Raw genomic sequence first — 144179 nt, forward strand, 5'->3', positions numbered from 1 at the left:
TAAATTATACATTTCTTTGTTTTACTGTTTTGGGGCAGAGGATCTTAGGAAATGGCTCTTTCACTCAGAGAATTGAACATTTACCTTATTTGGTTAATTGGCATCTGCTTCTCAATATTCATTTAGATTATTTTCTGAATAATCATTATTAATGCATTTTCCATAATTCAACCCTTTTCTTCCCATACTGATTTCTGTATTATCTCCCACTTGGGTTCCCTGTTCTTTATCTTAAAATTTGTGGTATTTTAGTCAGTACCCTATCTCTGGTTTTGATATGCAAGCCAATTTGAATTTCTTTTAAAACATTACTAGGGTGCTTCAGATTGAACCAAAAGGAGAAATTTATTATTTCTCTGAAATAATCTCTGCAACCATTGTACCTCACCTATGAGATGGTTGCTTCTTTAGCAGAATCTTTTTGTACATAAACATCAACTTCACTGCAAGGTTACCAGTGTTCCCAATTAAAAACCGGGTTTGTAAGTTTGATGTTTTTCTTGCAAGCACAAATTTTCTACCTTGCATTCTGAATATCTGCCATTCCCAATATGTTTAATTATTCGATGTATGACAACTATATAATTTAATTATCCTTCCCCTTCCAAATTAAAAAAAAGGGATTTAAGCAAAATGGAATTGATTTAACAGTGATTGGTTGACCCTTTTTGACTAGTCAAAAGTGGGAGGCTCTGACTTCCGGAGAAGATGGCGGCTTAGTAAGACGCACGGGTCTTAGTTCCTCCTCCAGAAAAGCAACTAAAGAAACAGAAACAATACAAAACAGCTCCCGGAGTCACGACAGAGACCAAAAAAGACAGCGTACCCCATTCTGGAACGGCTGAACGGGTAGGGAGAATCCACTGCTGTGAGATACCCGAGGGGTGCACATTTTCCCGGCTGGGGTGGCTGGCGTCTGGGGTCCCCTCCACGCACGTGGCTCCCCGGTCTGACTGGCAACATTGGATAGCGGGGCCCTCCCGTCACGCTTGGCGTCTCGGGCCAGCTGGGCAATTTGGACCGGCACTCCCCCAAGCCACGGCCAGCGACCCCCGCCTCCACGCGCGGTTTCCCGGGCCGACTGCCCCGCAGACAAACGACCGCCACGAGCGCCACCTACTGGGCAGGAAAAGAAAAACAGAGCCCAGAGATTCCACAGAAAAACCTTTCAACCAGCTGGGTCCCACACCCAGGGAGATCTGATCAAATGCCCAGACACCAGCAGAAAATAATGGATGACACTCGGAAAATTGAAGATATGGCCCAATCAAAGGAACAAACCAATAGTTCAAATGAGATACAGGAGCTGAGACAACTAATGCTGAATATACGAACAGAAATGGAAAAACTCTTCAAAAACCAAATCAATAAATTGAGGGAGGACATGAAGAAGATATGGGCTGAACAAAAAGAAGAAATAGAAAATCTGAAAAAACAAATCACAGAACTTGTGGGAGTGAAGGACAAAGAAGAAAAAATGGAAAAAACAGTGGATACCTACAATGGTAGATCTAAAGAGACAGAAGCTACAATTAGTGAACTGGAGGATGGAACAACTGAATTCCAAAAAGAAACAGAAACTATAGGGAAAAGAATGGAAAAACTTGAGCAGGGAATCAGGGAACTGAATGACAATATGAAGCGCACAAATATACGTGTTGTGGGTGTCCCAGAAGGAGAAGAGAAGGGAAAAGGAGGAGAAAAACTAATGGAAGAAATTATCACTGAAAATTTCCCAACTCTTATGAAAGACCTAAATATACAGATCCAAGAAGTGCAGCGCACCCCAAAGAGAATAGACCCAAATAGGCGTTCTCCAAGACATTTACTAGTTAGAATGTCAGAGGTCAAAGAGAAAGAGAGGATCTTGAAAGCAGCAAGAGAAAAACAATCTGTCACATACAAGGGAAACCCAATAAGACTATGTGTAGATTTCTCAGCAGAAACCATGGAAGCTAGAAGACAGTGGGATGATATATTTAAATCACTAAAAGAGAAAAACTGCCAACCAAGACTCCTATATCCAGCAAAATTGTCCTTCAAAAATGAAGGAGAAATTAAAACATTTATAGACAAAAAGTCACTGAGAGAATTTGTGACCAAGAGACCAGCTCTGCAAGAAATACTAAAGGGAGCACTAGAGTCAGATACGAAAAGACAGAAGAGAGAGGTATGGAGTAAAGTGTAGAAAGAAGGAAAATCAGATATGATATATATAATACAAAAGCCAAAATGGTAGAGGAAAATATTATCCAAACAGTAATAACACTAAAAGTTAATGGACTGAATTTCCCAATCAAAAGACATAGAATGGCAGAATGGATTCAGCTTTAAGACAAGATAAACTTATGAACCATGTAATAACATGGATGGACCTAGAGAATATTATGCTGAGTGAATCCAGCCAAAAACTAAAGGACAAATACTGTATGGTCCCACTGATGTGAACGGACATTCGAGAATAAACTTGAAATATGTCATTGGTAACAGAGTTCAGCAGGAGTTAGAAACAGGGTAAGACAATGGGTAATTGAAGCTGAAGGGATACAGACTGTGCAACAGGACTAGATACAAAAACTCAAAAATGGACAGCACAATAATACCTAATTGTAAAGTAATCATGTTAAAACACTGAATGAAGCTGCATCTGAGCTATAGGTTTTTGTTTTGTTTTGTTTTGTTTTGATTTTACTATTATTACTTTTATTTTTTTCTCTATATTAACATTCTATATCTTTTTTGGTTATGTTGCTAGTTCTTCTAAACCAATGCAAATGTACTAAGAAATGATGATCATGCATCTATGTGATGATGTTAAGAATTAATGATTGCATGTGTAGAATGGTATGATCTCTAAATGTTGGGTTAATTTCTTTTTTTCCGTTAATTAAAAAAAAAAAAAAAAGAGAAGGGATAATTGGAGATGAAGGGATACAGACTGTACAACGGGACTGGATATAAAAACTCAGAAATGGACAGCACAATACTACCCAATTGTAATGCAATTATATTAAAACACTGAATGAAGCTGCATGTGAGGTATAGGTTTTTTGTTTTTGTTTTTTTTGTTTTTTTTCTTTCTATTATTGTTTTAATTCTTATTCTGTTGTCTTTTTATTTCTTTTTCTAAATTGATGCAAATGTACTAAGAAATGATGAATATGCAACTATGTGATGTTATTAAGAATTACTGATTGTACATGTAGATTGGAATGATTTCTAATTGTTTTGTTAATTCTTTTTTTAATTAATAAAAAAAAAAATAAAAAATAAAAAATTGTTAAAAAAAAAAAAAAAAGTGGGAGGCTCTGAAAATACACCTCTTCTATCTTTTGCTTGTTTCCAAAAAGGTACAGCTGAAGTCATTTGTATTATTGGGTCAACATAGGTGATTTATGTGTAAGCCAAACAAAAGGCTGTCAGAAATAGCTGTCATAGAATGTGCTTGTTGTAAATAGTTGAAATTGACAGGGTCATAATATCTATAAATGGACACTTTGTTATGAAATCAAAAGAAGGAATTTAAATAATGAAGCCTATTTTGGGGAACCATGCAATAGAAATGGAAAAAAAATAAAGAGAAAAAATTCCCTTCTGCTTCTCTCTTTTTTTTTTAGCCAACATTTGACTTGTAGTGAGAATTCCTGCTTGTTAGTACATTGTGCATAGAAAGTTAATTTTTGTTTTGCAGGCAACTGGGAAGTAAATTAGTGTGTCACTTCACTTACAGGAAGAAAACCATTAAAACAACCCTGTAAATACCACACAATAATTTTCAATTCCATCAGTGTTTGATGTCCCTTTGGATGATAAATTACTGTAGAAGGGTCTCAAAATAAAGTGGTGTATATACCTCATTTCTTTGAAAATGGTGGCTAAGTGAATTAGGCTAACTCTGATCTCAAAGACACCACAGTATTAAATTTTGTATGTGATAGTGAAATTTTATCCTATTCAGAACTATAGGTTTAATGCTTTATTCACCCGAAAAAAAAAATGACTTGTCTCCAGTGCTAAAATTAGAATTCAAAAAAGTAATTTTGCCTTTTGGGTTTTAATTGTATTAACTATTAACATTTCCTAGCAAAGATGCTAATATGTGGATGCTTTTAGAAACCTGCCTTCAGGTGGATGATCTCTATTAGGCTCCCTCTCTGTCCCATTCACCCTTGATGAGGCATTGCTTGAGTTCTAAATGCTTCACATGTGTTTTGTTTTGTAAGTAGGCTTCAATTTTAGTGCCACACATCCTATGCCTTTTAAGAAATGATTGTCTTTTTCAGCTACGTTCAAATAAACATTTTTGGTACACAGTACAACCTGATTCTGATTATGTAGCATGCAAAATTCAAGGGATCAAATCACCAGCAATTTGCTTCCCCAAGTTGCCTTCCTAAATCAGCTTTTAAATAGATTTATGTTGCCTGTGGATATAAAGCAGTAGAGTAAAACTAAACCTTCCTTATTTCCAAATCAGCATTTAAAGAGCTATAATTCATATTTAATGAAGAAAAACAGCTAAATAAGCATCTACAAGCATTTAACTAGAGACTTTATGCTCATAAAGTTTTTATCCCCTGCTAAAAGCCCCTTTACTGTATCTTTTTATTATGCTTTGATGCAAAATACTAGAAGATAGTTGGATATTGTTAGACTGCTATTAAATTATAAGAGAACAAATATTAGGAATAAATTTCAGCTGAATTAACTAGGACAAGGTTGGCAATTTTCCTAACTTGTGCTCAACATTTCAGTTTTCAAAGGAAGAAAATGCTTTATTGCCAACAGGACATGAAACAATATTGAGGCCAGATGTCTCTGACCTTTCGTGTAAGAGGAAAGTACTCTCTATTTCAGGGTTGGGCATCCTGTTTATAATTGACTATATTGCGTCAAAAACTTGACTCTGTTTTACCTGTGAAATTGGGTTTGGCTATTTCCCCTGAAATAAATATGGGCTGTTAAGATCTGCTTGCCTCAAGGCAAGGTTGTATAAAACTGATAGCATAATGCATGTGGATCTGAGGCTTCAGCACAGATCAAATGACGATAAGCTTTACCCCTTAAATCTCCACTATTGAAAAATATTCCATCTCAGTGTAGAAGCCAAGAGCAGTCCAGCTGAAATGAAGGTGTACACTGTGTACTGGTTGATTCCTTAAGATATTTTTCATTGGTTGCAAGTTTAAATTTTGCCTCACGTTAGGTCTTCTTTTCTAAATCTAATCAAAATTGAGAAGGAAAAATGAGACATGTTGAGAGAATGTGAACTATTAAGAATGTTACTTTAAATAGACACTGAGATTTCAGCATGTATATTTGGCCACCATTCTCAGCTCTTCTTAGGATAGTAACACTGTTTTCTCTTTTTTCCAGAAACATATCACCTTTCTCACATTCCATTATTCTAAGAAAGAAATTCATAAAATTTACCTCAAAGGAATCCACTCAGTAGCCTATTCAGCTTCAACTTCATAAACATTCCAACTATATAAAAGGCATTTATTGAGTTTTTATTTGTACCTCCAATTGATTTCTTTTTAGGTCATTGCATGTGGACATTTGTAAGTGTAATCACTTCAAATATAGGAGAAAAATACTAAAAATAACAAGTATTTATTTATATTTCAATCTTCTAAAATACTCTTGCCTTTCCAGAAAGAGCATCAGTATTCAGAGCAATACATTATTTTTCTCTCACAGTTTGATCAGTGTCCAAAGACTAGCTTATCCTGAACAAATCTAAACAAACTTGAGAGTAAAATTTAAACTGACCACTGACCCAAAGTCTCTTGCAAGAGGAGGATGATAGTGAACTTCTCGTTTGAATAGAGTATTCTATTGATCTCTGGAATGAAATATCAATGGTACCCTAGATTGCCTATTTTAATGCAGCAGAGCAATTTTAATGAATTGGCCAATTCTGTAGTGTACTATAGAGACCTACCCAGAGCATGATTTTAATGGAGAATTTGCACAAGACAATTGAGTGCAGGATCTCCTGGTACACATCCATTAAAGCCAGGACATCTGCATCGTTGCTTCTGGATTATGCAGGGCTTCTACCCTGATAGAAGAGTTTGAGACTGAAGTGGGATGTGGTCTCCAGGCCCTAAGTTGTTTGTGTAGAATGGCTCACCCTGTGTAGGAAGGGCATCTGCATTTACCCTCTTGTTTATTGGTTTAGAAAGATGAAAGAATTCTGTGAGCATCAGATCCTTTAACAGAAATGTTTATCATCACTGTTGAAATGTGCACACTGCGCATTAGATGACAACTTTGGGAAGTCGCCTTTGATGTATCAGGTTGACATTGGCATGCTTACATTCCATCCATGTGGGACTCATCATAGACTGAGAAGGGGTCTTCATATGGATGGAAAGGATACAATTCTGATAATTCAAGATTTAAATGCATTTATTTGACTTAGGATTTCCATGAAGGGATCTTTTACAAATAGCAAAGGTAGTATAAAATTAATCTCATAATGTGTGTATTGGGGGCATTGACACTGCTTGAGTGATGATATGCTATATGTGTCTTGAATCTGATTATTAACACCATACATGTTTATTATAGAAAGTTGGAATTTGAAAAAAGAGTAAACAGTGGAAACTGCCTTCCAGCTTATATTGTTTCTTATAAATATTAAAATACATATGCACACATTATTACATTTATATCACAGTAAGTACATATGTAAAATACTGATTTTCCTTCACTTAACATATAGTTTTACATGTTAATAAATATGCTACTATATTGTTTTTAAATGCTTCATAGAATTCTATATTGATGTGAAATGATTTATTCAACCAGTTCATTAATTATAGACATTCAGATTCTTTCCAAATTTATAGTATAATAAATAGCGTTGTAATGAAGAACCCTTTGCAGATATCTTTGTGCAATTTCTGCCACCTTCTTGGGATGATTTTTGAGAGTGGATGTGCTATAACGAGATGCTCATTATAGTGATTCTCACCTACACTGCCTTCCAGAGCGGACCTACCAACTTTTCATTCCTAACCAACTGATTCTGAGGATTTCTGTTTCCTCATACTATAGTCAACATGTAGAATTATTATTAAATATGTATTTGATAATTTTATAGATTGAAAATGCTATCTCATTTTTTTCCTTTGTGGTTTTTATTCTTTCCAATTTATTTAGGTTTTATAGTTGAATGAAAATGGGCCCCTAAGCAGAGGTAAATAACTCATCATATGTGAAGGCCCCATCAGTCCAAGCATAACTCAAAGTTGTGGATAGGGGCTGTCTGCTTGTTTGAAATTAGGTTCCTACGATGAGGAGCAGGTGATGCTAAGCCTGCCAATTGTCCTAGTCTCTTGGCTATGTCATAATCAAAGTAATGCCTTGAGTAAAGGCCCTCTGCAGATATTCTCTGAGGGTCACCCTGCCAGAAGTCCAGAGCAGAATGGGCAGGGGTTAAGAATAGAGAGGGCTACTCTGGGTGTCTCACTGGAGGGCCAGGTCTCACAAAGAGCAACAACAATGCAGGTTCCAGCCCTATGTGCAAATGGGGTAAAGAGGTCTCAATTTGCCACTCATAATATTCACAGAAACTGAGTTCTACAGCATTGCTGGCTTCTGGTTGACTTTCATCCAAGGAGTTCTTTGGTCTTCATTGCCAGATGTCTGTCCAGCTCTGCATCATCAGCCATTTGGCTGATCTGTTTCTTATGAGCTTGATGGTGTCCTCTGAGGTCTTATCGTTTGATTTCTTTCTTTCTTTCTTTCTTTTTTTTTTTTTTAACATGGGCAGGCTCTGGGAATTGAACCTGAGTCTCTGGCATGGCAGGCTAGAATTCTGCCACTGAGCCACCATTGCACTGCCCCTTTGATTTCTTTAGCTTATTCATTACATTAGTACGAGCCTTCCTTAAAGAGTCTTCGGCTTTGTTGGTGTTCTGTTTGGCCAACTTCACAAGCATTTCTCTGTGTTCCCTGGTTACTTTGGTTATTGGGACCCGAATTAATATCCCTTCTACTTCGTGGTTCAGATTTATTCTACTTTCTCTTATAGCCTTGGTGATCTCATTTTTGAATTTGCATTTTGATTATTTAAAATGTTGAATGTTTTTCGCGTGCTTGTCAACAGTGTCCATATCTTATTAGGTGTACTCTCTGGTTTTGTCATCTGCTCATGTTTTTCTTGCAGGATGTTTGCTTTATTCTTATTGATTTTAAGATCTCTTTATATATTTGCAATATCATCACTTTTTTTGTCATATTGGTTAAAGCATTCTTTTCTCAGTTTGTGGATTGGGAAAAGGTATTTTCCAGAAGTTTTTTATTTCTACATTTTACTTATGATAATCTTAAAATGGGAAGGTACACCAACTCAGGACGTGGAAAAAGGAAGATGCCAAGGAATGTACCAGACCTTGTAGAAGAGTGGAGTGGAGAGAGTAATTGTAGGAGATGGGAGTTCATGTTTGTATACTGTTAACTGAAATATGGAGGGGAGGAATTATTTACTGTATATTCTTTTGTGACCACTTGAGAACCACTAAGATTCTTTTCCCATCAACAGCGATTTGTGCTGGGACAAATTAACAGGCAAGGGATAGGTCAGGTTAAGGTGAATAAGTCATCCGCATGATTAAGTTGGCAGAGAAATGCATTAACTCTTAAGGTCAAGCTTCCACATGGCACACTGTGGTTGTAATTGATTAGTGACCTTTGGAATTGGCGGACTTTTGAAGGTAGAATTTAGAGAGATTAGCTCAAAGGAACCCACTATTGGACTTGGGGTGAGTGCATGGTCATACACAAGCCTATTGGATCCCATATGTGGGCTGACAGTATTAATCATGATCAGAGTACTGAGGATGGCGCCTTCAGCTACCAACATTATCTGTCTCTCTGGTATATATTCAGGAGTTGTTTTTCTATAGAGCTGTCCTGACAGCAGCCAAAAAGCCTTATACTTTCCTGAGAGCCTTGTTTATTTACTTTCACGGCCTTATCCATTATTACAAGGACTTCAGTATCATTAGGTAGATGGATATTACATGTTCTTCCATGGTGAATAATTAATTCTAATCAAGAGGATGTCACTTTTTATTCTGTGCATTGAGGTCTAGAATGTTGAACCGATTTCACTGACAGCTTTCATAAGTCCATCATTTAAGTTAATGGTTAAAATGGAACATTTTACTGAAGCAGGGTTCGTTTCTTAGAATAGCATGAATACACTTACATCAATCATGTTAAATAATACAAATATATGGTCAAAGGGGATAGATGGACACATATTGTGATATATTTATGGTGACTCTTTAGTAAGTTTTTATCCCTCTCTCATTCTCCTTATTAGTACAAATATTGCAGATTCCTTTTTCCATCACAGCATACCTTGATGAAGAAACACTCTGTAAGGCTTAAGCACACAGGGGTGTTTTGAGAATTAAAAATGATAAAGGTTGGAAAAGTGCTTTGGAACAGTTGTAAAGCACTTCATAAAGTCTAGGTACAGAGATGATTATTTCTAGGCATAGCATGACATCTTAGCCTCGGCCTCACATTTTGAAGAGGTCGCTACCACTGTCAGAGGTTGAATGAATGTTAAAACTGATGAGCACCAGAGGAATGATAAAAATCTGAAGACAGAAGAGCCTATCTGTTAAAATCATTAAGCATGAAGGAGTATGAATTTATTTTGGAGGGAAGGGGCAGTGAGGCTGCTTTGTTTTTGTTTAGACACTTGTACAGACCCTTAATCAACACTTGGTGCCAAGAAGTGCAGTAAGGTTTCAAAGTTGCCCCATTTATCATTTCTGTCCTTTACATTGTTGAGTCAGCATGATGCAAAGAAAGAGCCTGCACTGCAGGTCAAGAGAAATAGGTGTGAGTCCCAGTCATGCATGGACTAGTTCAATGGCACTAGGAAATCTATTTCCTCAGTTTCTCCATCAAAAAAGGGATGTGTGAGCTTAGAACTTTCCAAGTTGGGGCTACATATACATTGATGGCATTTAAGATGATTTTAGGTGGTATGTACAGCATGTTATTGATTAATGTCATATTTCTTTCAATGCATATTAGAATAAATATAATGAGCACTTAAAATACATAATTTCCTGGCTGTTAATATTAAGGAAAAAAAGCGAGAGCTTATTAAAAAAATATTTAGTAAGTAATAGTACTAATGGGATGCTGATATGGCAAAAAATCATGAAGGAAGGATATTTGGGAACTGCTGGGCTGGGTTATAGGTAACTTCACATTGAAATATAACATTTCAAAGATATAATTCCTAAGCAAGGAGAGAAGGTCAGTGACAACACTTACAATGGTATCTGTCTCATTTCTATTAGTGTCGGGACCAAACTAGGCCAAAGAGACTTCTCAGTACCAATATCTACCACTCCAGAAATTGCAATATGTCTTTAGCCCACAATAATGCATGATTCTCAATGTAAATCAGATATGGGACAAGCAAAATGGTCCAACTGGACCTTGTGCAGACCAGAGCGGCTGCAGCTGTTAAGCAGAAACAATCTTCAAATGCACAGGTGATTTCAGGTACTGATGATGCCCTCTGGGTTGCCTTTGTCACATCCTCTCAGTTGTCTTATCTCTGCAGACAAGTCTGCCTTGCACACTATGTGATTTAACGTATCCAATAGGGGGGTTATATTTAGGTTCTCAAAAGTCAAGCCCTTCCATTCTGGAAAAGTGAATATATAAAGCCAACCAAGGATATTTCCTTTGTCTTCTTGTGGCATTTTCTTAAGCCAAATATTTTAGAGAATCTCTCTCCAAATAAGAGGATTCTTGAACATTTGTGTGTACCACTTGTAGAAAAATTTCAGTCAATCATTTGGACTGCCTCAGAATCACTTGAGAATCTGATTGTATGGCTTTATTACTACGTGATGAGAAAATAATGGCACTGCATTTTGTCCTGCTGCATCTGCAAAAGAAATAAGAGGTAACACCCACTGGGTTGAAGCTATTCATCAATACTAATCAGGTATTTTATAGAACTCTTACCACAAGCAACAAAGTTACTTGCATTCAATGCATTCTGGGAAATATTAATGCAGCAGTTTCTAGAATTCAGTATGTTTTTTTAAAATATTCCTCAATTGAAATATAGGCAGAACTAAGCATGAGAGAAAAATATGAGTCTTCTCAGAATTGGAGCATCTTTTGCAAAAGCTCTGCCAGTGACTTCTGGTTGAGGTAGTGATAAGAAGAAGATTGAAGTATACAGCAGTTCAGAGTAGCCTAATAAACCTGCTAAGAATAAGATGGAATTATCATTTCTTCTGCTTCTGGGAAAGGATAATAAGTGTTTATGCTGCCAAGGAAGGCTCTTTCAGGACTGACATGCTATTAAACTCATTACCTTTAACTATTTGGAGCCTGATCTTGCTGGAAAGACAAGTGTGGTGCTTAAGAGAAGAAGTCATGGAGTCAGGCATATCTGCCTTCAAATTATAGCTCTGTTAATTAACAGTCTTGTAGCCTGATTTAAGTGTTTCTTCTTGAATCTGCCTCTTTATTTTTAAGATGGGGATAAGAGTTTCTAACTCATAGGTTTTATGTGAGGATCAAATGAAATATCAGTTGCCTCTCATATACCACTTCAGAATTTCTTAGCCAAATTTCTTACTCCAACATCTGTGCACCCAGTTTCCACACTGATAACTTTCACTGTTTGCTTGAGGGTTTCTCTGATACCTCAAGCATGGGGAAATCATGGGAACATATTTGGCACTTATGTCTGCACAAGCTGGAAGTGCAGGGGCATTGATGCTCATTGGATATTGTTGACCAGTACAGGACAAAGAATTCTTCAGGGTGGTTTATTCTTCTCTTATATGGAGGGTGAGCATCCTGCCTTTGCCTAGACAAGCTGGAGAAACCACCCAGGGAGCAGTGTCTTGAATATTTTTGCTGTCTTCCTCAAGACCAATTCCATGACACCCCTCTTTGCTTCCAGGCCAATACAAGAGTCACATCCTGAGAAGGAAACTATACAGTCCATGCCAAGGAGACCCAGTAATGATATTAAATTACATGGGCGTTTGCGTGAAACTTCCATGCGCATACCTCTCCACAACTCATACCTCATGGGTGATTTCCTAGCTTCAATTGACAAAGGAGAAACATCTTGGGCCATTGTCACAGATGAGTTGGTTCAATTGGTGGCTGCTGGCCTAAAATGGACTGCTGCTGCACTGCTCCCTACTCAGGGTGGCACTAAAGGTGTTGTGAAAAGAAATCTTCTCAATAGGCAAATATAACATTTGCTCATTCCATTTGTATAGATGAAGAAAAGTCCTAAAATAGAGATTTTTTTCCTCCAAAAGCTGAGTTTATGAACTAATTGGATCCTAAAATAGAGATTTACATGGACTCCTGAGAAGTGGTGAATGACTTGGTTTGTTAGTCAAGGGACTAGAGGGAATAAGGTTAGATTATGTGAGAAAAAGGAATCTGTGAAAAAGCATAATGATGGACCATGCAAGAGGGTACAAAATGTTCAGCCCTTTATGTCTTATACAAGAGATCATTTGCCATAGAAGAAATATTAAAGAATTAAACAAACAAGACGACTCATCTTGTTGATGTCAACCAGACACTATCCTTAACCACTCCATTGCCGGCACAGCAGAGCCAGGAATAGAGTGGCCATAGTGGCAGGGATGGGGGCTATATATGGCTGAAATATTATGGGCTCCCATTTTTCAGAGCTTATCTAGCTCCAGCCACTGTTTAATGCCTGGTCTAACAACCTCAGCAATCACTGCTGAGACCTCAATGTAACACATGTAACGCTCAGAAAGAGGTCTGACAATTGACAAGGCATCATGAGGCTCACAAGTTTTACCATGTTTCTCATCTTTCTGAAGCTTCCAGTGTAACCGAATGGTGAAATGGCCTGTTAAAGGATTAGCTAAGGAACATAATGAGGGAAAATGCCACATAAACATGCTACATTATTCTCCATGCTGGTATAAGAGTGCTGAGCCAATAATCAATGGTGTGTTGGAAATTGGAAGTGAATTTTTAGTTAGGTGAGAGATTTGAGTCTTGGATGTCTCATCAATATGCTCAGGAAAGTCAATTTACTTCACTTTCTGCAGCTGCAGAGTGAGAGTCAATAAAAACGATCTCTAAACCATTTCCTTTGTAAAATTTAATGATTTATTAATGAAAATATTCTAAAAATATTTAGTGTTTTTGAATGTAAAACTTGTAAATAGAAAATAAGAAACAATATCTTGTTGGTGAAACAATTCCTAACACATTTAAAAGAGGAAAGCTTTTTCGTGGTAAAATTCAAATTGTATAGAAAAGTATGAAATGAAAAATTAGAAAGAAACCTCCCCTCTTTAACTTGATCATTTTCCCATAAAATAATCCCTTTACAATGCCTAACACCTTGTACATAATCTATTATAAAGAATAGGCATTTGTGTGTGTGTCTTTTAAGAAAAAGTTTTATAAGGAAATAATTATACCATTCACTGTTAAGCATTTCATCTTTAATGTATATATTGAATCTAAGAGATATTATTATGTCTTTTCACAGAGTTGCATAATATTTTATTATATATATATATATATTTTTTTGAATGCTGTATGGCAGGGGTCACATTTCATCCTTTTTCCATGTAACTATCCCATGTATCATAATTTATTCAGTCAGTTCCTATGGATGGACATTATATTAATTTATGACTTTTACTTTTTTAAAATTCCACCATGCTGCAAGGAATATCCTTGTGGAAATGTATTAATTTGCAATTGTTGGATCAAATGATATGTGAATTTAAAATTTTTGTAGGTATTGACTAACTGCCCATACACGAGTTGTATCAGTTTATCTTTTCATCAAACGTATAGGAAAAAAATATATTTCTTTACCTATAACATTGCTAGTATAGAGATATGGGAAAAAACTACCTTATTTTGGCTTGCATGTGCTTGCTGACCATTTGACTTACTTTCTCTTTCTTTCTTTCTTCCTTCCTTCCTTCCTTCCTTCCTTCCTTCCTTCCTTCCAATTGGAAAGTCTATTAATATATAATTTTTGCATATTTATTTTTGGGAGCTGTGTTAGTTTCTTAAATTCTACCAGAATGCAATACACCAGAATAACTTTTATAAAGGGAATTTAATAAGTTACAAGTTTACAGTTATAAGCCTATGAAAATGTCCAAACTAAGGTGTGGTAGTTTGCAAGCTGCTGGAATGGAATATATCAGAACTGTAGTGGCTTTTAAAATGGTGAATGTAATAAGTTACAAGTTTACAGTTATAAGCCTGTGGACATGTCCAAACTAAGGCATCCAGGGAAGCCTGATGCATCTGGAACACCTCTGTCATTTGGGAAGTTACACTGGTGCATTGCTCCTGGGCTCCATTGCTTTTAGCCTCTGTTCCTGTGGGGGTTCCTCACTTTGCTTCTCTGGGGCTGGCTTTTCTCTCTTGGCTTCCCTGGGCTCTCTCCAGGTTCTGGCTTGTTTACCATCTCATGGTGATGTCTGCTGGGCTCGAAGCATCTCCAGTATCTGTGTCTCTGTTCTCCGTGTGTCCACATCTGTGTCAGCTCTGCTGTGAAGTTTCTGTAGGCTCTGAGTTTTTTTTTGCTTCTCTAGGCTCTGTTGTTTCTGTTAGTTTTGAAGTTCCTCTCCAAAATGTTTCCTCTATTCAAGGAGTCCAGTAGACCAGCAAGACTCACCTGGAATGGGTAGAGTCACATTTCCATCTAATCAAACGATCACACCCACAATTGGGTGTGTCACATCTTCATGAAGATAATCTAGTTACAAGATTCCAACCTTGGTATTGAATCAGGATTAAAAGAAACAGCTATTCTTACAAGATTGGATCAGGATTAAAACATGACTTTTCTGGGGTACATAACATTTTTCAAACCAGCACATAAGGTATCCAGGGAAATATCCTTTAATTCAAGAAAGGTTGATGTGTCCAGAATGCCTCTGTCATCTGGGTAGTCATGCGGCTGCCATCTGTTGGTCCCTTGCTCCGGGGCTCCATTGCTTTCAGCCTCTGTTTCTGTGGAGGTTCCTCACTTTGCTTCTCCAGGGCTGGCTTTCATCTCTTGGCCTCCCTTGGATCAGGTTCTGGCTTGCTTAACATTCTAAGGTGATGTCTTCTGGACTCCAAGCATCTCCAGACATCTGTGTCTCTGTTCTCCAAGTGTTGGCATCTGTGTCAGCTCTGCTCTGAAGTTTCTCTTGACTCTATCATTTCTGTCAGCTCTGAAGTTTCTCTCCAGTGTTTCCTCTTTTAAAGGACTCCAGTAAACTAATTCAAATCCACCTAGAATGGACGGAGTCATATCTCCATCTAATCAAAACGTCACACCCACAGTGTGTGTGTGAGGCAGGGCGCCACAACCCTGTGGAGATAATCTAGTCAAGTTTCAACCTACAGTATTGAATTGGATGAAAAGAAATAGCTGCCTCCACAAGATTGGATAAGATTAAAACATGGCTTTTCTGGGGTACATAATACTTTCAAACTGGCACAGGAGGTATACTCATTTTTAATTAATTTAAACAAGTTCTTGATAAATTTAAATTTGTCACTTTTATGTGCTGCAACTATTTTGGCTCAGTCATTCCATTTTCTTTGAATTTATTTGTGGAATATTTTTTCCACATTAAAAAAATTAGCAAGGGAAAATGATAATTTGCATATGTATACTTAGAGTACACAACTTGCTAAGTTGTGACATGTATATACCTATGCAGCCGTCACTACAGTAAAAGTAGCAAACATTTCCGTTGCCTCCAAATTTCTTCATGACCCTTTTAAATCTGTCCCTTTCTCCATCCTTGTCCCCAGGTGTCATGGTTAGGGACACGTGTCAACTTGGCCAAGTTGTGGTACCTGTTTATCTGATTGGGCAAGCTCTGGCCTGTCTGTTGCGATGAGGACATTTCATAGGATTAGGTCATGATCACTCAGCTGCATCCACAGCTGATTCCATTTGTAATCAGCCAAAGGGGAGTGTCTTCTGCAATTAGTGGTGCTAAATCTAATCATGGGAAACCTTTTAAGGAGGACTCAGAGGAGACAGGTCCCATTCCTGCTTTGGCTGGTGAGCCTCTCCTGCGGAGTTCATCCAGGCCATCCATCAGAGTCGTCGGCTTCGCAGCCTGCCCTGTAGATTTTGGACTCTGCATTCCTGCGGTCATGTGAGACACTTTTATAAATTTTATATTTGCAAGTGTTCCCTGTTGATTCTGTTTCTCTAGAGAACCCTAATTAATATACCAGGTAACCACTGATCCACTTTATGTCACTCTAGATAGTTGGCATGTTTTAATGGAATCATAGTGTATACATTATTTTCTGTCTGACTTTTTCTTTTTCCATTCAGCACAGTGTTTTTGAAGTTCATCCACATTGTTTCATTTATCAGTAAATTTATTGGTAAGTAGCATTAGGTGCTATAAACATTCATATGACTGTGTTTGTTTAGACATGCATTTTCATTTAATTGAGTCACACTTAGGAATACCTGGGTCACATATCTGAAACTTCTAAGAAAGTGTCTATTTTCTGAAGTGACTGCATTATTTTACAGTCTCACAAGCAGCGTGTATTTCAGTTGCTCCACATCTTCATCAACGCTTAGTATGGTTAGTTGCTTTTTGTTTTTCCTTTAGGCAGTCTAATGAATATAGACAGGTATATAATTACAGTTTTAGTTTACATTTTTCTGATGAGGAATGATGAGTATCTTTTCATGTGCTTACTGATCAACCATATATTGTCTTTGGGGAAGTATTTAAAACATTTTTATCGGTTTTTTTTGTTATATTTAATTTTAAGTTACTTGTCTCATTTGTTTGTCTTGAGTATTTTCTTCCATCTGTGGCTTGTCTTTCATAATGGTGTGTATTAAAGATAAAATCATTACAACTTTGATGAAGTTTGTTTTATCCATTTTTGTGTGTGCATGTCTTGCTTTTTGTGTACTAACTAATATTTTTCACCTATGTCACAAAGATTTTCTCCTATACTTTCTTCTAGAAATTTTATATATAGTTTGAAGTTTTAGGTCTATGGTCCATTTCAGGTTAATATATATATATATATATATATATATATATATATATATATATATATATATATATATATTTTGCATATGATATGGGGCAAAGATAAATGTTTATTTATTTATTTATTTATTTATTTATTTATTTGCATGCACAGACACCAGGAATTGAACCCACGTCTCTGGTATGGCAGGCGAGAACTCTGCCTGCTGAGCTACTGTGACCTGCTCAGATGTTTACTCTTTATTCTTTCAGATATTCAGTTGAGCCAGCATCATTTGTTAAAAAGACTTAACTTTTTCCATTTAGATGCCTTGGCATCTTTGTCAAAAATCCACTGATTCTGTTTGTGTCGGTCTATTTCTGGGCTGTCTATTATTTTCCAATGATATAAATGTTTATCTTTGGGCCAACATTAAGCTGCATTGATAATTGTAGTTTTAAACTAAGTCTCGAAATTGGGTAGGACACGTACTCAACTTTTTATTTTTTTTAAAAAAATTACTGTGATTATCCCAGGCTGTTTGCCATTCCATATACATTTTAGAATCAGTTTGACAATTTCTGTAAATTGTGTGTTGGGATTTTGAGTGGGTTTGCTATATTTTTTTTTTTTTTTTTTTTTTTAAAGGAAAGACAGAGAGAAGGAAGGAAGGATAGAAGGAAGGAAGGAAGGAAGAAAGGGAAACATTTTTAAACATTTTCTTGTTTTATTGTATTCTGTTTCTCCGTTTTTGTTACATGGGTTGGGGCCGGGAATCGAACCGAGGTCCTCCGGCATAGCAGGCAAGCACTTTGCCCGCTGAGCCACCGCGGCCCACCGGGTTTGCTATATTTTTAAGAAAGGTTTTCATGTAGTTAATTTTATTAGTTTCTTTTTTTACCACCTTTTTTTTGTTGTTGTATTCCCTACTTCAAGAAATCTCCCCTATTTGAAAATGATAAATACAGTCGCTGTTTTCTTCTAGAAATTTAAACTTCATTTTTTTACAGCAATATTTTGCTCTAAGCATATATATATATATATATATATATATATATAGTTGTACCATATCAATGCATACATTTCAAGGCTTATTCATAAGAAAGGAAGGAAGGATGGAAGGAAGGAAAGAAGAAAAGAAGGAAGGAAGAAGGGAAGAAAGGAATGAAGGAAGATGTAACTACAGACAGATTTATTTATCTGTATGGTTTGCTAGTTTTCCCAATATCATTATGGAAAAATCCACTCTTCCCCTTTTGAGTTGAAATATACCATTGAGTGAGTTCTCATATGAATGTTGCTTCCACTGCTTCTTAATTTTTTAATGCTTGGAAATAATATATAATTTACAATGTCCATTTTAAATAAAATGGTAAACAAAATTGATTATTAATTTATCTTATTGCTATTCTGCTTGAGAGACGGTTGCACTGCCGGTTTGTGTATTAAGACCTCATTGGTATTCGGCAAATAATTTCCTTTCTTTCTTCGATGTGAATATGCCTTGAAATGTATGCATTGATATGATACAAGCGTTATTACATCAAAAGCCTGGGCAATAGATGGTGACTATACACAACGGCCTGACCATAAATGAATCATATATAGTGGTTGCAGTTAATTAGTGTTTGCCGAAAAGGTAAGGAATGCTTTACGTAGGCAGTTTCACTCAGACTATTGGGATGTTAGTGCAGAAAGGAACATAGAAACTATAATTCCTAGGCCTTTATAGTGGTAGGCACCATGCCAGTTACTTTGGTGAGTCATTTCACTTAATCCTTACGTTGGATCTATAAAATGGCAATATTAGCACCATTTTACATCTTTATAAGCTAAGGGATGCACATTAAGAAACATACCTAAGGTTTAAACAAGTATCTCAGCTTGGGCTAGAATCTAATTCTTACCGTAAAACCCTTACTCTTTGCAGTATACTAACTGCCTTAGAGAACATCTAGAACACTTTCCTTGTTATAAAGGGAAGGATTTGAAGAAGTTGAATTGCTCAGTCAGTACTGTGATATGATTCCATGTCAGATTCAGGATAGGAACCCATTTTTCCTGTTTTTAGTGCCTCATAATTTTTATACTGTCCTTTTTACTGGGGAAGTATTGCGTAATGGTCAAGCACCAGACTCCTTGCCAAACTTTGAACACCAGCTTCATCATTTATTGTTTATGTGATGTTGGAAGTCTAGAAAATAGGAATATAAACAGAATATATGTCTTAAGGATATTGGAAAGATTAAATGACTAAATACATATGAAGAGTTTATGCTTATGTTCATTAAGAGTAAATTCCACTGCTGATGGGCAACTTCAGGATCACATCCTACCTTCTTTCTTATCTCTTATCTTATTTGTCAGATCAGGAGAACAAATGAGCTGCCACTGGTTAACACAATGACATGAATTTAATTTCATTTAATAATGTTTTAGGGAATATTTTTCATATTTTGTGACCTATTTCTCAATCTATTAAGTTTTGCAAGTTGAAGTGAGTAGATGGAAGAAATATTTCTGGGTTGATATAAAGAGAGAGAGAGGGTAGATGGACATTTTAGAGAATTCCTAAAGTCATGTTTCTTGACACAAAGCTACCTATCTAAGCTATGCCTGAGGCCTACAATGGAATAAAGAAAGTCACTCTTCCAAGACCATGCCCCATATAGACAAAAATAGACAAAGTTAGAACCACATATTTTAATGACAGTATAGAGAATGACAGAATAGTAAGCTACCCTGGGATGTTAGTGCAGAATTCTAGGAGAGTTCATGTACAAATCAAAGCAAAACAGATATGACTACTCATGTGTGTTAGCACAAGAGCCAATTTGATCCACATTTTTGGAGCTTGGAATATACTCTAAACTGAGATTGAGGGGAATTGGTTTTGAATTTTGACCTTGGCACTAGCTACTTACATTCTTCTTCTGCAAAATAGGTAGATTACGCAAGATCAATGACAAGGCAAAGCATTTTAGGTTGATTTCTATAATTTTAGGAACTAACTTAGATTTGTTATTCCTTTATCTTCTAGCAATTGATAGTATAAATTTGATATAAATCACATCACAATTCCTTTCTCCATTCTGCCAGGAACCAGCAATCTGAGGGAAGGAGAACTAGGTTTCATAGGAATGTCATTATCCTAAATACTGAACGAAGTCAGAACTTCTGTAGGAGAATGTGACCCGTAAATTCTATTCCTACTGAAAAATAATTATTCTTTGTACTATGTTTTAGAAGGTTGGTAGTAAATAGACTAAGAACTTGACTTTAGTTGGATAGATTTGGAATTAAGTTTTGCTTTGCTAATTACTAACCCTACGATTTCATCTCATTGCTTGTTTTTCTTTGCCTGTTTCTTCATTCATGAAGTTGGAATGATAAAAAATAGTGTTTACTTCGTAGAGGTGCTGGGAAGGTTAAAATTAGATAATTCATATAAAGTGCCTAATACATATTTAAATTGCTACTGTCTTACCTTGACTTCCTTTCCCACCCACACATGATACTGCTAGAACATAATGTTATTCCACAGCTTTCACTGCAATTTTGTTCAGTGTGACAGAAAAGAAACTTCTAGGTTTATTATGTTCGTATTTATTTCTAATCAGATATTAAGTAAATGTCACATTATGCTTTTGCAATTAGAAACCAGATAGAAATGGCCTTGAAGAGATTCTTGTCTTAAGTTTGTTTTACATTAACATTTCAGTTTTAAAATTATATCTATACTAGCCAGAGGGGATTCTCATTGTGCTACAATTCTGGAAAGAACTTGAAATAATTGCCTAGAGCTTTAAATAACGTTGATGTGAGTCCAATTGGCATAGGTAAGGCCAACAAAATTGTCCCTTGGACTTTGGGTCTCCAAGTCAGAAAATTTGAAACATGCTGTAAATTAACAAAGTGAATATTTCTTAAAAGTTATCAGGTTTGTATTTTTCTTGTGATGATTTTTTTATGATTCCAAGGCTAATTGGAATATCTTCAACGTCAAAGTACTTTAGCCTTCATTATGGGCAGTTTTGTCTATGTTATCATTATAGAGACCAACACTGATGATTACGTAATTGAGTACCCAGAAAACAATAAGTCATATCTCTGATCCTAGAAAAGTTTACTTTCAATAGAAAAGATTCATTGAATGTGTTAGACTATAATTCAGTAAAACCTTTTCAAAGTCTGTTACATACACCATACGATTCTGAAGCTACTTACTTTAAAGATGGCTCTTCTTTTTTTTTTTATGATGAACACTCTACTCATTTGTTAAACATTTGGCTTTTATTACCGTCATATTGCCTGTGGAGAAAATCTACTTTGTTTCTCAAAGGCAAAACCGAGATTTTTTTTTCTCCTTCAAGTAGATCCTGTCATAAAAGCAAGGTATTAAATTCAAAAGGAACATGTACATTTTAAAATATAGTAGAATTTTAGTTCTACTTTGTTAGAGCTGATACACCAAAGACTAAATCTGTATGGGTACTTTGTGGCAGGGCTGTGTGCATGTGTGTGTGTGTGTGTATTTTAACTCACTGCTATTTTTCTTGATTTAAAAAATTATACATTCTCATTGTAAATCTGTAGATGTATCACATTAGCCTATGATGCAGATGTAATAGTGTTGATTTTTTAAAAATATTTATTTGCTATCTTTTCCTGTGCTCATAGCAGTGTACAATCACAAATAATTCCAGATTACCTATAACACAACTTTAAATGAAGCATTTTTATGTAGCTATATTTTATTTTACCTTTTCAAATATCTAGACTCCTAGTTGCAAAAGACATTTACTGGTGGAAGCTGCAATTCTTGCTTAAATATTCAGAGACAAAAATATAGCTGATACATTTTCTTTATCTCTTCCCTACTTTTTCTCTCTTAATCTGCCTCATTTTGGTCTATTTGAGGGTAGGCAGAGAAAAATGAAAACACAAAAATTCATACCAGTCAGTTTTGCTTCCATTATTTGTCTAGAAACTGGGGGAGTGGAGAACAGATATAAGACACCAGTTGAATAATTTAAAATAGAAGTAGATAAAGAACATAACAGAAGCAAGAAAAGTAAATAATATCTGTAATGCATCTGCATCTTTTCTAAATTAAACAATCATTTTGAATTTATAATGTACCAAAAAAGTATCAACTATATTTTAATTGAAATAAAAATAGTTAATCTTGTTAAAAACATCATCTTGAATCCAAATTTATTCAAATCCATATTTTACCTTTCATGAGACAAATGATATTTATAGAAGTTTGGTTTTCTTTCTCTGGAGTGATTATTGAGAATTCTAAGTTTTCTAGATTCTGTGCTTATATCTCTTTTATATCAGTATGTGTTAAAATAACTACATCAGTTAATATCACCTTATGTGGACATCTTCTACCATTTTCTAAAAGGCAGCTTGCCTTTTTTCTGGTATCAAACAGGTGGCTTCATATTCAAAGCCTCATAGAAGGGAAACTGTAAGTTTTATCTGTGGCTTAGAACTTCATAAATGTCTAACAGACAACACCTAAAGAAAGTGAAGCTCAGAGATGCTGGCATGACACAGGGCAAGAACTCACTGAACTCGCTGAAGGAACAAGAAAGCATGCTCCTGTGTTCCTGGTGGGTACTGCACAACTGATGCTTTTCTGTGTAAGCCTTTTCAGCTTGCTGTCTATAGTAACTCAACTCTTGTCCTGGCATAATGTTAGCAACTTAGGAAACGTCGTGCAATTTCCTAACCAATATCAAGACTTTATTCCATTAGAGCTATGGACAAGACCAAATCTTCAAATGTCTGTGGTGAGTAGGAAACTCATAGATGAAGACTACAGTTAAATTTGTAATATTCAAATCTGTTTTATAGTCTTGTCATGTAGAAACATCGCTTTGCAGCCTGCTGGGCAATCTTCCCAATTCCTCTGTTTGGTTTCCAAATGGCTGAAACTGGGCATGATTTTGCTTTGACAATCAGCTAATGAGCCCTTGCATCATCTTTCCAGCTGCCTTGTGCCACAGTAGAAGTGATCAAACACCTAAAGAAGATTCAAATATCAGGAGTCTTAAGATTTCAATTTTATGTAGGTCATTTTGCAAATAGACTTGGCTCTCTTCTCCCCTCCATTGCCTTATAATGACTCTCTAAACAGCTAGTGAACCTCCTTTGGGTCTCCCTATCTCCTACTTTATGCAGACCTCAGAGTGCACCAAATGGCGAGCCATGAGTTCCTGTAAAATGAGCACAGGAATGAGTGAGTTAAGGAGTTCTTGTTCAAGAGGATGGCTAAAACTTAGGATGCATGATGCCCTTCTGGAAACACAGGAAACAGTTCAAGAGGTAATCGGATGTTGAATGGCTCACAATTATGTTGGCAATTCTATTCTTTTAATTTGGAAATAATGTCCACTTTTCTCGCCATCAAAGTGTTTTCAGACCTATACTGAGTGTTGTAATGGAAAAGGAGGGCTTGCCCAGGAAAATGTTACCTCTGCTCTGAAATTCTAAAGGAATTCTCATCCTTGGGCATGGAAAGCATGCATCCAGGAAACTTCTGCAGAAAGTAAGACATAATTTTGCATCCAACCTAGGTTTATGTAGGGAAAAGAAATAGGGTAGTAATAGAGGTAAGATTAACTGTGGAACTATGGAGATTTATGTTCACTGGTCCTGAGCAGGATCCTTTTAATATTGCTGAAATAAAACCAGGCAAAAATAAAGTGTAAACCTAATTGCATCTCTTGTCATAGCCACCAGAAGTAATCAGAAGTATGTTTGCAGTCTGTGATGGATAAAGAATCCACAATGGTTGGGATACTCCTTTCACTAAGTCCTAAAATCATAATATGTTTACTTTTAAAAAGTTGTGAAATACTTTGTTTAGGAGTCATTATGCTATTTGCAACAAATTCGCAGAATGATTTAGAATGAAGTTAAAGCTGGAAATTTTTGTTTTTACATCCTGGTATATTTTATTTCTGAAAATTTTGAAAGAAACTGATTTTTAGCAATGTTTCACCTGGAGGCTTCAAAAGCAAAAGTTAAAATGAAAACAAAAAATGCCTGGGCTCCTGCCCAGATCAGTTCAGTACCAGTAGGTATCTGTAACCTTTAAACTGCCCAGGTGATTCCCATGTGTGCAGCCAGGTTGAAAACCACTGCACTAGAGCCTCATCTACAGTGATAACCTTGGAGATCCTACTAGAGGACTTTGGTAAAGGTCAAATGTTAGGACAGGATCTTTTGGTGTTTCTAGAAACAACATTTTGGAAATGATTCAAGGGATCATTTTCAAAGCAAGCAATATAAGGACTGCAATTCAGGGGTTGTGCTAGTGAGGGCTCTATAAAGAAACAGAACCAACAGCAGAGATCTGTAAATATGACATGTATAAAGGTGTCTCATGCAACCATAGAAATGGAAAAGTCCAAAATCCTCACGGCAGGCTGTGATGAAGGGTCTGGATAAACTCTACAGGAGAGGCTCACTGGCTGAAGAAGCAGTGAAAGAGTCTCTCCTCTTCTTTAAAAGCCTTCAGCTGATTGTATTCTCTCACTGTGGGAAGCACACCTTAGTTGAGCACAGATATAATCAGCCACAGATGAAATCAACTAACTGATAATTTAATATACCAGCCTTCCAGTTTATCAGCCAGCCATGAAATATCCTTGCAGCAATGGGCAGGCTAGTGCTTGCCTAACCAGACAACTGGGCATCATCACTTAGGCCAAGTTGACACTGAAACCTAAGGATCACAGGGATCATAAATAGACACTGAGGGCTATGCTGAAGGCTGTGAGTGAAGACGTTAAGGAGTGCTAGAAACATCATTTTTATTTGAAAATATCAATAGTTTAATTGCTACTGTAAGAGTTTTATTTTGGGAAATTTTGATGGCCAAATTCCTTGTTCATTTATTGTGTACCTGCTATATGTTACAAATGCCGCGTTAGAGACTAACTAGACGACTACCCCAAAGAGACTATCTGATAGTAAGTTTTACCCATGGACACACTTATCAAGTTCATCCATCATTGTCTTACATTACTTTCTAAAACCTTTCATAGTTTCAAATTGTTTCCTCACTGTTTTCACATGGTCTATCACAGGAATGGCCAACAGATGTCCTGCCTTGATGTCACTTCCCTCTGTCTGCTGCCAAGAGTGAATGCTCTACATTGCAAAAAGCACAGCAGTATTAACATTCATCCTCCATTGAAGACCAGGAGGCTTTTACCACAGAATACAAGCCTTTCTCAATATAGTTCCCACCTACTTTTTCAAACTTGCTCTCTGCCTCTTTTCCTTTGTACTTCCACAATATTAAATTTTCAATAATGCCTCCTTCCACCACACCATTTCATATCTGGCTCCCTGTTGCCCCTATGCTTCTTCTCATTTACTCGATCTATACATACAGCATACAGCCCAACTTGTTTCTTTTTTTTAATACTTTTATTCAAACACCATACAATCCATTCTAAGTATACAAGGAATGGCTCCTGGTATAATCACATAGTTGCGCATTCAGCCACCACAATCAATATGAGAACATTCCCATTTCTTCAGAAAAAAAATACCCCTTACATTCCCCTATTATTGACACCTTGTTATAGTGTATTTGTTACAATGAATGAAAGAATATTACATTGTTGCTATTAACTATAGACCTTCATTTGCATAATTGTATTTTTCCCACATACCACTGCGCCCACTTGAAAGGATTATGTACCCTAGAAAAGCCACGATTTAGTCCTGATCCATCATTGGAGGCAGCCATTTGTTTTAATCCCCATTCAGCATGGTAGGTTGGAAACTTGATTAGATTAGATCCATTCCAGGTGGGTCTAGATTTGTTTACTGAAATCCTTTAAAAGAGGAGATATTTTGGATAAAGATTAAAAGCCACAAGAACTATGAGCACCCATTCAGCCAGAGACCTTTGGAGATGAAGAAGGATTATGCCCCTGGGGGAGCTTCATGAAACAAGAAGCCTGGAGAGAAAGCTAACAGATGTCACCATGTTCTCCATGTGCCCTTCCAGTTCACAGAAAATCCCTGAACATCATCAACCTTCTTGAACCAAGGTATCTTTTCCCAGTGCCTTAATTTGGACATTTTTAAAGACTTGCTTATTTGGGACATTTTCATGGTCTTAGAGCTGTAAACTTTCTACTTAATAAATTCCCCCTTTTAAAAGCCATTTGGTTTCTGGTATATCACATTCTGGAAGCTAGCAAACTGGAACACATTTCGGTGCTAGAGAAGTGGGGTGCTGCTGCAGTTTGCAAATACCAAACATGTTGGAATAACTTTATAAATGGATAAGAGGAAGATTCTTATAGAACTGTGAGGCGCTTGATAGAGAAGGCCTAGAATGCTTTGAAGAGACTTTTGATAGAAATGTGGACTCGAAAGATATCTCTGACAAGGCTTTGACAGAAATGAGGCATGTGTTATTGCAAACTAGAAGGAAGGTGATCCTTGTTTTAAAATGGCAGATAATCTGGCAAAATTAACTAGTGACTTTGGCTGGAAGGCAGATTTTAAAAGCCATGAACTTATCTAGCGGAAGAGATTTCCAAATTAAATGTGGAAAGTGCAGCCTAATTTCTTCTTGCAGCTTATAGTGAACTGCGATAGAACAGAGAGAAGTTGAGAACTGAACTCTTGGGTACGAAGGAAGCAGAAATTGATGTTCTGGAAAATTCTGGGCTTCCAGGAAGGGAGATCCCAGAGACTGTTGCCCAACTTGAGGTTTTAGCCAAATGTGAACCATTAGCCATTTCAGAAAAAGCCAGGATTGGAGATGGAGTTATCCTGGAAGGATTTGTGGAAATTCCTTCTATTTGAGAAGCATGATCCTTGCTCACCACATAGTAAGCCAACAAGAGTGTTGTGGGACCTGTATAAATGGAACCACCACCAGTCTCAACTGTGGGGCTCAGAAGAGGGAAAAGGTGAAGGTAAAATATCTTCAGAGGCAAAACCATGGAGGCCGAGGTCTGGAGTCATGAAGCCTTGGGCCAGGAGAGCAGATTCACCCAAGCATGTGGAGAGGGTGAGTTGCCCCGAAGGCAAAGGATGTTCCTTCCACCTCCTTGCAATGGAAGAGTCCTGCCTCCTCAGGCCTTGGAGAGGGTGGAGCACATTCCCTGGGGGTTGGGGAGAGCCTGGCTGCCACCACATAGAGGAGTTGAGTGTGTGCCCCATAGATGTCAGAGAGCCTGGTACAGCTCTGATGTTTGGAGAGGGTAGAACTGAGAAAAAGGTGGTCATCCCAGTGTCCCCCAGGGTTGCATTCAGAGAGCGGCAGGCCACTGCATGAGCAGTGGAAAGAGTGGGATTGCCGCGTTCTAAAGCCCCAAAGATAAATGACTCTCAGACTTTGAAATCTAATGGAGTTTGCCCTCAAGGTTTTTCAAACTGCTTGGGTCTGGTGACCCCTGTGTTCCTTCCAATTTCTCCCTATGAAAATGGGAATTTGCACCCTATAACTGTCCCTCCTTTGTATGTTGGCAGCAAAAAACTTGTTCTGAGTTTTACAGGTTCAGAGCCAGAGGAGAATTTTGCCTTAGGACAGTCCATGCCTGTAGCTGATTTTGGTAAGATTTTGTACTGTTTCTGACTTTGCATTGCTACTGAAATGCTTTAAGACTCACTGATGTTGTTATGGGATGAATGTATTTTGTATATGGGAAAAAACATGCCTTTTTAGGGTCCAGAGGGTGGAATGTGCCAGTTTGAAAAGATTATGTACCCTAGAAAAGCAATGTTTTAATTCTGATCCATCTGTGGAGGCAGCAGTTTCTTCTAATCCCTATTCAGTACTATAGGTTAGAAACCTGATTTATCTCTACACAGATGTGGCATGCCCAATTGTGGGTATTAATCTTTGATTAGAGGGAGATATGGCTCCACCCATTCCAGGTGGGTCTTGATTCATTTACTGCAATCCTTTAAATGAGGAAACATTTTGGAAAAAGCTTGAGAGCCAGGGGAGCCACGAGAGCCCATGCAGCCAGAGACCTTTGGAAATGAATAAGGAAAACACCCCCGGTGGAGCTTCATGAAACAAGAAGTCTCGAGAGAAAGCTAGCAGATGTTACCATGTTCGCCATGTGCCTTTCCAGCTGAGAAAGAAACCCTGAACATCATTGGCCTTCTTGAACCAAGATATCTTTCCCTGGATGCCTTAATTTGGATATTTTTATAGACTTTCTTAATTGGGACATTTTCATGACCTTAGAACTATAAACTTGCAACTTAATAAATTCCCCCTTTCAGTGTATGTAAAAAGTTTCTTATATTTGTACAATTGGCCACCATCATGGTCCACCCCAAGTTTCACTAAGTTATACGGTGCTAGTTTTTAATCCTCTAGCTTTCTTTCTGGTGACATACACAACCCTAGCTTTCATCTTTCAACCATACTCACACTCAGCTTTGTTAATTGCTCTTTCTTTGCTGCTTTCTTAGATGGCTACAGGGCTTACTTGCTGTCTTCTTCCTGGCCTTTGGTCAAATGGCATCTTTCAGTGAGGCCATCCATTCTTGACCACCTTGTCTGAAATGTAAAACCTAAAGCCCCTCCCCAATTAGCTATTTCCCTTTCTCACTTTTTCTCCAGAGCACTGATTGGCATCTTGCAGCATGTACATTTAAATTTTTTATTGGTAGCTGCTTTGCCTTTTCCCACTAGAATGCTAGCCCTAGGAGACTAAGTGTTTCTATTTGTTTTGCTCTGCTGAATCAGTCAACATCCTATTACCCATGTTTTCAACCTTCTGTAAATTGATGCTTTAGCATTTATAGATGCTCTTAAGTGACCGAGTCCCACCTACTCTTCTGTCATTCTTGGGAATTCTGACCCCAACCTGTTTGCAAGTAAATAAGTTCAAATTGGCAGGGCCACACTTTCAAATATAGGCAGGCAATCTCACATTAGCATGTCCTGCCTCCCCTTCCATGCTTGCCTAGGAAATCACAATAAATCATGTAGTTAGTTCCACTCTAGCTCTCTTTGCCTTGTGAAGAATTTAGAACATCTCCCTACAGCCTATTGTAGCAGGTTGTACTCTCCCCAGGATTTGTGATTATAATACTTAAAACTCATCCAGTTTCTCCCTCATGATCTGTGTTTGGCTTTACCTGGTAATGTAAGCAAAGCAACCCAGCATATAATACCATTCTATAAAACTTATCAAGAAATTGAAAAAAATTAATGAATTAATGAACAGCTATGGTTTTCTACATTCTGTTCACTACCCAAATATCCCTCCCAATGTTATACATCTGTTGCATTCCTAACCATTTTTCAGTGCCCTGTTCTGCACTCTTTTCTGTCAAAACTTATGACATCCAAACAGGATAGGTCATAGGATTACCAGGAATCTTGCTTAATATCAAGAATGAGCCTTCTTTATGTAATACTTTAATCATAATCTGGAGTTTTTACCCTAAAGTCATGCACATTTTCTGTTTGGTACACATTGTTTCAAATACAGTTATTGTATTCTTGGGATTAATGCTTCACATCAGATTTCCCATAGCTGTATGGTTTCTTGCAATATTTTAACAGATACTACATATTTGCATCTATTTTAAATATGTTCATTTATCTAACCTCCTGGCTTCTGCAGAGAAAAGGAGGCAGTTACTCAGGGGCATTGCTGGGTTTTCTCAAAGAGCAATCCATTTTGAAGAATGTTCTATTATATTGCTGTTTTTCAATGACATTTTAAGCTATTATTGTCTGTATTACTCAGCTTAAAGCAAGGAAAACAATTCAGTGATCATAAGTAGACACTGAAGGGTTATGATAAAGGTTTGTGAATCTTCTGTTTATGGAGTTTGGCAGTTTATTTTTGCTTTCATAAAGATCTGATGAATTGCTGCTTACAATTTAGGAATTGCCACATTTTTGATGATCTCAAATATGCTGAAGTTGAATTCATGAATAAATATATATGCACAGGTATATGCTTGACATTTTAAGGATTATTTTACTTTTGTTCAACAAATATTGAGCTAATACTGTATGTGAGGCATTTAATGATAAGAGAATCAAAATGTACATGTGAACTACTCAGGGAGATTATGAACTAGTAAAACAACTAACACTAATGTGTACAAGGATTGATTTGTATGAAATAAGCTATAATGTATGCATTAAGTTAGTTAGTGATATCTAAGGACCATGAGAGATGGAGTGATCACGGCTTGTTTACAGTAAACACTTTCAGAGCAGGCTGGGGAATTATACACTGGAGGATAACGGATTTAGACAGGCAGCACTGGGATTGAAAATCACCAGATGAAGGTAAAGCAAAGCAACGATGTGAAACCAGGAAAATCTGGAGCATCTTCTTGAGCAAAGTGCAGTCCATTTGACTGAGGGTAATGCATGAGAGGAGAAAAGACTGGAGAGTTTGTTTCACTGTATAACTGTATAATTTGTATTTTAATTCTGTGCACTATGTAAACTGGTCACATATTGGCTTTTACATTTTACCATCACCACCAGAAATGAAAAGATTTATGACCATCGTTCCACAGATGAAACCCACATAAACTAGAACCAGCATGGTCCAGTCTTAGCCTAAAGGCCAAAAAACATCAGTCCAGCAAGATTACCTATATCTATCTGTCTATATCTATATCTATCTATCTATCTATCTACCTATCTACCTATCTATCTGTCTAATCTCTGTCTATATATATATAGATATATATAATCTGTCCAAAACTATGGTAGCAGCAACAAAATATCAGGTTAGTATATTAATGCCTACCACCATTTCTTGAAATTTCTCAACATACCTCTTTTAATTCTAAACTTTGTTATGGTCGTGGCTGGCTTCTGTAGAGTTCCAGACTACCTTCACATTTCCTTCCACGCTGAGCTGGTAGAGCGTCTCTGCTTCCCTTCCCCTTCCTATCTGTCTCAGACTCTGTGAATCTCAAGGTTTCCTTTCCCTTTCTCCATTTCATGGACTGTAAAGAAGGGTCATGGAGCTAGTCCAGCAAAAGAACCCTTATCCTTAGCAAGGGAAAGGTGGAAAAAAACCAAGCACTTATTTTATCTTAACCACACAAACAATTGCTAATTAATAATAATGTGCTACAATGGAAAACACATGGCATTTGACATCATTTGACCTTAGGCAAATGAACTAAGCACCATTAACTGAGTTCTTCCTCTGTTACATGGGGATATAATTATACTTACTTCACAGTTATGAGTGTCTGTTTTCAATTGTAAAGTGCTCCATATCTTAATGGTTTTCTTTGAAATTATTTAGAGAGTCAGCCCATCAGGTTCATTCAGGAAGAAAATTATGTTCTCATTTTCTTGCAAGATCCTGTCCTCACACTTCGATATTCTCCTGGAGCACTCCTTCTCAGCCCTGGCAGTCTGGACATGCACTATTGTGGATCCTCACTAGTATTTGCTCTTGGCTCCCTCTTCTTGTTTAAACCACATCACCTAATATAATGTCTTATTTTTCCTCCTTGTAATACTGCCATTATCACCTCTGGAAATGTCATCATGTTGTCCTGATAAGTTAAAGGCTATTTTATCCATTTGTAAACTTGCATTACCACTGAAAACTTAACTTTACACTGTCTCTTTTCTTACCACTCAATCTAAGATAGTTTAAGTCAATGATTTTGATTAAAACCAAACCTATGTAAAAGGAAATTCTATGCGCTTCCTTTGTAAAAAGTACAAGCAGAAGTTGTCAGAATATAAAATTAATTGCTTTTCATCTGTTGACCTGTGAAAGGACATTTAGGCATGAAGAGCTCTGTTTTAAGTAGGCTTGGTGCACCCTTATGCCCTCTGACAGCTATCTTAACAAGGTCAGAATCAAACTAGTAGCCAGGAAATGCTCATAATGGAACTAAAAGTAATATGTTCCCTGACCTTACGCACTAACCATCATTAGCTCTGTCTTAGACATAGTTTTATATACTGATATTTCCCAAGGAAATTAACCTGTTTTGAGTCAATGGAATGGCCAAATCCATAATTCTGATGTCATTACTGCTTAGTGATTGAAATTCTAACTTAATTCACGTGCAATGTTAGTGCAGGAAATTAACTGATGAGTCCATTTGTTTTAGACAAATAATTGTAAAGCACAGATGTGTAGCAAGTCTTCTGAATTAAAAAAAAAAACATTACTTCACTTCTTCCCCCTCTGATACTTGGCATTTTATTAATATCATGGATGTAAAATCTGATTACATGGGATTACCAAGACAGAAGTCACATTTAATGAATGGTTGCTGCCAACAAGGTCTTGGGGACCTATTCATTAGGCCCATGGTGAGGGGCAAAGCAGAGCCACTCATGTAGCCTCATGTCTTCTAGTAATTTAGGGAATGGCATTTCCTACATTAGCTGCAGATGAGATGTGGTTGCTAGGGCATGAGAATAGGCTGCTGCTTGAAGCTCTTTTCTGACTGCTGAAGGCAATTCTCTGTTGGATGCAGGAACTTTTATTCTGAAAATATGTTTCCCTCTATCCCATCCAAGGAGATGCTGTGGCTTGCTTTCAGCACTGCTCACTTAGGGGGGCAGGGGGCCAAGATCTCAGACACACATGAAACTTCATTTCATTAAGTTGTTGCGAAGAGGACATTGCATTGTAGGTATATTGAGGTCAATGATTTTAATTGGGATAGTCTCAGGAAAGACCTGGGAACAAACATTTGGAAATAGTTTTGATGGGCTCTTAAGATGTAATTCTTTTAGATTTTCCCCCAAAATCAAGGGCTTTGGAGTTAGTATGACTTGGATTTATTTTCTAGATAAACCTCTTAATAACTGCGTGACCTTGGGATATTGCTTAAAACCTCTGAGCTCATTTTTAAAATGGAGCTCTTGCCACTTGGCTTTCATGTCTGTGCGTGTGTGTGTGTGTGTGTGTGTATTAAATAAGACATGAATATCTAAAGTAGGATCTAGCACACAGGAGGTACTGAATATATGCAGCTCCTTTCCACTCTCAATCTCATCTTAGTTGGTGGCTCAGTTTGACCCTGCAAAACTGTTTATAGCATATTTGCTGTAGGCAAACAGTGTGTTTTCTAGGATATGCCATTGAATAACAGGAGCCCTGAATCAACATATCATTTATAGCAAATTAGAAAGGGACAGGCTCATAGTTGAGAGAAAATAGATTAATTTCACCTTCAATTTCTATAACTTTATTGGTGTGACATAGTACAAATGGGCTGCCAAAGCTAATATATTAAATGCCTGTGTCTAAGTTCAGATTTTAAATCGCATCTCTTGATGTCTCATTAGGTATCATACCGGATTCTGTTTGGTTATAGATATTTAGTTGATCTTGTTTTCTCAGGGCAGCATTTCTGATTGTACAGGATTGTATTCTTCCAAATGGAAAGAAACTGAAGTGAGATAAGGAGAATTGAAATTTCTCAAAGAAAGATGATGAAAATGAAGAAGGATTGAATAATTAGATCTATAGAGACAGATTAAAGGAGCTCAGATTATTGAATCTCAGGAGAAGAATTTGAGGATGATAGGGAGAAATAACAAATATTTAAAATATAATAAAAATATACATGTGCCAGAGAATGGCTGTTTTTTTGTTTCCTTTCAACGGAAGAGAAAAGGGGCTTCCTTTCAATAAGTGTAATTTGGAAGCAACTTTAAGATGCAGTTCTCGCCTAGAATGGTTAGCAGATACTTTAATAGTGTTAACAAATGAAACTGTGATATTCCTTTCTCAAGATAATTTTGTTGATAAGAAGACTAACTTGAGGTGCGTAAGGAGCATCTTGTCCAGTGGCACAGGATTAGGCTTTTTGTTCCCCACATGACCTATTGAAGAACCATCTAAGACAAGTTTCAAACTGTGTTCTGCTTTCAACTACTTTATTTTGTTTGTAAAACTTATTATGCAAAATGATTATGCAATAAAAAGTGATTAAAATGTAGTGATCTGAGGGGCTAAGGAAGAAATTTACCTGTGTCATTGTCTAAAGGAAACTCAGATTGTGTGAAATACTCTGAATGTTTTCTTGGTGCATCTCATTGACTGTACCTCACAGCCCAATGAGGTAGGCAGCATTGTTCCAATTTTCCGGATGAGAAAACTGAGGCTCAGAGAAATTAGATATCGTGTCCAATCTGGTGCCTGCTGACTTGTAAGTCTGTGCTTGCTTCAACATGCCAGGTACCCTGTGCTTGTCCTGAACATCTGTTACATGACGCAAGAAAGAGCTTATGTCTGGTGGCTGGATTTTGAAGAATTTACCTTCTCTTACATTTCCCTTTTTATTTAGAAATAATGTTTGTGGCTTGAAGCTATTACATATCCCAGAAAAGCCATGTTTTAATCCTGATCCAATCTGGTGGGAGGAGCTGTTTCTTTTATTGATTCAATATTGTAGGGTAGAAACTTTTGATTAGATTATATCCACTGGGATGTGACCCACCCGCAGTTGTGGGTGTGGTCTTCTGATTAGATAGAGATGGTGGATCAACCCATTCGAGATGGGTCTTGATTAGTTTACTAGAGTCGTTTAAAAAGGGAAACATTTTGGAGGAACCTTAGATGCAGACACTTGGAGAACAGTTACTTCAGAGCTGACATGGGTGTTTGATGATGGTTGGAGTGCTGACAGAGAGAGCAGATGCCTAGACATGGCAGAGTCCAGCAGGCATCACCATGCACCCTCCCATGAGATGGTTTTTGGCTAAGGAAGCCAAAACCTAGAATAGTGTCTTGGAGGAGCTAAGTGAAAGCTCACAGATGTTTAGAGAGGAAACTGGAAGCAACAGAACTGGGAACAAGGACCAAGAGATGCCAGCCATGTGCTTTCCCAGCTGATATAAGTGTTTTAGACAGCAACAGCCTTTCTTGAGTGAAGGTAACCCATTGTTGATGCCTTAACTTGGATATTTTTTCAGCTTTAGAACTGCAAACTTGTAACTTATTAAATTCCCTTTATAAAAGCCACTCCATTTCTGCTATATTGCATTCCAGCAGCTTAACAAGCCAATACACTCCCTAATCAGAAAACTGATCTTTCAGAAATTGGCATTTTTTTTAAATGGGGGAGTTTAATAAAGTAACAAATAATTTGATTCTTACTTCAGTTTTACCATTTGGTTAAATATTTATTCAGTGGTCTGTTCTTCATTTTCATAAAATTATAAATAAGTTAAGAAATATTATTGTTAAAGTGTGATCACCGGTATTTCACAATCTATCTGTTCTAGTTTGCTAGCTGCCGGAATGCAATACACCAGGAACGGAATGGCTTTTTAAAAGGGGAATTTAATAAATTGCTATTTTAAAGTTCTAAGGCTGAGAAAATGTCCCAATTAAAACAAGTCTATAGAAATGTCCAATCTAAGGCATCCAGGGAAAGATACCTTGGTTCAAGAAGGCCAATGAAGTTCAGGGTTTCTCTCTCAAGTGAGAAGACACATGGCAAACATAGTCAGAGCTTCTCTCTCAGCTGGAAGGGCACATGGCAAACACAGTGTCATCTGCTAGCTTTCTCTCCTGGCTTCCAGTTTCATGAGGCTCACTGCAGGTATTTTCCTTCTTCATCTCCAAAGGTCACTGGCTGGTGGACTCTCTGCTTCATGGTGCTGCAGCATTCTCTGCTCCTTCTGAATCTCTCACATTCTCCAAATTGTTTCCTCTTTTACAGGATTCCAGTAAACTAATCAAGACCCACCCAAATGGGTTGAGACACATCTCCACCTAATCCAGGTTAACAACCACTCTTGATTGAGTCACATCTCCAGGGAGATGTTCTAATTACAGTTTCAAATATGCAGTACTGAATATGCATTAGAAGAAATGGCTGCCTTTACAAAATGGGATTAGAATTAAACATGGCTTTTCTAGGGTACATACATTCTTCAAACAAGCACACTATCAAACCACATTTTTTAGGCATAGCATTTTAAACTTTAGGAACATTTCACCACCACATTAAACAGAGTTTGAGAGTACTTTCCAGGTGACAGTATTATTTAAAAAAAATGAAATTGATAAACAAAATAAATAATTTTTTATTATTTAAAAAAATGAAAAAGTCAATGGAAAAAATTAAAAGAATAAGAGAAACTCAACAAAGAAAAGAACCCACACAATCCAAGGTTGCAACCTTTGGTTTCTAAGGTGAAAAACCTCTCTGTTTCCATGTAATATTTTAGAAAAGAAGCTACTTCAATTCATGGCTTTAACTCAGACTGATTGCTTTGCTTGTAATCTCTTCCTGAATTTGGAAAACGTATATATTTTAAAATTCATCATTAGTATATACCAGAATAAAATTTCAGAACAGAATAAGTATTAAATTATGTTGAAATATTTTATATGTTTTATTTCCTAAATATAGCATTTAGGAACATTTATTTATTTTTTAGTACCATCATCTAAAAGGTGAGCTAGTACTTACTGTAAAAATGAAATAAGTAAAACTAGAAATTACCCAAATGTCCAGTGATAGTGGAATGGATAAATGTAATACTTTATGTTTATGTAATGGGAATTCTATAGCAATTACAATGAAGCACTATAGCTACATATAACAAAATGAGTGAACTTCGCAAATGTAATATTAAGCAAATGAAGCTAGAACCCAGAGAGTACACACTGTATAAATGTACATGCTATACCTATACAATTCCATTTGTATAAGGTTCAAACTGTGGCAAAACTGATCTGTGCTGTTAGAAATAGGAATTTCCCTTGAAAGGGGTGTATCAAATGGGAGGAGGCACAGCAGGGGCTTTTCAGGTGTTTGTCATATACTGATCCTTAATTTGAGTGCTTGTTATATGGATGTGCTCAATTCCTGACATTCCATTCAGCTGTACAATTAGAATTTGCACGTTTCTGTCTATATTATTCTTCAAATAAAGGTCACTAAAATCAGATCTAAACACAAGTCAAATCACTAAAAATGTGGCTAATTTACTTGTGGACAGTTTAGGCACCAGCAATAGCCCCTTTAAATCAGAACACTATGAAGACAAGTTGTGATTCAGTGAATTATGTACCCCTGAAAAAGAAATGCTCATACCCTTAATCCTATTCCTAGGGGTATGACTCCATTGTAAACAGGATTTTCTGAAAATGCTATTTTTTTGTTAAGGTGTGGCCCACTGAATTAGGATGGGTTTTAATCTTATAACTGGAAGCCTTGTCAAAGAGAAAGCCATAGGGAGGAGCTGAAAACTGGAGGTCAGTGGAATCAGAAGAGAAAGGAGAGGGCCTTACCATGTGAGAAGACAGCCAAGGAACTCAAGGATGGCCCACCAGCTAGAATGCTATAAACCTCAGCCTTTCAGTCTCAGAAACCATAAGGCAATACATTCTCATTGTTTAACCAACCCATTGAGTGGTATTTTTCCAAACAGCCCGGGATACACAACATGAGGTTTACTGTATTTAATTGATTTTTAAGATGTTCTATTTCACATATTAAAATCTTTGATATCTAGATAAATAATAAATCAGAGGGTCTTATAATTTGCAATGTTTTCTCTTTCTTAGCTGCCTACCCAATAAGGGCATCCTAGTTTGATGGTGTACTAGATTGGATACAGTATTAAGACTGTATCATATAATACAAATAAATGCCTAAATAAAGGAAAGATTGAAAATTTCCATTATTTTTCCTGTTTAAAATGCTAAGGGGAGTTTTTATGACACTTTACACATTACTTACAACATTTGTTTATAGGAATCAACATGTAAGCAAAGACTAAACATTTTTTAATAAGAAAAATGCACAAAGATCTAATTCATCAGATTCCAAAATATATCCTAAAAATACAGAATTAAATTGGAGTAGATAAATGAAATAGAATAATAATGAAATAAAATAACATCCCCAGATACCCAAACAAATAAGAATATAGTATATATTAAATGTTGTGTTTCAAATCAGGATGGAAAGTTCAGGGGAAAAAAAGCAATGAATAAAATATGGCTAGCCCTCAAATCTGTCACTTTCAGACTATGTTCCAAGGATTATGCATGACAGACAGAAGATTATCTGGGTTTTGGTTTATGACAGACAAGACTGTCAGCCACCCTGCATCAAGGATAACTGCCTTTCTCCTTAGGAAATGCTTGCATTTGCCTGAGAACCATATTTGAATCTTTCTACCCTGAGGTTTCCAGTTAACTACTGGATAGGAAACAGGCCAGCTCTATATGAAATCTATGAGAAGTTCTCATCCCTGAAGCGTGTTTAAAAAAAAGAAAAAGAAAAATATTACCTAAAAGTTGGCTTACTATATGTACTTCATGTTACAAGAAGAAAATTTAAAAAAGGATCCTTCCATTCTAAGTGCTGAGATTAATAAAAATAAAAACTAAAATACATGTGGTGGAGGAGGGAATGCATATGGACCTTTTAAAGCTATAATTTGTTAAAGTAAAATTATAGGAGAGTATTTCCAGAAAAAACACTATTTCTTATTAATAGGGTGTCTGCAACTCATAGGACATTGCACCGATAATGATTGCTTGTAATGATTACAAACAAAACAAAACAAAACAAAAAAACAAAAATAAAAACAGAAGTTAGCTCAGGAGAAAAAAAACAAAAAAAATTTTCAATTACATTTACAGCAGCAGCTGAAGGGGAACAAAATCAATGAAAGGAGCATACTTATTAGAGACCTGCAGTTGCCATAAAACTGAAACTAAATCACAGTGACAGTGCCTGAACTTCAGATAAATTGCTTTGCATTCAGAATGGGAGCCTAGAAAAATAATGGAAATGATATTGCAGTTGGTGGAAAAAGAGTTAGAACTTTTTATATCCATTACTTCTATGGCTCTTGTAGATACTGTCAAGATCAAATACTGATTTGTTATATTTTTATTTTTATTTTCTTTTTGTAGAGGGGCTTCTATTGTTCCTCCAAAAGATAATTCCACTCTATGTTGCCTTGGCATCCAAGGAATGGAGAATTATGATGTTCAGATGTTCAGTGTGGAAGCAGATCTCAAGGAAGGTGACCCTTGGGGAAAAAACTGATCTCTTTCTGAAGAGAGGCAGAGAGGCAGGGTGAGAAAGGAGGAGTAAAGAGCCTACCACCTCTGCCCTACAGTCTCAACAGAGACACAAATCATCCTGGTCAGAAGGCATCTCCTAAGCTCCATCCTTATGTCAAGAGGTATGAGTCTTTTCTCCCCAACCGCAGTGCTTCATTGTTTTTCCTGATCTATGCATTTTGTCAGGCTGGCTGCATATGCTGTATGGTGGGCTTCCAAGCTTTGGCAAGTGGTAATGAAATGCAGCCTCTGCCTTTATTAGAAACTGGCAACTTATCTGCACTAACAAGATGGCATCAGGGATTTTCATATAACAATACTGCACACAAATCACTGAGATTCTCATGCTATCATCTATAAATATTATACCAATGTAGAGTGAATCTTCACAAAGAGATTTTCTGCCCTTCGCAATCCTTCAAAAGATCTTGTATGATATTAGACACTTTCAAGTTTCCTTTCATTGAAGGTTCACTCAGTTTACTGCTTCTAAGGTGAGCAGAGAGATAGAATGGTAACTTCTATGGGAGTGGGAGAAGCCAGAGCAGAGAAATTTTATTTTTATTTATATAGGTAGATTTAAGCAGATGATATACAAAGGATAAAGATTCAGCATAAATTTTAAGATACAAAAAGGTGTAATGGTTAACTAATAGAATGAGTTCTCCAAGGAGAGTGGAGAGGGCAAGATGTGAAACACAATGGAGGAATTAGCCTTGCAGAAGGAATAACCAAATACCTCGATAGAAGGGAAAGAAGCAGCCGCTGAGGAACTTCTCACAAGATGGGCCAGCTTTACTTAGTAAAGAAGGAGGCAAGGTCATTGGTCAATGGTGAAAGATTGTGATTGGGAGGTGCAAATGATTTGAAGAGAAAGGGAAACATTTAAGGATAGAGGGGGATTAATAAAGGAATCATAGTTCAAGTTTAAGGTTCAGGTGAGGGCGGAAACCATGTATTTCTAATGGTACCAATACATTCTACTGTATGAGATTTTTTTTTGGCAGAGTTAGGTTGGAGTGCAAGAGAGACTCTGAGGGGTGGTTTCATTCAGAACCAAGAGATAGGAGTTTGATTTGGTTCATTGCTCTATGCCCAGTGCCTGAGAAAAGTAGGTTTTTTTAATATGCATTTGTTTATTGATTACATGAATGTGTGAATGAATGAATAGAACAAAAAGGAAAGAAAAAGAATTGAAGGTAATATAGAGTGATATGGTAGTGATGTGACACCCCAGAAGAAAAAAGTTCTTAATTTCAATTTGAATTCCTGTGTGTGTGAACCCATTGTAAATACAACCTTTTGAAGATGTTATTTTTGGTTCAATTGTGGCCAAACTGAATGAGATTAGAACTTAATCTGGATTACTGGAGTCCCTTATGAGCAGAAGAAAGTCAAATATATATAGAAAAAGCCACGGTGAGGAGCTGGGAGCTAAAAGTCAACAGAACCTAGAAGAGAAAGGAGAGGACATCACCTTGTGACAGGAAAGTCAAGGAACCTAAGGACTGCTGATGAGTAAGTCTTCTAGCCAATGCCTTGAATTGGACTTCTGGCCTCTGAAAGTGTGAACCGACAAACTCCTTTTGTTTAAACTAACCCATCATGTAGTATTTTCATACCAGCCTGACACAATGAGACAAGTGACTAAAGTGTTTTTGCATAGGGTAGAGTCAAATAGAAGATGAGGAGAAGTGGCTGATAGATTGCAAGAAAATGTAGTGGAACAAAGGCAAAAGTTTTTAATACTTAAAACATGACTAAATATATTAAAGTAAGAAAGTAGAGGGTCTATAAGGATAGGAGTTTGTGGTCTATAAGTAGGGTAATGGAATTTAAGATTTCAGAAACTGAGTACTTCAAGGCAATAAGATATATTGTTTCATCTTTTAATTTATTTATACATTTTGCCTCTATCACTTAGGAGTTCTTCAAAGATGGGGACTTTTTATTTTACAGTATCTTTTACAGAAGCATAGCCAAGTCAATAAAGAATGAAGAAATGAATAAAAATACAAATGCCTGTCTAAAATTGAGCCCCAGCTTCATAAGCGACTTTCCATGAAACTCCAAGTCATTTCTTCAGCTCTCTGTACTTCAGTTTATTGCCATTAGAATGGGAAGATACTTGTCTCATTCATGCATTTTTGAGGAATAATTCAATAACACTGGGAAATAACTTTAAGTTTCCTGAATTTTCATTTTAATTCCTCAATACAAAAACCCTAAATTCATTTCTTGAGTATTCTTTTTCATCTAGATCAATATATTCTATATTTTTGCATTATTCCCCAAATATGTAGCCTCCTGGATCCTATTTTAGAAAAAAAAACTACAGAAATGTTTCCATGATCATTCAAGAAATGATTAAGTATTTATACAGCACCTATTGTGTGTTTAGGAAAGTGCCAAGTGCAGGGGGAGATTTAGAAGTATTAGTCATGATTTCTGAGCCAAAACTAATAGATATAAAATAATTTTGAATTGTATGTGGTGACGAATCATCACATTCTAAATGAACTGGTGCATGATACTGATGCTGTGGGAATTTTAAGGAGCTAAGATCAATGAGGATTGGAAAATGCAGCTAGGACTTTATGGTGGAGGTAGGATGGGTTGAGTATTAAAGTAGAATCTCAAATGTTAGGAAGAGCATTTTAGGAGTAAGCAATAAACTTCTTACTTAACAACCTTCTTGTTTCTCTTGACAGTGAGGATATATTGGACTTTCCAAATCCATCTTTTGTGAGCATTGTTTGGAGTGTTTGCTATGCCCACCCCATCACCCAACCGTCAATGCGAGGTCTTTTGGCTACATGTGTACCCATGGCCCTCACTTCGCTGGCGTTAGTAGATTGAATCTGCATGGACACCTGAATCCAGCTGAGCAGAAGTCTCTCAACTGTGAATTTGTAGTTAGGATTAAGAGACACAAGTTTGGCTCTGGAACCAGAGATTTATAAACACAGGCCTTATGGATTTCTCCTTCAGAGAGAAAAAATTGAGGTAGTTTTTCAGAAAGAAGGAAAATGAGAGGTCTTGGGACTTTGAGAAAAAGAGAGTAGCTGCCTTGGGTTTACAAAGTTTCTTGCTTGATGAGCTGGAATCTGACTGAATGTGCTATACTTGAAGTCCATGAAACACTACTATGGCCATATAAAACAATCCCACTTTTCCTCATGCTAAGTAGAGTGGGTTTCTCTTAATGGTTAACAAGGAGGCTTAATAAAGGTAGAATATTAGACACTTTATATTTTGCTGGGATATAATGAGTGAAACTTAAAGTTGAGATGACATTGCTCTAGGGTGTGGTTTATCTTCTTGCCAGAAATGTATCAAATGCTTTTTCTGCATCAATAGATATGATCATGTGATTTTTTTTCTTTTTAGCCTGTTAATATGGTGGACTATGCTGATTGATTTTCAAATATTGACCCAGTTTTGCATGCCCGGAATAAACCTCATTTTGTCATTGCTAGGGAAATAACAGATACCTGTTAAGTGGCCATCACCCAGGACTCACTTACCCCCATCTCCTTCTCTGGGGAAATCATAAACACATGCTATATGGCCATCTTCTGGCTTGCCGCTACCCCTATGTGCTGTTCCACAAACGGGGGAGGTGTCAAGTCTAATGAAAAGGCAGGACCAGACCTTAAACCTATCAGTGGGGAACAAGCAGCCCCAGATGTTTGTTTATCAGAAGAGGCATTCTCAGTGGTGGGACCCACTCCCCCTGCGGTGAGTAAAAACCACATTCAAACAGTGTTGACTGGTCTCTGTTCTTTGGCAAAATGAGGTGTAAGGAGCTGCCTTCTACCAACCCCTAACTGAGCCGTTTTGACCACCCAGGAGACCAGACATGATAGGACTTCTTTTCCTCATCATTTTTTTTTGGGGGTGGGTGGGTGGGTGCATGATCCAGGAATCAAACCCAGGTCTCCTGTATGGTAGGCAAGAATTCTACCTCTGAGCTACCCTGGCACACTTTCCCTGCGCTTTTGGACTCTTTGTGCTATGTAAGAGACAAGGAGATAATTTCTGGACTGGGTTTTTTTTTTTTTTTTTTTTTAATATACAATAAAAGGATCAATTGCTGCAAGTTTCTTTTGTATCCTGAGCCTGTGTTTAAGTGATGCACAGTTGTATTAGCAACTTGCCACACAGTAATGAAGAGTAATTCTTTTTATATTTTGCTGAATTCTTTATGTTAATATTTTTGTCCAATTTTTGTATGTCTATTCATGAAGGACATTGGTCTTTAGTTTCATTTTTTGTCATTTTCTTTCTTTTTCTCATTTTTGTATCAGTGTAATATTAGCTTCCTAAAATGAAGCGGGAAGAGTTCTTTCCTCTTCTATTTTCTGGAAAAGATTCTACAAAATCTAATTCTCTTTAAGCATTTGGTAGGATTCTCCAATGAAAACATCTTGGCCTGGAGTGGTGTACATAGAGTGGTATTTAGAGTATGTTTTTAGTTTCCAAGTATTTGGAGATCCTCTAGTTTAATGCAGTTCTGGTCTGAGAAAATATTCTGCATGATTTCAGTTATTTTAACTTTTAGGGGTGGTTGTTTTGTGACCAGAGATATAGTCTACTTGGTATATGTTTCGAGGACACTGGAAAAGAATGTTTATATTGCTGTTGTTGGAACCTATTGGTTCGTGGTTTTGTAGAGTGCTATATTCTTGGAAATTTTATGTGTTTTCTACAGATTGTTTAGAAAAGGAGTATTAAAGTATACAGTTATAATTGTGGCTTTGTCTATTTCTCCCTTCAATTGTATAAGTTTTTCCTTCACATATTATAAAATCTCTGTTTGATTCATACATATTTAAGGTTGCTATGTCTTCTTTGTGAATTGACTTGTTGATTATATAATGTCCCTCTCTGTCTTTGATAATTTTTTTGCTCTGAGGTCTACTTCATCTGATATTAATACAGTCACCCCTTCTTTCCTCTGATTAATGTTTAAATGCTATCCTTTTTCTGTCCTTTTACTTTCAACCTGCTTATACATGTTTGAAATGAGGTTTTTGTAGACAGCATAAAGTTGAGTATATTGTAAGACCTAAAATTCCACGTGTGCTTTGACATCTTTGTGCTTCACTGGGCTCAAAGGCCTAACTATGAGTTTCCCTGCTCTCATCAGTTAGACTTCTGCCACCCAGTGTGAAAGACTCCCCTCCTAGCTAATTCCTCTGCCAGCCAGACCAGCTGCACTCTCCTGGTTTTCAACTCATTGGTTTTCAATGAGTTTCTCCTCCTGCTAGCCCTCAGGATTATTAAACAAGCAATTCACACCACCCACAGGAAAAAGAGGCACCCAATCCTCTTATTACAACAAATCCAGCCTGCCACAGTCCCTGCTGGTTCACTCTGCTTCTGAATGCAAAACCTATGCAGCCCTACGCGGTGTGCCATGTCACCCTTCCAGGGATGAGATGACACATGACTAATAAACTGGTGTCAACCTCATCTGTCCAATGTGGGGCGTCTTGTATGGATATTTCATAGTGTTTAGGATAAGGGATCTCGTCTCCACCACTGGGATGAATGGGAGTCGGTTAGTCAGAATACTGAGTCATGTTTTTTAATCCATTGGGTTCTGTCTTTCAACTAGTGTATTTAGGCCATTTAAAATTGATGTAGTTATATGTTAAGGCTTAAATTCCCCCTAACTTTTTGTTTTCTGCTTTTTTTTGCTTGTTTGTTTCTCTGTTTCAATTTCTTGCTTTCCTGTGGGTTACTTGCACTTTTTTTAGAATTCCATTGTTTTTTATATCTATAGTAGTATGTGTAACTTTTTTGATGGTTGCTCTAGGTATTACACCATGTATACATAACTTTTCGCTAGTGTACTGGTGTTGCCACTTTATCAGTTCAAGTGAAGTATAGAAAGATTGCTTCTCTTTATGTCCCTTTACTCTCCCCTGTTTATGATATATAGTGGTTATAGTTAGATAGTTATAGAACCACATCAGACAGTGTTTTAATTATTGCTTCAGCAATTAAACATAATTTAGAAAATTCAAGAGAAGGAAGGCTACTGTGTTTACCCATGTTTTTGCTTCCTATGTCCTTTCTTTCTTCCAGATGTCCTAAGCATCTTTCTTTTATTATTTTCTTTTTGTTAATAAACCTTTATTTAACCGTTCTTTTAGGATAGGTGTGTTGGAAAAAATTCTCTCGGTTTTTCTTTTTTCATCTGAAAATATCTTGATTTCCTGCTTTATTACAAAAGGATATTTTTGATGGGTTCTGGGTTGACAGATCTTTCTTTCAGACCTTAAAAAATAATGGGCTACTTCCTTATGATGTGTGTAGTTTCTGATGTGAAATACTTTATCATATGATTTTTTTTTTCCTCCAAAAGGTAAGATGTTGTTTTTCTCTGGCTGCTTTTAAGATTTTTTTCTTTGTCTAATTTTCAAAAGTTTAATTATGATGCTTGTAGGCATGGATTTCTTTGGGTTTTTTCTGTTTGAAGTTTGCCCAACTTCTCAAATATGCAGGTTTGTTCTTTTTCTAACTTGGAGAAGTTTTCAGCCATATTTATTTGGGTACTTTTTCAGCTACACTCTTTCTCCTCTCATTCCTGATGGTGTTTTATTTCCAAGTCTCCCAGATCTCTGAGGCTCTTTTCATTTTTTACAGTCTACTTTCTCTGTGCTGTTCATTAGATAATTTCTATTCTATTTTCTAGTTCATCGATTCTTTCTTCAGTCTCTTCCAATTTATGGTTGAGCCCATGCATTTTTAGTCAGTGTCTTAGTTTTGCTAAACTCCTATCACAAATAATGCAAACTGGGTTTGGCTTAAACAACAGGAATTTATTGGCATATAATTTCAGAAGCTAGAAGACTTGCTTTCTTCTGGGGTCAGTAGCATTCAGGCTGGCTGGCAACCCTTGGGTTCCTTGGCTTTCCCATCATAAGGTGATGTCCTTCCCTTTCTCTTCTGGGGTCTGTTGAGTTCAGCATCCAGCTCCTTACCGTGGTTTCCTCTCTCTCTGTCTGAATTTCTTCTGCTTATAAAGGACTCCAGCATTCCATATTGTTTCATTTTCATTCAGTTGAGCCACTTCTTAACTTAAACAATATCTTCAAGAGATCCTATTTGCAATGAGTTCACACCCACAGAAATGAGGCTCAAGACCAAGGATGTGTCTAAATTGGGACATATATTCAGCTCATGAGAGTTATTATGTTTCAGGTCTAAATTTCAACTGGTTCTTCCTTCCTGAGAATTTTTATTTCTTTGCTATGGCTTTCTACTTGTTCCTTTGTTGCAAGTGTATTTGTAATCACTTGTGGAGGCACTTTTAACATGATTCCTTTAAAATATTTGTCAGATAATTCTAACATCTCTATCATTTCAGTTTTGGCATCTCCTGAAGTTTGAAATTTTCTTTTTCTTGGCATAATGAGTGATTTTTTTAAATTGAAATCTGAACAATTTTGTATTGTATTGTGAGACCCTGGATCTTTCTTCAGTCTTCAGTGTTAACTGACATTCCCTGACACACTCCATATTCCTGTCACATGGAGGTAGAAATCTATGCTCCCTACTTTGTGTCCATTAATACTGGGTGGATGTGGGTGGATAAGGGTAGTTCATTAATGGCGGGTGGGAGGGGGAATTCTGACTTTCTACAGATTGTCCACTGACACTGAGGTGGAGGCAGACCCATTAATACTGGGTGTTGATAAAAGTCCTGTCTGTGCACTAGCCCTCCTCTGATACCTTCCCAGTGAGCAGGTGGAAGGGTGCCTCATTACTGCCAGGTAGGCACTGCCATCCCAGCTCCTTCCTCAGCCTTCTCTGACACCACCTCAGCATAATGGTTGCAGTGCCTCATTGCAGCCTGGTCAGAGTAGAAGTCTGAGTTCTTTCATCAGTCTTTGCTGGCATGTATCGGGTAGAGCCCCTATTTCTTTTCTGTGATGTTTGACTGGAGTAGTGTCATTGTCTAAAAATTTCCTATTTTGCCAGTCTGCCCCTTCCTTCATCCTGTGGCTGGAGAGACCAGGCTTCTTTTCTCTGCACTTATTGGCATTTCAGGGTCACCAGCTCCAGGTCTGGTATATATGAGGCAAAATGAAACACCAGGGAACTCACCACCATGCCATTCCTTGAGTCCTAGGGTCCTTAACCAGTCTGCCTTCTTAACTTTAATTTCAAGAGTCTTCTTATATTTGTTTTATTTAAATGTCCAGGGGCTTTTAGTTGTACTTAGTGGTAAAAAAAGGGAACGATGTGTTTACTACCCATCTTCTCATTTTAATACACTTTCATTGCAATTTTTTTAGTCATTTTTAATCTCTGTTTACACCTTGTTAGTTATACCCTGAATTTCTGCTGCAATGAATATGAAAAATGTCATTTATGCCTATGCCATTGGTAAGTTATTTCTGAGAATAGATCTATTAACATGACAAATGGAAACATAGATATTGGTTCATGGACTCCTAAGGTGAGTCTGTGTGAGTCAGATAGCACATGAGAGGATACATGAAGAAGTAACATTTGTTTTCACTTTATTGTGAAACTGGGTACAACTGCAAGTTTCTGGCAATTCAGAAAAGACTGACGTTGTCTGGACCTAATAATCATTAATGTTGACAAAAGTGGCAGTCTTGTGAGTATCTTGTAGGTGGGTTACTGTTCATTTTTGCCATGATTGTGTTCCTTTCCATCCATGTATCTTGATTCTTCTAGGACAGGGAAGATCTTGGACTTATCTATCCTTTTCTATGTTCCTGGGGCTGTCTTGTTTGATATGGCAACTTCCATGTGTTTATAAACGTCAAAGATAATCTCCAGTTCCTTCTGCACTTTATTTTGCATTTCTTTTATATTCCCAGTTACATTTCATCTGAAGTTAAGCAAGAATAAATATGCATATTTTATTCTTTTAAGAGTCAGATTGCAGTGAATTTATTCTTTTAAGAGTCAGATTGCAGTGAACCCTTAAAACTTATAGGCAGATTTACTTCTCTGGGTTATGTTCCCAAGAAGAGTTTACTTGAATTTACACGAGATGATAATGTTTATCTTGTAAGGTCTCCAGTCTTCCTAGAATTGCTAAGAACACATTCTCTGAATTTCCCCAAGAGGAATTAACTCTAGGCAAAGCTCCTAAACCAAGATACTCAAATTTTTCCTGTTAGCTCATTTTCTCTAGAGGAAGGCTTCTAATTTATTTCCCATCTGGAAGACTTTGCTGAGATAGAGTCATAGCTGTACATCCTCATGGCATATATATCAGTATCCTGGCACATAATCTGCCTGTGGATAGATTTCATCAGAACTAATGGGAGGATGAATGTGTTTACCTCCTAATCCAGAGTGGCTTCTGACCAAAATTGCTCTGTCATTTAGATGTAAGTCTAACGGTAAAATTGTACCATGGACAGATTGAGGGTAATCAGGATGCAAAATTATTAATTATGTCTCCTATAATTAAAATGAGAACTCAGAAACAAAACCCCAGGCTCGCCACTAGCCAGGCTTATACCAGCACGAGCAACCTCTCCGTATTGCAATTAGTTTTCTGTGATGTTGGCTGTAGGTCAGGCATAAATGGATTGATGGTTTTGCTAGTTATGTCAACAGCTCTGTGTAGAAAATGTGGTTGATGTTTCTTGGGCTTTGTGGAAGGTGCCTGGTGCCCCACGCTACTAATGGCATGCTGTGTTATCCATGATAAGATTTATTGATGACAACTTAGGAGCAGAGTATTGGCCGAAGGGATGAGAGGCCTGCAGCCCAGGTAGTTGTTCAGCCAAGTGTTGCCCTGCTAGCAGGTTGGTGCTGCAAGAAGTTCTCAAATAAGGGGAAACTCCAATTCTGCACCAATTTTTGTATGTTCAGGCTAGTCCAAGTGGGTAAGGAGGACACAGTTTTTTTTTTAAGTAAAAACAACTGTAATGGGGCTTCTCCAGGCCCAGAAGACAATCTTAGGGAATGCTGAGAATTATTTGGAGAGTTTGCATATCAAAGACAATGACATTATCCAGAATCTTTGCTGCCTTTCAGCCAGCTTCCATCCAGCTGGTCTCCTGGTGCCAGGCTGCAAAGAAGGAGGAGGGCAAGAATGCCCCAGGCCTTCTCTCCTGAGGCCAAAGGTTTGTGCCTCTTAATAGATGGAAATCATAATCCACAATGCAGATCCAGAAATGCTCAGGTTTCTGGTGGGCTGGATTTTTGCTGTTTCTTTGCCAACATGTGAAAGCAGTTCTCAGAAAATCTCAGAGTAACAGGCAGATTTCTCATCAATAGCCACCCCTAATGAGCTCACTTCTTAGATACAGATCAGTTCTATACAACATATTTTATTTTGCTTTGCTTTAAAAGAAGAAATCATTGTGTGATGACCAATTATCTCTTAGGCACTGAACTAGGCACTGACATGGAATTTTTGCTCTCACAAATGCTAAAATGAAGATATTAATTTATCCAGTTAAAACATGAGGAAACTGACTTAAAGAGATTAAATACATGGCTATTGATATCTGGCTAGTAACCACAACATACCCTGCTGTTAAGTAGTTGCATTGTAGTTGGGAAAGGCAGATGATAATGAAATAGGCAGAAAATAAGAAAGAAAGAAAGAATTTAGAGATTGAAAGGTTCTATGAAGGAAATAAAACAGGGTGACGAGAGAATCACTGGGGAGTGGTGCTAATTTACTTTAGATGACCAGGAAAAGCCTCAATAAGAAGTGGCACATGGCACATTATCAGCGACTTGAGTCATAAAAAGGAATGAATCCAGGGGCAGGACAAGGATAGCTCAGTGGTAGAATTCCTACCTCCCATGGTCCCGGAACCTGCACATTCCAAAAAAAAAACAAACCAAACAAAAAAAGGAATGAGTCCAGAGAAGGTTGGGGGTCAAATATTATTGGAAAGAGGGGAGGAAGGCAAAGGCTTTAAGTAGAAATTAAGCATATTAAACTTGGAAAGACAAAGGAGATAAGATGGCTAGAGAAAGGGGGAAAGATTGCTGGGAAAGGGTCAGACTTGAGGTCAGGAAAGAGTCAGATTTGGTAAGGGAGTTAAATTTTAGTTTTTAAAGCAACAACCAATCTGTTCCAAGTAACATTTTTCATGCATTAAGCATGGTTTTGACAACCTTATATATATATTTAGTCATTTCAGCTTCACAGTCCCTATAAGGAAGTATTGCTATTAGCCCATTTTACAGATAAAAAAATGGAAGCACACATTGGAAAGTGACTAGTACTGGAATGCAGTGGGAAATCATTGAAGGAATTAAAGTATCATGGTAATGTAATCTTATTTGCATTTAAAATACCACCGTGAGGCTTTTGTGTAGAAATGAATTAGGGAGTATGGGAGAAATCAACTGGAAAACCCAGGTGACAGATGATGGTAACATATAATAAGGTATTATTGATAAAAGAGAAAAATCTAACTAGAGGATTTGGAGAAATCAAGAAAGATACCAGGTTTGTTGTTTGAACAACTGGGTGTAGATTGGTATCATTTTTCACAATAAATGATAGGGAACACAGGGAAGAACAGATTAGGGTAGAGCATAAAAAATGTTTATTTGCCATATTAAGATATTGACATTTCTTAGATATCCAAAGGGAGTTGTCAAGTAGAAAGTGAATATATGAAGTTTGGAACTCAGTGAGAGGTTACATAATGGTTTTTTTTTTTTTTTGTGCGCATAAGCCAAAAGCTTTGGTGAAGCTGTTTCCATAAATGAATCTGGGACTGAAGTTTGTTTTAGTGGTAGAAGCCTGAGTAGGCAGTTTCTGCTTGTTGTTTCAAGACTCCTTAGGTGCTCAAATATTTCTTCTCAGAAAAAACAATATTTAGGTTTCAATCTCAGGATAGTGAGAAGTCCTTTGTTAGGCTTTTGGATTCTTTTTGGATTCATTTTGACCTCTATCTCACATTCTAGGATTTGATTGCCTCTGATATCTGTCAGCTGTACAGAAGTTCAAGGGAAATATTGTTTTAAAAGCATCGTCAGGGGGTGTGAAGGTAGCTGAAGGAGATCCAGGTTCAATTCCCAGCCCATGCACTTCCCCAAACAAACAAACAAGCAAACAACAATAATAAACAAACAAACAAAAAACAAATTCAATAAATGGTGCTGCAATAACAGGATACTCACATGGAAAAAGAATGAAATGTGATCCCCCATCATACGCATACAAAGAAAAAAAAGAAAGCATGTTCAGCTCAGGAAGAGTACAAAGTAAATGAGGAACTTCTGAAAGATGATGGTTACCCAAACACAAATGATATTTCAAAGAGAGTTCAAACTGAGAATATTTAAAATGGACAATCCTAAACTGCGGATTTTCTGTATTCCATGACATGAATAGTACAAATATTACTTTCATTAAGTCCTAGTTTATACCTTATTTATTTATGCCTGGATGGTTCTCTCTCAGTCCGAATTTGTTTTTCAAACCTCCCAACAGGTTAGATAGAATGGGTTGGCCTTATCTCAGATTACTTATTCTGTGTAAAGTAGAAATCAGGCAAACATCTCAACCATCTCTTCCTGAACTCCAAGGTCGGAATGCACTTTGATATCAGAGACAGCAAGAAAATGTCAACTACTGAACCCCATCACATCCCCTTAGTTGCCTGCTTTCCTTAATATTTTTCTGGGATCATTCAGAGATAGTATTTGTCATCCATTCTGAGATGTACATTTTTAATATTGTACTATCTCTGAAATCAGAATGTATCTTGCATTTATACTTGGCAGTGTGTTTTCTTCTTTAGTGGTATATAAAATAATGGTATGTCTTACAGTTGATGACATTTTATATTGATGAAAATCACTAGTGAATAAGGTTAACATTTAACAGCTGCTAGAAGGCCAACATTTGGAAGAAGGAAATGGATGTTCTAATACCAGTATGGGAATTAGGGCTATAAAACGAAAATTGTTGGATATCCCTTGAATCTGATGTTTGAAATTGCTTTTTTTGATATATAATCCATGGCCTTGTATTAGGACCCCCTAAAGCAATGTTTGCACAGTGGCACATAAATTATATTCTTAAAACATTTCTATTAAATATTTTTAAATGCGAATTTCCAGGACATGCATTTCAAGCTTTTGATTATGTTGCAGAGTTTACAAATTATTCTGTTTTTACTAACCCATCTTGTCTCCAATGACTTGACAAATGAAAACTGAAGATAAAAATAAAGACTCCCAACTTTCAAAATCTGTAGATCTAAGATGACCTCTGCTTATTAGACAGCCAATAATTATTGGCAATCTTAAAGAGGTCAAGGCATACAATTAGGAGAGATATATCTTATGATAATTTATAATAATTGTTCATTAACATTTTCCTCTGAAAACTATGGGCTCAGCAATTCATTTCTCATATGTTGCCAATAATTTTCTGTGCCCTCTACTTTGGAGTTATGCCTTGATAAAGGCCATTTGACAAACAGCAATATGTGGATTGGGTAAGACATTTGTCAATATTGGATTTACAGGCGGTAGTGCTTGCTCTAATCATGCTGCTGTTCTAAAAACCTTGGTACTTAGCCCATCAATCTACCTATAAAAGAACAACATTATTTTTAAAGTGACAAAGGCTATTTGGAGGAGGGCAGTCAGTTAGCAAAGCTGCCTATGAAATACACCAGGGAGGAAGAGGTGAGATGAAGGCATATAAATTTGATAAGATCCTCAGGAAAGCTCAGTTTGCTGAATGGGGCTAGATATTTAATCTAACTCTTAAGACAATTAAAGCATTTCTAGGAGACAATCCCTTTTATTTCCCCCTCTCATAAACTAACCTTAACCTGGCCACTTATTTGCTGGGATGCTCCTGTGACCAATAGAGAAAAACATTTTGGGGAGCAATGGGCATATATGGTATCTTTTCCCACATTGTACAGTGTGGTATGGTTGCTTTAAGATCTTTTTCCATCTCTCTCCTGTGGTCATGGTCCATATCAAGATAGGATAATACAAGTGTTTTTGTTGGTTTGTTTGTTTTGCAAGAGAGAAATAGATTCTTTAGCACAATGTGCTGGTTTGAAACTGTTATGTGTCCCAGAAAAGCCACATTCTTTTTAATCATAATCGAGTCTTGTGGGGGCAGACCTATTTCAGGGTGGAATCTTTTGATTAGAACGTTTCCATGGAGATGCGACCCTGCCCATTCAAGATGGGTCTTCATTAGTTTATGGGTTCTTAAGGTAGCTCACGTAGAGAGAAAGAGCTCAGAGCCAATACAGAGAGCAGATGCCTAGACACAAATATTATGAGATGTAGAAGGAAAGTTCCCAGCAGAAGCCAGAAGGACCCACAGGAGCTGAGCCATTTTGAAACCAACCCAGGAGGGCCAGCAGGTGTCTTCATGTGCCTTCCCATGTGCAGAGGAACCCAGATGCATCCTTTCTTCTAGGAAGGTGTTCTCTTCTTGGTATCTTTTCCCGGCCTTAGAATTGTAACTTGTAAGTTAATAAATCTCCTTTATAAAACCTAACATTTCTAATATATTGCATTTTGGCAACTTTAGCAAACTGAAACACATGATATACCAGAATTTTGCCAAAAGTCATAGACAATATTAATAAGGGAAAGAGTAGTTTCTCTAGTTGTTATTTCACTTTAACGTTAGAACTGGAAGTACCACTTTCATTCATTTCCTCCTCCTATAGGTTCTTCCACCTCTGACAGTAGCACCAAAAGGGGATGGTTTTAGTGACCCTCCTCATTATACTTTCCCTCAATGCTACAGTAAACCAAAATAAACTAAAGATCTGTTTAATAGAGTGCTTGCTTAATAAATGAAGTTTTAATATAAATCTCCTAGCCTCTACCTCTCATTCCATCCCCATTTAATAGATTGCTGCTCCTAAATATCTTACATAGAAATGATGGAACAACTCCAACTCATGCCATTCCTTTGGGTAAAACCAGCCATGAAGAAAAAGAAGTAGGACCCTCTGGGATGGCAGAGAAGTGAAAAGCCTGAGAGCACTATGTAGCGTGCAGAAGTAGGGGGCTGAGATCAGAGGGAAACTTCTGTCTAAGGTGCACTATATATGGGTTTTGTAGGGACTGTTTTGTATATCCCTTGAAATTCTATGTGTATGCTTATTCATTAGTTTCTCCAGTAGTTCTCTTCTTAAATAAGCAAGAATTTTTCAGTAATGACCTGGTGCATCCCACTCTTCTAATTGGTAAGGGAATGGTTAAGGGGTCACATCATTTTAGATAATGAAATGATAAACACTGGTTGCTAAAGTCAGGAAAGGTGACTTGTATATTTGTTACTAACTTGAAGAGAAGGAAAAACGACCTACTTTTGAGACCAATGATTCAATGTGGAGACCCTCCTTCTATTTCTTGAGATGTGAAATAGGGGTATTGGATCAGATGACTCCTAAAGTCCATCTGTCTCCTTAAAAGGTTCTAATTGAATTCTGGTTCTACCATTTGTTAGCTTTTTAAATGAGTGATTACTTAGATCTGAGCCTCTGTTTTCCTAATGTGTATTGTGAAGATACTAATTGCTTCTTTTCACAGTTAAATGAAATGACATGTGACAGTGCTGAGAGCATAGAGGCACTCACATGATAGCTACCATTAGTATTGGTTTCTGGTTATCAAATATTTTCTTTGTTCTGAGTGCCTTATACCCTTTTAGACTTTATTCTTCATTAGTGACTTGAATTTGATGCTGGAATTTGAACTATACTAAAAGATTTGGCTAACTGCAAGATAGCTGAAGCATAAGTCATGGAAAGAAAATAAGTGATATAATCATCTGTATGGTAACTATAACACAGACGTTTTCGTTGTACCCCAGGTGTCAGAGTAGTTATCATTTATGTATCCATTAATACATTTCTGTGGGCTGCAGTCAAGCAGATCTTTTGGGGGTTGGTTCTTGGTGCTAATTTGAGCCATTTTTGCACACCCTTGAGCTTGCGTAAGAAGTAACTTTATATTTTTTTTATAATAAATAATACCTAGTCACAAATGGGTGTGGAGAAATTAAATTTAGGAAGGATGATAAGACAAGGCAACATTGATAACAGCCAAATAGAAACTTAGGATTTGTTGGAAGTAACCTTACAAGTTCATCAGTAGGGCAGGCAACAGTGGCTCAGTGCCAGAATTCTCGCCTGCTGTGCTGGAGACCCAGGTTTAATTCCTGGTGTCTGCCCATGCAAAAAAAAAAAAAGAAAAACAAGTTCATCAATAGCCTCCTCTACAGGAACCATTCAAAACCCAGAGTATTTTTTAATGTGAAAATTATTTTCCTAATTATATAATTAATGCAAGATGGAGGGGTCAAAATTTACTTCTCACATCTCTCAGAAACCCATATCTAAAATGTGAAAAGTTTCAAATAAAGCAAAGGTGGAAGTCACATGGAACAAGAATGTTTTCTTTGGCTGTCATGATGGTCTAAATTTTATTTTTCTGAATTGCATTTTATGATTAAAAAATCAAGACGTTTCAAATGAAATATAGGTTTTTGTTTCTGTTTAAAGGCATCCTATAATAGCTCTCTGTTGGTGCCCAGCTGTGGCTGCCATTGTCAGCAGTGATTATGGTTTATGGATTGCTAAAGCTCCCTTCACTCCTTAGGGATTTTTTTGTTGTTGTTGCTGATGTTTTTTTGAGAAGGTGTGGGGTGTGCATGGGCCGGGAATCGAACCTGGGTCTCCTGCATGACAGGCGAGCATTCCACCACTGAACCCTCCTTGCACCACAGTATTTTTCTCACAAAGACACAGTTAGCTTTTTCAGTTGTCTATGCTCAGTTGTTTTTCTTTTATTCATCTATATTAACTTTCTGTGCCCTGTGGGGCTTTGTGTTTGCATCTTGACCAAAAATGGTTAATTATTTTTATGCTAACTTTTAGAAATTTTTTTCTTGCTTAACTTCTCTCTCTATTTTCATTAAATATTATTGGTGGTGAAGGTTGCTATTCAGTACTACATGCATTTAAAGAATATCCACATCCATCTTCCCAGCTGAGGAGCGTGAAGTAACCAGGGAACACATTATAGACAGCAAGGCACCAAAAAACCTCCTAGGGACTTGGTTTCCAATGTGAATGGAAGTTTTATTGTATCAGCTAATCATTCCAGAAGGTATTTAATCAAATAACTATTCTGTATGCACTCAGTACCATAGTAGTACAAAAATGCTAGTATTTTATTCTTTGATCATGAAAGAAAGGAGAATAAGTGAAATCAGAGTGTTAAATTTTTTTAACAATAAATTTTGAATGACTCAATGACAAAGGGAGTGATTCTTATGGGACAATTTTATTTATTCAAGTACATTTAGTTTCTGTTAATAATTTTAGACCTCCCACTGTGTTTTACCTTCTGCCAGAGTACACATTTTGCTTTTCAGAAAATAAGATCTATTAATTTTCTAGTGTAGAAAAGTTGTATTCTCAGTTTTTTCAACTTTAGAAATGAAGAAATCAAAGTGAACTCCTACAGATATCAATTTATTGTTTTAGTTCATTGTGATACAAATAGGTATGACGGGAGAGTTTGTGCTTTAGAGAGAAATGCAAAACCACAATAAAACCTAACCTAAGTGTCAACTCTCAGAAAGTGCTTCCTTGTCTCCATTATTCCTTTTAATCCCTCTATTTATTTATTTTTCTTCTGAATTTATAGTTATCAGATTTAGAGAAGTTGATCCATCAGTCAGGTCATTATAAGTGAACCCACTGGATTTATTACTGATTGCAGCATCAGTTTTTTTTTTTCCTATAAAAATTTTCCTTCCAACTCTAATCCCAAGTTAATTCAGCTAAAACCATTAAATATTTTAAAAATTTGCCCACAGGCAAAATTAAAGGTAGGATAACTGGTTCTTTTATAGATGAACTAAGCACTTTTACATAAATAAATAGTTTCTATTAATGATTCTCTTTCCTGTTCTCAAAGAAAATCAAGCATAAATAGAGGCCCATGGAGAGAATTAATATGGGACTCTGTTACACTGCCAAAATTCAAATATTAGGTTACTTTAAAATGGTGATATATTTATCCCTTCATTTTACTCTTATTTGAATATTTTTCTATGTCTCCTAATTGCAATGATGCCATTAGCATTTAAGGTTTTTTAATGCAATGTTCATCTTAAGAAGTGGAAAATACTTGGAAGAGGACATAAAAGGGAAAAAAATCTTAGGTGGCAGATAGTTTGTTCTTTAAGGTCAGTATAAATGATACCTTGTAGACATGTACAGAATAGTTAAGGAACCAAAAAATCATCAAAGTTTTATCTGGTATAAATACTAATCAACAATCATAAATATGTAGCCAATCACCAGCTTGTATATTCCATTTGGCTCCAACATATTTTCTTCGTTCAGTTCCTTTCCTCCAAAGTCTTACAATCATTCACTCTGGTGACCAGATTTAGGCAAAATCCAGAGGGTTCAATTTATGCCATAAATGAGTATAATTTTGTGAGCTTTTGGTTTTGGCTGTACTATAACTTCAATGGTTTACACATTCTAAATTATTCCTAAAATTTGATGAAACTGTGATGCATTTTACATTTTGTAAAGAAGTTTCTGGGGTTCAGTGGTCTGTGTTGCACAACTCCAGTGGGGCTCCATTCACGTGGTAGTCCACTAGAGCAGAGAGTCTCAAAATTTATAAAATTTCAGCTCTACTGAAATTTTATAAAAAGGATTTAATCTCAGGGAAGATGAAGAACCACTCATAATGAATCCTCAAAGAATTTTTTCGCTATTAGAGACACTTTGGGGCTAGTTTTTATTAAAGACAGAAAAATCATTGCTATCCTAAAATATCTGAAAATTAAATATTGAATGGTCTCAGAATCAAACATTCAGTGATACATTAAGACATTGTTAATATAAAAAATAGATATTGCTCTGTGTGCTGGTTTGGAAATATTATGTTTCCCAGAAAAGCCATGTTTTAATTGATTCAATCTTGTGAGGTTATTTTTTTAGCCCTGAATCAACACTGTAATTTGGAAACTTCTGATTAGATTATCACATGGAGATGTGACACGCCCAATTGTGGGTGTGACTTTTGGTTAGATGTGATTCCACCCATTCCAGGAGGCGCTTGATTAGGTTACTGGAATCCTTTAAAAGAGGACATATTTTGGAGAGAGTCAGAAACGACAGAAATCTCAGAGCCTACAGTAGAGAGAAAGCCTATAGATACTTTGGAGCAGAGCTGACACAGATACAAACACTTGGAGAACAGAGACACAGTACTTTGGTGATCCTTGGAGCCCAGAAGACATTGCAATGAGATATTAAGCAAGCCAGAACCTGGAGAGAGCCAAGGGAATCCAAGAGATGAAAGCCAGCCCTGGAGAAGCAAAGTAAGGAACCCCCACAGGAACAGAGGCTGAAAGCAGTGGAGCTCAGGAGTAAGGGACAAGCAGATGCCAACCATGTGACTAGCCAGGTGACAGAGCTGTTCCAGACCCATTGGCCTTTCTTGAGTGAAGGTAACTTCTTGTTGGTGCCTTAAATTTGGACACTTTCACGTCCTTAGAACGGTACACTTGTAACTTATTAAATTCCCCCTTTTAACGGCTGTTCCAGTTGTGATATATTGCATTCCAGCAGCTTCCAAACTAACACACTATGTATGAGTGATTAGTTGACATTAATTGAAACATCAATTTATCCATCATAAAGGCATCTCAGTAAATTCTAAATATAATGTTATCTATATATATATGCATAAACATTAGGCTACCTACAATATTTATTTCATGCATAGCTTTATGGTTTTTCATAACTCTGTTGTCTATCAGAAGTCCAGAATCCACAATATGGGACCTGCTGAGATAGAATATCAAATAAAACCAGAAGTCCATTCACAGGCATAACATTATCTAATTTATTTTATTGGAAAGAAAATATATAAAATGTATATATACTATTTCTTAAAAGATTTAAATGGTAATAGTAGCACACCATTTTGAATGTAATTAACAGAATTTAAATATGCATCTGAAGTGCTATGTTGAATATATGGTAAAAGAATAAATATTTTTAAAAACCATGGAATTGCATTATACAAACAATGAACTCTAAGTTAAACCATGGACTATAGTTAACAGTATAATTATAAAAATGTGCTATCATTAACTGTAACAAATACTCCACACTAATGCAAGGTGTTAATAATAAAGTAATGTATTAGAATTCTATATTTTATGCATGCTTATTCTGTAAACCCACAATTTTTCTAATAAAGACGAGAAAGAAAGCATTCAAAGTAGATTATATTGAAAATATATTCCATTAGAATGGGTCTGATCAAACAATAAATGCCATTTTAAGGCAGTAAACATTTATACAATATAAATCTCATGCTGAAGGAAACATTGTCATGCAATACTTGCACAGGGACACAACAACTAGTAGTTTAAAAAGATAGAAATTGCTGGAATCACTAGATTTAAAATATATGTATGGTAATTTTAAAAGAAAAACAGAAAAAATAGTATAATAAACTGTAATGTACCCACCACCCGGTTTCAATAATGAGCAATATTTTGCCACTTTCATCTATTTCACACTTTTTCTTCTGAAGTATTTTAAACATAAATCGAAATTCTCAAACATTCTTCAAAATATATATTTCACTAGATAACTTTTTACATAACCACCATGAAATTATCATATCTAATAATATTCAAAGTTTTCTCTCTAATACAGAGTCCATGTTCTAATTTCCCTGAACATCAAAATTTCTATGTTGATTCGTTCAAATCAAAAGCTAATCAGGGTGGGCACTGGTGGTTCATTGGCAAAGTTCTCTCCTGCCATGCACAGAGACCCGGATTCAATTCCCGGAACCTGCCCATGCCAAAAAAAAAAAAAAAAAAAAACTAATAAAAGTCCATGCATTACATTTAGTTAATGTGTTTTATATGTTTCTTTTTCTCTATAACAGTTCCTCTTCCCTTTTTCCCCTATTACATTTATTTTGTTTTATTTTATATATTTTTTTGCATGGGCAGGCACGAGGAATCAAACTCAGGTCTCCGGCATGGTAAGCAAGAGTTCTGCAGGCTGAGCCATTGTGGCCCACCCCCTTTACATTTATTTTTGAAAAAGAAACTAAGTCTGGAATTATTTTATCAGAGGACATGATCCTATGCATAGAAGATCCTCCAAAAACTACAAGAAAGCTACTAAAGCTAATAAATTAATTCAGCAAAGTGGCAGGATACAAGATCAATGTGCAAAAATCAGTACTGTTTTTGTATACTAGCAATGAGCAATCTGGGGAAGAAATCAAGAAAATAATACCATTTACAATAGCAACCAAAAGAATCAAACATTTAGGAATAAATTTAACCAAGTATGTAGAGGAGCTGTGCACAGAAAACTACAAAACATTGCTAAAAGAACTTGAAGACCTAAATAAAGGGAAGGAAATTCAATATTCATGGACTGGAAGACTAAATATCATTCAGATATCAATTCTAACAGATTTAATTACAGATTAAATGCAATCCCAATCCAAATTCCCAAACCCTAATTTGCAGAAATGGAAAAGCTAAATTTATTTGGAAAAATAAGAGGCCCAAATAGCAAAAAATATATTGAGAAAGGAAAACAAAGTTGGAGGACTCACATTCCCTGACTTTAAAATATATTACAAAACTCCAGTGATCAAAACAGCCTGGAAGAGTGGGCCATGGTGGCTCAGCAGGCAGAGTTCTCACCTGCCATGCTGGAGACCCAGGTTTAATTCCCAGTGCCTGACCATGCAAAACAAAAACAAACCCCCAAAAAACCAGCATGGAATTGGCATAAAGGTAGATATACTGACCAGTGGAATCAAATTGAGAATTTAGAAATAGACCTTCATATCTATGGCCAGTTGACATTTGACCAAGCTGCCAAGTCCACACAAAAGGGAAGGAATAGTCTCTTCAACAGATGCACCTTGTAGAACTGGATATCTATATGGAAAAATATGAAAAAGACCTCCTCTCTCACACTTTGTACAAAAATTTAACTCAAAATGTATCCCTGACCTATATATCATTCAGGACAGTAGCAGGTTTGCCAGATCACATGGCAATTCTAGACCATCAATTTCTAGAAGAAAATGTAAGGAAGCTCATCTTTAAGAACTTGTGGTAGGCAATGGCTTCTTAAACTTTACACCCACAGCACAAACAATGAAAGAAAAATTGATAAATGGCACCATGTCAGAATTAAGAACTTTTATGCATCATAGGATGTTATCAAAAAGCAAAAAAAGACAACTTACTTGATGGGAGAAAACAATTGGAAAGTATATATCCAATTAGGGTTTAATATCCAGAATATACAAAGAAATCCCACAATTATTATAAAAAGACAAATGATCCAATTTAAAAATGAGCAAAATTCTTGAATTTTCCTCCAAAGAGGAGAAACAAATGGCTAAGAATGATGCTCAACAGGTAATGAGATATCATTTCACACCCACTATAGAATCACTATTAAAAAAACAGCAAACTGCAAGAGTTGGAGAGGATGTGGAGAAATAGGAACACTCAATTCACTGCTGGTGGAAATGTAAAATGGTGTAGCTACTGTGTATTGCAGTTTAGCAGTTCCTCAGGAAGCGAAGTAAAGAATTGCCATGTGATCTGGCAAACCTGCTACTAGATATATACCCAGAAGAATTGAAAGCAGGAATGTAGACAGAATTTTGCACACCAAAGTTCATAGCACCATTATTCCCAGTTGCCAAAATGGAAGCAACCCAAGTGTCCATCAGATGATGCATGGATACACAAAATGTGGTATATACATATGATGGAATATTATTCAGCTGTAAATTGATGGAATGAAGTCCTGATGCATATGACAGCATGGATGAACCTTGAGGACATTATGTTAAATGCAATAGTCCAGGCACAAAAAGTAAAATATTTTGTGATCTTATGATTTTATGATATGAGCTGATTATAATAAACAAACTCATACAGTTAGAATCATGAATATAGGTTGCCAGGGGATGGTATGGGGTAGAGAATAGGAACCTAATGCTTAATTTCTGCAGAATTTTTATTTAGATTGATTGTAAACATTTGGAAATGGACAGTGGTGTTGTTAGCACATTATTGTGATGTAACTAACGGCACTGAATTATATTTGTGAATATGGTTGAAAGGGAGGGTTTTGGGTCATGTATTACTAGAATGAGTCATGTGTGTTACTAGAAGGAAAGTGTGGTAGTTAGGTTCAGGTGTCAACTTAGCCAGGCAATGATGTCCTGTGCTGTTTCTGTGGACTTACATTTGTGGTTGGCTAAGGGAGGCACCTTCCACAATCAGTGAGGTTTAATTTGATTAGCTGGAGGCTTAAAAGAGAGAGGTCAGAAGAGAGCTCAGTAGCTCAGCATACCTCATCTCAGTACTTGCAGCTCAGCCCAGATGTTTGGAGATGCAGAAAGGAATCACCCCAGGGAAGACCATTGGAACCCAGAAACCAGGAGAGAAGGCTGGCCAGATGTTACTGTGTGCCTACCCATGTAACAGAGAATCTCAGATGAAAGCTAGCTGCCTTTCCTCTGAAGTACTATAAAATTTTAACAAAATAAACCTTATTAAAAATGGATCCGTCTCTGGTGTGTTGCATTCTGGCAACTTTAGCAAACTAAGTCAGAGGGTTAGAAGACAAAACATGGGACTATATAATCTAGTGAATCCTGTTGTGGATTATTAAGCATAATTAATAGTACAAAAAAAGTTCTTTCTTGAATTATAATGAATTATAACACTATTATAATATGTTAATAACAGGATGGTATCTTTGAAAAATACAACTGTTATAAAATATGGACTATATTTAACATTAATATTTTAGTATTCTTTCATCATTTAAAAGAAAGACACCACACTAATGCAGTATAAACAATAGGGAGGTATGTGGGAATGTTGCTTTTTTACATGACTTTTCTGTAAACTTAAAATTTTTCTAATTTAGAGAAATTACAATAATTAAAAAAAAACATTCTGCTAAGTGAAAGAAACCAGAAACAAAGCTTTCAATATTGTATGATTCCATTTATATAGATTGTAAATATGAATAAATTTGTAAGACATGGAGAACTAGATTAGTGGTTATGTAGAACTGAGGAAGGATAGAGGAATTGAGAGATGACTGCTAAGGGGTATGGTATTCCAATTCAGCCTTTGGAGGGCTCGGGTCAGGTCGAATGCAAGTCTAAAGAACACACCAGGCATAGAGTCAGACATGAGTAGTATTAGGATGTACAAACAGGAGAGTCTCTGGTGATGGTTGTCTGGAAAATGGAGGTAGTGCCCAGCAAAGGTGTAAGTGCAAGTGGCAGCTTATAAGGATTCAGGACAAATACATTCTATAGGGTATGAGAACAGAGTTTCAGTGGGATTTCATGACACAAGGATCTTGAGATTTGTTATCAACATATACATCAGGGGAGGAGAGGTGTAAAGCTTTACAAGATAAGTGGTTTAAGATACCATCTGTACATTCTTCTGTTGACCTTTAACTTCTGTCCCAGTCACATGGGCAACTATGTGCAGCAACTTACTCTCCACATGGAGGGAGAGGCTGCACCCTGGGTCTCCACAACCCATTCCTATGCAGAAGGCTACACTGACCACAGGACAGACATTGCATCCATATCCCACAACAGTATAAGAGAGAACCACACGCTAGGAGTTCCCCACACAGAGATAACCCTACAAAGAGATGCTTTCATGGCCAGCAAGGGGAATTCAATCATTTAGGCAAAGAGTCTACTAATAATTGATTAATATTATGTATTTCCTTTTGCATATGATTTAAAACATGTGATACCTTGTGTGAATGATTAGGAACATATACACAGCACTGCATGTTAATTAAGGCACAGGTGCCACCTTGTGCTGCAATGAGGATATCTAAGGCTATTTTATTTTGTAAAACTTTTTTAAGCTGTGTGGTTTCTTCATTCAGTAAGGATATAACTATTTTGGAATTATTAAGTGTTTGGGCAGCATGATTGGTTAAAGCTGCCATACGTTTTTCTGTGACTATTGCAGCTCCATGTGGTGCAAGAATAGTGAAAAGATAATGCCACCAGAGAATGCATTTTAGCCTATATTTAGCTTTAACCATTTCCTAATTACTGGGAGTATACGATAAAGAATCATATTAGATATTGGGGACCTTGGGCTGTCCTCATGTATAACACACTGTCCAGTTATAGGGTAAATAGGTCGGCCATATTGTCCATAGGTCCATAGCCATCCTTTAGGGGAAGGATATGCTACATGTTGGTTGGAGATATTTTGCCAGTAGGAAAGACTATTGCTGTGTGGTTTATGAGTAAAATCACACAGTTCACAGGGGTTAGCCACCCCACATCATGAAGTCCATCAAGTTGTTCCATACAGACAGGGGCAACATGATTTACTCTTACAGCTTCTGCAGTCAGCCACTTTAAACCATCATATGCACCAACACAGGTCAGGACTTGTTTCCATATTCCAATACAAGGGAGGTGTAAGCCCTGGTCTCATTATAGGGCAGTAGTTGGAGTTCAGTCTTAAACGAGGAGTATTTTTCAGAGTTTCTGATGTGCTGAATTCTACCAGGCCAACAGGGTATTCTAGCAGTCCAATTTGCAGGGATCACAGTCCAAGGAAGGCCAGTAGCACCTGAAGATGCTACTGATAGAGTATACCTGCCACTAGGTCACCGGGATTTGTGACCAGCTAATGTGTTCCATATGGTTTAGTAGCCTACATGGACAATGCAGAGAGAATGAAGGGTACTCTCTAGTGATGTCTGCTAACTTCTGGTACATGATTGGCAGCTGGAACTTCTGGGCTCTACACCACAGAGTTTGATACTCTCAGTGTCTGCTTTTCCAAAGAAGCCATTCCACTTCATCCCTAGTTTTAGCTGTGCTGCTTTGAACCCATATGAATGCACCTGTCCTACATTCCTGGGTTATATGCTGGGAGTGTGGGCAAGGACATGGTAAACAACAACATGGTTGACAGTCACTTCGGATGTCTTTTCACAATTCTTGCCCCCAGAGAGGGGAACATAACTGCCCATTGTTCCTGCTCCCAAGTTGCCATCCAGGTTGTAAGGCCTTTGTAAAAAACAGCCCAGCTGTTGGTACAGACCACATGTCGTCTGGTTCATGCGCTATTACCATCTATACTGGTCTTAACTCAGTCCATTGACTGCTTTTCATAGTGCCAGTTTCCCACCATATAGTCTTAGTACTGGGTTGTACTGCCACGCCTGTCCATGCGGGAGCCTGCTCACTAGTAGATCCATTAGTGTACCTAGCAGACTCAAGGATGGTACCCATGCTTTCTATAGAGGGCATCTCAATGGCTCTTTCAGGTGTGGTGACTTCAACTGTTGAATCTTCTATATAGGACACTGGTATGAGAATCTTGTGCATTTCTGCACTCAGAGGATTGTTATTTAAAAAGTGCTAGCAGGCAGACTTTCCAATTGGTCAGTCTGTTTAGTTGGACACTGCCAGACTGTAGCTAAGAGCCGTGATGGATGTCCACCTCTGAATTGGGATGGCCATTTTCAAGGTGACTGTGCACCTTTGCACCAGTCCCTCTACTTGCTGTAAGGCATTATATGCAGCATGCAATTGTTTTTCCTTAAGGCTGTATCTCAGCTATGTTCCTTTCCGTAATTGTGACCAAAAGGCAAGGGGCATTTGTTTAGAATGTCACCTCTGCCACAAACCCCACCCAAAGCCAGTGTCAGTGCTGGCAACATCCAATTCTCAGGGCAAGTCTGGATCCATGCCCCCCAGTTCTTGTGCCTGTGCTAGTGCTTTATTTTGGCTTTTCAAAAGCAGCCTGTTGGGAGGTACCCCATTTCCAGGAATGGCTTTTACTAATCAAAGCATACAAATATTTTAACATTTGGGCTAAGTGAGGAACAGAATGTCTCTAATACCTCAACAACCTCAGGAGAGCCATTGGTTGTTTTGGCATTTGCAGTGTGAGGAAACATTGCATCTTATTAATTACAGTAGAAGGTATAGTTTTTGTTTTACCCGACCATACAATACCCAAGAATTTGACAGAGCAGCCAGGACCTTGTAGCTTGTGATTGCCTGCCCATCCTGACTCTCAAGGTGAGATAACAATGAGCCTGAGTTTTCATTTAATTCTGAAAGAGAGTTACTGGTTAACATAACATCATCAGTATAATGGAATAGAGTTACACTTGCAGGACTTTTCCACTTAGGCAAATCCTTTGCCTTGAGACCATGGTAGAAGGTCAAACTAAGTACATAGCCTTGGGCAAGCACAGTAAAAGTCCATTGTTAGCCTCTACAAGAGAAGGTGAATGCAAGTTGTCTTGATTTTTCTAGGTAGATACTGAAGAGAGTATTAGCAAGATCCAAAACAAAATGATATTGAAACAATTGGGTACAAATTGTACAAATCCCTTGTAATAAATCAGTGATATTTGGGACTGTGGCATACAATGTTCATGTTACCTTGTTTAATACTCATTAATCTACTGTCATATGCCATCTTACAACAGGCTTTTGTACTGGCCATACAGGACTACTGAAAGGGCTATGGGTGGGTATTATTATCCCCACCTGCTCCAGTTCTTTGATAATGGCTGAGATTTCTTGGTGCCTTCCTGGAAGTTTATATTGTTTTGTAGCCACGATTCTCTGAGGTAGGGATACTTTTATTGGAGACTGTTTAGCTTGTCTTTTCTGTAACCTTTCATTACTTTACACTGGAGGTGGAATCTCCTATAGTGGTCTTTTTGGCATTTTGTGGAAGATTAGTTCTTAAAATATGTTCTGTTATAAGAGAAAAATATATCATATACATTTGGGTGGGGCAATCTCCCAATTTATAAGGTTAGACTATGCCACTTTGCCTGGATCATTTTCCACCTATAGTCATTTATAGCCTGTGGAATCAGACTATATTCCTATTGATTAAGGTACATTTGTCTTCCATATCTACTAGTGTTGACACTAGTTGGTTAATAGGGCACTTGTAGATGGCTAATTTTACATGTGGCTCCCAGCTATTGTTTGCACCATAGGATCTTGATTTCCCCTCTGTGGAAGAGGAAAAGGAGCTTGCCAAGTCTCTTCAGGGGGAGGAGAGGGCTCCCAGGTTCTGAACTATGGTTTCTTTCCTGATTTCCTTTCTCCCTCAGAAGCTTGGGAGCTCACTTTAGTATATCTTTGGTTGTACGGCAGTTTTCTCCATTGTTTCAGCACGGCTACATTAGGTTGCCTATCTATAGCCTCTATCTCTGAGTCTGCAGCAATGAGATCCCCCAACCTCTGCCTGTAGCAATGAGATATGTCCACATCTGATTAGGGTCATCATGCTCACAGGGAACTTTTTCCCGTTGCTCTTCCTCCTGCCTCCTTTTTCCACAGCTTCTCCAAATCTCCAAGGTTGGTTATAGCCTAGGCAGCAAGGGAAACAGACTGTCTCACTAGCAGACTCAGGATGGATATAAGAAGCCCATAGTTATGGTTGGGGCAATATATAATACTGTATCTTTCACTTCTGTTGTGAAAGCTTCAGTGTCAGAATCTATGAAGCCATGGCATAAATGGCTTGTTTTATTCTCAGTCCCCTTAAAATGTCTGATAACTCTTCCATAGCTTGCTAATGGGGGGTATTATGCTGTATATCCCCTTCATTAGTATTCTAGTTTGCTAGCTGCTAGAATGCATTATACCAGAAATGGAATGGCTTTTTAAAAAGGGATTTTAATAAGTTGCAAGTTTAAAGTTCTAAGGCCATGAAACTGTTCCAATTAAAGCAAGTCTATAGAAATGTTCAAGAAGGTTCAAGAAGGCTGATGAAGTTCAGGGTTTACCTCTCAGCTGGGAAGGTACATGGTGAACCCGGTATCATCTGCTTGCTTCCTCTCCAGGCTTCCTGCTTCATGAAGGTGTTTTCCTTCTTCACCTCCCAAAGCTGCTGGCTGGTGGACTCTGCTTCGTGATTCTGCAGTGGCATTCTGTCATCCTTCTTTGCTCTCTCAGAATCTCCGAAGGTCCTGTCTGATGGACTCTGGTTCTCTCAGCCTCATGGCTCCTCTTGGCTCTGCCTTCTTATATTCTCAAAAGTCATTCTCTCCCAAAACTGTCTCTTCTTTTATAGGATCCCAGTAAACTAATCAAAACCCAATTGAAATGGGTGGAGACATGGCTCCATCTAATCAAGTTTAATACCCACAGTTGATTGAGTCACATCTCTGTGGAGATAAACTAATCAAGGTTTCCAACATACAATACTGAATAGGGATTAGAAGAAACTGTTGCTCCCATAATGTTGAATAGGATTAAACCATGGCATTTCTAGGATACAGAAACCTTTTCAAACTGGCACATTCTACCCTCTGGGCCCTAAAAAAGACATGTTTTCCCCACATACAAAATACATTCATTCCATCACAATATCAGAACCTTAAACCATTTCAGTAACATTACCCATACAATAGAAGGCTAAAACCAGTACAAAATCTCAAAGTTAGTGACAGGCATTGTCTGCCCTAAAACAAAGTTCTCCTTTAGCTTTGGACCTGTAAAAACACAAAACAAGTTATTTGCTGCCAACATACAAAAGAGGAACATTCATAGGATACATATACTCATTTCCATAGGGAGGAAGGAACACAGGGGTCACTGGATTCAAGCATTTTGAAAACCTACAGGACAAACTCCATTAAATTTCCAAGTCTGTGAGTCATTTATCTTTGGGGCTTTAGAAGGTATCCGTCCCACCCTTTCCAAGGGTCTACACAGCAGATTGCCTCTCTGTGAATGCAACCTTCAAGGATGTTGGGGAGACCACCTTTTTCTTAGCTCTACCCTCTCCAACCATTGGAGCTGCACCCAGTTTCTCTGCCATCTTTGGGGCACATGCTCAACCCCTCCATGTGGTGGCAGCCAGGTGCTCCCCAAATCCCAAGGAATGTACTTTACCCTCTCCAAGGCCTGAAGCGGCATGACTCTTCCACTGCAATGAGGTGGAAGGACCATCCTCTGCTTTCAGGACAAACTCACCCTCTTCACATGCTTGGGTGGGTCTGCTCTCCTGGATCAAGGCTTCATGACTTCAGAGCCCAGCTACAATGGCTTTGCCTCTGAAGTTATTTTTCCTCCAATGTGTCCTTCTCCGGCCCTCTCAATCCCAACTGGCAGTGGTTCTCTTTATGCAAATTCGTGCAATACTCTCATTGACTTTCTATGCAGTAGCCTCAGATCATGCCCAACAGACATAAAGAGTTTTCACAAACCCTTCCTGGATAACTCCATGTCCAATCATGGCTGACTGGTTCTGCATGTGGTTAAATCCTCATGTGGGGTACCACGCTTTGGGGTCCCCCTTCCTGGATGCCCAGAATTTTCTAGGACATCAATTTCTAGTTTCTTTGTAGCCAAGAGCTCAGGTCTCAGCTTTTCTCTTTCCTGTCACATTTCACTATAAGCTGCAAGGAGAAACCAGCTGCACTTTCCACATTTAATTTGGAAATCTCTTCGGCTAAATATCAAAGTTCATGGCTTTTAAAATCTGTCTTCCAGCCAAAGCCACTAGTAAACATTGCTAGATTATCTGCCATTTAAATCAGAGATCACCTTCCTTACAGTCTAAATAACACATGCCTCATTTCTGTCTAAAGCTTTATCAGAAATGTCTTTAGTGTCCACATTTCTAGCAACAGTTTCTTCAAAGCATGCTTGGTCTTCTCTATCAAGCCTCTCACACCCCCTCCAAAAATCCTCCCCTTGTCCATTTAAATAGCCATTCTAACATGTTTTATTTGCAAACCACAGCAGGACCCTACTCCTGGTACCAAAATCTGTTTTAGTTTTTTAGCTGCCAGAATGCAATATACCAGAAACATAATGGCTTTTAAAAGGGGAATTTATTAAGTTGCAAGTTTACAGTTCTAAGGCCATGAAACTCTCCCAATTAAAGCAAGTGTATAGAAGTGCCCAATCTAAGGCATCCAAGGAAAGATACCTTGATTCAAGAAGACCAATGAAGCTCAGGGTTTCTCTTTTATCTGGAAAGGCACATGGTGAACACATCATCTGCTAGCTTCCTCTCCAGGCTTCCTGCTTCATGAAGCTTCCTGGGAGGCATTTTCCTTCTTCATCTCCAAAAGTCATTGGCTCGTGGACTCTCTGATTCATGGTTCTGTGGCATTCTGTCATCCTTCTCTGCTCTGTCAGAATCTCCAAAAGTCGCTGACTGGTGGACTCTATGTTTCTCTCAGCCTCATGACTCTCCTTGGCTCTGCTGTGGCCTTCTCATCGTTCTCAAAAGGCATTCTCTCTAAAAGCTATCTCCTCTTTTATAGGATCCCAGTAAATTAATCAAGACCCACCTGGAATGGGTGGAGACACATCTCCCTCTAATCAAGTTTAATACCCACTGTTGATTGAGTCACAACTCCATGGAGATAACCTAATCGAGGTTTCCAAAATACAATATGGAATAGGGATTAGAAGAAACTGTTGCTGCCACAAGTTTGATTAGGATTAAATTATGGCTTTTCTAGGGTACAAAAATCTTTTCAAACCAGCACAATTAGGCTATGCAGCCTTACACCTGTCGACCAGCTAAACCAGAAAGGAGGCTGTTTTTGCATCAGCTGAAGTAGCATACAGGCATTGTCGTAGCAAAAGGTGGGTTGTGGTAGATGCCAATTTACTCATTTCCATTTCAGAAAGCACTACTCCCTCTGCTCTTGTGTCCCATAGCCTCTGAAGCCAATTGGGTAGGAACTCCCTCATTTTTTTGTCTATACCACTGCCCCCAATAGCCAATTTGGCAGTGGTATAATCTCCTATAGTAATGAGTAATCTTTGTTTAGAGGTTGGAATTTCTGAACCCCGGGGGGTTGCTTTTGTGATGCTTTCTGTTTTTGTGGTATTATGTGCACACCTGTTGGGGCTTTTCATCCTCTTCCAGTCCCATTCCTCCCCCCTCCTCTTCTGAGGAGGAATCTATGGGGTTCCACACTTTGGGGTCCCATCCCAGAGGAACTAAAATCTTCCAGATTCAAACTGAAGCATCTTCCATCTTTTGACTTGGGCCTATCTTAATACCAGAGTCCCTAACTGATCATCCACTCATCTCAGGCGATCAATCAGAGAGCCCTTCATTTTTGCCTAGGCAAAGTGTGTATCTCTTTCTAGTTTTAATTTCTCCTTTAAATAGCATGCAGTAGCTTTTGCCACTTGTTCTGCCTCAATTGCCATCCACAAAGCTCCTAACAGAAGCCATGTTATGAATGCTGCTATTTCTGGGTCTCCTTTCTTCTCAAATTTAGTTGTCCTGCTATTTGCCATAGTTCTGTAGTTATACTTTGCTGGAGTTTTTAAGGTGCCCTCATACTCTTGAAACACTCCCAGTTCATGCAGGAGATCAGCCATGCCTTCTGACATGATCATTACAGCCAACCCAAGGTTTCCCCGATGAGTCTCCCTTACCAGGACTCATGCCCACTGTGGCATGTGGCTCTTCAGTCTCCTGGATGGCTTGCCAATTGTCCCAGCCCAGCTCTTGGAAGGCTAGGTTTGGGGCAGTTGCAAGACTAAAGGACATACCAGGCACAGAATCAGACGTATTTTATTAGGGCTTATGAACAGGAGAGAGTCTCTGGTATTAGCAGTCCAGAAAATGGAAGTAGTTCCTGCAGAGGCAGGAATACAAGGGGCAGCTTATAAGGGCTGAGGACAAGACATTCTATAGGGTATGAAAACAGAGGTTCAGCAGGATTTCATGACACAGGGTTCTCGAGATTTATTATCAACATACATGTCAGGGAGAGTAGTTTTAATTCTTTACATGACAAGTGGTTATGATACCATCTGTACAATCTTTCTTCCCTGAGGGGTTCTGTAGCAGCAATTTATTCTCCATATGCAGTGGGAGCCTGGATCCTGTATCTCCACATATGGATTTTTTTCTCTTTGGAGTAATGAAATTATTCTAAAATCATTGTGGTGATGAATGCACAACTCTATGATTATACTAAAAGCCACTGATGGTACACTTTGGATGGATTGTATGATATGTGAACATACCTCAATAAAATTGCTTTCAACAAAAAAGAATTAAAAAAAGAAACACACCAATGGTTTTATTGCTTTTCAGCCACACGTGTCTAATAGAGGGATCTTCTCCAGCTTTTCACCTAACTGTTACCCATCAATAATCATTACCAAAATCTTCTATTTCTTTAGAGTTTACCATATGGAGAATTTTTAATCCTATCATTCCTTTTGCATTATAGATAAAACTCTCCTGTAAAAAATAACTGTGTCTCATGCAATTTTGTTATCTCAAAATACAGTTTGTACAAGACCAGCAGAATGAATGTTTGATCACTTTACTTTGTCTATTAATTTGTAGAATAAAGGAGTTGATATCTTAGCAACATCAAAAGTGACCACTGATTTCTTAAAAAAAAAATTAGATGTGTTCCAATCAGTTACAAACATTAGTCTTTCTGATGGTTAAATTATTCCAGTTTTGGACAATAGAAGCTTATTTGCTCTTGTATGTTTTAAATATGATTCTAGTTGTCTTTAAGATCTTTCTTGGTTTGATGTACAAGATATCCCAGCCTCATTTAAAATATTCTCATACCCTAAATTACCCATTTTTTTTTCAAAAAGCCTTTATTGTTGTATTTCGAAGTGATGTTTTGATTCCACAATGAGGATTTGAATGTTGCTCATTACCACTGAGTAATCCTTTTTTCTAGATCTATTCAGTGGACCAAACTTGGAAATCCATACGTTTTTATATAGAGAAAATATTTCATGAGTTCATAGCAATATTGACAACTCTAATTCCAGATTATAGGGTTTTTACCTAAATTCCTTGATTTTATATTCATATCTCTTTTCCCTTATTCTGTTCCCTTAGTTCTTAGTTGTATTAACATAATTTCTTAGTCGTGTTAATCTATGTTATACTTATAATAGATTCAAAATAATAATACCAGTATTTTTACTAATAATAAAACCACTGAATACAATTTACGATTTTTTTCTGGATCTTTTTGTATTAGGGTATGTCTCATAAGCACTGTATAATTAAAATATTGGTTTTTTTAACCCTTTAGCATTATTTTCTTTATATAGCCATATCATCAACTAATATACAGTTCATTGTGTCAGTTTCTTTTCAAAATATAGGGATACTTTTTTGTTAAACACCTTTAGGTTTGTTTATTAATTATGTAAAATATTTATAAGGCTCCCAAATTAAAACTCAAAACGGATGTCCAATTTTCATTTCTATCCCTACCTCTTCTTATAGGAAAAATTTTCATTAGTTTTAATTTTTTCTTCCCTTGCTTTTTTCTTTTAACAATGCATATGCATGCACACCTATGTATATATATGTGTGTGTGTGTGTGTATACATATATGCATGCTTATGTGTCTGTATTCATACCCTCATATGTAAGTATGCGTGTGTTTAGGTATTCAAAACCATAAATACACACACACATTTCTGTCCCTTTCCTTATATAAACAGTAGTATACTACAAACACTGTTCTGCATTTTGTTTTTTTACCTAAGAGTATTCTAGTGATCATTGTGTAATTGTGTATTGAGATTGTCCTCATTCATGTTTATAGTTGCAAGTACTCCATTAACGTTTATTCAAAAAGTTCCGTAATTATAACATTTATTTTTCTCAGTATTTTCTTATTACAAATACAGCTAAAATGAATAAACTTTGCATATGACATTTTGTACTGTTACCATATGTTTTGGGGAATGTTCCTAATAGTAGCGTTGCTGGGATAAAGAGGAATTGCATATGTAATTTTGCTAGGTATCAAATTCATTTGGGTTGTATCCTTTTGCATTCCCAACCACAGTCCACTACTGAGTGACTTTTAAACTTTCAAATATTTGCCAAGCCAATGGATGAGAAATGGCATCTGAAAATTTCCATATCCCTTATTATGGGTGAAGGTGAGCATCTTTAAATATTGTTCATTTGCTTCAAATTCTCTATAAGGCTTGTTTTTGTCTGCCAAAGCTGATGGAATGTAACACACCAGAGATGGATTGGCCTTTTAGAAAAGAGAATTTATTTAGTTAAAAATGTATAGTTCTTCAGAGGGAAAGGTAGCTAACTTTCATCTGAGGTTTTCTGATACATGGGAAGGCACTCAGCAACGTCTGCTGACCTGATCTCCTGGCTTCTGAGTTCCAACAGCTTTCCCCAGGGTGATTCTGCATCTCCAAATGTCTGTACTGAGCTATGAGTGCAGAGAATAGGTATGCTGAGCTGCTGAACTCTCTTCTGACCTCTCTCTTTTAAACCTCCAGCTAATTAAATTAAACATCACTCATTGCAGAAGACACTCCCTTTAGCTGACTGCTGATATAATCAGCAATAGAGGAGTTTCACATGCTAATAATTCAAGTCCAGGGCAACAGAACTAGGTACCATCACCTGGCCAAGCTGACACCTGAACCCAACTACCACAGGGCTATTGCTCTTTTTCTTCCCAAATTTTAAATGCTTTTTATATTTCTTAGAATAGTAATCTTTCATCTCTGATATAAGTTGTTGTTGTTTTACTTTCTAGTTTGCCATTTGTATTTTTACTCTTTCTTTGGGGTGTATGTGTTTGCCATGCAGACATTTTATTTAATGTACATAATTTTACCTATCTTTTTCTTTATTGCTTCTAGATTTTGAGTGATAATTAGAATATTCTTTAGTCCAGTTATGAAAGAATTTATCCATTTTATTCTAGCACTTTCATGGTTACATTTTTTATGTTTCAACCTCTGATGCATTTGTAATTTATCTTTTTTTTTGTCTTTTTTTATTAATTAAAAAAATTAACTAACACAACATTTAGAAATCATTCCATTCTACATATGTAATCAGTCATTCTTAATATCATCACATAGATGTATGATCATCATTTCTTAGTACATTTGCATCGATTTAGATAAAGAAATAGCAAGACAACAGAAAAAGAAATAAAATGATAATATAGAGAAAAAATAAAAATAAAAAATAAAAAATACATATATATATAAAACCAGAACAAACAAACAAACAACAAAAAAAAAACTATAGCTCAGATGAAGCTTCACTCAGTGTTTTAACATAATTACATTGCAATTAGGTAGTATTGTGCTGTCCATTTTTGAGTTTTTGTATCCAGTCCTGTTGCACAGTCTGTATCCCTTCAGCTCCAATTACCAATTATCTTACCCTATTTCTAACTCCTGATGGTCTCTGTTACCAATGACATATTCCAAGTTTATTCTCAAATGTCGGTTCACATCAGTGGGACCATAGAGTACTTGTCCTTTAGTTTTTGGCTAGTCTCACTCAGCATAATGTTCTCTAGGTCCATCCATGTTATTAAATGCTTCATAAGTTTATTCTGGCTTAAAGCTGCATAATATTCCATCATATGTATATACCACAGTTTGTTTAGCGACTCATCTGTTGATGGACATTTTGGCTGTTTCCATCTCTTTGCAATTGTAAATAATGCTGCTATAAACATTGGTGTGCAAATGTCCGTTTGTGTCTTTGCCCTTAAGTCCTTTGAGTAGATACCTAGCAATGGTATTACTGGGTCATATGGCAATTCTATATTCAGATTTTTGAGGAACCGCCAAACTGCCTTCCACAGTGGTTGCACCATTTGACATTCCCACCAACAGTGGATAAGTGTGCCCCTTTCTCTGCATCCTCTCCAGCACTTGTCATTTTCTGTTTTGTTTATAATGGCCATTCTGGTGGGTGTGAGATGATATCTCATTGTGGTTTTGATTTGCATTTCTCTAATGGCCAGGGACATTGAGCATCTCTTCATGTGCCTTTTGGCCATTTGTATTTCCTCTTCTGAGAGGTGTCTGTTCAAGTCTTTTTCCCATTTTGTAATTGGATTGGCTGTCTTTTTGTTGTTGAGTTGGACAATCTCTTTATAAATTCTGGATACTAGACCTTTATCTGATATGTCATTTCCAAATATTGTCTCCCATTGTGTAGGCTGTCTTTCTACTGTCTTGATGAAGTTCTTTGATGTACGAAAGTGTTTAATTTTGAGGAGCTCCCATTTCTTTCTTTCTTTCTTCATTGCTCTTGCTTTAGGTTTAAAGTCCATAAAACCGCCTCCTATTGTAAGATTCATAAGATATCTCCCTACATTTTCCTCTAACTGTTTTATGGTCTTAGACCTAATGTTTAGATCTTTGATCCATTTTGAGTTAACTTTTGTATAGGGTGTGAGATATGGGTCTTCTTTCATTCTTTTGCATATGGATATCCAGTTCTCTAGGCACCATTTATTGAAGAGACTGTTCTGTCCCAGGTGAATTGGCTTGACTGCCTTATCAAAGATCAAATGTCCATAGATGAGAGGGTCTATATCTGAGCACTCTATTCAATTCCATTGGTCGATTTATCTATATTTATGTCAATACCATGCTGTTTTGTCCACTGTGGCTTCATAATATGCCTTAAAGTCTGGCAGTGTGAGACCTCCAGCTTCGTATTTTTTTCCTCAAGATACTTTTAGCATTTCGGGGCACACTGCCCTTCCAGATAAATTTACTTATTGGTTTTTCTATTTCTGAAAAATTAGTTGTTGGGATTTTGATTGGTATTGCATTGAATCTGTAAATCAATTTAGGTAGGATTGACATCTTAACTATATTTAGTCTTCCAATCCATGAACACGGTATGCCCTTCCATCTATTTAGGTCTTCTGTGATTTCTTTTAACAGTTTTTTGTAGTTTTCTTTGTATAGGTCTTTTGTCTCTTTAGTTAAATTTATTCCTAGGTATCTTATTCTTTTAGTTACAATTGTAAATGGGATTCGTTTCTTGATTTCCCCCTCAGCTTGTTCATTGCTAGTGTATAGAAACGCTGCAGATTTTTGAATGTTGATCTTGTAACCTGCTACTTTGCTGTACTCATTTATTAGCTCTAGTAGTTTTGTTGTGGATTTTTCTGGGTTTTCGACATATAGTATCATATCGTCTGCAAACAGTGATAGTTTTACTTCTTCCTTTCCAATTTTGATGCCTTGTATTTCTTTTTCTTGTCTAATTGCTCTGTCTAGAACCTCCAACATGATGTTGAATAATAGTGGTGATAATGGACACCCTTGTCTTGTTCCTGATCTTAGGGGGAAAGTTTTCAATTTTTCCCCATTGAGGATGATATTAGCTGTGGGTTTTTCATATATTCCCTCTATCATTTTAAGGAATTTCCCTTGTATTCCCATCCTTTGAAGTGTTTTCAACAGGAAAGGATGTTGAATCTTGTCAAATGCCTTCTCTGCATCCATTGAGATGATCATGTGATTTTTCTGCTTTGATTTGTTGATATGGTGTATTATATTAATTGATTTTCTTATGTTGAACCATCCTTGCATACCTGGGATGAATCCTACTTGGGCATGATGTATAATTCTTTTAATGTGTTGCTGGATTTGATTTGCTAGAATTGTGTTGAGGATTTTTGCATCTATATTCATTAGAGAGATTGGTCTGTAGTTTTCTTTTTTTGTAATATCTTTGCCTGGTTTTGGTATGAGGGTGATGTTGGCTTCATAGAATGAATTAGGTAGCTTTCCCTCCATTTCAATTTTTTTGAAGAGTTTGAGCAGAGTTGGTACTAATTCTTTCTGGAATGTTTGGTAGAATTCACATGTGAAGCCATCTGGTCCTGGACTTTTCTTTTTGGGAAGCTTTTGAATGACTGATTCAATTTCTTTACTTGTGATTGGTTTGTTGAGGTCATCTATTTCTTCTTGAGTCAAAGTTGGGTTGTTCATGCCTTTCTAAGAACTTGTCCATTTCATCTACCTTGTTGTATTTATTAGCGTAAAGTTGTTCATACTATGCTGTTATTACCTCCTTTATTTCTGTGAGGTCAGTGGTTATGTCTCCTCTTCTATTTCTGAACTTATTTATTTGTGTCCTCTCTCTTCTTCTTTTTGTCAATCTTGCTAAGGGCCCATCTATCTTATTGATTTTCTCATAGAACCAACTTCTGGTCTTACTGATTTTCTCTATTGTTTTCATGTTCTCAATTTCATTTATTTCTGATCTAGTCTTTGCTATTGCTTTCCTTTTGCTTGCTTTGGGGTTAGTTTGCTGTTCTTTCTCCAGTCTTCCAAGTGGACAGATAATTCCTGAATTTTTGCCTTTTCTTCTTTTCTGATATAGGCATTTAGGGCAATAAATTTCCCTCTTAGCACTGCCTTTGCTGCGTCCCATAGGTTTTGATATGTTGTGTTTTCATTTTCATTCGCCTCGAGATATTTACTAATTTCTTTTGTAATTTCTTCTTTGACCCACTCGTTGTTTAAGAGTGTGTTGTTGAGCCTCCATGTATTTGTGAATTTTCTGGCACTCTGCCTATTATTGATTTCCAACTTCATTCCTTTATCCCCGAGAAAGTGTTGTGTATGATTTCAATCTTTTTAAATTTGTTGAGACTTGCTTTGTAACCCAGCATATCGTCTGTCTTTGAGAATGATCCATGAGTACTTGAGAAAATGGTGTATCCTGCTGTTGTGGGGTGTAATGTCCTATAAATGTCTGTTAAGTCTACCTCATTTATTGTAATATTCAAATTCTCTGTTTCTTTATTGATCCTCTGTCTAGATGTTCTGTCCATTGATGAGAGTGGGGAATTGAAGTCTCCAACTGTTATGGTAGATGTGTCTATTTCCCTTTTCAGTGATTGCAGTGTATTCCTCACGTATTTTGGGGCATTCTGATTCGGTGCATAAATATTTATGATTGTTATGTCTTCTTGTTTAATTGTTCCTTTTATTAGTAGATAGTATCCTTCTTTGTCTCTTTTAACTGTTTTACATTTGAAGTCTAATTTGTTGGATATTAGTATAGCTACTCCTGCTCTTTTCTGGTTGTTATTTGCATGAAATATCTTTTCCCAAACTTTCACTTTCAACCTATGTTTATCTTTGGGTCTAAGATGTGTTTCCTGTAGACACCATATAGAAGGATCCTGTTTTTTAATCCATTCTGTCAGTCTATGTCTTTTGTTTGGGGAATTCAGTTCATTAACATTTAGTGTTATTACTGTTTGGATAATACTTTCCTCTACCATTTTGCCTTTTGTATTATATATATCATATCTGATTTTCCTTCTTTCTACACTCTTCTCCATACCTCTCTCTTCTGTCTTTTCATATCTGACTCTAGTTCTCCCTTTAGTATTTCTTGCAGAGCTGGTCTCTTGGTCACAAATTCTCTCAGTGACTTTTTTTCTGAAAATGTTTTAATTTCTCCCTCATTTTTGAAGGAAAATTTTGCTGGATATAGAAGTCTTGGTTGACAGTTTTTCTCTTTTAGTAATTTAAATATATCATCCCACTGTCTTCTTGCTTCCATGGTTTCTGTTGAGAAATCTACACATAGTCTTATTGGGTTTCCCTTGTATGTGATGGATTGTTTTTCTCTTGCTGCTTTCAAGATCCTCTCTTTCTCTTTGACCTCTGACATTCTAACTAGTAAGTGTCTTGGAGAACGCCTATTTGGATCTATTCTCTTTGCGGTGCGCTGCACTTCTTGGATCTGTAATTTTAGGTCTTTCATAAGAGTTTGGAAATTTTCAGTGATAACTTCTTCCATTAGTTTTTCTCCTCCTTTTCCCTTCTCTTCTCCTTCTGGGACACCCACAACATGTATATTTGTGTGCTTCATATTATCATTCAATTCCCTGAGCCCCTGCCCAAATTTTTCCATTCTTTTCCCTATAGTTTCTCTTTCTTTTTGGATTTCACATGTTCCATCCTCCAGTTCACTGATTCTAGCCTCTCTCTCTTTAAATCTACCATTGTAGGTTTCCATTGTTTTTTTCATCTCTTCTACTGTGTCTTTCATTCCCATAAGTCTGTGATTTGTTTTTTCAGACTTTCCATTTATTCTTTTTGTTCATCCCATGCCTTCTTCATGTCCTCCCTCAATTTATTGATTTGGTTTTTGAAGAGGTTTTCCATTTCTGTTCGTATATTCAGAATTAGTTTTCTCAGCTCCTGTATCTCATTTGAGCTATTGGTTTGTTCCTTTGACTGGGCCATATCTTCAATTTTCCTGGTGTGATTTGTTATTTTTGCTGGCGTCTGGGCATTTAATCAGATTTCCCTGAGTGTGGGACCCAGCAGGTTGAAATCCTTTCTTGTGAAGTCTCTGGGCTCTATTTTTCTTATCCTGCCCATTATGTGGTGCTTGTCTTTCTGCGGGTCCTACCAGCAAAAGATGTTGTGGCTCCTTTAAGTTTGGAAGACTCTCGCTGCTGGGTGTGTGGTGGAGACAGAGGAAAGGTTGTAGGTTGGTTTTAATGGCTTCAAATTGTGAAGTCCTGGGATCTGAATTCCTTGAGAGAGGGATTTCACCTGAGTTGTGTTTCACCCCTCCCACGGGGAAGGTTCAGGTGGTAGAGAGCCCTGAAAGCAGCCTGTTTCTGTGTTCAGGGCAATTGCAACCTGTGTAATCCCAGCGCTGAGCCCAGAGGCAATGAAGCCTCCATAGAAACAGCCACAGAAGGCTCTGTTTCTCCCCCTTTCCTCTTTTTCAGTTAGCTCAATCGGCGACTTCCACCTTGATCAGTTTCACCTGAGCTGAGGGCCTATTTTTAGTAGTCAGAAGTTGTTCATTAATGCCACTATTGGTGTTAGGTTGGGCTCAGTCTCTACTACTGTTGGAGACTCTTTCCTTTCCCTCCAGGAAGTCGTCTGTGGGGGAGGGGCACCGGCCGCTGCGGCTTGGGGAACGACTGTTTGGAGGCTCCCAGCCGGCCCTGGAAGCTACGTGTGTGGGAGGGGCTGCGGTCGCCGGCCGCCGCGGCTTGGGGAACCGCTGTTCCGAGGCTCCCAGCCAGCCCGGGAAGCCGCGTGTGGCAGGGCCACTGCAGCTTGGGGAACCACCGATCCGAGCCTCCCAGCTGGCCCGGGAAGCCGCGTGTGTGGAGGCGGCTCCAATTGCCGGCCACCGCGGCTTGGGGAACCGCTGTTCCGAGGCTTCCAGGTGGCCCGGGAAGCCACGCGTGGGGGAGGGGTACTGGCCGCCGCGGCTTGGGGAACCGCCGATTTTAAGCTCCCAGCCGGCCCGGGAAGGAGGGAGGGAGGGGTTCCGGCCACCAGCCGCCGTGGCCCGGGGAAGCGCGCGCCTCTCGGGGACCTCACCGCAGTGGAGTCTCTTAGCCGGTCCAGCCGTTCCAGAATGGGGCACACTGTGTATCTGATGTCTGTCGTGGCTCCGGGAGCTGTTCTGTACTGTTTCTAGTTCTTTATTAGTTGTTCTGGAGGAGGAACTAAGACCCGCGTGCCTTACTAAGCCGCCAACTTCTCTGGAACTCCGTAATTTATCTTGATATATGATGTGAAAAATGCTCTAAATTTTTGCTTTTCCATATGGCTATATATTTTTTTCAGTACTAATTTGAAATTCTGTGATTATTTAATTTAAATTGTGCTATGTACTAGGATCCATTTCTGGATTTTCTATTCTGTTTCATCACCATGTGTATTAGTTAGGTTTCTCTATAGAAACAGAATCAACAGGGAACACTCGCAAATATGAAATTTATAAAAGTGCCTCAAGTGACCATGGTAATGCAGAGTCCAAAATCTGCAGGACAGACTGTGAAGCTGATGATTCTGATGGTGGGTCTGGATGAACTCCACAGGAGAGGCTTGCCAGCCTAAGCAGGAAGAGAGTCTATCTCTTCTGAATCCTCCTTAAAAGGCTTCCAGTGATTAGATTAAGCATCACTCATTGCAGAAGACACTCTCCTTGGCTGATTACCAATGGAATCAGCTGTGGATGTAGCTGACATGATCATGATTTAATTTTATGAAATGTTTTTATTGCAGTGGACAGGCCAGCACTTGCCCAACGAAACAGGTACCACCACTTGGCCAAGTTGACACATGAAGCTGACCATGACACCATGCTTGTGCATTAATGGGCCAATACCACACAGTTTAAATTATAGAGACTTTATAACATATTTTAAAATCTGGTAGAAGTAGTCCCCTTCCTTTTCTCAAGATTTCTCAGGCTGTTATTTGTTTGACTATTTTCCATATGAACTTTACATTACTTGTGAACTTGTTTAATACATTTACAATATACTTGTCTAACGCCAGAAATATTTGTTTTGGGATTTTTGTTGGGTTGTATTGATTTACCTTTTTTTTGCATGAGCAGGCATCAGGAATTGAACCCAATCTCTGGCATGGCAGGTGAGAACTCTGCCTGCTGAGCCACCATGGCCCACCTGGGGTTGTATTGATTTAGAAAATAGCTTAGAGAAGTTTGACATTTTAATGGTATTGTGTCTTCTTATTTAAGAATATAGAATGTATTTTCACTTCTCAAAGTCTAGATTTGTGTCTTTTGGGAATGCTTTGTAAAAAATATTATTTTAATTCACTTAATTAATCATGTCATTATAGGAAAATTTCCTTAGTTATAATGACAGTTGGGCTAGTCTTCCTTACTTGGAATATGAATATTGATTAATATGGAGGTAGATGAATGTTTTTGTCTGTTGAGAATATACATCATTCAAGAAATCTATCCTTATTACTTTATAAGCTATCATTTTTTCTTTCCAATTTAACAGATAACTTTGTATGAGGCTTACAGTATTTCCTTGTGAGTATCCTAAATAGATATTTACATATAATTGTCACACATTCTAATTTAAGAATAGGATAGTATTAGGGTCAATTTCCTTATTTCAATTCCATATAAAATTAAATAAAAGTAGATGCAAATTATCTACTCATTAAAATTAGTTAGAATTTGAAGAAAATGATATTTGGTTTTAATTTTCTTACTTTGTACTTCTGTGTGTATGATCTTCCTTATTTTAAAAAATTGAATATTTAAGAATGAAAAAGTCTATTGATATGAAAGTGAATTATTCTATCTGAGGCATATGCAGACCCTGTGTTTGGATTCATTTATTTAATGTGTAACAGATCCACCTTTATCACTCTGGGGTTCTTAATTTGAGTAAACTGCAAGCCAGCACTGTGTGTGCGGTGATTCTCAAATGCTGCTGTTTCCTTGTCATATACAAGGCATCTAGGAATGGATAAGAGTGTGTTTTTGGACTGTCATATTGACAAGAGAGGGTGCTATTATCATTTTGTGCAGAGGGCCAGGAAGTAAATGTTCTGATATAAAGCAAGAGTCTTCCATGATGAAGAAACTGTCTTGTCCAAGTTCGAGTAAGGTAATAGAAATCTCCTTGGACATCTGAAATCCTTTTTTGCAACATATGATAAGGATTTCAATGATTTTGCATTTGGAATTCACACTGAATGCAAATTCCTACTGAGTGAGGAGATAACGTTTAGAACTATAGAGGAAATTTGAATTATACTAATCACTTATTTGCATTTATTGTTCATGTTATTTTTGTGTGACTGTGAGAAAACATGTGCCTTTCTGTAGTAAAACCCATAAATCAATAAACACTATATAATGTGCCAGAGAATAAAACTCAGTATAAAGATATAATGTGTTAATTTATATTAATGAAGATATACTTGTGAAGGTCTGTTTTTCTTATGCTAGGCCCTTATATGTTCCTGTGCTGAATTATTTTCTTCAGTGAATATTCCTTTGGGAGAAAAAGATAAAATCAAAGGAAACTGAAGCACTGGGAAGAATTTATTGTTTCTAATATTCACATTATAACATTTGCATGATGAAAATATGTCATTTCTTTAACAAGGCCAAATAATATTTCATTATTTCCACGAAGTTGCTCTTTTAAGCCCCTTGGTTTACTAGGGATTCCTAAATTTGTGATCTATGGCATGGCAGAACTTTTTCTTTTTTCTGAAAAGGAATATTTAACCTAAGTTTAAGATCTGTGATCCAAACTAACTGAAATGAATGCTTCTTTTTTTGAGGCACCATTTCTGGAAATAAGGCCACTGAATTTCAGTTAAGAGAGTGAGTCTTATTATTTTAATGGTAATGTTTTGCAAGAGGTCTAAGGAAAAAAAAATACATTTAATTTTTATCATGTATACTAGTCCAGGGGAAAACAAACAAACAAAAAATGAAAACCGAAGGATAATATTAGGTAAACATTTAACTCTTTTAAAAGCAAAAAATATGAACTTCAGAGATAAACAGAATCATTAAAAACACATCAGGATTAAAAACAAATATAAAAAGATTAATGCTAAGGATCAATAGAACCTTTTACATTCCAGCCACCAGAACCTTTTAAATTCCAACCACCAATGCCTATCCAAACTAAAAAACCTTCAGCCTTGCCAGTCACTACTGAAATCTTGCTTAAATATGTCTGAAATGGGCATAGGAAATAAGCACTGGCACTTTTCCTGCCTATTATAAAAAGACTGAAGCCAATCATGAATGAAAGCACACAACACTACGTATGCCAGATGCACAGCTTCCAAACCTCTTGTCTTTTATAGCAATAGCCTGCCAAACCCCAACAAGCCAAAACCAGAACAAAACCCTCAGACTGAAAGAGAGAATATTGCAAATAATAAAATCAACCCGACAGCAGAGAAGTAAAATTGCGGAAAATCAGACTAAAATAACAAAACTGTCAGGCAGTATTAAGAGAACTAGGAAATTCCTACAAAAAAAGGTTTGGAGGAAACAGAAGGCTGTGGATAATGCAAACCATTGTTCATTTGAAAGGTTTTTCCAAAGCAGGTATGCTTGCTGTGATAAAATGTTAAGCCTTCCCAGAAAGTGTTACTTCCTGCTTTATAATATTCTAGCTATGTTTATTTGAGATAAGGCAAACCTTGTTTTTGAGCTGTTGGATCTCATTTTATTTGATAGAATAGACTTCTGATAGGGACTCAAACTAAGCCAGGATTTAATAGCTTTTGATTTGTCATTTGGGATATACTAAAAATTAGAATCCGAATAAACACAGCTTTGCCATATTTAAAGCTTCAAGACGTTTTTAGGCAGATGCCAAGGGAATTGGTGATTCTGATGTATAGATAGGTCCGTAGCTCAACTCTAGCAATCACAAGTAGTAGACTTTTCCAATATATATTAATACATTAATCAGGGAGAAATAGATGTGAATACATTTTTAAATTACCTAAACTTCATCTGAGGAGTAAAAAGGGAAATTTAACCAAATTCTCTTTATAGGCTGTAGGCGACCCTTAATACCCCTCCACATATTTTCAAACTTGTATCCTAAGGCAATACTAAATGCTTATATCATTTCTCTAATAAGACAGAACTTAAAGATTAAACAGGAAGATATTCATCAGAATAAGAGATCTAACAATTTGTGTGTATGTCTATATTTTGTTAAATACTCAATTTACTTTGTCTTTTCCTCGTCTCTGGATAAGGTATTTTTTTCCTCTAAAATCCGGCCAAAGTTAAAAATATAAGATGGAACAATTATGTTTTCTATCCAGATGATGATTCTGCACTGCAGGAGAGTGTTCTGCAGACATAAACTCTGGTAATGGTCAAAATTGGAGGCACCTCTGTGTTTTATCATTAGCCTCTGTGGCCTGGAAACCTCTTCTGCTCAGACTTCATTGCTTATGGACAAGTTTTTGCTTCAAGCCCTGGGAAATGACTCAAGACACAGGTAGCCTAGGCATCAACTAATCTGAATGTGCATTTAGGAGATGGGCAGGCTTTGCAGTACAAGGAAACAAAGCAGCTTTTCTACTTTTGCGTGCCTGAAAATAAAGCCAGTGCTTCATTATGTTAGTACATCAAGAAGAACGAAAATAAGGGATGGGGAGTATATTCGTTTCCTAGGCTGCTCAAAGCAAATGGGTCAAGTTAAACAATGGGGATTTAGTCACTCTTGGTTTCGAGGCTGGGAAAATGTCCAAATCAAGGCATCCTCAAGACGATCATTGGCTCCTCTGCCACTCGCAAAGCACGTAGAGGCATCTGGTGTCTCCCTTCTCTTCCTGGTTTCATTGATTTTAGCTTCATGCTTCTGTGACTCTTTCCTCTCTGTCTGAATTTTATTCTTTTATAAAAAGACTCCAGCAGTAGGTTTAAGACTCATCCTGATTGAGGTGGACACACCATCAAGAGGTCCTACTTACAATGGGCTCACACATGCAGGAATGGACTAACTTTGAGAACATGTTTTTCTATGGTACATACAGCTTTATAGTACCACAGGTTGGAATACATTGTTAGGAAGGAAAGAATGCTATGGGGAGGCATCTCTTAACTGTCTCCAAGAGCTTTACCAGCCAAGGGTCAGAAGGGGGTTTGTGACATTCCTGGCTGCCATCAGCCCCCTGTGGAAGAGTGAAGGGGTGCAGGTTGGCCTCTACTCCTGAACATAGATACAAGGTGTCCAGGGTCCATGAAGGATACTTTCAAGAGCAAGATACTTGAGTCTGGGCTTCCTCTTTGGAAGTGATAGTGCTTCCTTAGGATTTAAGGCAGAAGCTTCTCCTTGCTGTATTTCCAGATGCCCTGCACTGGGTCTTATCTGCATCAGAATAATTCTTGTCTCAAATCCAATTCAGTGAAGAATTGGGACCAGCAACACAACAAGGACGAACTCATAAGGTAATTTGTGGAATACTGAAGAGCCCAGGAAGTGTGAGGCTGGCAAGATTATTTCTTATCAATTTGGAAACTGAATTTATGGAACTCAGTCTAACAACTCAGTAGGCTTTTTATAGACTGATTATATCTTAGACCTCTTTCTATCACCAATTTTAACTACAGTGCTTGATATCTACTGTGTGCTCAATAAATGTTTTTGAAATAAATGAATATCCCAGTATAATGTGGATTTGGAGTCATTCAGATTTAGGTTTGAATGCTGTCTCTTCTACTTATTAGATGTGTAACCTTGGGCAAGTTAATTAACATCTCTGAACCTCAGTTTCCACATCCACAAAATTATGATAATAGTACTCAGATTATTGTGAACATTAAATGAGTGTCTTGGAAAGTATCTAGAATGATGTCTGCACTTTTGTCTTTCTTCTCTCCCTTTTTCCTATGCTGACACTTTCCTTGGAATATCTTATCATCTTAGCTTTTAGATTCTTTATTCACTTGCTGAGGCTTAGCTTAAGGACAAATTTCCCTGCGCAGGTTTTTCTTTGCCCCTGCTTTCTCTCTTTTCTGCCAACTAATAGGGTATAAAAGCTATCGCCTTTGAGCCCATTCCATTTCATTTACTTTGTAAGCATAATGCAAAGTCAGTGTAGCTCTGCTTTATTCAATCACTTATATTTGGGGAATTGTTTGTATTTATTTTACAAATTAAGTATCTTTTGCATGTAAAAGAATATATAAGGAAAAATAACAAACAAAACCAAAGCAATCAGTTGTACAGATGAAAAGTTTAATCAAGAAAAATATCCTGCCCTGTTGGGAATCTGTGCATCCTAAGTAAGTCATTTTGCTGTCTGAGATAAACCAGCACAGAGATCAATTTTAAAAGATTGGCATTTAAAATGTATTGATTTTTTTTCTTTTGCCTACCTGGAGCTTATCTCAATAAGTTTTTGTACTGTGCAGCATGTAACAAGTCACAGGAAACAAGTTTTTCTATGAAAACTGTTATTCAGATTTGCCAATTTGGCCACTTGCTGACTTGTCCAATGGATGAGTTAAAAAGATTTCTCTGTTTTTTTTTTCGGGTACTACCAAGGATGTTTCAAGGTAATATTCCAAAAGCTGTGCTCGTAAAATAATTTCTGCTGATATTTAGGAAGGACATAACTGAAGAAAAAGGGATAATGGAAAGAGACAAAAGCTAAATAAAACTGTTAGGGTCCTTATGGATAATCTAATCCAGTGCGCTCAATTGTTTATAGGAAAGGAATTAGACACAGAGAAACGACTATTTGAATCACAAAACTGGTAACTCACAAAACTAGCAAAGAGCAGAATAGATTTCAATTCTGGTGTTCTTTCCCAGCACCACCTGATATTACTTTTATTTCTAGTGGTTATATTAATTCTCTCACTTGAAAAGCCATTATTCCTACCTGTATTTTAAGCTGTCTCCACCAGTTGCTAAGATAAAAGGCTGAAGAATAAAATATCCAGATAACCTCTTTTGTTATTACAGAGGCAAATGCTTAATTATAGTTAATTGAATGGGTTTATTTTTCTTTAAATACTATTTTGGGCAGGGGATTGAAAGATTCAGCATATTGACCTTTAAAGGGTACAATGAAAATCCCATGCGGAGAATGGATTTAAGGTGTTAATACATTTGTGTTAATTCTTTATTGTGAAAGGCTATTCTAAATCTACTGCGTGTGATGTGCTTATTGTAAGGGTGGTTGCTACTCCATCATGAAATAGAAATTCTAGGACTGTGCAGTATTTAAATTGCAAATAAGATATTTTCATCCATTTTGAGAAATATTGCATAATTCAGAGTCATTACTGCACTCCTATGGGGGAAAAAATCTTAGCACTACTTTATTACCTCTACTTTCCAGTAATCAATCAGTAATTACATAATGAAGAGGTGAAATTTGGTGTTTAGCACAAAAATATGTAAGACTAGCACATTCTTCTATTGTAATCAGTTCTTGATTGTGGTTACCAACAGCAGAGAAGAAGGTTAGAATGCCATCTCCCTGGGACCCCTCCCTGTACTGCCCAGCTGAGCAGGCTGTGAAATATTCACTGCTACTCCTTGTTTTTCTCTCTCTCTGATGTGGTAATGAAATCGATACTTTCATATTAACTCTTTATTGTCAATACTTCTGCTGCAAAGTTATTTGATCCTATGAAGCTATGTACTGCGTAACAAAGATCAGGTTCTCTCTAGTTTGTGAAAAGGAGCAAATTTTCACAATCTTTCTTTCTATGAGATTACTGACTAAAGATTTTAAAGGTGCAAAATTTCTGCAAACGATATTTGATGATATTAAGGAATTATTGAGATTTTTTTTAGAAATAGTTGGTATTGTAGTATTATTTATTGAAAACATAATCATTGATATTTGGAAGTATATACAGAAATATTTATGGACAAAACAATGTAACATCAGGAATTTGCTTTAAAATAACATGAAAAGGAGTAGTGAATGGAGATATATGTGAGATAATCCTGGCCATGGATTGGTAATTGTTGGAATGGATCTTTTCTTCTGCTTTTCTCTTCAGTTTTGCCAATGCTTGAAAAATTTCATACTAAAAATGTTCAAAAAATAAAACAGGTAAAATCAATTTTTTTTCCTGTCTTTGAAAATGCTACGTCTGTTAATGTGATTGATCAAAATTATCCAGTTAATAGGCGGGCCGCGGTGGCTCAGCGGGCAAGAGTGCTTGCCTGCCGTGCCGGAGGACCCCGGTTCGATTCCCGGCCCCAGCCCATGTAAAAAACAAACAAACAAACAAAATATAATAAAACAAGAAAATGTTTAAAAATGTTTCCCTTTCTTCCTCCCTTCCTTCCTTCTCTGTCTTTCCTTCCTTTCAAAAAAAAAAAAAAATTATCCAGTTAATAAATGATAGACTCCAACTCAAAAGCTTAACTTATTCAAATAAAGTCAAGTGTGAATCAAAAAACAAGGGGGTGGGGAGGATTAAAAAACAAAATAAGACAAAACCTACCTGCAAAGTTTAGAAACACATTAACTTTGTTATTATTTGATAGCATTAGTGAGCATATATTGATTAATTTAATAAGGATGTATGTTGCATTTTCTATGTGCCAAGTGCCATGCATGAATTTGGGGGCTATAAAGATGATTAGACATTTTTTATAACCATAGTAACATCCTTTAAGTATTACAACAGAGGTTACAATAAAATGTGTGGGAACCCAAGTGAGAGGAAAAAATTACTTTTTTCAGTGGCTGGGGACTGAGAGAAACATGAAGAGGTAATATATGAGCTACGCTTTGAATGAGGAAGATGACTTTGTGAAGTAAAAAATGATTCTGTTCCAAAATAGGTTTATCAGGGAACATTTAATTTGGGTTGCCATATCTTTAAAACAATGGTGCCCCAAGAAGCATTGTTCCTTTTCTTTAATGGCTCTAGGTGTGTTCCGTTGACCCTCTGCAGACATTGGCCTCAGGTCATTCATTCTTCATTTATTAAACCAAAACGATGAACTTGGAAGTCCTAGATAGATAGATAGAAAGAGAAGAGTCTTTCAGATAGGGGAGAAATGGCACAATCAGAAGCTGAGAAAGTGACATGACCTAATTGAGGTACAACATGAGGAAGCAGGGATGTTTAGCTGGAGGCAAGGCTGGAAAGTAAATTGTAACCAGACTGTGAAGGGCCTTTTTATAATATTTTTTTATTTTGAAAAGTAACATTTATACAAAAAAGCAATAAATTTCAAGGCATACCTCAACAATTACAGAACAGATTCCAGAGTTTTGTGTGGGTTAAAGTTCTACAATTTTAGGTTTTTCCTTCGAGCTGCTCCAAGACTGAAGGAAATATATACCATTTTAATGATTCAGCAATTACACTCATGTGTTTAAATCCTATTTTCTCTGTTATAACTCCACCTTTTCCTTTGATCTCTTTAGCAATCTTTAGGGGTATTTGGGCTATTATCATTCTAACTTTTTCATGTGGGAAAGGGCTGTTAATAATGTGGGATATGGGGATGGAACTAGTTGAGGTTCTGGAGAGGCTGGCCCCTCTGGTTTTCAGGACTTATCTGGCCTAGGAACCCATCTGGAGGCTGTAGGTTTCTGGAAAGTAATCATAGTGCATGGAACATTTGTAGAATCTCAGATAATGCCCTAGGTATTCTATAGGGTTGGCAGGAATTTTTTTTTTTTAACTTTTTTTTGTGTGTGAAATATAGCATATATACAAAAAAGCAATAAATTTCCAAGTACATTTTAACAAGTAGTTATAGAATAGGTTTTAAAATTTGGTATGGGTTACAGTTCTACAATGTTTTGTTTTTTCTTCTAGCTACTCCAAGACACTGGAGACCAACTGAAATATCAATATAATGATTCAGCAGCCATACTCATTTGTTAAGTCCTATCTTCTCTGTTATACTCCTCCTTCTCTTTAAATAACATACACAAAAAAGCAATAAAATTCAAAGAACATTGCAACAGTTAGTTATAGAATAGATTTCAGAGTTTCATACAGGTTACAATTCCAGAATTTTTTCTAGCTACTCTAAGGTACTAGAGGCTAAAAGAAATATCAGTATAATGACACAGCACACATACTTATTTGTTAAACCCAACTTTCTCTGTATAACTACCCCCTCACCTTAGATCTTTCTCCCACTCTTTAGGGGTATTTGGGTTATGCCCATTCTAAATTTTTCATGTTGGAAGGGACTGTTAATAATATGGGATAGGGGTATGGAACTAGTTGATGTTCTGGAGAGGCTGGCCCCTCTGCATTTCAGGACTTATCTGCTCCAGGGACCCATCTGGAGGTTATAGGTTTTGGAGAGTTACCCTAGTGCATGCATCTTGGTAGAATCTTATATATTAGGTATTCTTTAGGATTAGCAGGAATGGTTTTGGTTGGGGTTTGGCCAAGTTATGTTATGTAGTAATGTCTAACTGAAGTAAGCATAAGAGTGATGTCCAGAGTAGCCTCTCGACTCTATTTGAACTCTCTCAGTCAAAGAGACCTCATTTTTCTATGACCTGTTTCCCCCTTTTGTTCAGGAAAGCATTGCCAAGCCCACAGTACCAGGGTCAGGCTTATCCCTGGGAGTCATCTCCCACATTGCTAGAGAGACTTTCACCCCTGATTGTCATGTCCCATGAAATGGAAAGCGTAATGATTTTACTTGCAGAGCTGGGCTTAGAGAGAGAGAGGCCACATCTGAGCAACAAAAAAAATCATCCTAAAGTAATTCTTAGGCATAACTATAGGTAAACTTACTTTCTCTGCTACATAAATAAGCTTCACAAGAGCAAGCCTCAAAATTAAGGGCTTGGCCTATTGATTTGGGTGTCCCTAATGTTTGAGACAGTATTGGGGTTTCCCTGGTGGTAAAGCTTAATAGTTACATATTTTTTTCCCGTCCTTTAAGAAACTTTGCCAACACTTTTTGATTATTTGCTCAACATACTCTGGGATGTATCTGAACATTACATTAAGCTATACAGAATTACAAGCTCTCATTTCTATTCTGGGATCCATATGTTTGGGTTGTTTAAATGATCTATCCAGGCAGGTTGAGAGCTGGATTATGTGCTGCAGAAAATTTAGGTTTTGGACAAAATAAATCTCTCTTCCTTTGGTCTCATACAGTAGGAAAAATTCTAAAATGTGCACAATGTCCTCCTTACCCCTGCATTCTGATTTACCTTAGTCTTCACCTGATCAATTTCATTCTTATTTCTAGTTGAAGCCTGATCTCTTTTTTAGTTTAACAGCTGTTGTGTAGGTGCCTTTCAGACCTGCAAAACTACTACTCTAAGTCTTAGGTGTTGCACCGGTACCCAAAGTTCCAGGAAAATACAAGTTTATATATATACAAGCGCAGCCTTTCAAAATCTAGTTACAGCTCTAGACTAAATGTGACTGCTATAAGAATTTACCATCTTGGCCCCAACTTTCTCATAAGTATTTTCTCAATGTGACCATACAATATTTGTTCTTTTGTTTCTGGATTATTGTGCATCACACAGTGTCCCCCAGGTTCATTCACATCGTGGCATGCCTCACAACTTCATTCCTGCCTGTAGCAGCACAATATCTAGTCATATGTATACACCATAATTTGCCATTCTGCTTCTCAGTCAATGTATCCTTCAGCCACCTCCATTTGCTACATATCATGTATAATGTCCAAAGTCAACAGTCCCTGTCTCACATTATCCTCTCTTAGTTGTGTGGGTTCTGGACCTGAAAACTGCCTCAGGTATGGAGTCTATAAAAGGGATCATGACTTTGCATTAGAGCATATGCCCTCAGCTTTTTGCTCATTCATTCTTTGTCTCTTTGAATTATACACATCATTATATTAAGTGATGCTTTCATTGGCTACACATCTATTTTGCCCTAAGGAATTTAGTATTGTATTAGCCAGTTGTTCAGACCTTTAGTTCAGACCTCTCTGCCTGTCATTCTGACCTTGTCGTTCATTACCACAATTACAGCCACTTTGCTTTTGACAATTAAATGCTGCAACCCTGCCTTTGGTTTTCCATAATCCTGCCATCTCCACTGCTATTAGCAGACTTCAGTTCTGTAACATCATCTTCTATCAGCCCTGGCTTGCAGATGCAACCACTGTGAGATTCTCAAGGATATTGGTGCCTCTCTCACCACTATATCCCTTTTTGCCTTCATAAGCAGAATGTCCTTTAGGTCATCTCAAGAAATATAGTTGGCTGATGGGTTTTTTGTTCTTAGAGAGTTGATCTATTCTAGCATCCCTACTTCAATGAGTCTTTTGATTTCTTCCTCCGCTGTGTGTCACAATAGTTCTGGCATCTCTGTGCCATTTATTATATGCAACTGTTTTCTCCAAGCTTCTGAGACATCTTATCAGTTGAGTATACAATACATCAGAATAAGCTTGCAAGAATTTCTATGTGTTCAATTCTGTGTCATGGGTGGTTGTCCCTAGTTGACAAACTCTCTTACCCAGTTTCATATTCCCTCCCTCTTTATCTAGCATCCTCAAGATCCACTCCTGGGAATACTTTTCAGTCTCCGGTTGGTAGATACTGGATAGTTCCTGCAGATCCTTCAGCACATACTTCCCCTCCTTAGCAAAACCAGCCTTCTTGAGTTGGGTCATGTTGAGACTAACCCCCAGTTATTGAGCTGGTGGCCAGGAAAGGCAAATGGGGCAGGTCCTGCAGAGGGCACGCATTCTCGTGTGAACAACCTTGCCTCATTTGAGGCTTCATCATAGTCTTCAAGCAAAAGTGCCGTGGTAGGGGTCGCTATTCTGTAAAAAGGGGTGAGGATAGCCTATTTTTTCAGGTCCAAAGGGTTCAGGGGAATCAAGGGTTCAGATTTCTCAAGTGCACCTCGCCATATAGCTCTTTCCCAAATGTCATCCTCCCATTACTTTACTAGCAGGGCCTTAAGAGCCCTCAAGAGAAAGGGAGAGAAGGAAGTGTAGGCTAGGATGCCACAAAAAGTTAAATATGGATATGTTTCATTTGAATCTAGCTTTCCCTTGGGAAACTCTGGGACATGAATCCCATCTCAGGGTTGGCCCTACCTGGAAGTAAATACGTTTGTACAACGTTGCGGGCTTCCCTGCAATGAAGGATATAGTCTGTGGAGTCAAGTGGCTCCCATTTGGTTCAAGTAAATCAATAGATAAAAGGTAGCTGTGAGTTGTTAGCAGCCAACACAGCAGCTTTGCAATGGGTATATTGGCCTGGTAAAGGGAATTTGGGTGGGGAACATCATCATCCACTAAAAATTTCATTCCAGGCATCATTTTTCTGCTTTTCCTCCACTGCTCAAATTATTTTATCTATTTCTTAAAAAAAAGTACAACCCATTCCAGTTAATTTATTCAGTAAAGTTATAAGGAGAGCCTATTACATGCTGGATATTATTCTAAGCAATAAGAATGCACTAATAAACCAGTCAGATGGGTCCTCGTCCTTATGCAGCATTCTTTCTAGTGGCCAGTAGAGACAGTAAGCAAAGGAGCAATGTAAATTCAGGTAGTTAAAAGTAGTATTAAGAAAAAAAAATTTAGGCATTATGATAGTGATTCTGGGGGTGGTAATGAGGGTGCTATTTCAGATTGGTTTTATAAATCAATTTTGCATAAGTCTAGTTATCGAAATAGTGGACATGTTAGAGGATGAATGAATAAAGAATAGAATAACAGAGAGTACAATTGTAAAGACAAAGGGGTCTGGGGAAGTTTGTGTATTTAAGTTCCAACATATTGAATTATATCTGAAATTCCTTAAAGGTGGATGCTGAGTAGTAGCTTAATCAGATACTTATCAGCTAGCAGGTCATTGGGGAACACGTGTAATATAGAAAATAATTTAGACTTTTTTTTGAAGTAGTTATAAGTAATTGAGGCCTTTGAACAGTAAATAGATTCTTATGAATCTTCCATGGAAAGAGTCTATGCCTAACAAATACATATATATGTGCAGTTATGTATATGTGTGTGTGTGTGTTATTGAAATAGACTATTACACTTACACTTTACTTTGTTTTTTATGTAGTGTATCTAGTAGATTGTATCAATTAGGATTCTCCAGAGAAACAAAACCAATAGGGGATTTTACACACACGTAAACTATTACAAAATATATACATTGCATGTATATTCAATATATTATATACAGACATATACAAACACACAAAACACGCGTGCACACACACACACACATTAAGAGATTTAATTTAGCGAATTGTCCCATATGATTGTGGGGGCTAGCAATTTTGTAATCTGTAGGGAAATCCAGCGAGCCAGAAAATCAGGGATCTGCTGGTGTTTCAGTCTTGGGTCAGAATTTCTTCTCTGAGAAACTACCATTTGCTCTTAAGTCTCTAACTGACTGGATGTGGCCCACCCACATTATTGAGTATAATCTCCTTTATATAAAGTCAACTGATTTAGATGTTAACCAGGTACTACAGCCTAGTCAAGTTGAGACCTAAGACTAATTATCACATAGATAAATTCATATACTTCTGCTTTGTTCTTCCTTTTAAGACTAGATAATATTCCCTTTACAGATATAATTTACTTAGCTTATTTCCATTAGTAGGCACTTCTATTGCTTCTAACCCTTCACCAGCACAAAGACTTCTAGCATGAATTTTCTTGCAGAAGCGTGTTGATATTCCTATGAGAGTATATCTGTGGGACGCATTCCAAGAAATGGAATTGTGTGCTCAAATTTTAAATTCTTACAGTTTTTCCAAATTTCCTGCCGAAAGTTGATATCACTATATTCTCTAACCAATAGGGTATAGGAGTGCCTTTTTCTTATCTCTTAGTCAAATGCTATCATCATCACACTTTTTGAGGACAACAAAAAGTTGATGGTCAGGATTTTCCAAGGGACCTCAGAGCTCTTCAGAGACAATGGAATTAGTCCCACAACTTTATTCCTTGCAGTCCTGCTGAGAGGTGTGTCTTCTGGACATTTCTGGGGTGGGTGGGCAGGTCTTATGTGGTAAATCCACTCCAGCATTCCAAACTCTCCAAGCCTTTGGATCCCTTCATCTACATTACACCAGGGCAGCTTTGTCATTTTGACCTCAGGAAATGTAGGCCACCTTTAGGTCCATGTTTCAGCAAATCACCACTCCCCCCAAAAAAAAAAACACTGTTAGAGCCCTTTCTAACCCCTTTAGCTACAACATTGAATCCAAAATCTCTTCTTATCAACAAACTCAGCCTGATCCAACTTAATAGTCCTTCTACCATTATCCCACACCCTTAATACCCATTTCCACACATATTACCCTGATTTCTGCCTATATAGATTTTAAGACTCATGCAGTTCTTTTGGAGTATGGTGTACCTTCTCATGGGTCACACTTTGTACCTCACCTTTTGGGACTGGTTGGGACTTCAGTTTAGTAATAGGTCTGGAAGAAAAGAGGTGTGGTGGCAGTGAGTTATGAGAAGAATCAGAAATGTCTTGGAAGACAGTTGCCTCAGGGCACTCCATTGCAGGTTCATCTGCTGAAACATAATTAATCTTTTCAGACAGAGGAGTGAGGGTTGTTTGCCGAAGGGAGGTGGTTACAGGTTTATCAGGCACAGTGAGGTTAATCTCTTCAGGTGAAGGTTGGATGGCATTCTCCTCAGGGCAGACCATTGCAGGTTTATCTAGCAAAGACTCAGAAGAATCTAGTGTTTCAATGTCCTACCTATCCCTATTTTTATCAACCCATATGTCCCCACTCCAATTTACAGGATCCCATTCCTTTCCACTCCCTTCACTTTAACAGCAGATGCCCTGCAAGGTTGGAAATTTAGTTTTTGTTGTAACTCTGCCATTCCTACAATGAGACTCTGGGTCTGGCTTTCAGAAATCTCAAGATACGGCTTCACACACACAAAGAGATTTTATTTCAGGCAGAACAGAGAAACTTTCACATCCTTCTGCAGAAACGTAAGTTGCAAATTCAAAGACTTCAGCTCATCCATTTCTTTTGTATTTGTATACAGTATATTTTGGGAACAGCCAGCCAACATCATTATACCATTTAGCTCCTCAGAACTCTGTTAAGGTGTCAAAAACATTCTCACCCAGAGCCTTTCTTCTTATAAGCATTTGAGTAGCCATATCCAGTGGTGATATTTTGTGTACTTCTATTGCCAATTCATGTCATGGACTATCAGTGTCGTCTTGATTATTGGAAATAAAAGCTATTAGTGCCTTCACATCTAATTAGATTAGAGAACCAATTAGAAAAACCCCAGAAATCTCAACCTTAAGATGCTGTTTCTCAAAACCACACCCAGTTACAAAGGGTATTTTAGGGAACCATAAACAACAGGAAATAACTGTAAATATTATGGGAGTTTTATAAGAATTGCCTCACATGACTGTGGGGATACACAAGTACTGATTCTGTAGAGCAGGCTACAACTCAAGAATTCCAGTCAGGTCCTTGATGAATTCTCCAGGACAAGCTGGGTGGCTCAAGTAGAGATGGAAATTCTCTTCTCTAACTGCTGAAATCATCTCTTCTCATCTTAAAGCCTCTAACTGATTGGATGAGACTTCTCTCCTTGTTGAAGTTAATCTCATCAGTTGATTGTATATATGATCAACCGTAGCTGCGATCAACTTACTGAGAGCTAAATCCAGGATATGTCCTCACAGTAACAATCAGGGCAGTGCTTGCTTGACCAAACAACTGGGCACCATCACCTGGCAAAGTTGACACATAAACCTAACCATCACATATAGTATCTCATTTTAAAATGCATTTTTCTTATTATGAGTGAGTTTGAGCGCATTTCCACAGGCTTACATGATATTTGTATGGGGTATGGTCTTTCTGAAAGATATTTAGAAGGTAGAACTAAAGTGTCAAGGGCATCTGTGGAGTCAATAGAGTATCCCATATCTCCAAAATCATAAATCAATGAAAGATGCATTTCCATATTTTTTTCAAGATTCAATTCAAAGACCATCTACTCTATAGGGGATGACCTTTGAACTGACTCCATGATTGCTCCAGAAAAGTTAATTATCCCTTCCTGTGAGCCTCATTAGCCTTTTGCACATATCTCAGCTCACTCACTTACCACAGTATGTGTATGTTTTATTCAATGCTTGAATTTCAAAAGTATTATATACTCATAGTAAAACTCCAAACAGTATAGGAGTGCCTAAAGTAAACTGATGTATTCTTACTTTGCTTCTCTAAACCTACCACTACTGAAATCCTTTAGGTATTTGATTTATATAAATGTGAAAATTTCCATTATTATATTATTTTCTTATATAAATATAAACATGTTTATGCATATTTTTTTAAAAAACAATATTTTTGTCAAAAATATATTATTCTGTAATTCTTTTTTTTTTTTTAACATGGGCAGGTACTGGGAATCGAACCCGGGTCCTCTGGCATGGCAGGCAAGCATTCTTGCGTGCTGAGCCACCATGGCCCACCCTGCAATTTGTTTTTTTAACAATAATATATTCTTTTATTTCCAGGTTAGTACCTATATACTTATCTCACTATTTTTAAGAACTCATAGCATATTCCATTGAATGGATATATCTTAAATTATTCAAACATTCTTATAGATTGAATATTCAGGCTTTTTACAGTTATTTGTTTGCTATTATAATAAATATGCTGCCATAAATTCATATACATGTATCTTAAAGTATTGGCATCTTTATTTCAGTTAGATACATTCCAAGAGAAGGATTTAAGTGAGGAGGAGGGGGGAGGGAGTGTTAAAGAGTATCTGATTTTGAAATTAAGTAAATATTTCCAGATTACCTTTTCCCCAAATTTGTGGTAATTTGTAACCCTACCAACAACTTATGAAAATGAATATTTTTCTAAGCCTTTATCAGTATTGAATGCTGTCAGTCTGTAAAGATTTTAAAGTGATTAGACACAAGTTTGATACATACTTACCTTAATAATTTGCATATTTTCTGATTACTAATGAGCTGTTGATTCATTTATATTTTTTGATATTTCAAACAGTTTTTCATAGACTTTGCCCCTTTTTCCAATGGGTGAGATCATTTTTTGATGATTTTGCTTATTAGGGATATTGCATATTTTGCAAATATTTTTTCCAGTCTTTATCTTTTGACTTTGTTTTTTGGTATCTATGTCTATAAATTTCTTGTTTCTCATGTAATAAAATAAGTCCACTTTTTCTTTTTGGTTTATGAGCATTTACTCTTAAGATCTCCCTAAGCACACAATTATAAAATATTGTCCTAGATTTATTCTAGAAGTTTTATAATTTTTCCTTTTACATTCAATTATTGATATAGTGGTAGTGAAATTTTGATATGTTAATGTTGTATTTTCCAAGAAATGATGGGTTTGATGTAAAATAATCCTCAAGGTCTATGAATGAGGAAAATGAGACAGTGAAATACAGAGGAAAATGAGACTTAGTGAAATTGTTGAAAATCAAATTATTTGTTTGGTTGCTACTTGTTACTTTCATTCCCCTTTAAAATGTAAGTTCAAAAAATTTAAGAAAAACCCTTGTCTTATATTTTACCTTTATATCACTGATACCTAGCCTTCTTTAATAAATAGTTTGAGAATAAGTTCTCTTGATCAATAAATGTGACCATATCTGTGTTTTGCTCTAATGAATTTTGTCAATGTAGTGGTGCTTAGTAATTAGACTGTAGACAGTGAGATTTCCCACTGTGGGCATGTTTGAGTAAAAAAAATACATAGATGTTTTAGAATAAGAGCAAGTGCTATTGTTGCTAACAAAGAAAATCTCAAGTCTACTATGAGAAAAAGGGAATCTAAATAATACAGAGAAAAGAGGAAGTGACACTGGGTATGAGCCAACTGTCTCAAATTATGTAGAAGAGGCACCAGCTTTGGTCATCTTAATTGAACATACACACACACACAAACACAAATATACATGTACACGCAAAGAGAGACAATGCTTCTGTATACTACTGAGAAGGCTATACCTGATATACGGAGCTGAGATACTTTTTCTTGCTCCATGTTTTAGAATTTGTCATTTAGTTTCAATGGCCCCCAATTTCTTCATTTCTAAAATTAACCTGAAAGTAGGTAGCATATAATACCTATTATTTATTGTAGAATGGTTTCACTAACTCTAACTTCAGAGTCTCCATCTCACATCATTTTCACAACTCCGCAAGGGAAACACTTTTATCCATATTTTACAAGTGAGAAAACTGCATCTTTATTTAACTAGTATCCCTAAGATCCCTTAACCAGTGAATAGAAGAGTGAGGCTTGTCTTCTGGGATGTGCCTGTCTCTAAGGCTCATCATATTTCCTCCATCCTAAGCTGTTTCCAACTCTAATACATGAAAATGACATCAGGTGTTATAAATCATAAAGCCATTATGTGTATGTGGGCACGAGTCCATTAGATTTATCAACCTCTTTAGACTCTTAAGCACAGTTGCTAGATTATCATCTTTTCATGGTTCAAATGCCCCCAAATGTGATTATCTTCCAGGTTTCTCTGCTTATGATCTTGGAAACCTGGAAACTACAATGAATTCTAATATTATCAAGATGTTGCGAGCTAAATAAAATAATGATTTGCTAGCACCTGCCTTCCTAATAATAATTCTCTTCTTAATTAAAGTGGAATAGCTATAGATGGCTGAGATGGTTGCAAATCACTCTGTCACCACACAGAACTTGGTGCCAAAGGTTGCAAACAATTGCAAAATATTAAACCTACAAATGTCTGCAGCTGAGACTTTTAATGTTTTTGGTATAAAGTAAAGAAGGGAGAAAATCTAAGTGCATAAACATTTATATTGTCCTTTAGGGTTTAAGATTTAATTTTGTAGCTATTAAAATACTGTACCCTGAAATTACGGGAATTTTCCATATACCTCCATATAGCTTACATATAGCTTGTGTAAGCTGCCACCAAACTCGACCATGAAATGCAGAGATTTAAACAGCAGCTGAATGATCATCAGTCATCTGTTCTGAGGGACATGTTGAAACAAATTAATATACTGGCTTTTTTTTTCTTAGATTACAGCTGCAGCTTTGATATTCTCAGACATGCCACTGTACTAAAGCATCAATATCAAATCCTACTCAGTTGAACTCTGCTTATTCAAAGATTCTCTGCTTGTTTTGATTTTGAGTACCTATTTAGAAAATCCAAATGCCAGACCTGTATGTCATTTTTGTTCTGAATGTGGGATGGGAAACCTTCTCAACTCTGTTGATATACTTATCTGAAATAGTTTTATTTATCTGAGAAGTACTGTATATACTGAGAAGTATTATCCTTTGCCCCCCAAACTCTATCAGAAACTTTGCCTGGCTGTAAATCTTTATGTTTCTATTTTCACGGTGAAGATGCCAAAAGCCACAGTAAGCAAATCATGTGTAACTTCAGAGGCATTGCAGGTGCTCAGAAAGTGCGTGAGTCCCCCCCCCACTCTCTCCCAGATTTGTGGAGAAGAGCACTTAGGTATGCTGGATGCCTTCTGTTCCCATTATATTCCACCTCTTGATAGGTAATCTTGGGGGTTAGGGGAGGCCTTAGTAAGCATGGGAATGGTCTTGCCAACAGAGAAAGATAACTGGCAGGTAGACAGCTGTCCAGGGGACTTGCATTCAGTGCTGCTTGCACCTGAGGAGCTAGGTGGGAAGCTGAGATCACAGTTGCTTGCTCCTGCTGTAATTATTGCCAAGCAACCAGGAAAGAGCCTCTGGCATCATCCAGTGTTCAGTCCACTCTCCACAAGGTAACAGTGCAATTCTCATGTAGTAAGAAAGATAAATTAAAAAACTATGTCCTGTCTTGGGTGGTTAAAATAGGGACAATGTTTGGAGGTGCATCTTTAGTTACTTAATCTCTCTACCTTCTCCCTATTAGCCACATTTCTTTCCTGACCTTACACAATATGTACCAGTGATTTTAACTCAATTTAATATTAAAACAATGAAATGTCTGTCTTTGGGTGTATGCAAATTTATTATTTCAATATAAAGCATACACACAAAAGGCCTCCTTTTTTTCAGTACTCTTGAGTCATTCCCATAAATGTCAATGGCAGTTGTGAATGCGTATTAAACAGAGAATAAAATGTGCTTGAAAATCCGTTAACTGGTCATTCACACAAACGCTGTTTTTGTATGTGTTTTGGGACATAATGAAATTTGCTGTTATTCTTTTCTCTACGTTGAGGCTAAATGCATCAGTGTTCATTTCTTTAAATGCCATGATTGGGCATTTATTGCATACACAAAATTTGTAAGAAATGTAGATGTAGACAAAAGGGTGTGCTATTGCAGGCCAAGTTTTGTGGCATAGGAGCATGAACTGCCAATGGTATTTTCATTGCTGTGGTTGTGGTTGTGATTTTTTTCAGAAACTATGTGTTTTTAAAATGACAATGCATCATCATAATCCTTTTTACATGCAGGAAGCACCCACTCAAAATAGTTTTAGCTTTTCTGTGAATTCCTGTAGGCGGACAATTTTCACAATCAAGTTGCATAGAAACCCTTCATTCATAAAGGATAATATCTGAGATATATCAATGAAACATTCATGACCCGTGCTTTTCTAAGCAGCAAGGAACAACTTTGAAACTGCCCAATTTCTTTCTTTGATAAGAATCGAAAACAGCACCTGCTTCTGGGCATATGTGTATGTGTACACTAATTGCAATAATGGGAACCAGGCAGTCATGGCCTGAAATCCGTGAGGGTAGAGGCCACATGAGTTCATTCACCAGTGTATGTCATGATGCCTACAACTTGACTTGGCATGGACAAAAGCTCCTACAAATATTTGAGGGATACATTTGGGAATGATATTTTGTGAACTTCCAGACTCTGCATACTGGCAATGACAGTCTACCTGTAAATTTGCCACCAATTATAAGTTAAAGACAAATTGTTGATGTCTTTCATGCCTGATTTCCCAAGAATATCCTGCTGTAGCCAAGACAAGTGAGTGGATGTTGCTTTATGGATTTTATGTTGCTTACAGTCTTGTTTATGAGAAGTGATATTGTAAAAATTGAATAATGACAGACCTTGTTGTTTTGACAGTATACTAAGAATGTTTAGTTAAAGGCAGAAAAAGAACTTGAGTGGGAAATATTTTAACATCCAGATAACAATTTGCAATTTATTTTAAAGAGGATTGTCAATAATTTCATGTAAAATGAATATACAGAACATTTACAATATAGTATTTTACTAAAGTGTGCAGGTATAATTCTTGCCAGCTATCTGAAATATCTATCTACACAGAGATATCTTTCCTTTTGCTAGTGGACAAATCTGTTAGAAATTCTACTTGTGATAGAAAAATAGCAGCAACACCCACTGACTAGAGAAATTGCTTAAGGATGGGGGAAGGTATGTTAAATTCTATCTTAGTAAAAACATATTTAGATATTCCTGTCTCTGCTTTAGAAATATGCTTTATGAGATCTTGACATTTTACAATCATAGGAGCTTCCTTCAGTACTTGCATAAAACTTTCTTTTCAGATTTGGGAAAAAAAGTATACGGCCATTTTATTATTGCAAAAATTTAGAATATAGGAAAATAGCAATTTAAGGAGGAATGTACATTAAATATATATAGTATTCAATTCTCTCATATTTTTTACTTTTAAGCAGACAAAAATTGATATGGAAAAAATGAAGCAATTCTCTTTTTGATTGCTTTAAATATATGGAACATAATACAGTAGGAGATTAGAGGAACATTTTTTATAAGTTATATGGGATTAGAAAATGCTTTCTGTAAGCAAATTTTGGGATTTAAATGTCTAATTTCCTCCTGAATCTTTCAATGTCTTTTAATAAACACACATTTTTAAAAGAAATACATGATAAAAGTTAGGTCAAAACCATAATTATTTAAAATACAAATGAGAAAAACAAAATTGTCTAATCTGGAAATTGAGGATTTTTTCCATTGTCCTGGTTGCTTGTGTCGACTAATTTAGTTTTACACAGACCACAGTGAAGCTAAGAAACAAGTGAGATATGTTGCCATGTTAACTCTTAGTCATATGGCATTGAAAACTCCAGTAATTTTCAAAGTGGTTCTGAATATTTTCCCCCAGAGCAAGAAGTGATCAAGAACTTAAACCTGTGGAAAAAGTCTTCTAATTTTGAGCAAGTTGGGTTCTGAAGGATTGTAAATCCATTTCTTAAAGTCCATTTTTCCTATGAAGGATGACTAAAATGAACTTCAGCTTGCAGTTCTGGTTTGCATTTCATTCAACATCCATGCATTTAATAAACAGTTTTTTTTTTTTTTTTTTTTTGCATGGGCATGCACTGGGAATCAAATTTAATAAACATCTTTGAGCACCTGCTCTATACCTGGTACAGTTTTGGCTATTAGGGATAGTGATCAAAGTGTAGAAATAAATGAACATAAAATAATGTCAGGAAATTGGGGTTATAAATAAAAATAAAGTATGAAGGACATAGAGAGAGAGATGGGGGCTATAAGTTTAGATTTAGTGGTCAGAAAAGTCTTCTTTGAGGTGATGACATTTGAACAGCATGAATGAGGTGATGAATAAGATGAGAGCGTGAGTTACATGTATATATGGGGGATTAATGTTCTAGAGAGGATGAACCACAAATGCAAACAACCTGCAGAGTGAGTTGGAACAGTGAGAGAATTAGCATGGCTGGAGTATACAAGGGAGGGAGAAACTAGTATGAAATGAGAAGTGTAGAGTCTCAAAGGTATGGTGAGGTCTCAGGATTCTTAGTTCCTTGGCCACTGAAACAAATACCGTACAATGGGTTGACCTCAACAATGGAAATTTATTGGCTCATGATTTCAGAGGCTGGAAGGCTGGCTTCCTCCCAAGGTCAGTTCTGGCTGGCCAGCAATCTTTGAGGTTCCTTGGCTTCTGTGTTACATGGCAGTGCACATGGTGTCTTTTCCTTTCTCCTCCATGTCACATTGATATCCAGCCTCTGGCTGCTCCTTGTGACTCTTCTCTCTCTGTGGTCTTCTCTGTCAGGCTTCCAGTAATAGAGTTAAGCCCATGCTGATTTAGTTGGGTCCCAGGACCTCATCAAAAGGTCCTGTTTATAATGCATTCACACCCACAGAATGGATTAAGTTTAGAAACATATTTTTCTGGGGTACATAACTCCAAACTTATATAAATCGGAAGATTTCTCTGACTCCTTTGTGTCAGCAGGGCTATACGGATGCAGGAGTGGAAGCCCAGACTCTACTTAGGAAGGTAAGGGAGATCTCAGCTAGAGGTGACAGCGGATTAAACCGTGAGATGGTGGTAGAGCTGGTTAGTAGTTGGATTTGCTAGAGGATTGAATGTGATTTAGATAGAGAGAGTGGCCTGGAAAATAGACTGAGAATTTCCATAATTGGGATGTGAGATTCCCCTTTCAGGCTGAATATACTTAGATATTCTTATTGTTGAGAAAATACATTTTATTAGGTGTTTTTAAAATACTAGTTTTGTCTACTCTGAAAAATCAGTGAAGTTTGGTAAACCCCCTCCTAAATGATCTCTGCAGTTTTCATCTTTGCCTCTTCTTCAGTAAAACCTTCTCTTAATTGGCATTACACTACCATGCATCAAAAATAGATCTTTGTCTTCTATCTAGAGAATTAAAATGCAAGTCATAAATCAATTTGCTTCATTGCTGACTTATCATTTATTCTTTATGCTTCATTGATTAATTCATTCTACAAATATTTATTCATTCCTTTAGCAATTATTGAGAACCTACCAAATGATAGATATCCAGAACTAAACTAGACAAAATCCCTGCACTCAGGGAATTTATTTCTAGTGGAAGGAGACAGAAAATAAATAGATGACTAAAAGTATATACTTTACCATACCATGGTAAATGCTGCAGAGGACACCAAACTAGGAAGCAGGATATGGTGTGCTCCTAGAGGGGGGAGAAGAGAGGGTTGCAATTTAAATTGGGTGTCAAGGACACTTCCTTTAGAAGGTGACATTTGAGAAAATTCCTGAAGCAGGTAAGGGAGCAGCCATATGTATGAAAGGCAGTCAGTTTAAGGAAAGGAAATAGCAAGCACAAGGGTGCAAATGAGAGTGGTCATGGAATACCAAGGAAGCCAATGTTGGGGAGCACCTTGAGCAAGGGGAGCATAATAGGTGATGAGACAAAAGGACAAATGGGGCAGGGGGTTATAGATGAGTGACTTGGTCTTACTTATGTTTTAATGGATTGCTCTGGTTGCTGTGTTTGGAATGAGGAGTAAAGGGAGAGGGCAGATGTAGAAGAGGGAAGACAAGTTGAGAGGCTAGGTCAATATTGCCACTATTTATTGCAGAAGTACAGTGCTCCACACATGCTCAATGATTTGCATGCTGTACTGTAGAGCCATTCATGCTGTTGAATGAATGACCTCATCCACATGTGAGGCACTTGTTATTTTCTCACTACTTTCTGTTTATGTGTATATTTTAAATTATCTTTCCAAAGAAAGTTTTCCTTTCTGTTGGAGTTGCAACCCTCTTCTTAGTGGACATTTAAATCCTCTGAATTTTGTTTAATTAAATGTTACCAAGGATGGGACAAATAATGCTTGTGAAACATAAGACTAACCCAGGCTTATATACTTTGTAGACAGGGGCAGTTTACAGGTCCACAAAAATTCTAAAATTGTGGGGCAGTAATACTAATGCCATCTCTAGGGGGCAGATCTGACCTACTTTTTCTGTGCAGTAGAGGAAATATAATTTATTTTGTATCAATGAAAATTTGTAGGTTGAAAAAATGTAAGTAGAGAACCTCCTGTCGATGCTTTCATTAATTTGTGTACACATAGTTATATCTATGTATTTTTACAGATATATTTACTTCGAAGAATGTTTGCTGTCCCCAAATTATGGCCAACCATTTTTTAAAAACTGACTGAATTGTAAGTCTTTTAGTTCTCTCTAAACTTGAACAGCAGCCAAATTTCCTGAAATTCATTTCACATTGTGCTCCTGTGTGTTGGAATGAAGGGTTTATGTCAAACTTCTATGCTAAAGTGCAGTGAAAGCTAAAAATGTTAACAGTGGATAGTTCTTTTGCTTACTCTCAGAGGATTGTTTATCTGAAGTCAAAAGTATAGAAATAGATTCGTAAGCAACTTTGGTGCTATAATTTTTGCAAGGCAAACCTAAATATAGCATATAGTGCAGAAAGAAGAGTTGGAAATACAATATAAATTTTAAAAAAAGTGAATCTGCAAGAAAAAAATGAGACAAAACCAAGAGATATAGTCTAATTTTTTGATCTACTAGGTATATTAGGAAGATGTCAAAGGCGCTCAGAGATTATTAGGATTTGCCTCTGAAGATTTGAAGAGCTCATTGTTTCAAGGAATCCCCAGCCTAACTGTAAGTAACCAAATAGAACTACTGATGAATTCATTAATTCCTTCTCCTCAACGAGTACTTCTAAACTCTGTAGATAATTCAGCAACCCCCTCTTCCAAGGCATAAGAGAGCTGGCTCTTGTGTTTGCTGTCCCCAAGGACAGCTTTATCTATTCCTGTCTCATTGTTGCAGCCTCTGCTCGGGTCTGCTGGAAAAGGCAGCTCCTCACAGTACAGAGAAACAGGATGGAAGAATCAAATCTATTAAAACACAAAGGAAGATAATGCAAGTATTGTAGCAAATAGAAAGTTGATGGAAGATAATGGGAAGAATTCTGTAGAGGGAATAGATTCTGGTATTTAGGTAACATACACAAAATGAGAATCATATTAAGAAACACAAGTACAAGCAAGCTTTTGGTTGTTCCTAGGTTCAGTTTCCCACTTACTTCAACTGCCATTGGTTGTCTCCTACTTATCATGCTTTTCAAAATGGAGATCTTTTCAATTAAAAAAGTGTGAGGGTTTCATATAAAAGTTCTAACAAACAAAACTATGTGAAGTAGAAAATTAAGTTCTCTCCAAATCCTCATACTCTCACCCCTCAAAGAAAACCATTATTAATATATATATATATGAAATATATATATTTGCATATCCCTTACCAAGACATTTAAATTGCATGTATGAGCTTGACCAACACTGCATGTATTAAACTATAAACTGACATTTTAATCAACATATCATGAATATCTTTCCAGGTCTGTTTCTTATTACTTATACTAGCTGTAATCATATCTCATTATATAAATAAAAAATAATCAATTTTTACTCTATGAAATGTTTTTACTTAATTAGAGAAGGTGTAGGTTTTCAGAAAAATCATGCATGAAATAAAGAGTTCCCATATACCATCCTATTATGATCTCCTTGCATTGGTATGGTACATTTGTTACAATTGATGAAAGGACATTATTAGAATTGTTCAATAATTCATGATTTACATTAGGGTTCATTTTTTTTCCTCTTAAAATAAAGCCTAAATATCAGCTACCTCTGGGGACCAAAAAGCTGGCCCAGGATATACCTCCAAGTGTCAAAGGAAAAGGAGTGAGGAAGATCGTAAGAGGACATTTATGTATTCTAGAAGTGACCATGTCATATGCCTGAAGCCTTTTCAGCTAGCATGGAAGCCAGGACCCAGCTGTTAACTTTCATTTGGCAGAAGAAAAAAAAGAATGAAAGACAAGAAACATAATATCTGGGGCTTCTCCCAGAAGAAGTCATCTTGGTTACTACCTTATTTTTGCTAGACTCTTGATAAGAGTGAAGAAAAACTAGAGAAATAAAGTGATCTAGGATTTCTCTGTATATAATGAGATTCATTCATTCTGTGAAAATTTACCAAAAGTCTACAGTAACTGGGTAACTTTCTAGGTGCAGTGGCTACACAAGTAAATGAAAGACAGAGTTCTACTCACATCAAGCTTACATTCTCATAGAATAAACAGGTAATACACAGGATGAGTAAATGAAATATAATTTGTCAAAGAGCGAAATGTGCTATGAAGATAATAGTATGTGTTACATTATGATATTTTGTAGGAGGGCATATAGGAAAGGTTGGGTCAGTGTTATTTTAGACAAAGTGGCCAGAGAGGGCATTAGTGAACAGGGATAGGTGTGTCCATATAATCCAATGGTTTTCCAGTCAGAAAACCTGATATATGACTGCACGTTGAACTCGATATTATATGATGTCAGAGTATTTTTGCTGTAACTTCCTTCCCTTTCACACAGAGAATTGTGAAGATGATAAGGAATAGTCAGATAGTGTATTCATCATCCTACAAAACACAGTATGTTTCTGAAGCAGTTTATAAGGCAAATATAAACATCAAAGATGCCAAGAACTATTATGTAAAAATCTGATTGATGTTTAGTGGCCCATCAACTGTTTACTTGGAGAACAGTCATTGTGGGTTTATAAATTATGGGATTTCCATTTCTAATTTTACTTAAAGATGCTTGGAAGAATATTTATGAAATCAATTTTAGTGATTTTATTTAACAGGAATGAAGTACAGTTTATTTTAGGAGAGATTTTTGTGCTAGTAAATTAAAATTATAAATCGGTATAACAGGAGTATCTAAGAAGATATTCAAATATCTTCTCCATCAGCTAGTAGGATTCTAATAAACATTCATTTCTACCTTGACAAAATGCAAACATGGAAGGAGAAGTTTATTTTAGCAATACCCATGAAAGAAGTCATTTTGCAATCCTGATTTATTAGCTTACTGACCAAGGATTCAAGCTCAGAATAATTCTTAATTTACTGCTATGGGTGAATATCAACAATAAATCAGAATCAGTCTTTGTAGTAAATGCATATTATTCTATTGGTTTTTTTTTTTACACATTATTCAAAAATGATCTTATCAGATCTATTCCTAGGAGTTGATTTGTGATGGAAGATAAGGAACGGAGAAAAAGATTGCATAAAGAAGGTTACAACTACCACAGATAGGCCTTTCTCTACTTTTGTAAAGGATTTTAACCATGAAATGCATCTTGCTTCAGGAGTCCTTAAGATTGCCACTTTTATTATAGGACAGCTGTCTTCTTCCCATTAATTTCTATAGATAAGTTTAGATATTGTCAAAGCAGAAGAGAGAGGAAAAAAAACACAAAGTAAGGTGAGGGCAGGGGACATGAGTTTCCCAGATGCTAAAACAAATACCATGGAATAGATTGGCATTAACAATGAGAATTCGTTGGCTAATGGTTTTGAGACAAAGAGAAGTGCAAAGTCAAGGCTTCAGCAAGATGATACTTTTCTTTCAAACACTGTGGCATTCCAGAGTTTGCTGCTGGTGATCCTTGGGTCCTTGGCTTTTCTGTCACATGACAATACAATTCTCCTTTCTTTTCCAATTCTTTTGACTTTCAGCTTTTTCTCCTCCAAGTGGCTTTCTCATCACAAAACCTCCAGTAATAAGATTAAGGTCTAATCTCGTTCAGATCGGGCACAACTTAACTAACAATAACCTCTTCAAAAGGTCCTATTTATAAGGGATTCACACCAATAGGAATGGATTGAGATTAAGAAACGTCAACCCCCCCATCCCCTGGGGTATATAATTCAACCTACTACAGGAGGGTAAGGTGGAAGAGTGACATAGAGAACCGTAAGAAATATGAGCCTTTCTGCAGTCACATGAAAAAGCAGATATCAAATGGAAAAGAAAGTTCTCTCCAGCACTTTGTGAAAAATATATGTAAACAGACAATTAAAGTGAGAGCACTGCAAAAATAAAATTTTATTTTTTGTTTGAATGAGCTGTAGTCATGTTTTTGAAATATCACCAATTAGTCAATATTAAGCTAGGCCAATTTTGGTATGAGGAAGCCAAGAGTAATAATATTTAAGCATATTTTCTTTTGATTGCTGTCATGACGATTTACAAGAAAATATATCAAGTATTGTTATACCTCTTTTAAAAGGACAACAAAACATAGATATATGAAATGCTAAGACCTTGTAGTATATTAATAGTGTAACCCAAATGAAAATCTGCATCTTTTCATTTTGAGATTGGGTTGCATACTGAGAAATTCAGTCTCTGATTGAGATTGATTAATTCTCATTAGAGGGAAATAAACAATTTGAGAGGCTAGAATCAGTGTCACTAACAATGGCAGGTTGATGCACCAAGTAGAGTGATTGCCAGTCCAGTTTGCTATCCTTAACATCGACAGAGAAAACCTACCTAGAATAACCTACTTCATGGACACCAGGCTAATGCTTCAAGAAGCTTATTTGCTTTTCCTGTCCTTAAAGAAACAGTGGGATCAGTGTGGTCACATAATTTGAATGCAGACATTCGTGCCTCTCTCACTTTCCTGGATCATCTCTATTTGTGGTTCCTGGGCCCATCTCTGCAAAATAACTCTTGCTGCATAAGCTGTTCCTGAATGATCAAGAGATAAACCTAGCACAGCCGTTCCTTTTGCTTAGTGAGTCCATATTCTACAGTAATTTCTTTGATATTGAAACTAAACATGTAAAGGGAAGATTCTACTGTGTGTGAATTTCTTCATGCTCAGGAGAACTCAGGAGAAAGAAACTACCTTTTCATATCCCCATATAAAATATATCTCTGATCTGTCTGTTTTTTCTCATTCTTTCCATTGCATATCAGGATACTATAGTAATTATAAATTAATGCTTCTTATGACTATCTCCAAAACTGAGTTTTTAGCGTGATTTTACATCTCTTATCTAGGGATAAATAAGTATACCTGGGATCCATACATAAGGTAAGAAGAAGAAGGAGCATTTGATTATGTTTTATGCCAAGAAACGATTGCTTTTATTTTTTGAAGAAGTTAATGGACAAGGAATCACAAACAATAATCTAACCCACAACCTGAATGAATAATGGCTAACATTTTTTCACATTTGTGTCTAGATTTTTTCATCTAAAGAGATCATTATATATTTTCTTTAGAAACATTGCTATATACTATGGATACTAAAGATAAAACTAAAATTACCTTTGATCAACATCTATATTCCTATCATTTATCATCTAACTCCAGAAGCAACCAACACCATGTGTTTAATGTTTATTCTTCTATTCTAATTTTACTCACATAAACAGGCATTTCCAAACAATGTAGAGTATATTTGGTGGGTTTAACTCCCATAAATTAAAGGATACTATATATATCATTCTAAATCCTGAAGCAATATGTGTTTATTTTTATTTTTATATTGTTTCTGAAGCAATATGGTTTTGAGATGAATCTGCAGTTATCTTGATCTAGTTAATCTTTTCTAACTGCTTTACGATGTTCCATCGTGAGAGTATGCCCTATTATATGATCTTTTTATCTATTTCTTCACTTATGAACACTTTGGTTGCTCTCATGTTTTTGCTGTTAAGGAGAAATGCTTCCTTGTGTACGTCTCCTTGTACAAATGTGTAAAGGTTCTATTTGGTTCATATCCAGAAGTGAAATTGTTGAATTGAGATGTATGCTGTGCCCATACTTAAATTCACTAAATATTGGCAAATTGTCCTTTAATGTGTCTGTATCAATTTACTTCTACTAGTTGTATTTTAGAGGACCGTGCTTTTTCTACATCATCCTCAATACTTGACATTTTCATACATATAAATTACGGTAGATTGAATTATGAACCTCAATTTAGAAATGCTCTTAATCATATTCCACATTCTTATGGATGTGAATCTGTTGTAAATAGGACCTCTTGCAGATGCTATTTTCAGTTAAGGTACCATCTAACTGAATGAGGTTGGGTCTTAATCCAGATTTCTGGGGGCTTTAAAAATAAAAAGAAACCAGAAGCCAGAACGTGAGAAAGAACATGGGGAGGGGCTGGAAGCCCTCAGGCAATGGAACCCAGAAGAGAAGGAGAAAATGCTGACATGGGACTTGAGATGGGGATAAAGGTCATGGGACCCCAAGGAGAGCTGGTAGCCAGGACCAGAATGTTACAGACTTCAGGGAGAAAGCATCCAATTTTGTACTTTTCCCAGACTCAAAACCGTAGGCCAATATATCCTTGTTGTTAAAACCAATCCACTGTGTGGTGTTTGTCATGGCTGAGGCAAAGCTAAGGCGTGAATCTTCACAAGTTTGGAAAATTAAGTGGAATATGGTTGTTGTTTTTTTTAAATAATTACTGAGGTTGGACAGCTTTTCATAATGTGTTGATTAGTATGTTTTCTAGTTTTCATCAATTTTTTGATTGACTATTCTTTTCTTATTATTGATTTGTAGTCATCCTTTATAAATTCTGGAGTCAGAATTTATAAAGATACTATTCTTTATAAATAAATTCTGGATACTATCCTTTAGCTGTTATACATGTTGCAAAACTGTCTTATGTCAGTCACTTCTGTTTTCCCCTTGATTCTAGTGTATCTTTTGCTTTGAAATATTTTATTTTAATGTAATAAAATTTAAGATTATTTTCCATAGAGTAATGCTATTTTTTTTTAGTAATGCTACTTTATTCTTAAAAATACTTGCCAACTGTTATTATAGTTTATTTTATTCTAATACATAGTGTGGTAGTTAGGTTCAGGTGTCACTTGGTCAGGTGCTAATGCTCCATTATTTTGCTTCAGTGGATTTAAATCATCAGCGTATGAAAATCATCTATGGCTGATGCATTTACAACCAGTTAAAGGAAATGCCTTCCACAATGAGTGAGGTTTAATTTAACTAGCTGGGGGCTTAAATGAGAGTGGTCAGAAGAAAGCTCAGCAGCTCAGCATACCTCATCTCAGCACTCAGAGCTCACACCCAGAAGTTTGGAGATGCAAAGAGGAATCACCTGGGGAAGCCGTTGGAACCCAGAGGCCAGCAGAGAAGGCCAGCAGTCACTGCTGTATGCCTTCTCTTGTGAAAGAACCTTAGATGAAAGCTAGCTCCCTTTCCTCTGAAGAACTATAAATTTGTAACTAGCTAAATCCTCTTATTAAAAGCTAATCCATCTCTGATGTGTTGCATTCTGGCAGTGTTAACAAAATAAAACAGACATTAAGTTTTTTATTTATGTTTATTTTTTAGTTCAGTATTTTATTTTTGTGGTATGAAGTAGGAAAATTGCTTTTTAAAAATATTTTCATGTGGAGAACAAATTATTGCAGTGCCAACCCTGCCATCCATCACATAAGCACATCATCCTTTCTTCAATGATTTACAGTATCATCTCTGCCACATATCAAGTTCTCATTTATATATAAGATCAGTCTTCAGTTCTATTGTGTTACACTATTTGTCCTATGCTTTTTCTTTTTTTCTTACTTTTATTGAAGTTTAATATGGATGCTAAAAAATGCATATATAAGTTTACAGATCAATGCATTTTTAAAAAATTGGCTACACACATGTAATAAGCACCCAGATAAAAAATAGAGTATTAACAGCACTCTAAAAGTCCTACTTATGCTCCTTTCTAGGCATTTACCTCCCCATGCAAACCAGCATCCTTACTTCTAGTCAAATCAATTGGTTTGTTTTGTTTCTAAAATGGAATTATGTAATATGTGCTTCCTTAGGCACATTAAAAAAATTAAAGAAGTTGTGGATTTACAGGACAATAATGCATAAAGTATAGGATTCCCACACACCTCCCCAGAACCAGCACTTGCATTGGTGAGGAAAATTGTTACAATTGATGATAGCACTTATTTTGTAATTCTATTTTCTAACAGTAGTTACATTTGTTACAATGGATGAAACACTATCATAGTAGTACTATTATCCATAGCTCCTGCAGGGGTACCTAATTTCCCCACCTATTACTATTGTTTTTCCATGCGTGTCTTTATTTTATTACTCAACTACCCATACACTGGACAAAGGGTCTTCTTGTTTGCTTTTCAGTAACAATTTATAATTTTCCTCTCTTAAGTTCTGAACGTCTTTATATTTTGGGGGGAAGTGGTTATTCATGTTTATTTATGAGTTTTACTTGTTATTGTGAATTTTGTATATGATATATTTTATAAAACCTTTAGCCCTTAGAAAATACCCCTTTTCAGATTATAAATGTGCTTTCTTTTTTCCTGTTCCTCTAAAATTTTACATCATAAATGGATGATTCAATTCATCAAATTAATATTCTATATTTTTTGCAGTGATGTTTTTCACGTTTTTTTGATGGTTTACACTGAATGTTTTTCTATTGTTGGATACATTTTAAATTCTTACAAAAAATCTTAAAAGTTCATGGTGGTTTTAATACTATCGTTTATTGTACTTAACCACAATTCTATTTTCACATCAATGTTTCCACTACAGAATTCTTTGAGTATATTCTCATTGTATTTTTTCTACTTTTACAAGTGACTTATCAAGTAATTTTTCTGTAAAAACCATATTAAGTGGATTTCTTTTCTAGCCATTACGGGAAATTTCTGTCTTTTAATTGGAGAGTTTAATTACTTTGCCCTAACTTTGGTATGATATATTTGAATGTCATTCTTCTATCTTGTTTTGTTTGCTTCACAAATATTTGTTTTATTTTTTGTCTTTAACTTAGTTTATTCCCTTTATTTTCCTCATAATAGTTTTTTTTTTTTTACTTTTTTTATTGTATAGTTTAACATATATACAAAGCAAAGAAATAAAAAAGCAATATATGTTTTTAAAGCACCCTTCAAAAAGTGGTTACAGGACAGATCCCAGAGTTTGTCATGGGCTACCATACGATCCTCTCCTATTTTTCCTTCTAGCTGCTCCAGAATATAAGAGGTAGAGGGCTTAAATACTCTTTTATCATCAGAATTGACTTTTTTTTCCTTATTTTTTTGTGAACAATAACGTATATACAAAAAGCTATAAATTTCACCGCACAGCACCACAATTAGTTGTAGAACATATTTCAACTTTGAAATGGGTTACGTTTTCACAATTTTAGGCTTTTACTTCTAGCTGGTCTAAAATACTGGAGTCTAAAAGAGATATCAATTGAATGATTCAGCATTCATATTTATTTGTTAAGTCATATCTTCTATGAATAGTTCCACCATCACCTTTGATCTTTCCATACCTCTCTTTGGGGATGTTTGGGTTATGACAATTCTAATTTTTTGATATTGGAAAAATCTGTCACTGATATGGGGTAGGGAGATGGAACTATGTGATGTTCTGGAGAGGCTGGGCCCTCTAGGTTTCAGGACTTATCCGGACCAAGGACCCATCTGGAAGTTGTAGGTTTCTGGAAAGTTAATTTAGTACCTGGAACCCTTGTGAGATCTTATACATTGCCCTAGGTAATGCTGGCATGGTCCTGGTTAGGGGTTGGCAGACTATGATCGGTAGCAAGGTCTACCTGAAGCTTTCGTAAGAGCAACCTCCAGAGTAGCCTCTCAACTTTATTTGAGCTCTCTCTGCCACTGATACTTGATTTATTATACTTCTTTTCCCACTTTTGGTCAGAATGGAATTGTTGATCCCATGATGCCAGGTCTGGATTCATCCCTGGGAGTCCTCTCCAATGTTGCCTGGGAGATTTGACTCCTGGATGCCACGTCCCACATAGGGGGGATGGCACTGATTTCACTTGCAGAGTTGGGCTTAGAGAGATTACGGCCAGATCAAAGCAACAGTAGAGGTCCTCCAGAAATGACTCTTAGGCATGCCTATAGGTAGTCTAAGCTTCTCCACTACCTACATAAGCTTCAAAAGAATAAGCCTCCTGATCAAGGCATGGGCTATTGATTTGGGCATCCCTAAAGTTTGACACAATATCAGGGGATTTCCTGATGATAAGGTGTAATAGTTCCTTAGTCTTTCTCCCCTCCCTCAGGGGACTTTGCCAATACTTTTTGATTATGTACTTAATATACTCTATGATGTTTCCAGGCACTACAATAATCTATTCAGGATTAAAGGACCATTTTCTTATTCTGTGCTTCCATAGTGGCTGTACCATTATATGTTCCCACCAGCAGGGCATAAGTATCCCAGGTTCAACACATCTCTCCAACATTTGTAGTTTCCTGTTGTTTAACAGCAACTATTCTTATAGGTGTGAGGTGTTATCTCATTGTACCACCTCTTGATCTGCATTTCCCTTATAGCTGATGAGAATGGCCATCTCCTCATGTGCTTTTTTTTTTTTTTTAACTTTTTTTATTGTATAATATGACATATATACAAAGCAAAGAAAGAAAAAGCAATAGTTTTCAAAGCACTCTTCAACAAGTAGTTACAGGACAGATCCCAGAGTGTGTTGTGGGCTACCATACAATCCTCTCATATTTTTCCTTCTAGCTGCCACAGACTACATGAGACTATAAGGAATAAATATTTTTTTATCATCAAATCAACTTAAAAATTTTTTTGTGTGTGAAAAATAGCATGTATACAAAAAAGCAATAAATTTCAAAGCACAGCATAATAATTAGACCGATCATAGTCTGCCAACCCCTAACCAGGACCATGCCAGCATTACCTAGGGCAATGTATAAGATCTCACAAGGGTTCCAGGTACTAAATTAACTTTCCAGAAACCTACAACTTCCAGATGGGTCCTTGGTCTGGATAAGTCCTGAAACCTAGAGGGCCCAGCCTCTCCAGAACATCAGATAGTTCCATCTCCCTACCCCATATCAGTGACAGATTTTTCCAATATCAAAAAATTAGAATTATCATAACCCAAACATCCCCAAAGAGAGGTATGGAAAGATCAAAGGTGATGGTGGAACTATTCATAGAACAGATTTCACAGCTCAGTATGGGTTACAATTCCACAGTTTTAGGTTTTTACTTCTAGCTGCTCTAAGATACTGGAGACTAAAAGAAGTATGAATTTAATAATTCAGCAATCATACTCATTTGTTAAACTCTACCTTCTCTGTATAACTCACAATCACCTTTGATATCTGCCTCACTCTCTAGGGATATTTGGGCTATGGCCATTCTAACTTTTTCTTTTTTTTTTTTTTTATAAATTAAAGAAAAAAAAAGAAATTAACCCAACATTTAGAAATCATTCCATTCTACATATGCAATCAGTAATTCTTAATATCATCACATAGATGCATGATCATCATTTCTTAGTACATTTGCATCGATTTAGAAGAACTAGCAAAACAACAGAAAAAGATATAGAATGTTAATATAGAGAAAAAAATGAAAATAATAATAATAGTACAAAAAAAAAGACAGACAAACAGACAGACAAAAAAAAAAACCTATAGCACAGATGCAGCTTCATTCAGTGTTTTAACATGATTACTTTACAATTAGGTATTATTGTGCTGTCCATTTTTGAGCTTTTGTATCTAGTCCTGTTGCACCGTCTGTATCCCTTCAGCTCCAATCACCCATTATCTTACCCTGTTTCTAACTCCTGCTGGACTCTGTTACCAATGACATATTCCAAGTTTATTCTCGAATGTCGATTCACATCAGTGGGACCATACAGTATTTGTCCTTTAGTTTTTGGCTTGGCTCACTCAGCATAATGTTCTCTAGGTCCATCCATGTTATTACATACTTCATAAGTTTGTTCTGTCTTAAAGCTGCATAATATTCCATCGTATGTATATACCACAGTTTGTTTAGCCACTCGTCTGTTGATGGACATTTTGGCTGTTTCCATCTCTTTGCAATTGTAAATAACGCTGCTATAAATATTGGTGTGCAAATGTCCGTTTGTGTCTTCCCCTTAAGTCCTTTGAGTAGATACCCAGCAATGGTATTGCTGGGTCGTATGGCAATTCTATATTCAGCTTTTTGAGGCACCGCCAAACTGCCTTACACAGTAGTTGCATCATTTGACATTCCCACCAACAGTGGATAAGTGTGCCTCTTTCTGTGCATCCTCTCCAGCACTTGTCATTTTCTGTTTTGTTGATAATGGCCATTCTGGTGGGTGTGAGATGATATCTCATTGTGGATTTGATTTGCATTTCTCTAATGGCCAGGGACATTGAGCATCTCTTCATGTGCCTTTTGGCCACTTGTATTTCCTCTTCTAGTAGGTGTCTGTTCAAGTCTTTTTCCCATTTTGCAATTGGGTTGGCTGTCTTTTTGTTGTTGAGTTGGACAATCTCTTTATAAATTCTGGATACTAGAACTTTATCTGATATATCATTGCCAAATATTGTCTCCCATTGTGTAGGCTGTCTTTCTACTTTCTTGATGAAGTTCTTTGATGCACAAAAGTGTTTAATTTTGAGGAGCTCCCATTTATTTATTTCTTTCTTCAGTGCTCTTGCTTTAGGTTTAAGGTCCATAAAACCGCCTCCAATTGTAAGTTTCATAAGATATCTCCCTACATTTTCCTCTAACTGTTTTATGGTCTTAGACCTAATTAATGTTTAGATCTTTGATCCATTTTGAGTTAACTTTTGTTTAGGGTGTGAGAGATGGGTCTTCTTTCATTCTTTTGCATATGGATATCCAGTTCTCTAGGCACCATTTATTGAAGAGACTGTTCTGTCCCAGGTGAGTTGGCTTGACTGCCTTATCAAAGATCAAATGTCCATAGATGAGAGGGTCTATATCTGAGCACTCTATTCAATTTCATTGGTCGATATATCTATCTTTATGCCAATACCATGCTGTTTTGACCACTGTGGCTTCATAATATGCCTTAAAGTCCGGCATCGCTAGACCTCCAGCTTCGTTTTTTTTTCCTCAAGATGTTTTTAGCAATTCGGGGCACACTGCCCTTCCAGATAAATTTGCTTATTGGTTTTTCTATTTCTGAAAAATACGTTGTTGGGATTTTGATTGGTATTGCATTGAATCTGTAAATCAATTTAGGTAGGATTGACATCTTAACAATATTTAGTCTTCCAATCCATGAACACGGTATGCCCTTCCATCTATTTAGGTCTTCTGTGATTTCTTTTAACAGTTTTTTGTAGTTTTGTTTATATAGGTTTTTTGTCTCTTTAGTTAAATTTATTCCTAGGTATTTTATTCTTTTAGTTGCAATTGTAAATGGAATTCGTTTCCTGATTTCCCCCTCAGCTTGTTCATTACTAGTGTATAGAAATGCTACAGATTTTTGAATGTTGATCTTGTAACTTGCTACTTTGCTGTACTCATTTATTAGCTCTAGTAGTTTTGTTGTGGATTTTTCCGGGTTTTCGACGTATAGTATCATATCGTCTGCAAACAGTGATAGTTTTACTTCTTCCTTTCCAATTTTGATGCCTTGTATTTCTTTTTCTTGTCTAATTGCTCTGGCTAGAACCTCCAACACAATGTTGAATAATAGTGGTGATAGTGGACATCCTTGTCTTGTTCCTGATCTTGGGGGAAAGTTTCAATTTTTCCCCATTGAGGATGATATTAGCTGTGGGTTTTTCATATATCCCCTCTATCATTTTAAGGAAGTTCCCTTGTATTCCTATCTTTTGAAGTGTTTTAAACAGGAAAGGATGTTGAATCTTGTCAAATGCCTTCTCTGCCTCAATTGAGATGATCATGTGATTTTTCTGCTTTGATTTGTTGATATGGTGTATTACATTAATTGATTTTCTTATGTTGAACCATCCTTGCATACCTGGGATGAATCCTACTTGGTCATGATGTATAATTCTTTTAATGTGTTGTTGGATACGATTTGCTAGAATTTTATTGAGGATTTTTGCATCTATATTCATTAGAGAGATTGGCCTATAGTTTTCTTTTTTTGTAATATCTTTGCCTGGTTTTGGTATGAGGGTGATGTTGGCTTCATAGAATGAATTAGGTAGTTTTCCCTCCACTTCGATTTTTTTGAAGAGTTTGAGGAGAGTTGGTACTAATTCTTTCTGGACTGTTTTATAGAATTCACATGTGAAGCCGTCTGGTCCTGGACTTTTCTTTTTAGGAAGCTTTTGAATGACTGATTCAATTTCTTTACTTGTGATTGGTTTGTTGAGGTCATCTATTTCTTCTTGAGTCAAAGTTGGTTGTTCATGTCTTTCCAGGAACCCGTCCATTTCATCTAAATTGTTGTATTCATTAGCGTAAAGTTGTTCATAGTATCCTGTTATTACCTCCTTTATTTCTGTGACGTCAGTGTTATGTCTGTCTTCCATTTCTGATCTTATTTATTTGCATCCTCTCTCTTCTTCTTTTTGTCAATCTTGCTAAGTGCCCATCAATCTTATTGATTTTCTCATAGAACCAACTTCTGGTCTTATTGATTTTCTCTATTGTTTTCATGTTTTCAATTTCATTTATTTCTGCTCTAATCGTTGTTATTTCTTTCCTTTTGCTTGCTTTGGGATTGGTTTGCTGTTCTTTCTCCAGTTTTTCCAAGTGGACAGTTAATTACTGCATTTTTGCCTTTTTTTCTTTTCTGATATAGGCATTTAGGGCAATAAAGTTCCCTCTTAGCACTGCCTTTGCTGCGTCCCATAAGTTTTGATATGTTGCGTTTTCATTTTCATTTGCCTTGAGGTATTTACTAATTTCTCTTGCAATTTCTTCTTTGACCCACTCGTTGTTTAAGAGTGTGTTGTTGAGCCTCCATGTATTTGTGAATTTTCTGGCACTCCGCCTATTATTGATTTCCAACTCCATTCCTTTATGATCCGAGAAAGTGTTGTGTATTATTTCAAATTTTTTAAATTTGTTAAGACTTGCTTTGTGACCCAGCATATGGTCTATCTTTGAGAATGATCCATGAGCACTTGAGAAAAAGGTGTATCCTGCTGTTGTGGGATGTAATGTCCTATAAATGTCTGTTAAGTCTAGCTCATTTATAGTAATATTCAGATTCTCTATTTCTTTATTGATCCTCTGTCTAGATGTTCTGTCCATTGATGAGAGTGGTGAATTGAAGTCTCCAACTATTATGGTATATGTGTCTATTTCCCTTTTCAATGTTTGCAGTGTATTCCTCACGTATTTTGGGGCATTCTGGTTCGGTGCATAAATATTTATGATTGTTATGTCTTCTTGTTTAATTGTTCCTTTTATTAGTAGATAGTGTCCTTCTTTGTCTCTTTTAACTGTTTTACATTTGAAGTCTAATTTGTTGGATATTAGTATAGCCACTCCTGCTCTTTTCTGGTTGTTATTTGCATGAAATATCTTTTGCCAACCTTTCACTTTCAACCTATGCTTATCTTTGGGTCTAAGATGTGTTTCCTGTAGACAGCATATAGAAGGATCCTGTTTTTTAATCCATTCTGCCAGTCTATATCTTTTGATTGGGGAATTCAGTCCATTAACATTTAGTGTTATTACTGTTTGGATAATATTTTCCTCTACCATTTTGCCTTTTGTATTATATATATCATATCTGATTTTCCTTCTTTCTACACTCTTCTCCATACCTCTCTTTTCTGTCTTTTCGTCTGACTCTAGTGCTCCCTGTAGTATTTCTTGCAGAGCTGGTCTCTTGGTAACAAATTCTCTCAGTGACTTTTTGTCTGAGAATGTTTTAATTTCTTCCTGATTTTTGACGGACAATTTTGCTGGATATAGGAATCTTGGTTGGCAGTTTTTCTCTTTTAGTAATTTAAATATATCATCCCACTGTCTTATAGCTTCCATGGTTTATGCTGAGAAATCTACACATAGTCTTATTGGGTTTCCCTTGTATGTGATGGATTGTTTTTCTCTTGCTGCTTTCAAGATCCTCTCTTTCTCTTTGACCTCTGACATTCTAACTAGTAAGTGTCTTGCAGAATGCCTATTTGGGTCTATTCTCTTTGGGGTGCGCTGCATTTCTTGGATCTGTAATTTTAGGTCTTCCATAAGAGTTGAGAAATTTTCAGTGATAATTTCTTCCATTAGTTTTTCTCCTCCTTTTCCCTTCTCTTCTCCTTCTGGGACACCCAAAACACGCATATTTGCGTGGTTCCAATTGTCCTTCAGTTCCCTGATCCCCTGTTCAAATTTTTCCATTCTTTTCCCTATAGTTTCTGTTTCTTTTTGGAATTCAGATGTTCCATCCTCCAAATCACTAATTCTATCTTCTGTCTCTTTAAATCTATCATTGTATGTATCATTGTTTTTTCCATCTTTTCTACTTTACCTTTCACTTCCATAAGTTCTGTGATTTGTTTTTTCAGTTTTTCTATTTCTTCTTTTTATTCAGCCCATATCTTCTTCATGCCCTCCCTCAATTTATCGATTTTGTTTTTGAAGAGGTTTTCCATTTCTGTTCGTATATTCAGCATTAGTTGTCTCAGCTCCTGTATCTCATTTGAACTATTGTTTGTTCTTTTGACTGTACCATATTTTCAATTTTCTGAGTGTGATCCGTTATCTTCTGCTGGCGTCTGGGCATTTAGTCAGATTTCCCTGGGTGTTGGACCCAACAGGTTGAAAGATTTTTCTGTGAAATCTCTGGGTTCTGTTTTTCTTATCCTGCCCAGTAGGTGGCGCTCGTGGCAAACGTTTGTCTGCGGGTCCCACCAGTAAAAGGTGCTGTGGGTCCTTTAACTTTGGAAAACTTCGCCCTGGGGGAGGTTCGCCAGCCGAAGTGACTTGGAAGAGTGCCAGCTGGCCTGAGGATCCGAACGCGGGGAGGGTCGCCGGCTGCTGCAGCCTGGGAGAGCACCCGTCCCAATCTCCTAGTCAGTCCGGGGCGCCAAGCGTGGCGGGAGGGCACCAGCCACCGCGGCCCGGGAGAGTGCACCATTCCTAGCTGGACCGGGAAGTCACGTGTTTGGAAGGGACCCCAGTCACCGTTCTCCGTGGCCTGAGGATCTCCAATCCAATTCTCCCAGTTGTTCCGGGGGGCCGCGCATTGGGGGGATGCCAGCCACCATGGCTTGAGGGGACCGCCTGTCCAATTTTGCCAGCTGGCCCGGGAAGGAGGAAGGGAGGGACTCCGGCTGCTTGCCGCCCTGGCCCAGGCAAGCCCTCGCCCCTCGGCGATCTCACCATAGCGAGTTCTCTCAGACAGTCAGCCATTCCAGGATGGGGTACGCTGTCTTTTTGATCTCTGTCGTGGCTCTGGGAGCTGTTCTGTTTCATTTCTACTCCCCTAGTAGCTGTTCTGGAGGAGGAACTAAGATCCGCACGTCTTACTAAGCTGCCATCTTCTCCAGAAGTCCCCTCTCTTCATGTGCTTTTGAACCATCTGAATTTCTTCTTCAGAAAAATGCCTACTTATGTCTTTAGCCCATTTCATTATTGGGTTGTTTTTTCTTTTATTCTTGGGTTTTGCAATTTCTTTATATATACAGGATAACAAATTTTGTCTGACGTGAGATTTCCAAATATTTTCTCCCATTGAGTTGGCTGTCTCTACATTTTTGACAAAGCTTTGGGGGTGCAAAAACATTTGATTTTGAGGAGTTCCCATTCATCTATTTTTTCATTTGTTGCTTGTCCTTTAGGTGTAAAGTTTAGGAAGCTACTTCCTATTACTAGGTCTTGAAAATGTTTCCATACATTTTCTTCTAGAACCTTTAGGGTACTAGTTTTGATATTTAGGTGTGTGATCTTCTTTGAGTTAATTTTTGTATAGTATGTAAGGTAAGGGTCTTCTTTCATTTTTTTGGCTATTGATATTCACTTCTCCCATGCCCATTTATTGAAAAGACTATTTTGTCCCAGTTCAGTGAATTTGGGGGCCTTGTCAAAAATCAATTGAGTATAGATTTGGTGGTCTATTTCTCTGCTCTCAATTTGATTCCCTTGGTCAATACTTCTACTTTGTGCCAGTACTATGCTGTTTTGACTGCTGCAGCTTTATAATTAGTTTTAAAATCAGAAAGTGTTAATCCTCCCAGTTTCTCCTTTTTTTAGAATGTTTTTAGCTATTCGTGGTCTCTTTCCCTTCCAAATGAATTTGATAACTAGCTTTTCCAAGTTTTCAAAATAGGTTGCTGTAATTTTAATTGGTACTGCATTGAATCTGTAGATCAATTTGTGTAGAATTGACATCTTAACTACATTGAACCTTCCTATCCATGAGCAGGGAATGTCTTTCCACTTATTTATATCTCCTTTGATTTCTTTTAGGAATGCTATGTATTTTTCTGTATAAGTACTTTACGTCCTTAGTTAAATTCATTCCTAGGTACTTGATTCTTTTAGTTACTATTTTGAATGGAATTTTTTCCTTAGCTGAGTCCTCAGTTAGGTTATTGCTTGTGTATAGAAATGTTACTGATTTTTGCACATTAATTTTATATCCCACTGCCTTGCTGAATTTGTTTATAAGCTCAAGTAAATTTACTGTAGATTTCTCTGGATCTTCCAAGTACAGTATCATGTCATCTGCAAATAATGAAAGTTTTACTTCCTCCTTTCCAGTTTAGATACCTTTTATTTATTTTTCCTGCCTGATTGCTCTAAGTAGAACTTCTAGTACAATGTTGAATAATACTGATGACAGTGGGCATCCTTATCTCATTCCCGATCTTAGGGGGAAAGCTTTCAGTTTCTCTCCATTGAGTACAATTCTGGCTATGGGTTTTTCATTATAACCTTTGTCATACTGAGGAAGTTACCTTTGCTTCCTTTCTTTAGAAGTGTTTTTATCAGAAAAGGAGGTTGAATTTAGTCGAATGCTTTTTCAGCATCAATCGAGATGATCATGTGATTTTTCCCTTTTGATTTGTTAATGTGCTATATTACATTAATTGATTTTCATGTGTTGGATCGTCCTTGCATTACTGGTTCAAACCCCACTTGGCCATGGTGTATAATTCTTTTAATGTACTGTTGGATTTGATTTGCTAGTATTTTGTTGAGAATTTTGGCATCTATGTTCATTAGGGAGATTGGCCTGTAGTTTTCATTTCTTTTTTTCAGCTCGGGCAGGCTCTGGAAACCAAACCTGCATCTACGGCATGGCAGGCAAGAGTTTTCCCACTGAGCCACTGCTGCACTGCCCAGTTTTCTTTTCTAATAGCATCTTTACCCAGCTTTGGTTTTAAAATGATTTAGCTTCATAAAGTGAGTTAGGTAGTGTTCCTTTTCCTTCAAGTTTTTGGAAAAGTTGGGCAGGTTTGGTGTTAGTTCTTTCTGGAATGTTTGATAAAATTCCCCTGTGAAGCCATCTGGCCCTGGGCTTTTTTTTTGTAGGAGGATTTTTGATGACTGATTGAATATCTTTACTTGTGATTGCTTTGTTGAGAGCTCCTATTTCTTCCTGAGTCAGTGTAGCTTGTTTCTGTATTTCCAGGAATTTGTCCATTTCATCTAAGTTATCTAGTTCGTTGGCATACAGTTGTTCATAGTATTGTCTTATGATTTCTTTTATTTCTTCAGGGTCTATGGTAACACACCCTATTCTCATTTCTGATTTTGTTTATTTGCATTCACTCTCTTTTTTTCTTTGTCAGCCTTGCTACTGGCCCATCAATTTTATTGATTTTCTCAAAGAACCAACTTTTGGTTTTATTGATTCTTTCTGTTGCTCTTTTGTTCTTCCATTCATTTAACTCTGCTTTAATCTTTCTCTTCTTCGATTTGCTTTGGGGGTTAGTTTGCTGTTTTTTCTTGTGTTCCTCCAGGTGAGCAGTTAAGTCCTCAATTTTTGCTCTTTCTTTAATATAGACATTTAGGACAATAAATTTCCCTCTCAGCACAGCCTTTGCAGAACATAGTCATTTTTTAAAAATCTCTTTCAAGTTGCTTTATTATCTAAGTCTCATTGCAAATTCTTCAGTTTATTGATGATGTGGATTCTTATGTTACCAATGTGTATTTTTCTTCTATAGTTTACTCCTAGTTCCTTAATTTACTCTAAGGGATTTCCTAGTATCTTCTTCTGGTGACCCTGTAAGCTTCATCAGAACTGAACCAACGTTTAAGTTCATATGTCAGCTTCAGGAATTTTGTACTTGAAGGTTACAGGTTATCAGTAGCCCCTTACTGATAAATGCACATGCTTGTGGTTCTTATTTTGTATGAGTACCTTCCTTCTCCACACATGTTCTGAGTAAGTTGATTTTTTCAGGCTGCTAAAAAGAAAATGTCAGGTCACCATTCATTTAAGTGACACCTCTTTCCTAGGTCCCAGCTCTATTCAGGGAGCCTGGTGCTGTTTTCCTGACTCGAGTGATAAGATCTGCAGAATCTACTTTCTTTCCAAAACTGACTTAAAACCTCAACCCCCTAACACATATATCCAGTCCTTTTTTCCCACTGTTCAGATGATGAAAATTCTTGTTGGATTTCTACCTTGTTTCTCAAACCTGAGGATTTTCCTCCTTTACTTTCAAACTTGAGCTCCCAAACAGCCTAATTGAGAAAAGATGTGTATACTGGAAATCCCAGAAACTATTTTTTTGCATGGGAAGATATTTATTTTTTCACTGCTTTATCCTTTCTCATTGAATGTCTTTTTAATTCTTAGATGTATTATTATTATTATTATTATTATTATTATTATTATTATTATTATTATTTTCACTGGCAGGCACCAGGAATCAAACCCAGGTCTCCAACATGGGAGGTGAGAATTCTGCCACTGAGCCACTGTCGCACTGCCCAGCTGTTATTTCTATAATTAGTGTCTCTGTATTGAGCTGAGGAGCTACAAGTAAGCATCCTTTAGTTGCTTCTGTCAGTTTTCCTATACATGAAAAGAGAATAGTGGAGCATAGCTTTTCATTTCAGTTCCAATTTTTCTCTAACCTTTCTTTTCTGTTTAAAGGACCTTGCTGGAAGTACAGTCTCCTTCACTAATTACTCAAAAGTCTGTGCCTCAAGCTTGTCTGGGCTATCAGATATATTATGAACAAATCTGAATAATCACTGGATCACTTAAGAGCAATCTCATATGTCCAATAATTTCATTTTATTCTTGTCTTATAGATGAGACGCATAGCTAAAAATGTAGGAATGCCTTAAAAACTGATTAATAGTGATCCAAACTTTTATTTATTGATTGTTGATTCATTTAGCCAATAAATATTTATACTTACAGCCTATCAAGCATTGGACTGGGAACTAGGAATTACCCAGCAGACAATATGGAAAATGCTCAGCGCTTCACAGAGTTTACAAGGGTTAGTGGACTGAGACATGGACTTGGACCGCTTTTGCATTGTAAGATTAAAGCTCAGTCATTGCAGCAGAGACAGTATGGTCCACAAACACTAAAATATTACTATCTGGCCCATTGCAGAAAATGTCTGCTGACCACTGGTCCAAGAGAAGACAGATATTAAGAAAAAATGGAATACAAAATATTGACCAAGTAAATTCTGTGAGAAGGAAGAATGACATACTTTGTTGGAGGGGTCTAGGCAATGACATTTGGTCCAGTAGGCACTTGAGAATGTGTAAGGATTCTCAAAAGGGAAGGGGGCAGAAGAGGGTCAGCAGAGCATATGGAAAAGGCCTGGGGGTCAGGTAAGCTGAGCACAATAGAAGAGCACAAAGAGGATCACGTATCTGAAACAGAGTGAGTTAGATGGCACAAAGATGAGATTGGAGAGGTGGGCAAGGCCATATCATACAAAGGCTCATGGGTTTTATGAGTTGTTTAGATTTTTTTCTTAGGAGCATTGAGAAGACATTAAGGGCTTTTTTAAGCAAGGAAGGAATATGATTAGAAATGGTTTTAGAAAGATAATAATGGCGGAGAATGAGAAGCATCTTCACGATGACTGTGCAAAGCCATTAGAGGCCTATTTTAGTTTCCAGATGACACAGAATGAGATCTTGACTAGGGTCATGAGCAAGAAGATGGTATGGTGGGTGAATTTAACTTGATGTAGGTATTGTGGGAAATGGAGAAATGCCAATGACTCACAGGTGTCCACTTATGAGACTCTATCATTTACTAAGATGGACACAGGAGAGAGTCGGGTATTTGTGGGAAATATGAGTTAAACTTTAGAGGCATGTTGAGTTTGAGGAGTGTGCTGAATTAGCAGCTGGCTGTACAGGTCTAGAGCCAAGAAGAGAAGTGTGTGCTGAAGATATAAACATGGTGGTTATGGGTAGATAGGTGGCAATTTTTATCTAGTCATTTTTCTTTTCCAGAATGAACAAAAGCAACAGAAAAGGCCTGATAGCATATTTCAGATTCTGCATTTGTGGGATGTTAGAAAGCTTCTGTGTGGTCAGTGGCTCATGACCACACAGAAAAAGCCCTTGTATGGAAACCTTCTTTGCTGCAGCCTGGTAGAACTATTCTGTGTCTTTGATCAGGAGAACATCTGCAGGGTAACAAACAAACAAATAAAGCACAGGGGTGTGGGTGTAGAAGGATATAGACTTCATATGATCCTTGTATATTACATATTTCTCCAAAGTTAAAACATGTTCCCATCCCACTGAATTGAAACACTACATTTAAATTTCTCAAATTAATTAAAAATAGCATGTGTTCACAATGTGATTAAAATAAGATTTATGACAAAAACTGATAAAGATATTATATATACTGAATCTTTTTAGTGATAAATTTCTTTTGAACTGTTTAATCTTCTTCCAGGTGAAATTTTCAAAGCACAGCTTTGCTAGGTAAAGTAGCTGGACTGCGGATATACTCATCTGGTCCTCAACCTGTAGTCCCTGTATTTATTCCCACGAGACCAATGGCTTATTATCTTATCAGGGGATGTAACTTCTGGGATGGTAGAGGACTAGGAATGGTAGAAAATATTAATCTATGTATCTATGTGTGTTTATGTACTTATCTCTAAATGTATTTTTATAACTCCAGTTATGCCAAAAAGTAATTGGTGCCAAGCCACCAGTGTTCAAGAGCATTTGTTGTTTCATTAGTTTGATTGCTTTTGTTGTTGTGCAATTTACATAGCATTGTTTGCAATAAATTATGGTGATTTATACAATAGCCCAGGGCATCAATCAGACACAAAACTAACAAGTAGAAAAATGTTGGCAGGCTAATTTTTCAATGTTTTCTTGGATTTGTATTGTTAAAACAACAGTCTGGCTCCTAAGACTAAGGGATATATTTAGAAATGGTCTCAAAGTCCTAAAGCACTTTCCTAAATGGAAATATCTGCACTGGTAGGCAGAGATAAAATAATTTCCTCATTACAGGTCATTGACAGAAATATTAAATACCAAAATTAGCATCTTAAATCTGAGCCTATCAGGTTATTCTCTAACTAATAATGGCAAGGAAGTGAAAACATTCATTAGAGGGAAAAGAATAGGACATTTTACTGTACTTTAAACCAGTGGTCATCTGAACAAAAGATCAGCCAGTATCTTTGTAAATGGCTTGTCACATCGAATGAGATTTCCTTGGTGAGAACTGCTGTTTGTGTAGACGCAATATTAGGGTACGCTGACTTTTCAATAAGTTGGAACTTTTTAAAAATGAGGTAAATGTAACTAGTTGAACATATAAATAACATTTTTGAATTTATAAAAATAAAAATTTATAAAAAGCACTATTTCACAATAATAAAAAACATTAAAAAACAAAAGACAAAAAAAATAACACTGATCATAATGCAATCTGTTAAAAAGAAAGAGAAGACAAGTGAAATTCTGCTTCAAGCTTAACACCAATGGTTTAGAGTTTTAATCAAACTGAATCAAGGCCCACAAATGTGACCCTAAGATAGATGGCTGATTATTATTCTCAATTAGTGGGTCCTCTGCTTTTCTCATATTTAATGGGCAATTGTGGATATATTGAGGTAGGAACAGCTGTGGATGATTCCTTTGCCAGGTACTCAATTCAATTCCTGCCAAAATTTCTCCAGTGTCAATTGCAATGTCAATTCTAATGTTAGCATTTTCAAAAGAATCCTTGAAGATTAAGAGTCTTTTTCAAAGAAGATTTTAGATCCTGCAATTGAATATTTTGCATTGCTTTGAATCAGCTATTTTTTTTAACTATATAACATAATTTTAGAAATAACTAAAAATTTTAGCTCTGATACCTTCTGGGGAAAAGGATTATATGGGCAATTTTAATCTTTTGTGTGTTTTACAAATTTTCTCAAATTATTTGTGTGATATTTATTTTTATATTATTGTGTTACTAAAATAGGGCATTTAAATGATTTAAAAATTAAAATAGTTTTCCATATGATCTGGTAATCTGAATACTAGGTATGTACTCAGAAGATCTGGAAGCAGGATGCAAACATATATTTGCACATCGATGCTCATAGTGGCATTAGTTGTAATGACAAAAGATGGAAACAATCCAATTGTCCATCAACAGATGAATGGATTTAAAAAATGTGATTATATGAACGATTGAATATTATTCAGCTGTAAGAACGAATGAAGTCCAGAAGCATGTGACAACATGGGTGAATCTTGAGGACATTATGTAGAGTAAAATAAGCCAGATACAAAAGAACAAATATTGTATGATCTCACTAATATGAACTTAAGTATAATGAGCAAATTCATGGAGTTAAAATCTAGAGTATAGGCTACCAGGAAATAGAGTGAGGGTGGAGAATGGGGAGGTGATGCTTAATTTGTACAGAAATTTTAATCAGATTGATTATAAATGTTTGGAAATGGATAGAGGTGATGACAGTGCATTATTGTGAGTATAATGAATAGCACTGATTTATGGGTGTGACTGTGCTTGAAAGGGAAAGTTTAGGGTCATGTATGTCCCTAAACTAGAGGTTTGCTAATGCTTTTGGAATGCAATATACTCAAAATGGAATGACTTTTATAAAGGGGATTTATAAGTGACACGTTTACAGTTCTAAGGCCATGAAAATGTCCAAACTCAGGCATCCAGGGAAACATATCTTGGCTCGAGGAGGACCAATCTGGGAAGGTATATGGCTGGCATCTGCTGGTCCTTGTTCCTGGTTCTGTTGCTCCCTGCTTCTGATGCCAGTAGTTTCATCTCTAGGCATCTATGGGTCTTCACTTAGTTCCTCTGGGACAATCTCTGGGTTCTGGTTTGCTTTGCATCTCATGGGCGGGCACATGGCTATGACTGCTGGGCTCTGCCCATGTCTAGGCATCTGCTCTCTCTGTCAGCACTCCAAGCATCTCCAAACAACTGTGTCTCTGTCAGCTCTGAAGGAACTGTTCTTCAAGTTTCTGAGGTTTCTTCGAAATGTTTCCCCATTTAAAGGACTCCACAAAATTAATCAAGACCCACCTTGAATAGGTGGAGTCACATCTTCGTCTAACCAAAAGGGCATACCCACAATTGGGCATGCCAGAACTTCATGGAGATAATCTAATCAAAAGGGTTTCCACCCTACAATATTGAATCAGGATTAAAAGACGTGGATTTTCTGGGGTACATAATACTTTCAAACTAGCATAGTGTTGATAAGAGGGTAGTATACAACTGAGGGAAAAATACAACTAAGGGGGCTAAGGATTATGGTTAATAGTAATGTAATATTCTTTCATTAATTGTAACAAAGGTACCATACCAATGCTAAATATCAACCATAGGGTGGCATAGGGGAGTGAAATTTTTCTTTTTTGAGAAATGAAAATTTCTCAAATTGATTGTGGTGATGAATGCACAACTCTGTGGTTATACTGTGAGCCCTTGAGTGGATACTTTGGATGGATTATATAATGTGTGAATAAAACTGTTTTAAAAATTAAGGTAGTGCTAAATGGCTTATAATTGAAATGACTGTACCTCCTCACTCCGGATTGCTGTTTCTTAGGGGCCATTATTTCTATCACTTTCAGCTGTTTGTTCTGATATTTCTCTTCATATTAAAATACATCTTTATTGCTATTTTTAAAATTTCTAGTTGCATGCATTTTCTACTGCTGAGGTTTTGACATTCTTCCATGCTCATCACTTGTCCCCTCCCTTCAGCTCACACATATTATCTCTCTCTCTCTCCTTCCGCTCAACCAACCTCCCAACAGAGTTATATCTTTTTATTTGGGGGTTAAACTATTGCACTATTCAGAAATTACATTATTATTGCTATGTCTGTATTATTCAAAGCTCAGCTGTCTAGTATACTGGAATGTATTAACTGCCTTGTGATGATTTGCCTATATTCATGTCTTCTTATCACTACTTAATCCCCCCCACTCTGATAGGGGAGTTCACCGCTCACTGTAGTCAAACATCTCAAGTACACTACCAATTTCACTTTTGTCTTGGAGAGATATTTCCACAGCATCTCATTCTCCTGATCCAATCTTGACAATAATTTTCTTTGGTGGTTTTTGAGCATCCTGGGAATGCCCCTTCTTTGTGTGTGTGTGTGTGTGTGTGTGTGTGTGTGTGTGATGGGTCCTTTTTCCTGGATCATGTGATTTCCTTTTGTTTATTGCCTTATTTTGGTAGTGCATGGTCTTTAATAGCTTCCTAAAAAAAAGTCTGCACAGCAGGTTAAATTTTTGAGAATTTGAATATATGAAAATTCTTTATTCCCCCCTTTTACTTGATTGATAATTTAGCTAGGTATAGAACTCTAGTAAATAATTTCCCCTCAGAATTTTGTAGGTTTTTGCTTCAGTATTTTTTTAGATTACAGGTGAGAATTCTGATGTCATTTTGATTCCTAATCCTTCATAAATGACACTTTTTTCCTTTGGTAATTATTTTAGACTCCTGTCTTTATCCTTAGCATTTTTGAATATTCAGAATTATTTTGCAGGTCTTTTAAATTCATTGTTCTGTGCATTTATAATTCACATTTAATCTGGAAAGTGAGGCTGATGGAAATATTTATTGTTTTATTTTCTTTAATAATTTCCTCTCTATAGTTCTCTGTTCACTCATTATAGACTCAAGTTATTTGGATGTTTGGCCTCCTAGACTGAATTGCTGTTTCCTTTGCACTGCCCCCCTGTTTATAACCTCAAATTTTCCATTGCCTTTCTTTTCTAAAGTCTGATATCAATTTTGTAATTTCCAAGATATTTTTCTTGCTCTCTAAATGTTCTTTATATATAGCTTTCTGTTCTTATTTTTAATTGAAATTTTAAAGTAGAATAATTGCCGAAGCCGATTCACACAGTTGTAAGAAATAATGCCGAGAGATGCTGTGCACATTTGGCTTGGTTTCTCATAATAGTAAAATTTATAAACTAAAGTGTAATAGCATAACCATGATATTGACAATTGTATAATCCCCTAAATGAATTCACATTGCCCCAGTTTTACTCATTTGTGTATATGTGTGAGTGTGTTAGTTTTACATGATTTTATTACAAGTGTAAGTTCACATATCCACCATCATAATCAAGTTCCACCACCACAAGGATTCTTTGTGTTACACTTTTAAAATGAACCCACTTCATTCTTTCTTCTCTTCCATTCCTAAAATTTTGTCATTTCAAAAATGTATAGTCATGTTGCATGTAGCCTTTTGAGACAGGCTTCTTTCACTTACTGTAATACCTTTGAGATTCCTATCAAGTTATTGCATGTATCAATTGTTCATTCCTTTTAATTCTTGAGTAGTATCCCATAGAATGTATGTATCACAGTTTATTTAATGATTCACCTGTTCAAGAGCATCTAGGCTGATTCTATGAAAAATAGGGTGGTGCGAAGATAGCTCAGTGGCAGAATTCTCACCTGCCATGTTGGAGACTTGGGTTTGATTCCTGATGACTGCCCATGCAAAAACAACAAATAAATAAGTGGAAAAAAAATAAAGCTGCTATGAATATTTGTGTGCAAGTTTTACATGAATATGGGTTTTCTTTTTTTTCTGGGATAAGTTATTAGAGTGTAATGCCAGGTTATAGGGTAAGTGTATATTAATTTTTTTAAGAAATTGCCAAACTCTTTTCCAGAGTGTTTTTACTGTTCTACATTCCCACCAATAATGTATGAGTGATCCAGTTTCTTTCCATGTTTTATTGGATATGTGGTTTGAAGAAATATTCTCCCAGTTGATAAATTATCTCTTCATCCTGTTTGCATGGGTTTTTGGAGTGTAAATGTTTTAAATTTTGAGAGGGACCAATTTATCAGTTTCTCTTTTTATGGATTGTGCCAAGTTTAAGAATGCCTTTGTCTAGCTCAAGAGCCTAAGAATTTTCTAAATGTTTTATAGTTTCATTCATGATTGATTTTGAGTAAAATTTTGTATAAGGTTTGAAGTCATGGTTGAGGAACTTTTCTTTTTTAAACCTATGGATATCCAATTGCTCTCAAACCATTTAATAAAAAAGTTATCCTTTAATGAGTGGTTCTTCCACCTTTGTCAAAAATCAGCCAGAAATGTTTGTGTGGGATTATTTCTTGGTGCTATATTCGGTTCCATTGATTTATATGTCCAGTGCTCTGTCAAGACCGCTATCTTGAATACTGTAGCTATTTGATAAGGCTGATATTGGGTAAATAAGTTGGATATTTCTCTTTTGTCTCACAGTTCCCTGGGGCTCTGTTCTACTTTTTTCAGTCAGTTTTTCTCTCTGTTGTTCATATTGGGTGAAATCTGCTGGGCTATCCATAAGTTCACTGATTTTATGCTGGTCAGCTCCACCCTCATATTGAGCCCATCCAGCATTTAAAATTTTCTGCTATTCTATTTATTTTTTCAGGTATATAATTCACATTTGGTTCATTATTTACAACTTCTGCTTATTAGCTGGGATTTTCTATTTTTTCATTTGTTTTGAGATAATTTGTAATTGATTGTTGGAACATTTTAAAGACACCTGGTTTAAAGTTCTTGACAGATAATTCCAACATCTGATTCATCTCAGATTTAACATCAGTTGATTATCTTTTGTTTTTCATTCAATTTGTGATTGTCTTAATATGACAGGTTATTTTTAATTGTATCCTGAACATTTTATCTTTTATGTTATGAGATTCTGGGTCCTATTTAAATCTTTTATTTAACAGACAAATACTATGTTTAGGTTTAGCATACAGGTTCTGGTCTATGCTATTGGGCTGGGGTTCTGATGGCATTTAATTTTCAGAATCTTTGCCATGTTACTTTGGTCTCATTGATTCATCTCATACAAAAGAGGCTTCCGCAGCTCCTAACTAGTGATGCTTGAAGGGGTGAAGGGATTTCCCTGAGTCAGGTGATCAGAGGTCTCTTGGTGGGGGAGGATTTCATTGTATCCTCCAATCAGTGACCCCCAGCTGCCCTGATGTCTCTGGCTAGGGAAGGGGAATCTCACCCTTACATGGTCAAAGAAGATTCTTTGGTTATGCTGCTTATTGTGACTAATTATGTTTTCCCAAGTTCCTTATCCTACCTGGGGATTTTTTCATGGGGAAAGGGAATCTCAGGCCCAGGGGAAAATAATAGATTTCCCCCGACTGCTTATTCTTAGTGGAACTCCCAATCCTTCCATACCACAAGTGGAATTGGGCTTACTTGGTGTTGTCAGAAGGACCCCTGTTCCATCTGGGGAGGAGTAAGCCTATCTGGGCTGCCTCTGTGGCTAGGTTGAGAGCCCAGAATTGCTGGGTCTCGATCACCTCCTTCTATTGGCTTGGGAACAGAGATGTTCAGCTGCTGTAGTTTTCCTCCAGTTCTGAAGTCCCGAATCAGTTCACCTTCTTCTCCCCTTTCAGAATTCAATTTGTTCACTTTCAGAATTTATACCTGAACTTAGTGGGAATGAGCAGGGAGAAGTAGGTCTGCACCATTTAGAAATATTCTTAATTTTTAATGAAAATATCTTCTCTTTCTTATTTGAGAATAATACATTTTCTTATAAAAGGTTCTTCTGTGTTCTAGTTTGCTGGCTGCCAGAATGCAACACACTGGAGACAGATTGGCTTTTAATAAAAGGGGATTTATTTTGTTGGTTCTTCAGAGGAAAGGCAGCTAACTTTCCACTGAGGTTCTTTCTTACGTGGGAAGGCACAGGATGGTCTCTGCTAGTCTTCTCTCCAGGCCCCTGGGTTCTGACATCTTTCCCCAGGGTGATTTCTTTCTGCACCTCCAAAGGCCTGGGCTCAGCTGCAAATGCTGAGATGAGGTATACTGAGCTGCTTAGGCTATGCTACGTTGCGCTCTCTCATTTAAGCACCAGCCAATTAAGTCAAACATCATTCACTGCAGCAGGCACACCTCCTAGCCAACTGCAGATGTAATTAGCAACAGGTGAGGTTCACGTACCATTGGCTCATGTCCGCAGCAACAAAACTAGGTGCCTTCACTTGGCCAAGTTGACAACTGAATCTAACTACCACATTCCGTTTCCTGCATTGTATGTTTTCATAGAAGGGGCATACCTCATATACCTGATGTTGTTTGACTGTTTACTTATATATATCATTGTAAGGCTCTAAAAAAGATGAGAGAAAATTCTGTGTATATAGGCCAAACTAGAAAACCGGTGTCACTAACTATCGATGTTTTTAATGGGTTCCCCCCAAAACTTGGTATCGGTAACTCCCTTCTTTTAGGTCAGTCAGCTAACAGGTAAAATACTGCCATCTCCAGCCTGGGTGCCAGCACTCTGGGAACCAAATAGGGGTAGGGAATTTGGGGGGCTCTAGCATTCACCACACAGTCTTATTCCTAAGTCGTCTTTCTTCAGTATGACTTGTTAGACCACCTGCAGTTGTGATCAATCCCAATGTCTATTTCTTCTCTGGTTTAATTTTCTAGAAAGTTAACCATATTTCTTCTGCCTATTGCAGACTGGTAGGTCCATTTCATTTCCAGTTTGGCAAGAGTACTGTAGATTTAAGTGCTCCTTTTAAAGGCATTTACCTTTTGGATTCAGTTCTTCCTTAAAACTTGGTCTGTAGTGGTAACTTATGTCTCTACTTCCTGAACTTTTGGGGTTCTGTGGTTGGTATGACCCCAACTTCACCTTTGTAATATTGTCTTAAGGTTTTTCATTCGGTTAAATCCATATCCATGAATCTAGTTTCCTAGATTTTGTTGTTGTCTTTTGTCCTCTATAGTCTTCTTTCCCATTTGCAGAACTAATTGTAATTATTATTTTTAAATAACAGTACTAATTGTAATTTGATTGAAGGATACCTGTTTAGCAATGCCTGGATTAAAGTCAAGTGCCAAAGCACCTGAGAGAGATAGGGAGAGATCTGAAATTAAAACTACAAGATCTGATTAAGAGCACTAGATTAGGAATCAGAAAATTAAATACAAGGGGAGATTTGGTTTTGTCACTAACTGATAATATGAACTTTATTGGACTTACCACTATCAACAAATAAAATAAAATATCAATAATAATAATACAAGCTAACTTGTATACACACCTTACTATGAGTCAAAATTCAAAGCTGTGTGTACTTTATATGTCATTATTTCACTTTCATATCAACATCATGGGATAGTTATTCTTTTCTTTTTTTTTTTTTACTGTATAGTATAACATATACACAAAGCAAAGAAATAAAAAAGCAATAGTTTTCAAAGCACTCTTCAAAAAGTGGTTACAGGACAGATCCCAGAGTTTGTCATGGGCTACCATATGATCCTCTCATATTTTTCCTTCTAGCTTCTCAAGAATATAGGAGGCTAGAGGGCTTAAATACTTTTCTATCCTCACAATTGACTTTTTTCCTTCATTTTTTGTGAACAATAATATATATACAAGAAAGCTATAAATTTCCAAGCAAAGCAATGGAATTAGTTGTAGAACGTATTTCAGACTTTGACATGGGTTACAATTTCACAATTTTAGGTTTTTACGTATAGCTGCTCTAAAATACAGGCGACTCAAAGAGATATCAATTTAATGATTCAACATTCATATTAATTTGTTAAGTCATATCTTTTATGTATAATTCCACCATCACCTTTGATCTTTCCATACCTCTCTTTGGGGTTGTTTGGGCTATGGCAATTCTAAGCTTTTGCTATTGGAAGGGTCTGTCACTAATATGGGGTAGGAAGATGGAACTATCTGATGGTTTGGAGAAGCTGGGCTAGGTTTCAGGACTTATCTGGACCAGGGAGCCATCTGGAAGTTGTAGGTTTCTGGAAAGTTACTCTACTGCCTGGAGCCATTGTGGAATCTTATAAATCATCCTAGGTTTTCTTTAGGGTTGGCTGGAATGGTCCTGGTTGGGGGTTGGCAGGTTATGATAGGTAGCAAGGTCTACCTGAAGCTTTTGTAAGAGCAACCTCCAGAGTAGCCCCTCAACTCTATTTGAACTCTCTCTGCCACTGATACTTTATGGATTACCCTTCTTTTCCCCTTTTGGTCAGGATGGAATTATTGATCCCATGATGCCAGGTCTGGATTTATCCCTGGGAGTCCTCTCCCACGTTGCTAGGGAAACTTTCACCCCTGGATGTCATGTCCCATGTAGGGGGGAGGACAACAGTTTCACTTGCAGAGTTGGGCTTAGGGAGACTGAGGCCACATCTGAGCAACAACAGAGGTCCTTCAGAAGTAACTCGTAGGCATTACTATAGGTAGTCTAAGCTTCTATGCTACCTACATAAGCTTCACATGAGTAAGCCTCATGATCAAGGGCATGGCCTATTGATTTGGGTGTCCCTAAAGTTTGACACAGTATCAGGGGGTTCCCTGATGGTAAGATTTAAGTTTAATAGTTCCATAATCCTTCTCCCCTCCCTCAGGGGACTTTAGCAATACTTTTGATTATCTGGTTAGTATACTCTAAGATGCTTCCAGGCATTGCAATAATCTATACAGGATTATGAAACCTCTTTCTCATTCTGTGCTCTCTGTGTTTCAGTTGCTCAAATGAGTTTTACAGATAGGTTGAATTAGATTACGCACTACAGAAAATTTCAGTTTCTTCCATTGTTCTCAAAGAGTATGTGTGGTTCTAAAATATAGACACTGTCTTCCATACCCCTTCGTTCTGAATTATTTTAATCCCTACCTGTTCAGCTTTGTTCTTATCTCTATCTAACCATCAGGTTATATACATAAAACAGCCTCTCAAAATCCAGAAATAATAATTACCACTATGGACTAATGTGTCTGCTCTAAATGCTTAAAATCTAGGCCCCTGTTTTCTTAAAAGCATTTTCTAAAGGTGACCATACCATTGCAGTTTTTTTGTTTCTGGCTTATTTTGTCTCATCAAATGTCCCATGTGTTCACATCGTAGCATGCCTCATGACAGTGTTCCTTTTCGTAGCAGCACAACCTTCATTCATAAGTGTATACCATCATTCACCATACTACATCTCCGTCAGTACATCCTTCAGCTACCTGCATTCATTGGGCATTATGTAAAGGGCTTAAAGTCCATAGTCCATCAACTTTCTTAATTTTAGATAATTTCATTGTTCTGAAGAGACAGAAAACAATAAACATACCCTCACCAAATAGGAGATCTAAACCTCCTCTTAATGCTTGTTCCCTTACCACATTATATACCTCTGCTGTTGCTGTGGTAGTGCTGATGGTTTCCTTTTGACCAAGCTCATAGCATGCAATAGCAGTTTCCCCCATACCCTAGACTTAATCACTCTTTATTCAAGAATCATATCTTTGAAGCAATTCTTATAAGAACTCATTCATATTTCTAGTGTGAGTCAGTGGGAAATGTAGGTCTATACAATCCCTTTCAATTTTGTTCATCTTCACTATGGTAATATTACTTCTAGACCCACTAGAGAATCACCTTTGCTCCTATCTATTCCCTTACATTGGAGTTCAACCTTATTAGCTAATGGTTAATCCATTTCTAGCTTCTATATATCTCTAAGTCCCCTGAGTTCTATAAGTCTCTGATTATGCCTTTATGTTTGTCATAAAAATGCAATCATAAAGTATCTGTCCTTTTCTGTCTGGCTAATTTCACTCAGCATTATGTCCTCAAGGCTCATCCATCTTGTCACATGATTCAGGACATCATTTTGTATTACTACTGCATAATATTCCATCGTATGTATATACCACATTTTGTTGATCCACTCATCTGTTAATGGGCATTTGATTTGTTTCCATCTTTTGGTGATTGTGAATAATGCTGCTATGAACATCAGTGTGAAAATGTCTGTTTGTGTCACTGCGTTCAGCTCTTCTGGGTATATACCAAGTAGCGCTATTGCGGGGTCATAGGACAGCTCGATATTTAGTTTCCTAAGGAACTGCCGAACAGTCTTCCATAGTGGCTGCACCATTATACATTCCCACTAGCAGGGCATAAGTGTCCCAGTTTCTCCATATCCTCTCCAACATTTATAGTTTCCTGATTGTTTAATAGCAGACATTCTTAAAGGTGTGAGGTGGTATCTCATTGTAGTCTTGATCTGCATTTCCCTAATAGCCAGTGAAAATGAGCATCTCTTCATGTACTTTTGAGCCATCTGTATTTGCGCTTCAGAAAAATGCTTATTCATATCTTTAGCCCATTTTATAATTGGATCATTTGTTCTTTTGTTGTTGAGTTGTATGATTTCTTTGTATACACTGGAAATCAAACCTTTGTCTGATATGTGATCTCCAAATATTTTCTCCCATTGAGTTGACTGTCTCTTCACCTTTTTGAAAAAGTCTTTTGAGGTGCAGAAAAATCTGATTTTGAGGAGTTTCCATTCATCTGTTTTTTTCTTTTATTGCTTGTGCTTTGGGTGTAAAGTTTTGGAAGGTAGTTGCTATTACTAAGTCTTGAAGATATCTCCCTACATTTTATTCTAGAAGCTTTATGGTGCTAGTTCTTATATTTAGGTGTTTGATCTACTTTGAGTTAACTTTTGTGTAAGTTATAAGATAGGGGTCCTCTTTCATTCTTTTGACTATTGATATCCAGTTGTTCCATGCCCAATTATTGAAAAAACTATTTTGTCCCAGTTCAGAGGATTTGGGAACCTTGTCAAAAATCAGTTGAGCTTAGATTTGGTGGTCTGTTTCTGCACTCCAATTCAATTCCTTTGGTCAATGCTTCTGTCTTTGTGCCAGTACCATGCTGTTTTGACCACTGTGGCTTTATAACAGGTTTTGAAATCAGGAAGTGTTAATCTTCCTACTTCATTCTTCTTTTTTTAGGAAGCTTTCAGCTATTTGGGGTCTCTTTCCCTTCCAGATGAATTTGGTAGTTAACTTTTCCAAATCTTCAAAGTAGGTTGTTGGAATTTTGATTGGTGTTATGCTGAATCTGTAAATCAATTTGGATAGAATTGACATCTTAACTATATTTAGCCTTCCTATCCATGAGCAGGGAATGTTTTTCCACCTACTTAGATCTCCTTTGATTTCTTTTAGCAATGCTATGTAGTTTTCTGTGTACAAGGCCTTTACCTCCCTAGTTAATGTTCATTCTGAAGTATTTGATTCTTTTAGCTATTTTGAATGGATTTTTTTCCTTAACTGACTCTTCAGCTAGCTCATTGCTTCTGTATAGAAATGTTTCTGAAATTTGCATATTAATTTTATATCCTGCCACCTTGCTGAATTTGTTTATTAGCTCAAGTAACTTTGCTGTACATTTCTCAGGCTCTTTCAAGCATAGTATTATGTCATCTGCAAATAATGAGAGTTTTACTTCTTCCTTTCTGATTTGGATACCTTTTATTTCTTTTTCCTGCGTGATTGCTCTAGCTAGAGCTTCTAGCACAATGTTGAGTAATAGTGGTGACAGCAGTTGTCCTCGTCTTGTACCTGATCTTAGGGGGAAGGCTTTCAGTATCTCTCCATTGAGAACAATGCTGGCTATCAGTTTTCCATCTATTCCATTTATCATATTGAGGTTGTTACCTTTGATTCCTATTTTTTTGAGTGTTTTATCAGAAAAGAATGCTGAATTTTGTTGAATGCTTTTTCAGCATCAATCGAGATGATCATGTGATTTTTCCCTTTTGATTTGTTACTGTGCTGTATTACATTAATTGATTTTCTTGTGTTGAACCATCCTTTCATTCCTGGTATAAACCCCACTTGGTCATGGTGTATAATTCCTTTAATGTGTTGTTGGATTCAATTTGCTGATATCTTATTGAGAATTTTTGCATCTATGTTCATTAGGGAGATTGACCTATGGTTTTCCTTTCTTATAGTGTCTTTACCTGGTTTTGATATTAAAATGATATCAGCTTCATAAAATGAGTTAGGTAGAGTTTCTTTTTCCTCAATTTTTTTGAAAAATTTGAGCAGGATTGGTGTTAGTTTTTTCTGGAATGTTTGATAAAATTCCCCTGTGAAGCCATCTGGCCCTGGGTTTTTCTCTGTAGGAAGATTTTTGATGACTGATTGAATCTCTTTACTTGTGACTGTTTTATTGAGATGTTCTCTTTCTTCCTGAGTCAGTGTAGCTTGTGTGTGTGTCTCTAGGAATTTGTTCATTTCATCTAAGTTGTCTAGTTTGTTGGCGTACAGTTATTCATAGTATCCTCTTATGATTTCTTTTATTTCAGGGTCTGTGGGAATGCACCCCTTCCCATTTCAGATTTTGTTTATTTGCATCTTCTCTCCTTTTTTCTTCGTCAGTCTTGCCAGTGGCCCATCAATTATATCGATTTTCTCAAAGAACCAACTTTTGGGTTTTTTTATTCTTCTTTTGTTCTCCCATTCATTTATCTCTGCTTTAATCTTTTTTATTTCTCCTCTACTATTTGCTTTGAGGTTAGTTTGCTGGTCTTTCTCAAGTTCCTCCAGATTTGCTGCTAAGTCCATGATTTTTGCTCTTTCTTGTTTTTAATAAGGCATTTAAGGAAATAAATTTCCCACCCAGAACAGCCTTTGCCATATCCCATAAGTTCTGATGAGTTGTGTTCTCATTTTCATTCATCTCCAGAAAGCTGGTGATTTCTCTAGCAATTTCTTCTTTGACCCACTGGTTTTTAAGAGTGTGTTATTTAATCACCATATATTTGTGAATGTTCTTATTCTTTGGTGATTATTGAGATCCAGTTTCATCCCCTTGTGATCTGAGAAAGTGCTTTGAATAATTTCAACATTTTAAAATTCATAATGACCTGTTTTGTGCCCCAGCATATGAACTATCCTGGAGAATGTTCCATGAGCACTAGAGTAGAATGTATAACTATGTGCTTTGGGGTGCAATGACCTATATATGTCTGCTAGGTCTAATTCATTTATCTTGTTATTTAACTTCTCTATTTCCTTGTTGATCTTCTGGGTTGTTGCTCTATAATATATAGAGGAGAGTGGTGTATTGAAGTCTCCTACTATT

At 36.8% G+C, this 144179-nt stretch overlaps 1 long non-coding RNA gene across 2 annotated transcripts; it reads left to right on the top strand.

Moving 5' to 3' along the window:
- Positions 1 to 39006: 39006 nt before the first annotated feature.
- LOC143665273 (uncharacterized) lies at positions 39007 to 109027 on the top strand. 2 transcript variants are annotated; one of them, XR_013166825.1, is made up of 3 exons: positions 39007 to 39256; positions 107657 to 107752; positions 108769 to 109027. It is a non-coding gene; the product is annotated as an uncharacterized LOC143665273 (long non-coding RNA). The 2 variants fall into 2 exon arrangements; XR_013166824.1 differs by lacking the exon at positions 39007 to 39256 and adding an exon at positions 102075 to 102113.
- Positions 109028 to 144179: the final 35152 nt, after the last annotated feature.

This window comes from Tamandua tetradactyla, chromosome 21 (genome assembly GCF_023851605.1).
Source record: "Tamandua tetradactyla isolate mTamTet1 chromosome 21, mTamTet1.pri, whole genome shotgun sequence".
NCBI lineage: Eukaryota > Metazoa > Chordata > Mammalia > Pilosa > Myrmecophagidae > Tamandua > Tamandua tetradactyla.